This window comes from Dromiciops gliroides, chromosome 2 (genome assembly GCF_019393635.1).
Source record: "Dromiciops gliroides isolate mDroGli1 chromosome 2, mDroGli1.pri, whole genome shotgun sequence".
In the NCBI taxonomy this organism is placed as follows: Eukaryota; Metazoa; Chordata; class Mammalia; order Microbiotheria; family Microbiotheriidae; genus Dromiciops; species Dromiciops gliroides.
In genome coordinates, this window is record NC_057862.1 from 638450399 (window position 1) to 638554039 (window position 103641).

The following is a 103641-nucleotide window of genomic DNA, read 5'->3' on the forward strand; positions in this document are numbered from 1 at the left end:
AGTTCGAATCATGTGGTGGGGTTGGAATCTGGATATCACTTTGTTTTCCATATGTAAATGTACTTATTATATAATATTCTGTATCAGGGACACATCTGTGTCTTATTTCTCTCTATGACTATGAAATCCACAGGGATCCTCTCCTATCTAAACTATACATCTCTCTCCAATCCCCCCATACCTATCACAGGGCTCTGCACACAATACATGATTAATACATTTTTATTATTTTCTCCCCCTCCCACGTCCAGAAAGTCAGACCCTCCTTCCTCCCTAGTCACTCCAGAGCTGGTTTTTATTCATGTTGTCCCATGTCTCCTCAACCCCAGGTAGGGCTGTAACAGGAGGGGCCCAAAGTCAGGCACAGAGCAGGCTCTGGAGGGATGTGGCTCTGTCTGCCCTTTTGGCCACTTGGAGTAGACTACTGACCCCTCATATGTGGTCTGTGACCTTGTCTGTTTCTGTGCCTGTGTCCCTGGGGGTTGAGGCCAAGTGGGAGTCCTAGGAGGGGTCAGGGTCTGGGTGGGAATCCTCGGTGGCATTTGTTCGATAGGTACCCAACAGGATGGAGTTGATATAGTCCAATGTCTGGTTGTTGAAGACCATGTTGAGATGCTGCAGGCCAGGGATCGGGAACACGTGCACCGGCTGAGGCTGCTGGTCACGCCAGCGAGCACAGAGCTCCATGCTGCGGGTGGCCACGGTGTCATCACCATCTTCATAGAGCACAGACACAGGGTCGTTGTAAGGAAAATTCTCATCATAGATGTAGGTGTGGGGCGTTGGCAGCCCCACTCCGTAGAGGCAGTAGACCTCCACGCCCGGTGCGGGCAGCCCCGCCAACAGGTCACGTGTGTGCAGCCACATGTACCAGCCATCTTCGAAATGCAGGTCTTCAAAAAAGCGCTGGAAGTTCTGAAAGGTGTAATTGATGTTGGGGGTGGAGATGAAGACGTGGTCATCGGGCCAGGCGAGGCGGGAAGGGAACATCCACGGGGAGGCTGTGGTCCTCCGCTGCTCCTCCCGGAGTTTGATGTTTGACATCATTGGGATGCCCTGGTGGTCACCTGTGGACAGGGCGCGGCGTGAAGGGTGAGGGGCCCAGCCCTGCCAACGAACGACCCCAAACCTGGCCTGTCACTCACTACCCCCAAACCGGTCCCTTCCCAGATTCAACCCTCTGCCTTCCACCCACATGCAGATCCATGGATGCCGGCTGAGGCCTGACCCCACCTCCCACCTTCAAACCCTGACTTCAACCCTACCCCACCAAATGAAGCACGGCCTAGCCCAGACTGAGGCCAAGACCCCTGCTAGATTCAGACTCTTGTCTTTTACCATCACCTGGACTTAACAAATGTCCACCGACCACCTGGCCCTTAGCTTAGCCTGGACTCCACAGGCCTGCAATCTGACATTAGATCCTGAGCCAGATCCTAAATCAAACTTGACCTGATGCAGAACCAGAGGCCTGGCACTTTGACATTCCTATTTTCCCTTCCTTCCCCTACTGTATCTCCCCGCCCCCCAACCTCTTCCAAGAGCCCTGGAGGTGGGGGGCATTCAGGAGATAAAATCTCAAATGGTATCACAGTGGGGAGGCCACTCTTGGTGGATTCTATCTGGTGTGTGTAAGTATGCACATCAGCATGCATTTTTGTGCATCCATAGGAATCTATCTATCTGTCTGTCTGTCTGTCTGTCTGTGACCCGTAGTGGGGGCACCTGTGGTTAGGGGCTGGTTCTGTGTTTCTGAGGGTGTATCTGTAAGGGGGGCTGCTCTGCATCTGAGGGAATTTCTGTGTGTCTCCAGAGGACTTTTACACGTGTGCATTCATGTATCTCTGTCTTGCCCCTTACCGGAGGCTAGGACCCTCATGGATTTTGTGGAGCCAGCCCAGGGGGCCCCCAGTGCAATGAAGCCATCGATGAATCGGTCCTTCCAAGCCTGAGGCTGATGCAGAAGGAAGTAGAGCAGATGAAGGTTGCCTAGGCTGTGTCCAATGAGGAAAACGGGCTTCCCGTAGGCAGTGTACATCTCCTCCACCAGTCCCGCTAGCTTCTTAAAGTATTCTCCCTGCTGGGCTGGGACCAGAGAGGTGTGGGACGCCAGCCTAGATCCCTAGGCTGGGCTCCCGTCCCTCCTCAAATACATCCATGCCCGTGCCTTCCCCCCACATCCCCATCCCTACTCACTGGGGTCCAATCTCCAATCATAAGGCGCAGCCCGAACCGTCTCGTCTCGCACATACCCATTGTTGACGAGATTTTGGACTAGTGTGTGCATATAGCCTTCATTGAGGGGGAGTGGAGGGGAGATACAGGATAAGGGGGTTAATTACAGAGGTGGGGTCTCTGGGGCCCAAGGGCAACGCCGTGTATCCCTCCCTCCCCCTCCAACCCAAGCCTCCAGGGTCTGTGGTCTTCTGGGGCTCTCCCGGCAGTGGGACTGGGCCTTGGGTGACAAGCCTGATAGAGTTGGTTCCAGGTTTTCATGAAATCAGCCCAGGCACCCAGCTTTACACCTGCCTACCTGCCAGTTTGTTGGGGTCCAGGTACTCCACAGAGTAGGTCTTGCCAAAGCCGGGGACCCGAATCTCCACGCCAGGGGCATTGGACATTTGTCCTGTGGTCCTGTTGTAGACCACCCTGCAGAGTCAAGAAGGAGGCTCAGCCTCCAGAGGTGGGGTGTGTGTGTGTGTGTGTGTGTGTGCACGCACGTGCACTTGGATGACTGCGTGTGGGGGGAGATGCATGCAGGTGCACAAAGGTGGGATGCACACGTATGTGTGCAGAGGAGGGGAGCAGATGTGGGTGTGAACAATCCCTGGAGGGTGCAGTCAGCACACTTGGTCAGTCACAGGCTGGGCTGCCTCTGCAGTCTCCTTCATCTGTGAGCTTCTGTGACTCAGGCTGTTATTTTGGGTGCAGGGATGCTCTGGCCGAGTGGTGCTGGATATGGCCTCAGGAGAGTGTGACTCCTCCCTGGGGGAGGGGGAAATCGGGGAGCGGGGAGCGGTGGGGTGGGGCAGCTTGGGTCACTTCTCTCTGAGCCAGTTTCCTCATCTCTACAATGAGGATGATAAGCCTTGTACAACCCGCCTCAGTGGATCAAATGAAGCAATGAGAATGTCAAAGTTTACCAAGTGTATTTGAGTGTGTGGAGGGATCTGCACTAGGGGTTAGGGGTGGTTGGGGAGCGCCTTGGTTTGGGGAGAGGGGCTGAACGTGGGTCTCAGAGCCCACCTAGTGTTGTCAATCCAACAGTCAACCCCGAGGGGCAGGAACATGTTGAGGTCGAACCAGATGGTGAAGAAATCCTCTGTCTTTCGATAGCACAGCCAGTTGACCACATTTGGCTTATCCAACTTGGCTTCCAGTTGGTTCCCCAAGCAGCCAGGCACTGTGGGCATGAGGGCCCTCACCCTCACACATCACACATCTCCCACTTGCTCTCCCCCTTCCCCCGGCCCTTAAGGGGGGAAGAGGTTGTAACTCTGAACCCTGAGCCCCCCCCCCCCAGGAAAGGGCTGGGCAGTGTCCCTGACCCCCACCAGGACAGAGCTAGACAAACACAAACATCCCTTTTCTTCCCTCCAGGGCCTCAGCCAAAGTCCAGGATGGAGCAAACAGTCTAGGCAGGGCCCTGGACAAGAAGGCACTAGAGATTGCGAGGTAAGGTGTGGATCAGTGGGGTTTGGGGTGTGGGGGAAGAGGAGACCCAGGTCACCCCCTCAGCCAGGACTCCTTCCCTTTGTCCCAGCCCACGGCTGGGGATGGGATGGGTTTCTAAGCCCCAGCAGACATCCCTCCTGTCCCCCCATGCCCACAAGCTGGGCTGCCGGGATGTAGGTGGGGCTAGAGGAGTGGACACTGCTTCCCAAAGCCCTTCCCCTCTGTGTTGAGCCCCTCAGCCAGCTCCCTGCCCCATCCTCCCCGTACTTCCAGCCCTGCCATTTCCCAGAACCACCAAGCCCAGGCTGGACGCTTACCAAGCACCACAGGTCTCGTGTGGTTGTTGAGAGCGGCCTTGGGGGTAGCGCTTGGGGGGAAGAGGACGTTGAGGAGCCAGAAGGAGGTGGCCGAGGGGAACAGGAGGAGAAAGACCAGGAGGGAACAGCAGCACTCCAGCCGTCTCAACGGCCCCATGCTGCCCGTGCCCGAGCAAACCCAGGCCACCGCTTGGCCCCTTATCAGAGGATGTGTTTGTGGGTGGCAGTGGGAGGGAACTGCGGAAATGAGGAGGGAGGGAGCTGGTGGGAGGAAATCTCCTGGCTAGGGGAGGCTGGGAAAATGTGGGAAAAGTGGCCAGGGCACTGACCTTGGGACCTTTTCTAGGTACTCAGGGTCACTGAAGCCAGCAAACCAGCGTAGCCAGCCAGGACTCTGCCCTTGTATTTGTGCCTAATGGGACAAAGAGTGCCAATAGAATTCTGGACTTGGAGTCAGGAAGACCCGAGTTCAAATTCTGACCCAGACTCTTACTAGCTATGGTCCCTGGGCAAATCACTTGACCACTCAGCCAGCATCCTCATCTGTAACACAGGGATATTGATTGTGCAGGGCTGTTGTGAGGATCAAATGAGCTAACAAATGGGGGGAAAACCCCCAATACAAATGCTAGCTATTATTACTAATGGAATAGGATGAATTGGTGCCCTCGTCCCTGCTCTCTGGGCTGCCTTTCAAGGGAAATCCTGTCTCAGCTATCTCTCAGGACCTCAGTTTCTTCCTCTGAAAAATGAGATTGGACAAAAGTTCGCAGGTCCTTGAAGAGAATAATGTAATAGCTAACATGTATATAGTGCCAGGTACTGTGCTAACTGCTTCACAATTATTCTTACTTGATCCTCACAATCCGGGCAAGTTTTTGTGGCTGTTGAGTTGTTCTCAGTGGTGTCTGACCCTGTATGAACCTATTTGGGATTTCCTTGCCAAAGGTCCTGGAATGGTTTGCCATTTCCTTCTCTGGCTCATTTTACAGATGAGGAAACTGAGGCAAACAGGGTAAAGTGACTTGTCCAGGGTCACACAACTAGTGAGTATCTGAGGTTGGATTTGAACTCAAGTCTTCTGACTCTAAGCCAGGTGCTCTATCCACTACAGCCCCTGTGCCACATGGAATTGTAGCTACAGTACTGGACCAAGGGCCTGCCAGGACAGAGGTTGAATCTCACCTTAAATACTTACCCTGGGCAAGTCACTTAAGCTCAGTGAGCCTCAGTTTTCTCATCTGTCAAATGGGGATAATAGCACCTACATCACAGCACGGTTGAGTCAAATGAGATCGTGTCTACCACATGCTTTCCAAATTATCATAAGTCACTATATAAACTTGAGTCAATATTATTTCCAGCTCAAGATCCTACGATCCTTAGGAATCTTGTCCAAGTCCTGGCTGTCCCTGTTTTTAAAAAATCTCAAGGGCTCAGAAGAGTTCTGAGCACACAGTAGGACTCCTCTTTATTAACTGGAGTGTTTGTTTTGTTTTCTGTCCTTTAAAAAAGTACTCTGTATTTTTTGTTTGTTTTGGGGGGAGTATTTTTGGAAGGCAATCGGGGATGAGGTGATTTGCCCTGGGTAACAGCTATTAAATGTCTGAGGTCACATTTGCACTCAGGGGCTCCTTGCTGGGGATCCTGGCTCTATCCATTGTGCCGCCCCTGCATTTGTTTTGAATCTTATTTTTGTTGGCATCTTTTACAATGAAATCTCAGGTCCATTCCTTATTTCTTTTGTTTTTACATCGCTTTCATTTCTGAGTATGTTCTTCCTCCCTCTCCCCAGTGAGCCATCCTTTGTAACAAAGGTTAAAAAGGAGAAAAAAAGCACTTCCTTTTTGTTGTTGTTGTTGTTTGTCTTTCGTTCCCAAAGAGGATTGTGACATCTGGATGATGTCATGACTTTGCGGTAAACTGGATTTAAGATGGTTTTTTTTGGGGGGGAGGGCAGGGCAATGAGGGTTAAGTGACTTGCCCAAGGTCACACAGCTAGTAAGTGTCAAGTGTCTGAGATCGGATTTGAACTCAGGTCCTTCTGAATCCAGGGCCGGTGCTCCACCCACTGCGCCCGAACTGGATTTAAGTGAGGGAGGGCTGTGCAAGGTCACCAGCTTCTCTCTCCTCTGGAGCCATCTGTGTCCAGTGTCAAGATATACATCAGGATGACTGGAGATGGTCCAGGATGTTAAAGGCAATTGGGGTTAAGTGCCTTGTCCAGGGTTACACAGTAATGTTAAGTGTCTTGAGGCCAGATTCGAACTCAGGACCTCCTGACTCCAGAGCCAGTGTTCTATCCACTGCACCACAAAGATGGGAGATATGTTTTTTCAACTCTCCCCAAAACCGAGTTTGGTCATTATAATTACACAGCATCATGTTTCACTTTTTTTCTGGCAAAGCCAGGAAGACCCAGGTTCAAATGCCACCTCAGACACTTCCTAGGTGTGTGAGCCTGGGCAAGTCAGCCTTAGCTTCCTCTTCAATGACAACAGCAGGGCTGTTGTGAGGATCAAATGAGACAATAATGGTAAAGTACTTTGCAGCCCTTCAAAGCACCAGACGTACTAACAATTATTATTGTCACATTGTGGTTGTTGTAGCCACAGTATATATTGTTCTGGGTTCTGCTTCCTTCCCTCTGCATTGGTGACTATGGCTTCCCATGCTTCTCCGAAACCTTCGTGTTTATTGTTTCAAAGGGTCCAGTCACGAACCAGTGTGATTGTTGGATTGTGTCTGGTACCCCAGAGGGAGGGAGGGAGAGGGCATACCTACAAGGGAGGGGGTGGAGTTTGCTGAGGGGCAGTTAGGTGGCAGCACAGGCCTCAGGAGCACCTGAGTTCAAATCAGGCCTCAGACACCTCCTAGCTCTGTGACCCTGGGCAAGTCACTTTAACCCTGATTGCCTCCAGGGTCTAGTGGCCAGAACGCAGGATCTGGATTCAAACCCTAGCATTTTGACTTTGGACCTTTGGATCCTGAACACTGCCCTATAAAAGAAGGTGGCTGTTTCAAAGGTTCTTTAAAGCTCTCCATCTCTGGAGGGGGATCCCAGGGGAGACTCTCCCAAGGCAGGAAGGGGATGCTGAAACGTGTGTGTGTGTGTGTATGTGTGTGTGTGTGTGTGTGTGTGTGTGTGTCCTGACAGCTGGCCTGGATTCCAGGGAAGGAGCCAGAAACCAAACCAGGAATGGAGGAGAGAGGGAGGGGAGGCTGGGGCAGAGCCAGCTCCCAGTGACCTCACAGCTGTTTTTTTTAACCATCTATATCCGGCCCCCTCCCTTCCAAAGCAAAACAAGGAAACAAAACCAGCCTGGAAGGCAGGGGAGAAGTCAGTAAACAACGTTTTATTGGGAAAACAAACAAACAAATAACAACCCCAAACTCAGAGGGACCTTCTGCTTTGTCCACTTCTGTTTCCTGGGCAGAGTCGATGTCCCTGAGGCCGGCTGGTGAGGAAGAGCAGGTGCATCCGATGGGGGCTTCCCTGGCACAGTCTGGGCCCTCACGGCCGGGTGGGCTCCTCAGGGCAGGGACGTGCCCATGGTCAGGGGAGTAGCCTCGACCTCCCCCCAAGCATCTGTCTTTCTGTTCTCTTGTTCCCTTGCAACCTTCCTGACCAATAAATACACAAATAAATAGGGCGCGGTCCCCAGCAGGCCACGGCCACCTGCAAACATAATTCCCATCTCTCTTAGCTTCACTGATTCCTGTCTCTGTGGCCAGCGGGCCTAGGGGCCCATGCGAATTTCTTCCACCATGTCCTCCTGCTGCCTAGTGGGTCTAGGGGTCAGGAAGAAGTGGGGCGGGGAGGTGGGGAGGGGGCTGGGGGAACAGCCTTCCCTGCGGCCCCTCGCTAACACACTGCACTGAGCCCTCATCTACAAGTTTAGTTTCAAAGTCGGACACTGGGCAGAAGGTGAAGCCAGAGGTGAGTAGTGTGGAAGGGGCTGGGGGCTTCAGCCTGCGGGTGGAAATGGGATGGGACAGCGTTGGGGGTGGGAGAGGTGGGCAGGAAGGGAGGCAGGAGCTGCGGCTGTCCATTTCGCACTGGAGTGTCCTTCACTGACCAGAGAGGCCCCATCGGGGGGCCCCGGCTCAGGAGTAGATGGTGATGACCTCACGGCCCCCACCCCTCACCAGCAGCACCCGTTCCAGGCCTTCTGTCAGCACTTCCAGGAACTCCATGTCTGAGCAGGGGGTCAAGGGCCATACCTGTGCCAGTGGCAGACCCTCCTCGCATCCTCCCTCATTACCACAGCAGAACTTGGCCCCCATGGCCCTTCCCTCGGGGAAGCCCACTGTGGTTCCTCCTATCGGGACTGCTTACTGGTCGCTAACCACATCAACAGTCATGCTAGCTAACACTTCATGTGCACACGACCCCGTCCTTTGGAGGGTTATGATGGTGGCACAGCCGAAAAAAGTGTCTGGCTTACAATCAAGAGGCCTGGGTTTGTATGCCAGCTCTGATGCCATGACCCTGGGCAAGTCACTTCATATCAGTGAGCTTCGGTTTCTTCATCTGTAAAATGGGAATAGTGACCCTTGCACTACCTACTTTTGGACATGGACTGTAACAAATGGGATTTACAGGGACTGTGAGTCTTGGGCACTGAGCACAGGCTTGGTAAATGTTTGGCCTTAATGACAAAGAAAGCTGGGTGAAGATGCAAGATGACTCCCCTCAATATATGAGCTGCCAGGGGCAGCCAGGTGGCGCAGTGGATAGAGCACTGGCCCTGGATTCAGGAGGACCTGAGTTCAAATCTGGCCTCAGATGCTTAACACTTACTAGCTATGTGACCCTGGGCAAGTCACTTAACCCCCACTGCCTCAAAAACAAACAAACAAAAATATATGAGCTGCCAGCCCGGAGTGCTCCCTCTCTGCTGTTCCACTGCCAGCCAGAGGGAGGATGGGCAGCATGCTCACAAAGACAGCCACCCCCACCCCACCCCCCGGCGCCAAGGCGCCCAAACCTTTCAAAAGCCCAACAGACTCCTTATCCCCAAAGGATACAGTTCTCATCTCCATCGCTGTTCTTGGGAGGACCAGGCATGTTCAAAAGGACCAGCCGGGCATCGTGGGAGCGATTGACAATGACCTCATTCAGTTTGACAGCCGTGTGCATCCTCCGGACATTGGACTGATCTCTGTGAAGGAATCAGAGGACCAGGGTCAGGCTCAGCCCCTGGGGGACCGAGTACCAGGCAGCGGAGAGAGGAGAGAAGGGGTCCTCTGCCTGCCCCTTGTGGGGCAGGGCTCTCAGATCCACAATGACACGGTTCTCCCCATTCCTCCAGCCTCACTGAATCACAAGCTCACCCAGTCATGAGAGACCCTTTAACCATCTGCTGAGTCATGCTTGACAAGGGTCCCCTTGACAGCAAGCCAACAAGTGGTCACCCAGCTTTTGCTGATGGGAAGCATCAATCGATTTTGTTCCCTCCCTCCCTTTCTTCTTCTCTCCTCTTCCCAGAACCTCTTCTTAACCTCATGGCTTAATCCACCTAATTTTCTTTCTTTCTTTTTTTTTTTTGTGGGGCAGTGGGGGTTAAGTGACTTGCCCAGGGTCACACAGCTAGTAAGTGTCAAGTGTCTGAAGCCAGATGTGAACTCAGGTCCTCCTGAATCCAGGGCTGGTGCTCTATCCACTGTGCCACCTAGATGCCCCAATCCCTTTTCGCATTCCCACTCTCCAAATAGACTGTGTCCCCATCATACCTCTTTTCTCTGGACTAATTACCTCTAGCTCCTTCGGCCCACCTTTATGTCCCCAGGCTTCTTCACTACCCTGGCTGCCCTCAGCTAGGCTTTCTCCAGCTTATCTGCCGCAGACCTATGCTGCCCCTCTGCCTGTCCACACTTCCCACCAGACACAGGCCTCCATAAGCTCATCCACCATCACCACACCCTCCTCTTTGGTGCCCCCACCAAAGCTCCCAGTTTCTACATAGACCTTCCTTTCCCCCTGCATATATACACCATCCCTAGACATGCAAGGACTAACCTCCCCTCCAAGACGCTTCATGGAATTTTTTGCATCTCTAGTCCACTAACCATGTAAATATTACATTTCATGGATGTCTGTGTTTGTGCCCCATACTCCCTTCCAGACTATAAATCATTTAAATTTTGCCCCTTCCCTTGGCCCAGCCCAGAATTCTTTAAGGAAACACTTTAAGGAAAGAAATGAAGGAGTGTGTTCATCTCACTGACCCTCCCTGCCTTCCCGCGTTCATATACACACCCACAGTTCTTCGCCTCTTCCCACACTTTTCTGAACTTCTCTAATACTCTGCCCACCCCTCATCCAACAATCCTGGGATCCAAGATGGTGGTGGGGCCTCCAGGCCGTGGCCAGCTAGAGCCCCGGGGGGTCCGATGTGTGCGCTGGACACACAAGCCAGCCTGACTGAGCGTGTGCACGTGTCTGGGTCGGGGGCTGCATCCGGCACTCACGGTTTGATGCTGATCAGCTCGCGGAAGTTTTCTAGAGTATTGCTCCGGCTCCACTTCTCGGCTTCGTGTTTGTCTCTGGTCCAGGTCATGTGCACCTTCTCGGGCCTGGCTTCCCCCTCGTCCTCCTCATCTGAGTACAGGCTCTCGAGCCGGATGATAGAGTGCCGATCCTTGACCAGCTGGGCCTGGCAGAGGACGAGGAAGCAGAGAAAGGGGTCTGGCTCCCAAGCTCCTAGCAGTTATCTCCCATTTGTCCACAGGGTCCTGCTCAGACCTAACGCGGGGAGAGCCTGGGTGCGTTCTGCAGGCCAGACCCCAGACCGGGGAGCCCTTGCTCCCTGGGGACAGGAACTCCCTTCTCTACGATGCTTTCGGATTTACAGCTGGAGCGCTCTCCTCACTTCATCCCATTTTACAGAAAAGAACACTGAGGTTCAGAGACAAAGTCACACATTTGTCTAGGTCTCTCCTGACTCCAGCCCCAGCATTCCCTCTCCTATGCCACGCTGCCTCCAAAGCCTGGGGGAGGCTGAGCACCGGGCTAGGCAGGCGAGGGGTCCGTGGGGGACTTGCCCTGGCCTCAGACTGACCCAAGGGATTCCCGTGGAGGCTCCTAACGCCTCATCCCAGAGCAGCTGGCGAGCCAGCAAGGCGGAGGAGAGAGAAGAGCCCGCCGTCACCCTCCCAGGGGGCGCCCACCCTGGTGGCCCCACGGCATCCCGGGCACCCCTGGACGCTTCCCTACCTCCCGTTCCCTCTCCGTCTTGGTCAGCCTCATCTGCCTGAGCATCTGTGACCGCTGCTCCATCATCAGTGTCCGCTCGTAGGTGTAGGCGGAGATGTCGCTGTTGTGCTGGGGAGAGAGCAGAGTGCCAGCGGCAGTGGGCAGCCGCCCTGCGGGCCCGTGGTAGTGGCTGTGGCGGGGAGGGCCCGGCTCTGTGGCGGTGGCCACGGGGTAGGTGGGCGGCTCTTACCATCTCCACGACTTCCACCTCCGCTTCGATGCGCAAGTGGTACAGGAAAGTGGCCAGATCCTTCTTCATCTGGATGCTGTTGTCATCCATCTGGGCCACCGTGAAGATCCTCATGCGGCACTTTCGCCAGACCTAGGACAGGCGACTGCGGTTAGGAGGTGCCAGGGACAGGGCGGGGCCCCCCACCCCGCCCCCCTCCCGCCAGGCGGGGCACCTTGTGCTGCTTCAGAAGGAAGGGCAGCAGCATGAGCATGCCACCGTCGTGGACGATCCACCAGACATCGATGTTGCCCTCGTTGTAGCGCTCGTGGTTGCTGGGGTAGAAGGAAACATTCTTGGGCACCAGCAGCGCCAGGTGGGCAGCCGTGGTACAGCGCACGGTGTCTACAAGACAAGACATGCCAGGTGATGCGGGGCGGGGCTGGCGCCCCCAGGTCCCATCACTGGCCTTAGCCACAGCCGCTTCCTTGGTGATGGCCCCCTCCTGGCCAGGCCTGGTCAGCCGTGGATAGAAACATCCTTCTGCATAGACCTGGCTTCTTAGGCCACTAGGAAAGCCTGGCACCAGAGCGGAGGGTGGGCCAAATCTGCCTTTGTAGCCCTCCTACGTGTCCGTCGCCACCTTCTCCTTCCTCCTCACACCCATTCTCTACCATCCCAATGTCCTCATTACACTTCAAGCATGGCTTCTTCAGCATCCAAAGGCATAGTGAAGCGAGGGGAGGGGCATCCCGGTGGGCACAACACTTGCCAGGTGCCTCTCAGATTACGCCATGCAGGTCACTTACCTATGCTTCCAATTCCTAAGATGGAGCCTGCAAAGACCCCGAGCTTGGGGGGGTCTGCCCGTGTGTCCCCATCCTCCCGACAGCGCAAGGCTGCTGACTAGCAAGAGTCACATCACCCCCGCGTGATGAGAGCCGGCCTGCCTGGGGGACATACCGATGAAGGTTTTCCAGGCCCGGGGGTCTTCGCTCTGCCTCCAGCCATAGGGCCATCCCAGCACCACCGAGTTGTGCTTCATGCCCCCCAGGCCGCAGGACTGGATGAGGTGGGCCAGACCTTCCCGCACTTTGCTTGTTACCACCACCTGGCAGAAGCCCTTCACCTTCTCGATCTCTATCATGTTCTTGATGGTCTGGAAACAAGAGGCCACAGTCCAAAGGGGCAAAGCGAGTCGGGGGTTTTCTCACATGTCCCCAACATGGGAAGCAACATGTGATCTCTCCCCCCTCCCAGGGTCCTTGAGGTCATCTAGAACCCACCCACTGCTTTCTCCTTGGATCCTGGGGCTCTGAGAATACCTCCCACCTCCTCTGTGCAGTTTTTTTTGTTTGTTTGTTTGTTTTTGGTGAGGCAATTGGGGTTAAGTGACTTGCCCAGGGTCACACAGCTAGTAAGTGTTAAGTGTCTGAGGCCGAATTTGAACTCAGGTCCGCCTGACTCCAGGGCCGGTGCTCTATCCACTGCGCCACCTAGCTGCCCTCTCTGTGCATCTCTTGGACTTGCCTGGTCACTCACATGTTTGAATGTAGGGCCCTTGGGGCCAGGACCGGCTCCTTGCCTCCCTTTGTATCTCCAGCCCTGGGCACAGTCTAAGTGCCTAGTGCTTGTGCACGGGCAAGATGTGGCTCCCGGACCCCCCCTCATTCAGGTATGCTCCCAAGTGGGCTCAGAAAAGAGTAGGAGATGGAGAATACGAATTCACTCCCAAACCCGCTCAGATCTCCAGGCAGGAGCCTGGCCTGGGGCCACCCAGTCAGATCCTGACTCTCAGGCCTCATCAGAGTGGGGGGTAAAATGAGCCCCCAGACCCCAGTACCTGCTCAGCTGCCTGGGCTTCCCCGTAGCTCTCCAAAAAGTTGCCCTGGATCACAGAGCCAATGATGGTCAGGCCTTTGCCAGCCTTGAGCTGGGAGGCAAAAGTGAGCAGTCGGGGGTACTTCACGTGGAGGTCCTCGTCCAGCTTCAGGAGCACTAACAGCTGAGGCCTGGGGGGTGGGAGGGGGAGGAGGAAAGGGAGGAGGAGAATAGAGGAGGGGAGGGCGGGGCAGAGGCCACTGTTTAGCAGCAGCAGCACCCACACCCTCTCTGCTTGGACCCTGGGCTAGGCCCAAGCTTCTGGGTGTCAAGCCCACTTTCTGACAGCTTCTACACAACAGCAACTGGGCCTTGGGGGAGTAGGCATTTAGGGGTTCCCCCTTTCCTCCACTTTTTCGCCCAGCCACCCTGAGCCCCCTCAGTCTCCTGGGACAGCTTTTCCCTTCTCCCAACCCTAACTGGCCTCGTTCCTCAGGGCTTCCAGGGGCGCTGGGGATGGCTGATGGGGAAGGGCGGGAGGATGGCCTGGGACTCACCTCCAGTTCTTGGTATGTGGAGGCCCCTCCTCCAGGCGAAGGAGCGCATAGCGGGCAGCGCTCAGGGAGAGGCCCCGAATGCCATCACCCCATTCCTTCTCGGCTCTGTGTGGAGAAGAACCAACGGTCTGACCCAAAGATGCTGCCCTTTCCCCTCTACACGTCCCTGAAGGGCACATTCCCTCCACAAGAAGCCCCTGCCGTTAGTCCTGCCCCAGTATTCCTAGTGCCCTCCCAGCCTTGCTGCCTACAGTCTGACGGCTGAGCCAGCAGCCCAGTGTACCCCGAGTTGCCCAGGCCCCCAGGCCCTACTCACCCCTGATACTCAATGTACTTGTAAATCATGCCCGCAATCAGCATGGCCACCAGGGCATAGTACCAGGAAGAAATGAACATCAGGGCTAGGCAGATGCTCATCCCTAGAAAGGACAGGGCCCTGAAACAAAGGCAACCAAATCAACCAGCAAGCATTTATTAGGCACCTACTGTGTACCAGGCACAGGGTTAGAAGCAGACAGTCCCTGTCCTCAAAGAGCTTCCATCAAGGTGTGTGTGTGTGTGTGTGTGTGTGTGTGTGTGTGTGTGTGTGTGTGTAAGTAATCACATACACATATACGTGTGTGTGATATAATAACACTTCTCATTCTTGTTTCATTTTTTCCATTGGCCGGCATTTCCAAAGGTCGAGAATGCCCTGATCACTTCACATCCCAGGAGGGAGAGGGCCAGAGGCCCTCTCCCCTTCTTCCCCAGTGTTGAGGGTTCTGGGGTCAGCCAGCAGGCCTGCAGTCCCAAGTCTGCCCCTTTCTTGGGCAGGAGGCTCAGGCAGAGCCGGGGAAGGGGACAGGGATACAACAGCTTCCTGTCTTTATCCTGCCTTTTCCAGAGATGTCATTTCCCATAAAATTACTGTAAACTTGGGACAGCTAGGTGGCACAATGGATAAAGCACCGGCCTTGAATTCAGAAGGACCTGAATTCAAATCTGGCCTCAGACACTTAACACTTACTAGCTGTGTGACCCTGGGCAAGTCACTTAACCCCTGTTGCCCGCCCCCCCCCCAATTTACCATCAACTTACCAGTGGTAATATTTAAATCGGGGCCGCCAGTTGGGGGTCCTCAGAAGCGTCTGAACGGCGCAGGCCAGGTTGACAAACAAGTAGCACATGAGGAAAAACCTGTGGAGGAGGAAGAAACCCCAGAGTCCACGATCCTCCTTCTGTAGCCCTGGAACTTCTCACCACCCAAGACCCAGGCAGACCCTGCACCTGACCTGAGAACCAATGTCCTAGAACAGGCACTGTGATGAAAAGGGAGAAAGGGGGGAATGGAAAAGGAAAGGACAGGAAAAGGAGGGGAAGGGGAAGGGGGAAGAAGAGGGAGAGGGGAAAGGAGATGGGGAATAGGGGAAGGGAAAAGGGGGAGGGCAGGTGGAAGGGGAACAATGTGACCTGGGCCCAAAAGGTTTTTTTACCTTAGCTGGGTCTTATTAAAAACAACAACAACTGAGATTTGTCTCCAAGAGTTGCCTTAGCTTTTGGCTGCAGGTGGCTCTGCGGGAGACTTCCCAGCTTCTCCCAGATCCCAGCCTTTAGAGACAACACTGAGACAGAGCGCGTAGGACAGCGATCTGGAGATGGCTCAGCGTCTCCGGCGGCTCTTTTTGTAAGTGCTGTTTTAATGGTCGTCCAGCTCTGGAGACCGACAGTGGAGAAACGCTTCAACACTGTGCGGGCATCCCTGGCACGTGGTGCTCTGGCTCTTTCTTGGGCCGTGCTGGGAAGGATTTATGCAGAGGAGGGAAGGGAATCCCAAACAGCAGGAAAGACAGACCCACACAGACTGCCGCGTGCCAGCCCCCCCGCCCTCCCTCCCGCTCCTGCTGCTCACATGGACAGAATGGGCGCCACCATATCGAGAGATGCGATGAGAATGCCCAGCTCGGCGATGAAGGCCGTCAGAAGAAGAGCCCACGTTGGTTCTCCATTTGCCTTCCCGTGGCCGAACACCTGAGGCCAGAAAGAGGCTGGAGGGGAAGGCGTCACCGACCCCTGGGGTCCCGGGCTCCCCCCCTTCTTTCCCCAAATAGCCACCGCTGGCTGGGTGACTTCAACACTCGAATCTTGGATCCAAGTCCCCACTTTGGATGGGAGGAAATGGGAAGGTCAAGAGGATGGGTCTTCATGGTAACTTTAACCTTGGTGAGCCTCACCTCCTCACCCCACTACAGCCCCACCCCATTAAATACAGGCACAGTTCTACGACATGGGAGAAGAGCCAGGGCTCCGCTGTGACTGGCCCTAAGAGCTGGGTGTATTGGCCGCAAATGGCCAAGTCCTAGACCAGACATTCTCCATCTTTTTTGTACCATGAACTCCCTTCAGCAATCTGGTGACGCTCATGGATCCCTCTCAGAAAGACGTTTTTAAATAATTGAAGGAAATCTCAAATTTCAGTTGGAGATTAGTGAAAATAAAGATGCAATTTTTTCCTCATGCAAATTCATGGGGTTCCCAAAATCTCTCCCTGGTTAAGAACCCTTATCCTAGGCCATCGATTACTCTCTCCAATATATACACATTTACTCCTGGATTTGCCCCAAGGAAATAAGCTTCTGAAAACAGGGCCTCCTCATTCCACTAACATCAATGTCTCAATCTGCTGTTGTTTAGTCATTTAAGTTGTGTCTAACTCTTTGTGACCCCATTTGGCATTTTCTTGGCAAAGATACTGGAATGGTTTGTCATTTCTTTCTCCAGTTCATTTTACAGATGAAGAAACTTGAGGCTAACAGGGTTAAGTGACTTGCCTAGGGTCACCCAGCTAAGAAATGTCTGAAGCTGGACTTGAACTCCTGTGTCCACCTAGCTGCCCATCTCAACCTATGCTGCATTTCTTTTTTTTCTTTTGGCGGGGCAATGAAGGTTAAGTGACTTGCCCAAGGTCACACAGCTGGTAAGTTTCAAGTGTCTGATGCCAGATTTGAACTCAGGTCCTCCTGAACCCAGGGTCTGTGCTTTACTCACTACACCACCTAGCTGTCCCCCTATGCTGCATTTCTAATCCCATTTACTGCATGTTCTCTTCTCTGTCAGTTTTGTGTGTGTGTTTGTTTTTTGGGCAGGGCAATGAGGGTTAAGTGACTTGCCCAAGGTCACACAGCTAGTAAGTGTTAAGTGTCTGAGGTCAGATTTGAACTCAGGTCCACCTGAATCCAGTGTCAGTGCTTTATCCACTGTGCCACCTAGCTGCCCCTATACTGCATGTTCTCTTTTCTGGGTCAGAGCCTTGCAAGCAGGTGCTAGTCAGGACAAGTTAAACAGGTCTCTGGGCCAAGATGGATTCCTCCCAGTGCCCCCGCCCTCCATTCTGCTGATCTCTGGCATGTTCTGACACCTCCTTTGCCCTTGGAGGGGCTGCTTTTGATTCCCATGGCCTGGTCTGAGTACATGAACCAGGCAGTTGGTGCCATCAGCCAGGGGGTGAGGTTGTGCCAACAGAATGTAGGAGGCACTGTGGAACAGCGGGGAGAACAGTAAGGGGTCAGAAAACCTGGTCTGCCCAGTACTGCGAGAAAATGCTTGGGTGACCTTGAGCAAGTCACCAACTTTCCCCATCTGTAAAATGGGAACATTAATAGAAAGGAGATGGGTACCACAGAGACTGTCCCAGCAGCCGTATGTTAGGGATGCTGTCAGAGGGATTTCTGGACTAGGTGGGAGGTTGGGTGGGACAGCCTCAAAGACTGGTGTTTCTGGAGTCACAGGACTGGGGCTCCAGCCCTAGCTCAGCCACTTGTGTGACCATAGGCCGGGCGCTTAAGTTCTCTGTGAAACAGGGGAGTGGACTCAATGACCCCTAAGGGTGCCTCCCCAATCTGCATCTGTGACCCCTGCTTATCTCAGAGTTCTCTCAAAGGTTAAACAAGATCATGGCGACAAAAGTGCTTTGATGGGTCTTAAGGAACTCTGCCCTCGTGAAGGAGCGGGCATCGGTCAGGGAGGGGAACAAACCCGCAGGAAAGGGATGATGTTGTCCTTGGCGATGGCCTGCAGCAGGCGGGGCGCTCCCGTGAGGCTCTGCAGGCCGGCACCACACGTGGAGAAGAAGGAGCCAATCACGATGACCCACGGAGAGGGCCAGGACAGCGTGCCCACCACTAAGTTCTTATTCACCCCGTCACCGTATCTGTGGGAGAGGGATACAGAGTAGTGAGCTCCCCGTCACTGAAAGGTGCTTTCTAAGGCCTCCCCATCCCCTGAAAAAAATTCCAGTGGCAGACATGCTCATATCTCGTTATTTACCCAAAGGGGAAGCCAACAAGGAAACCCAATGCCTCTAGCAGGTAACTCAGATCAAGTCAGCAAGCACTGATTAAGCACTTGACTATATGCCAGGAACTGTACTAAGCATGGGGAGTACAAAGGAAGACAAAGCAGAGGCGAGGGGATGGAGAAGTCTGGGCATAGGACAGAGATGGGAGATGGGGTGGTTGTGTAAGTAATTGCAGACACGGGCCAGTGTAGCCGGATCCCAGTCAGTGTTCATGGAGGGGAGTAAAGTGTGAGAAGATGGGAAAGGGCGGAAGAGGGTTGGCTTATGCTGGAGGTGACGAGGAGCTGCTAGAGCTGATGGGGGAGGGAGGTGACTGATCCAACCCAGGCTTTAGGAAATGCTTTTTGCAAATGTGTAGGTGCAGGCATACTGGAGTGGAGGCCAATAGGAAAGCTAGGTCAATCGTCCAGATCTGAAGGCCTGAACTGGGGCAGTGAGTGGAGGGGATATATGCAGATGTTGCAAAAGTGGAAATTATAAGATCTGACAAGACTGGATTGTGAGGTGAGTGTGAGGAATCGGGGAAGACACCTGTGAGGTGCTGTCCTGTTCTGGGAACCTAATTTGAAAATAGATACTTGCCAATACAGCTAGGTGGTGGAACGGATAGAGCGCTGGGTCTGGAGTCTGAAAGACCCATCTTCCTGAGTTCAAATCCAGCCTCAGACACTCCCTAGCTGTGTGACCCTGGGCAAGTCACTTCACCCTGTTTGCCTTAGTTTCCCCATCAATAAAATGAGCTGGAGAAGAACATGGCAAACCACTCCAGTATGTTTGCCAAGAAAACCTTAAATACAGTCTTTTTTTTTTTTTAGTGAGGCAATTGGGATTAAGTGACTTGCCCAGGGTCACATGGCTAGTAAGTGTTAAGTGTCTGAGGCCGGATTTGAACTCAGGTACTCCTGACTCCAGGGCCGGTGCTTTAATCCACTGTGCCACCTAGCTGCCCCTCAAATGCAGTCTTGAAGAATCAAGACTGAAAAATGACTGAACAACTTGCCAATACCTTATTTGTATATATAGTTAATCACTGATAATTTTTTTTCTGTTTTTGTTTTTTGCAGGGCAATGGGGGTTAAGTGACTTGCCCAGGGTCACACAGCTAGTGTCAAGTGTCTGAGGCCAGATTTGAACTGAGGTCCTTCTGAATCCAGGTCCAGTGCTCTATCTACTGTACCATCTAGCTGCCCCTGATAAGGATGTTTATAATTTACCACAACTTCCTACTGTAAACTAAAGCAGTAGGATTAATTGCATCAAGTTCAAGGGCAGGGTGGGAGATAAGCATATGTAGAGATGAAACATTATATAGAAAGGCCTGGTAATCACTTGGTTAATGATTACAAAATGGATAACTTTCCTCATGTCAACAAAATTAGGATTTGGAAACGGTTTCCATATATTTATGGAGAAACCAATGTTTTCAATATTGCTACTTTCAATTGTGACTAAAGATATGCCAGCAGATAAGCTAAGGTCTGCCAGGTTTGGCTGAGCCCAGTGCATCTCCTAGGGCCTTTCTTCCTCCTGCTTCCCCCAGAAACTCTAACACCCCCTTTCTCTGCTTCCCCCTTCTTAACATTCCAAGCTGTCCTGGAGAACCCTGGGCATTCATTCGGCCTGCCTGGAGCAGCCTCTGCCCAGAGGGGAGGATACAGAGAGGAAGGGACAGCTAGCAGCCACAAAGGATGTCAAAATCAAAGTAAGTATCTCTTTGAGGCAAAAATTGGACCCCAAAGTGGAGTAGCTGAAAAAAATCAAGGATGTTCCTGGAGAATAAACACCCCCCTCCTTGTGGCAGAGATGGGTGGACTTGGAGGGCAGCTCATCGTAGACACGGTCATTGAGCCCTGGCCCCGTAGGATCAAGGAATTGCTTTGTTGTTTTTCTTTGTCACAAAGAAAACATCAGGGGCAGCTAGATGGCGCAGTGGATAGAGCACTGGCCCTGGATTCAGGAGTATCTGAGTTCAAATCCGGCCTCAGACACTTAACACTTACTAGCTGTGTGACCCTGGGCAAGTCACTTAACCCCAATTGCCTCACTAAAAAAAAAACAAAAAAAAATAAAAAAAACCCAAAGAAAACATCAGTCTGGGGTATGGGGGGGGGGGCGGCGGAGGGCTCCCTACCCCCAGCTGAAATGATTATGATATAAAAACAAAAGGCATCAATAAAAAAGTATATTATATATATATATATATATAGATATAGATATAGATATATAGATATATATAGATATATATAGTGGGGGGGGCAATAAGGGTTAAGTGACTTGCCCAGGTTAAGTCACACAGCTAGTAATTGTCAAGTGTCTGAGGCTGGATTTGAACTCAGGTCCTCCTGACTCCAGGGCCGGTGCTCTATTCACTGCGCCACCTGGCTGCCCATATATATATATATATATATATATATCAGAAAATAAAAGGTAAACTACTCACTTATCTCTGAGGACGACCCCCTCGACGCAGGCTCCAAACAGCACCACAGTGCTAAAGTCTGGGGAAGACGGTCAAAGAAATTGTCAACAGCTCTCCAATCAATCCATGGCCCAGCTGTGGATTCCCCAGCCCCTGCAGGAACAGCTGCTTGGGGAGGCCTGAGCCCCAACATGCCAAATGAACCCTCCATTGGGAGATTCTGTAACTCCGTGTGTCCAGGGTTTGGGGAGTCCAGCACAGGTGAGGGGAGATAAATGGGATGAAAGAGTGCAGAACAGAAGGTGTGATCAGCTGGCATGTCATGCACGTGAGGGACGTCTCTGTAGAGGGATGCTGGGCTAAGTGTGAATGCTTGGTAGAGACGTGGCAGTTGGCATCTGTGTGGGTGTGTGGCGTTGTGTATCTGGAGTGTGGAGCAGATGCCTGGGTATAAGTGCAGGGCGTATGTGTGTGACCCATGTATGTGAATGACCAGTGCCTGTCTACGTGTCAGAGTGGAATTTTACCCACATAATTGAAATGGCTTGTTTTGCCTCTTGTGGAATTGGGTGAAACCTTCTTTATTTACTTAACTGCAGATGCTTATTTTGTCTCTGGTGATCTCCACTGTCCCTGGTCTCCCCGAGTCCCTCTAATTCCTTCTGACGCTTACAATGTACCGTCTATCCATTTGGGAATTGTTATGGTGGGTGACATGAGATGAGCGCCCGATCTCGAGCGACTTCCCACCAAGCTTTTTTATCCGCCATTGTCACTAAACAGGGAATCCTATCTCCAGTGATGTGTGTTCTGGGGTGCACTGAATCCGGGGCCCAGTGGTGTCCTTTGTGGTCTGGTCTGCTTTTCTATGTGTAAAAAGGTACCCATTTGCTCCTTATTGCTTTATAATAGCATTGAGAGAGGCACAGTCCAGCCAAGGAGTAACCAGGAGGCAGTGACCAAAAGGCCACCCCAGGACTGGGTCCTCTCCACTTAGACGAGGAGGGGAAGCACCCCGCCCTCCCCTAATGAGATTATTTAGGATGGGCCTTTGAGGGGTTCCTCGGGCTGCCAGCAGGTGGCGCTAAAGGGCAATGTAGCTGGGCCAGGAGACCCAGGCCCCCCTGACCAGCATTTTAAAGGATACACACTAAAGAGGTGGTTATGATGGCCAGAATGGTCCCCACCGGGATGGATTTCTGGGCGTCCTTGAGGTCTCCGGAGCGGTTTGACCCAGCCATGATGCCTTAAAAAACAACAACAACAAAGAGAGTTTTTTCCCCAGGAGGTTAGGGGTCTGAGGCGCCCCTGGGAGGCTGCGGGAGGCGGGGGAGGGTCTCACCTGTCACGGAGGGGAAGAAGATTCCCACCAGCACCGTAAAGGACGTGGCAATGTCGGCAAAGACGTAGAGTGGGAGGCTGCTCTTCTGGCCAGGGACATCGACAGAGGGCATGCCCGGCTTCTCCAGGATGTCCCCCTTCTCCAGGTAGTTGCTCCACAGGTTATCTTGTGGGGGAAAGAGAGGCATCAGCCCGAGGCGGGGCCAGGTGGGCAACCCCATAGACGGAGGAGGGTGTGCACCCAGGTGACCCCGGCATGACAGCCAGGCAGCGCTGGAGCACCTGGCCTCAGTTCCCGGCCCTGCTCACCCTCCCCTCTCATCACTAAAGAGGCTGGACTGTCGGGACACTGGATCTGGATTCAAGTCCCAGGGCAGATAATTCCTACCAGAGGCACCACAGGCAGGTCCCTTCCCTTTTCTGAGCCTCAGTTTCCCCATCTGTAAGAGGAGGGGTTTGGAATGGATGGTTGCTCCAGACTGATGATCCTGTGACCTCCTCTAAGCTTCCCCATCCATGAACCCTGTATTATCCATGACCATCTTTGGATTTGGTCCCTGACACATATAGGACACCTTGGGAGAAAGGAAGGGGAGGGGAGGGAAGGAGCGCCACTTAAATGGGCCAGGCACTGGCTGAGCGCTGGAACTAATATGATCTCATGACATCCTCACAACAACCCTAGGAGCGAAGTGCTACCACTTCCTCCGTTTTACAGGTAAGGAAACTGAGGTTAAGTGACTTGCCCAGGGTCACACAGCTAGGAAGTGTATGGGGCCAAATTTGAACTCAGGTCTTCCTGACTCCTGGCCCAGCGCACCATCCACCACACCACCAGCTCTCTTGGTGCAAAGAGTACCAGGTACTCCTAGTGGAAACCAGAACATTCTGAGCTTTAACAACTTACATTTCTAGGGCACCCAAAGTGTGCCGGCAGTCTTTCTCACAACAGATGTCAGTATCACATCTCCATTTTATGGGTGAGTAAACTGTGTACAGCTCTGAGAGGGCATATGGGAACCCACTCTGATACCCTTTTTTTGCATGACAGCTAAATTTCCTTTGGACTTCTATACCCACAATGTGTTACACTCTGACTTAATGATCAGCAGTAGAAAAGTAGTATTTATATATAAAGTAGTGTTTATATGTAATTTATATATATAATATATAATTTATAGGTTATTGATCTATTATATAATTTATATTGTATTTACATATAAATTTATATGTGTATGTAAATTTATATGTACATGATAAATCTGGGCTGTAACAGTTTAAAAAGGGAAAGTTTTGTTCTGTATATTGTGTTACCTTTTACAGAAAAATAAAGGAATTATATATGGAAAAAGCACTTAAGCTGACATACGGGGAGAGCAGTCACTAGATGATTTCTTGATGTAGTCATGTTTGTAAAATGTGTTGGTGAATGTCAGAGCCAGCCTTCTGACTCTGTACACAACTCACATTTCTTCTCTTCTCTAGAGCCTCAACTGTACTCACTGTGAACTCCTGGAGGGAAAGGACGGTGCTTTATTTCTCTTCACAGCCCACAAAAAGAAGGTGCCCCAGGGCTCCCCAGGCCTAGTTGGTACTTTCTTCTCATCTCCCCTAGCTGAAATCTTTTTCTTCTCCCTGGCCCAATTCAGAGGCCTGGCCTGCACCAGCTGCTAGCGTCTGCCCCTGTCACATCTCTCTGGAGCCCTTCATATCTGGGGCTCTCCACTGACCCTCACCTCATTTGTGTCCATGCCTTATCTCCCCTCTGCAGAGGGTGGGGGGTGTTCAACAAGGACCAGAACTGTGGCCACTTTTCATTTTCATATCTCTGGCCCTGAGTGTTGAACCTGTACCCAGAAAGTCCTTACAACACACTGACTTGAATTGTTGGAATATTTGATGACACTGGGCTCTGTTGGCTCTTTGGAGATCACATGTCTCTTTCAGCCAGTGGAATTTGGAAACGTTACTCAAGAGTCTCAGAACTGGGGGAGGCAGTCAGCCGAAGTAGCCGAGCAGCCTCGTCCAAGACAGAAGCACAGGATCCAAACGGCCGATCGACAAGCATTCAGTCTACCCTCGCTATGTGCCAGGCACTAGGATGGGCCTGCTCTTGAGAGGCTTACACACTTTAAAGAGGTTCCAGGCTAGTCTCTATACCATGGGGTCCCCATGCCTCTGAATCAAGCCCACCAAACAAGGGCTAACTGGTCCCAAATGTCCAATGAGGCATCCCCAAAGCTGGCAGCAGCTACACGAGGCGTGTGCATGCCAGGGTTCAGTGGGAGAGCTCAGCCACTGCCAACTCCCCAAACAGAGGCCTATTATGGGCTCTGGTGGGAACTTCTCAGGCCAGCGTCAGCTGGACTTGACTCTCTGAAAGGAAAAACATCACCCAGTGACTCAAGCACTTCCTCTTCTCCTGGGGATGCTAGAGAGAGGGGTGTTGGCCTCAGAGGACACTTGAAAATGTGTTTTGTCCATCAGGGTGAATCCACTGAGGTCAGCTTACAAGGCTGGGCCAAAGGTACCCGTGTCACCGTACAAGCAAGCAACGATCTGCTCTAGTAGGTAGTCACTCTGGGGTGGGGAGGGGCTCTCTGAGGCTGGGTCTATGCCTCCTCCTTTCTCAGGAAGTGAGGGTGTCGGACCCCCCTCTGTGTTCCTCCTGGGAATGCATTCCCCCCTTCCCCCAGGGCCCGGCCTGGGGCGTCTTCACCCCAGCGCCCCACCCTCTGTACCTACCCTGGAGAATTCCACTGGCGGCTCCAGGGATCCCAGAAATCTCAGTAACATTATTGAGGAGGAAGTACTGGTCGCAGCCCTCAGAGGTGAGATTGGAGGTGTGACAGAAGAGAACCCAGAGCTTTGTGGCCACGGTCTCATTGTCCACCACTGTGGTCTTGGCACAAACATCAAACTGGTCCCGGGACAAAGTCCTGTTGCCTAACATGCAGACTCTGATGGGAGGAAAGGTCCAAGTTTGCTAAGTCAAGGACACGGGTTCGTCGAACACGCTCCCCTGACTGACCCGTCGCACGCTTTATGACTAGGCCGAGGGTCACGGACAGCTCAGGGCCCCAGGGGGCCTGCTCCTGCTGCCTACCCTGGCTGTGCAGTGGACCAGGCAGCCGGCTCATCAGCGAGTGGACAGAGAACGGGGATGAGCTGGGGTTATGATTCTGACACTCCCTGGCCAAATCGGTGCTCTGGGTCTCCTCCCATGTAAGCCATGGAGGTTGGGTCAGATAAAGTCTATTTTCTTCCAGCTCTAAAAGTGTGATGAGCCTTCTCCCAGTTGTGGCTTGCTTCACTTCCTCCTTTCTTCTGCCCACTGCTGGAGGTCTGTGCGCCCCGTTCTCGACTGGCCCAGGGAAAATGACAGAACCACCCCCCAAGCAGCCTTTTTCATTCAAACTCTCCCTCTGGTTCCCATCACTTACGGAAACACCGGAGGGTCAAAAATGGACTTGATGCCGCCGGCATAGATGGACAAGATGGAGATGATCACACAGGCCAAGAAGAGCGAGGCGAATTTGTTGACGTACTTCACACCAACAAACACCACCATGGTCATGAAGGTCAGAAAAATGGTCCCATACACTCGCATGTTGTTCAAGGTGGCGCTCGAGGTGTCGTGAGCCCCCGTCGGGTAGAAGATGGCAGCCGGCGGGGCAATGTACGTCTGAAATGACAAGAGCAGGGCTTGGGAGTATTCGCTCGGCAAAGAAATCCTAGCACCTCCATTTTCCTAAGGACCAGGTGGCGAGGAGCCAGACTTGGTCTCTACTACTGGAGGAGCAATTCAGAGGCAGGAAGCGGTGACTCCCTTTCCTCTTTGGGAACAAGGGTGGGGTGAGGATTCATCCATCTCCCCCTCCTTCCCCTACCCCCCAACCACACACACACACACACACATGCTCTGAGAAGAGGCCTCAGACTGGGTGAGGCACTCTATAAACCACACTTAGGGCAAGGCGGGTAAGACTCCCGCCCAGCAGCCCCAGCTTCCTGGTCAGACTGTTCTCAAGATGCTGCTGCTGCTGCTGCCAAGGCTAAAATTTAGCAAGGCTGCTCAGGCTCCAGGAGATGGAGGGGTGGGGTAGAGAAAGAAGCCAGATGTTGTCCAAACAAGCAGTTTCCCTAGCACTTTATTTAAAATTTTTTTTTTTTTAAGTGAGGCAATGGGGGCAAGTCACTTAACCCCCATTGCCCCGCAAAAAAAAAAAAAAAAAGAGAGAGAGAGAGAGAGAGAGAGAACTGGACTCTCTCCAATGGATCCTCCTCTACACCGGCCAGGCCAGAGGGAGAAAAGAAAGTTTGAAAAGAGCACCAGGGGCAGCTAGGTGGTGCAGTGGATGGAGCACCGGCCCTGGAGTCAGGAGTACCTGAGTTCAAATCCGGCCTCAGACACTTAACACTTACTGGCTGTGTGACCCTGGGCAAGTCACTTAACCCCAATTGCCTCACCAAAAAAAAAAAAAAAAAAAGATAAAATTAAAAAGTAATAGAGACTAATAAGACCTGGTGGGTCAAAAAATATACAAAAATAGAAAAGAGCACCAGGAAATTCACACCTTGAGCCTGATACAAACACACACACACACACACAGAAGAACTAGGCATTAAAGAACAGAAGGAACAAGATACATGGATGTGATGCCCTGTATGTGCTACCAAGTAAAAATCGTGTAACAAAATTAAACACTTCACAAAAACCAAAGCTTCCGCAGAGTACCGGCCACAGATAAGATTATTCTTGGCCATATTTAAAGAGGCTAAGATGTGGGATACTTTCCTGAGCTGCCACCCATCCCTTATTTCACCAAAAATGGCTCCTCTTCGCCAAGGCCTGAGGGGCAGATTCCCAAGAAGGATCTCAATCCCATCCTTTCCTCCCCCCCCATACCATCACTGAGCCCTGGAAAGGGGAATGAATGGCCCTAGGCCCTAAAGGGAGAGGACTGAAATGACCTTGGCTCAGGTGCTTGGGATGGGCGGGGCAGGGCGGGGCAGAACTGGACTCACCAGCAGGATCTCAATGGCTCCCAGGATATACATAGCTGCTGCAAAGGTAGTACCCAGGTAAAAGCACAGGCCCACAGCTCCTCCAAACTCAGGTCCAAGAGATCGGGAAATCATGAAATAGGAGCCCCCAGCTAGGAGGGGCAAGAGAAGAAGACTGAGTTCATGCTTCTGCTTCTGTGAGTTGCGATTCTCTCCAAACACCCCAACAGTTCCTTTTACACCCTATAGAAGCTTGTGTCACACGACTGCAGGTGAAATTATCTTTTAGTAGCCCTGGGGCCATCTTGGAAGCTCAAACAACCCTTCCAGGGAGGACAAACCCACCTCTGCTATTTACTAGCTGGATGCTTCTGGATAAGTTATTTAACCCTTTGGGGAAATGTCTCAGTTTCTTCGTCTGTAAAATGAGAGGTTTGGCCGTGGTGATCTCTAAGGTCCCCTCTAAGATTTATGCCTATGACTACCTAGAGGATGGAATGAAGGGAATGGCACCAGGAAAGAGGGTGTTAAGACAGAAAGCTCAGGGCAGCTAGGTGGCGCAGTGGATAAAGCAACAGCCCTGGAGTCAGGAGGACCTGAGTTCAAATCTGGCCTCAGACACATGACACTTACTAGCTGTGTGACCCTGGGCAAGTCACTTAACCCTCATTGCCCCACAAAACCAAAACCAAAACCCAAAGACAGAAAGCTCTGAGAAGCCAGCTTTTGAATCAGTAAGACTTGGTTTTAAGGTCCCCAGCTCCGACACATACTGGTTGTGTGACCCTGGGCAAATTATTTAACTTCTTAGCTATTTAACAAATAGTTTTAGAGCACATGCTGACCTAGTCTGGTAAAGGAGTTCCTTCAACCAGTCCATCACTGTCCCCTACCTCTCTACACTTTCTGTCTCACAGCTAGGTTGTGCAGTGGATAGAATCATGGCTGGGCCTGGGGTCGGAAAGAGCTGAGTTCAAATGTGACCCTGGACACTTACTAGCTATGTAACCCTCAGCAAGTCACTTAACTTCTGTCTGCCTCAGTTTCCTCAACTGTCAAATGGGGATAATAACTGTACCTACCTTCCAGGGTTGTGAGGATCAAAGGAGATATCTCTAAAACACTTTTACTAGCTGTGTGACCCTGGGCAAGTCACATAATCCTCATTGCCCCACAAAAAAAAAAAAGGCTTACTCCTGTCCTTCTATCCTTTCTGAGTTTACTGTGGGCTGGGATACTAGTGGAATTGTCTCAACTTGGGCTAGCTTCCACGCCACCATCACTGGGGTTGTTGTGAGCTAAGACTGTGTAGAGCATCAGTCTGAGGTACCCCTAGCTGGAGCAATCTTGGGCCCCCTGATAGAGAACCAGTGTTAACGACTCTGAAAGATTCCAGGGGAACGTCCTTGCCTGTGGCTTCCATTCATTTTTACCTACCTGCACTCTCCTTTTGCCTCCTCCTGGACTGCTTTGACCTGGGGGTTACTTAACATGTTTTTCTCAAAGCCAGAGCTTACCTGAACCCTCAGGTTCTGTGTGGTACATTGAACCAAATAGAACAGGGCAGGGCCACATCTGTTTACCCCTGCAGCCTATGATTCCATTATCTTCTTCTGCCAGATGACAAAACTGAGGCTTTGAGAAATCAAATGAAGTGGCCAAGACTACAAGGCCAGGAATTAGCAGTAGGGCCTTCTAACTCTGAGTCCAAGAGTCTTTCCTGGGCCGTCACATCTTATTTGTCCCAGAGGTGGAAAGCAAAACACAGGAGGGGCAATGAAATGGTAGGAAAACCATTCTCTGGATTTTGAATCAAAGCCGCTGATTCCCATCTCTATTACTTGGTCCTTGTGTGACCTTGGGCAAATGACTTCCCATCTCTGGGCCTGCACAGCCTCATATTTGTTTTTTGGTTGTTTTTTTTTTTTTTTGCAGGCAATGGGGGTTAAGTGACTTGCCCAGGGTCACACAGCTAGTAAGTGTCAAGTGTCTAAGGCCGGATTTGAACTCAGGTATTCCTGAATCCAGGGCCAGTGCTTAACCACTGCGCCATCTAGCTGCCCACAGCCTCATATAATGCACGGGGTTTGGCTCAGAGGGTCTTGAGGGTCCCTTCTGGGTTTATGAGCTCTCGCCATCAGCCAATAAATCATTATTCTGAGGCCCCGGCTGGCTGGAAGCCACAGTGGCAAAGAAACCAGCCAGGGGTGGGGGTGGGGATGGGAGGCTGGGCCAAGGTCTGAGGGCCAGTCTCCCAGCAGGCTCCTCTGGCTCCCCCTGGAAACAAAGGCTGCAGCCTCTAATGCTGGGCCTCTTTCTGTCTATCTGCAGTGTTTGGGGCCGCTCTGGTTACAGAAGCCCCACGGGCTATTGTTTGGCCTGAGAAACTCAGAGAGTTGTTAACCAGAGCTAAGAAACAGCACAGGGAGACGGGCCTCTTCCAGGAAGGAGATAAAACTGCTGCTTTCCCCCATGAGCGAGTGATAAATAACTCCTGCCATCTGGCTCCTACACTGAGCAAGGATGGCAACGACATCTGACCAGTGACACGGCCCACCCATAGGAGATAAGCTCTGGATGCCGGGGAAACGGACCTCCCAGCTGGAGGGCCAGGGGGCAAGCGCTGGGGCTCCCAGCTGCCAAGGAGCCCACCCAGGTTAACTTAGCTCTCTACCCTTACTGGGCCCCTTGCTGAGGTCAGTCAGCACAGGCTCCCCGAATGAGAAGAATCAAGGCTCAGAAGAAGAGACATTGGACCAGGGTCTGGGAGGGACCTAGACAAACAACCTTCTTATTCTGCAGGAAATTAATTGGATGCTCAGAGAAGGGGGCACAGTTTGCCCAAGGTCATGGAGCCGGGATTTGAACCCAGACCTTGTGATTTTAAATGCTGTGCTCTTTCAAGTACTTTTTTTGTCAAGCACTTTCAAGGAGTGATGGGATGGGAGTCTGGGCTCCAGATCTAGCCGTGCCACTAATGTTAGCCAGATCACTTGGGTTTTGTTTTTTTGTTTTGTTTTGTTTTTTTTTGGTGAGGCAATTGGGGTTAAGTGACTTGCCCAGGGTCACACAGCTAGTAAGTGTTAAGTGTCTGAGGCCAGATTTGAACTCAGGACCTCCTGAATCCAAGGCTGGTGCTCTATCCACTGCACCACCTAGCTGCCCCAGCCAGATCACTTGGACTCCCTGGCTGTTAGTTTTTCCCATCTGGAGTAAAGTGCCGCCTAGTTCTAATGATCTGTGGATGCCTGGATGACTTCTAAGATTGCTCCCCATCTGTAGGTTCATGGAATTTCAGAGCTGGAAAGGGACTCAGAGGTCAGCTGGTCCACTCCCCCTCCTTTTTGGGGTAAGGAAGCCGGGCCTTCTAAGAGGAGCCCAGCATAACGAGTATCATATCTACAGATACCTGGAACAACCCCATTGGTGGCGATGGCGCTCATGGATATTGCTGTCAGGAGGGTCTATAAAGACAAGAAATTGTAGTACGGGTTACATAAAATTCCCACCCAAAAAAGACTCCATTGTTAGTCAAAGAAAGGTCAGTCACAGACTCAGGCACTGGCTCTTCTGCAGATGTGTTAAAGAGGGGTAAGTCTGCCCACTAACTAAATCCTTTTTTTCTTTAATAAAGCAAGCAACCAATCAAACATTCCTACCCTGATACTCAGGGAAGGGGTAACAGTGGTGGATGACCTTAGAACCAATGCACGAAGTTCTGTGGATCAGAAATTTCTTTCCCTCCTGACATCTGTTACTCTTGAGAGGTGCCCCCTCCTGCCCACCCCGCCCAGGGCCTTGCTCGGCCAGACTGGCCAGCAGAACGGGGTCCAGGTATCTGCCTTTGGGGCGGGAAGAGAAATGAACAAATGGTGCCCGCGGTCAAACTGGACAGAGATACTCACACAGCAGCAGCAGATGAGGACAATGAGGAAGGACTGCAGGACGCCGGCCGTCCCCACCATCCAGGTCAGTCGAAGGAACAGGATCACCCCAAAGATGTTCTGCATGCAGGGCAGGTACACGCCCATCAAGGTGCCCATGCTGGGTGACTAGAGAATAAACAAATGCCTCATCTGAGTCTGGGAGGGGAGTGGGTAGATGTCATGACACCACCGAGCCAAGGGTGAAGGAAGGGGGATGACCTAGAACGGAGGAGCCCTAATGTCACTCACTGATCAGGTCTTTTATGACCGTGAGTCACGATGTCATTGGTTGTGACCATTCGGGCTCCATCGACTTTCTTGACCCACGAGAAGCCCAGCGTGGCGGTGGCAGGGCGCCAATCCTGATCCAGAAGCCAGATTCCCCGGTGGCCAAGCGCAGCAGCAACGAATTCCACATCCACTTAAGACACATACAGATGTAGTCGGGGCAGCCCCCTGAATCTGTACCAGAGCCCATGCCCAGCTCCACAGGGGGTGCTGATCATCCCTGTTACAGAGAAACAACTATCTGACTTTGGACATCTCCGTGGCACACTTTGCCAATCTGTACAATGGGGGAAACGCTACTTGGACAAACAACCCCCCATCCTTGGGTGATCGTGAAGAAGGTGTTTCCCAAGCCCACTGCAGCCACACGAGTTACCATCATGGTCCTCATCACAGACGGCAAATAAAAAGCTACAGAAAACAAGAAGAGTCTCTTGGATAAGACCTTGCTGGATGTGTCTCCCGAGGAATGCGAAGTGTTCCATAAAGAACTCCCACTTCTCATCAGTTAGAGCTGCACGACTGCCCTCTATCTTGCCTCTGACACTAGAGCCAAGGATGTGATGAATGCGGGAAGGCGTGGCTCACCTCCCAGGCACCAGCCTCTGGAGGTTGGAGTATGATCCAAAGGACAAAAAAGCAAAAGGCTGCCTCTAGGGGCAGCTAGGTGGCGCAGTGGATAGAGCACCGGCCTTGGAGTCAGGAGGACCTGAGTTCAAATCTGGCCTCAGACACTTAACACTTACTAGCTGTGTGACCCTAGGCAAGTCACTTAACCCCAATTGCCTCACCAAAAAAAAAAAAAGGCTGCCTCTATTCCAACACAATCATGCAGGATTCCTGGAGTGACACAGTGACAGGGACGACCTTGTTTGACCACCCTCTGGAGACCGGTGCTTGCGAAAGGTATCAGGACCACTGGCACAGAGGAGGAGGAGGATTCCAGGCCTCCCGGAGGCCCCTGTTCATAGATGACACGTGTTGGCTGCCTTAAAGCCCTGCTCGCTTCAGAACATCCTGAATATAAGTTTGGCCTGCGTGCTAAGATACGACGAGTGTGATGGATTCAGAAAATCATGGGAAGACATTGATGCCAAGTGAAGGAAACAACATGCAGCACAATTCTAACAGCAGATATGGAAAGAACAAGAAACAAAGAACAACTAAAACTGAATGTTGCAAAATGACAAAGAATAAGCTCAGCCCTAAAGAGAGACACAAGGAGACATCTCTCCCCACTCCTATGGAGAGGTCACAGGCTGTGGGCATGGAACACCACACCTAACACCACATGTCTTTGTATATCTTGGTTGGTTTTATGGAATTTTTTCCCCCTCTTTTTCTTTCTTTAAAATAAATTTTGTTTTAAGAGTCAGCTCTCTGGAAGTGAGGTGGAGGGGAGACATGGGGGAAATGTAGGTGATATAAAAATAAAAGATAGCAGTAAAATCTATTTTTAAAAAGTTTCTCCTAGGGGCAGCTAGGTGGTGCAGTGGATAAAGCACTGGCCTTGGATTCAGGAGGACCTGAGTTCAAATCCAGCCTCGGACACTTGACACTGGCTGTGTGACCCTGGGCGAGTCACTTAACCCTCACTACCCCACAAAACAAAACAAAAACAAACAAACAAACAAGTTTCTCCTAACCATCCACACAAAAACAGCAAAGTGGATGAAGAACGCCTCTTTGGTTAGACTACAAGATTCAATTAGATCGAGGGTTCTTACCTGGAGTCTGTAAACCTGTTTTCAAAAATTATTTTGTTAACTTTTTCAGTACAATTGGTTTTTGTTTTATGATCCTATGTAAAACATGCTAAATATTAAAATGTTACAAAACATTATTCTAGGGGCAGCTACATGGTGCAGTGGAAAGAGCACCAGCCCAGAAGTCAGGAGGACCTGAGTTCAAATCCAGCCTCAGACACTTGACATTTACTAGCTGTGTGACCCTGGGCAAGTCACTTAACTCCAATTGCCACACACACACACACACACACACACACACACACACACACACACAAAAAACCCTAAAACACAAAACATTATTCTGAGAAGAAATCCAGACTGCCAAAGGGGTCCATGACCCTCATAAGAACCTCTGAGCTATATGGATGACCTAGAAAGCTTGTCCATTTGTGTGTAGGTGTGTGTGTACACATAGGCTATACACACACACACATACACGCTATACAATAGTGTGTATATATGTACAATATATGTATAAATGCATATACACAGCCATTATCATGAATGTATATTATGTACATGCACATATATGAATGTGGCAGTGGATAGAATACTAGGCTTGGAGTCAGGAAGAATCATTTCCCGGAATTTAAATCTGGCCTCAGAAACTTACTAGCCATGTGACCCTGTGCAAGTCACTTTACCTTGTCTGTCTCAATTTCCTCACCTGTAAAATGCACTGAAGAAGGAAATGACAAACCAACCATTCCAGTATCTTTACCAAGAAAACACCAAATGGGGTCATAAAGAGTCAGGCATGACTGAAAACAAGCGAACAATATGTATGTGAATATGTGAATATACATAAATGTGTATATATACAGCTATGTATTTGTGTGTATCTATCATCCATCTATCTACCTACCTATCTATCTCTCTATCTCTCTATCTCTACAATAGATGCTCCAAATGAACAATGATTTGGGCCCAAAGTTCATCAAGAAAGAAATAGGCTAGAAAGTTGGTTACTTGTAAAGCTTTCAAATGAAGCCAAGCCTCTCCCTGAATAAAAAGACTCATCTCTTTTTAAGGCCATTATTCTGCTGGGGTTATATGTCTATACGTCACAGAACAGTCCAGCCTCTGAAGCATAAAAAGCGCCATTCCCCAGAGGGCAATGGAGAGGTATGTGGCAGCTGGAAGCAGGCGGTAACACATTACCAACAAGTAACTACAAAGGAGAAGTCAGCACTGGAAGAGGAGGGGGCTGGGCACAAGGGAGGAGGGGTAGCTAGCTAGCTGCTAGGCCGTCCTGGAGCACACTAGGTACCAGTCTCCACTATGGCTAACTTAGACCTGGACAAGAGTCCTGGAGGATGCTCAGGCAAGGACCAGAACTAACCTCTACATCGCCAAAGTCACTGACCCACTTGACAATCTCAGTTACCTATGGAGTCACCAAATCAACTGCCCACGGACACTAAGTGGGCACCTGGGAATCCAAGTATCGAGGATGCAGTGGAAAGATCAGTGGGTTTAGCATTAGGGGATATGGGCTTGAATTCCAGGTGCCCTGCTTCCTCCCCGAGTGATGCTGGCCACGTCTGCCAACCTCAAGACTTCTGCTTCCTTATCTATAAAACAAGGCGTTTGGCCCAGCTTATCTCTTCTCCCTACAAATCTCATGATACCTAGGATATGACTGGAGATACTGTAAATTAATCATGTTCAGGGAGCAGGGAACGCTGACTTAGGCTAAGCAAAAACGGATTATGCCCAGGAGAGAATACGGGGAGTAGTTAATTGGGTGCTTTTGGAAACTTGAAGGAGAAGTGATGTAACGAAGGGGGTGGAGAGGAGAGGATGGAGGAACAGAGCCCACGGACGGAGTGGGAGAAGGATCGAGGAAATGACTCAGGAGGGCAGACTCACAGTATGGGGGTGGGACAGGCTGGAGAGAGAAAAGCCAAGAAGGTGGCAGCCAAGTTACCCGGTGAGAGCACTAACCAGGAAGTTGCCAGGATTTCTAACAAAAGCTGGAGGGGATGTTGTGGAATCCAACAGGAAGGCAGAGGAGTGTGGCAAGAACACTGGATTTTGAGTTAACTCTGACATTCTGTGTCCTAGAGGCCCTTCAAGCCCTCATCTTCTAGCATCCACGAAGATGGCCTTGGGAGAAGGTTCAGAGATTACTGACAGCCACATGACACAGAGGATCTGGACCTGGAGTCAGGAAGACCCGAGTTCAAATTCCACTTGAGACAATTCCCAGCTTTGTGGTCCCGGGCAAGTCACGTAACCTCTGCTCAACTCACTTTCCTTATGTGTAAGATGATGATAATAATAGCATTTACCTCTCAGGGTTGTTGTGAGGATCAAATGAGATTACATATGCAAAGCGCTCTGCAATATATAAAAGCTAGTTCCCGTGGTCCCCCTTGGCCCTCCCTCCGACATGGATCACACTGGGAAAAGAGCAGGGAGGGTAAAAGAAAGGAAGGAGACATTTCCTAGATCCTCATATAACCTCAGCAAATCACCAGGAGGTCACTGGGATCGGCACCCCCTGCCAGAAACAGACCATTTGATCTTTTTTTTTTTTTTTTTTGGCAGGGCAATTGGGGTTAAGTGACTTGCTCAGGGTCACACAGCTAGCAAGTGTCAAGTGTCTGAGACTGGATTTGAATTGAGGTCCTCCTGAATCCAGGGCTGGTGCTTTATCCACTGCCCCACCTAGCTTCCCCCCCACCAGACCATTTAATCTTAAAGATTTTTTTTTTTTGGTGGGACAATGAGGGTTAAGTGACTTGCCCAGGGTCACACAGCTAGTAAGTGTCAAGTGTCTGAGGCCGGATTTGAACTCAGGTCTTCCTGAATGCAGGGCTGGTCCTTTATCCTCTGTGCCACCTAGCTGCTCCCTTAATTTTAAAGATTTTAAATCAGAGGTCCAGAGTTGAGACTGACTGACCATCTCCCTCTGCAAGAACTACCAAAGCTGACAATTAAAGTAAACTGGCTGTTTTTTAGCCCATCCGTAAGGCCTCCGAGTAGAACTCATAGTATCATTGACTTCAGAGTTGGAGGACACCTTGGAGATCATTTAGGGCAAACGCCCCCTTGTGAAAGATGGGGAAACCAAGGCCTGGTAACATGAGATGACCTGGCCAATCAAAGATGAAGAGGATATGGAGATAACTAGTCAAAGGACAGGAACAGCTTTCAAACAGGGAATTGCAGATGATTAAAAAATCATATAAGGGCAGGGCAGCTAGGTGGCGCAGTGGATAAAGCACTGGCCTTGGATTCAGGAGTACCTGAGTTCAAATCTGACCTCAGACACCTGACACTTACTAGGTGTGTGACCCTGGGCAAGTCATTTAACCCTCATAGCCCCGCCCCCCAAATCACATAAAAATGTTGCAACTCACTAATAAGAGAACTGCAAATTAAAACAACTCTGCAAAGATGAGAAAGGATGAAAATAATCAGTGCTAGTTGAGGTGAAGGAAGACAGACACAGTAATATACTGCGGGTGGAGCTATGAATTGGTGCAACCACTTTGGAAAACAATTTGGAGTCCTGAGAAAAACCACTGCCTGGTTCATACCCTTTGACCCAGCAGTCTCAAAATGTGGCACATGTCGCAAGGATGTCAATGACAGAAAGAAAGGTCTCTCTCACACACAAACACACACACACACACACACACACACACACACACGGCTATCTATATTTGTTGTTGTTGAGTCGCTTCAGTTATGTCCAGCTCTTTGTGACCCCATTTGTTTTTTGTTGTTGTTGTTGTTGTTTTTTGGCGTGAGGCAATGAGGGTTAAGTGACTTGCCCAGGGTCACACAGCTAGTAAGTGTCAAAGTGTCTGAGGACAGATTTGAACTCATGAAGATGAGTCAATCTCCTGATTCCAAATCCAGTGCTCTAAACACGGTGCCACTTAGCTGCCCTATGTTTATTTGCCTCTCTCTCTGTATGTGTGTGTATATATGTATGTGTATATACACATGTATACATATATACACACACAGATAGAAAGATAAAAAGGTGGATGGATGATAAACAGATGGAAGCACTTAAAAAACAACAACAACAAATGGAAACAAAGTGGATGCCCATCCACTGGAGAATACCTAAACTGACTGTGATATAGGAATATAATGGAACAATCATACCATAAGAGATGACAATATGAAGAATTCAGAATACGGGATGACTTGTATGAACGGATACAAAACCAAAGACAACGTAACCAGGAGAACAATACAACTATAATATATGAATATATGAAGAACTTGTGATTTTGTTGGTGCAGCATCTCCCAGTAGGAGCATTTTCTAGAGTCCCTCCAGGGACCCAGATTGCTCCTCATCTATAATTTCTGTTCTTAGCGTCCTGCCTGTAGATCAGAAGTTAAGTGACTTATGCGTGGTTACAGAGTAAGGAAATGTTGGAGAAGGCATTTGACAGAAGGCTTCCCAACTCCAAGGGTGGGCTCTATCCACTCTTCCACACTACCTCTCAATGACTACAATATCAAACACTCAAACAACATTAGAATACGACAGCATTGGGGCAGCTAGGTGGCGCAGTGGACAGAGCACCGGCCCTGGATTCGGGAGGACCTGAGTTCAAATCCAGCCTCAGACACTTGACACTTGCTAGCTGTGTGACCCTGAGCAAGTCACTTAACCCCAATTGCCCTGCAAAAAACAAAAACAGAATATGACAGCATTTAGATGTAACGCCGTGACCAGCCTTGGTTCCCGAGGACCACTGATGAAAAGGGAAACACACCTCCCTTCTCTAGGTAGAGAGATGGAGGGCCCTAGGTGGGGGAGATTGTCTTCACTGTCAGAGGGGGCCTATGGTGTTGGCTAGTTTTGCCTAATTTGTCTTTTTCATTGGGATGGAGGGCTCTCTGAGTGGAAGGGGCAGTTATCAGGAATCTGATCTTAGAGTAAAAATCCAAAGGCATCCATGAGACTGTCTTTTTTAAATAATAAAAATAAAGGGGGACAGCTAGATGGTACAGTGGATAGAGCACTGGCCCTGGATTCAGGAGTACCTGAGTTCAAATCCGGCCTCAGACACTTAACACTTACTAGCTGTGTGACCCTGGGCAAGTCACTTAACCCCAATTGCGACACTTAAAAAAAAAAAAAAGGGATTTGCCCAGGTTCACACAGATAGAAAAGAGCAACACTAGAATTCAAACTCACAACTTCTGACTCCAAATCCAGTTCTCTTTCCAGTACAGGACACAGCCCCCTAAAGACACTGCAACTTTATCATCAGTCAAGTACTAATTACCCACTATGTGCAGAGACCAGTGCAAGCAAGGCGAGCCAAGCCCAACTGGGCCATAAGGGGAGTGAACCTTTGCTAAAAGTCCTCTTATCCACATAAATTGAGCCACCACCCATTCGTGATGAAAAGACCTGAACTGAATAGAAAATTTGACTTTCAAATACAGGACCCTGGAGAAGCATAAAAAGGTAAACAGGAAAAAGAATTCATGAGGGACAAGAAAAGATTAAGCTGTTTATATTCTTACATGGGAAGATAATACTTCCAACTCATAAGAACTTTCTCAGTAAGGAATACACAGAGGACACAGGTCTGAACTGAATACGAAGGGATGATATCTGTAAAGCATTTATTTTTTGTTTATCCTTGTTCTTTGTGGGGCAAACAGGGTGGGGTGTCTTATGTCTGGGGACAGATTTGGGCTCGGGGGGCTCTGGGGCCCAGGACTGTTGCTTTGTCCACTGTGCCACCTAGCTAACCCATGATGAGATCTTTAAAATAGGGTTGAGGAATAGGAGGAATAGACTGGGGGAGGGGGAAGGGGAGAGGTAGCTCACAAGAAGGAAACAAGAAAAAAGCTTATGGAAGAGGGGGAAAGAGTGGGGGAATGAGTGAACCTTACTGTCATCAGAATTGGCTCAAAGAGGGAATAACGTACATACTCAAGTGAGTATAATAATATATTTTTGCCCTAAGGAAAAGTGGGAGGGGAAGGAGATAAGGGGGGGGTGGGAGAAGAGGGGAAGGAGGGAAGGGAAGTATGGGGGAGGGAGCTGTAAAAAGCAAAACACTTTCGAGGAAGATAAATATGTTCTGCATAATAGCACATGTATGACATATATTGAATTGCTTGATTTCATAGGGAGAGCTGAGGAGGGAAGGAGGAAGAAAAATTTAGAAAACAGAATTAGCTCAAAGACCTTAACCTCATCAGAGTGGGCTCAAGGAGGGAATAACATACGCCCTAATTGGGAGGAGTAATCTATTTAACCCTACAGGAAAGTAGGAGGGAAGAGGATAAAGAGGGAAGGGGGAATGAAGGGAGGGTAGAGCAGGGGAGGGGGCAGTCAGTAGCAAAACACTTTTGAGGAGGAATAGGGCAAAATAAGATAGACAACAGAGTAAATATCATTGGAAGGGAATAGGTTGGAGGGAAACAGTTATGATTGACTACAATGGCAAAACGTATGGTACCTACTCTGCTGGCCTATTGTGAATTCTTTGTCAATTTTAAGGTACCATATAAAAGTTTTGATGAACAGGATGCTATCAGAAAAACCTGGAAAGACCCACATTAACTGAAGCAGAGAGAAATGTACTATATACAAAATAACAGCAATAGTGTAAGATGATCTGCTGGGAAGCACGTGGTTATTTTCAGCAAGGCAATGATCCAATATAACTCTAAAGGATTTATGAAAATTGCAATACATCTACAGAGAAAGAACTGATGGGGGCAGTTAGGTGGTGCAGTGGATAGAGCACCAGCCCTGGATTCAGGAGGATCTGAGTTCAAATCCTGTCTCAGACACTTGACACTTACTAGCTGTGTGACCCTGGGCAAGTCACTTAACTCTGCCTCACCAAAAAAAAAAAGAAAGAAAGAAAGAACTGATGATATCTGAAAACAGACTGAAACACATTGTTTTTTTTGACAATTCCTTAATCTGAAGTTTTGTTTTTATCTGTTTTCTCTCACAACCTAGAGATGTTTTCCATGACTGTTCATGTATAACTTACATTGAATTGCTTGAGTCCTTGGGGTAGGGGATGGGAAGGGAGGGAGGAAGGAAGAGAAGTTGGAACACAGTTTTAAAAAATTGATGTCAAAATTTGCTTTTATATGTAATTTGGAAAATAAAATTCTAAACAGAAAAAAAAAATTTTTAAAAAAAGAGAATTAAGCCAACACCAAAGCTGCTTCAAGCTGAAGAACTCAGCAGTAGCTCCCTAATTTTCTGATGCCACAGCAGAATCCCCCCCTCCAAGTTGCCCAGGACCTTTGGGGCAGGATTGAGCCCCAAACACAAAGTCAAGCTTTCTAGAAGCCGCCCAACACCATGGCAAAGGCCCTTGCACACATCCTCCCCTATGGGGCACCCTCTCCCTGGAGCTGATAGCGCTCCTTCACCTGGTCTCATAAATAAGCCAGGCAGAAGAAAACACTGACTCCTCAGTTCTTCCCTTCCCTGCAAACAAGCCACACAGTGTTTTTCTTGGCACCAAGGATAGGGGGTCAACCTCAGCAGCAGCAGTAGCAGCAGAGGAAAAGGGAGCCAATACCAAATACTTCGGGCTTGGGGGTGGCTGGCGCCCTGGATCCTCCAGTCTTCCAATGGAATTGTGGGGGATACAAGATAGGGAGTTCAGCCCTAAAACAGTTAATCCGCCCCTCCAGAATTGAGCTGATTCACTGTGACTGGCATTGGTCAGCCCAAGAATGGTAACAGCTGCTTCTCTGTGCTCTCAACACACAGAGCCCCCACGGTGGGTGATGCAGGACGTCCAAGGCCTTTCAGATGAGAAAAGGTGGGCCCAATCAAAGGATACTCTGTATTTCTTACTTAATTTCTTCCTCCTAAAATGGCGGAGGGGTGGAGAAGAAATGATTTCATGAGACCCAGATGGGCCCCTCTCCACAGACACCCTCAGCCTGCCCTTACTTATCTGGGGGAATTCTAATTCCTATTTATTCACCCACAGTGAATTCACAGACACCAGTGGCAGTGGACTCAAAATTGAACATTTTGGGGGCAGCTAGGTGGCTAATTTCATCAGCCCCACAGAGACCAAAGCCTCAAGGGTTCTTTACTTTGCTGCCCTCATTCAATTAGTCATCAAGTCCTTTTGTTTCTTCCTTCATAGTAACAATAGCTAACTGTCTCTTGGATGCATCTTTTTCTCCAGCCCCATTCTTGTAGCAATAATTCCTCCTTATCTCAGGCTTGGATTTCTTCTTCCTCTTTAGTCCATGTCAGTCACCTGTATTAAGCTTCCTAAGACAAACTTTCTTCATACTGTTCCCCTGCCCAAGAACCTCTGATGGCTCCCCAGCATCTAATCAACAGGCCAAAGACGCATGCAGAGCCTTCTATCGTCCAGTATGGCCTGACTCAACTAACCGAAATTATCAGTGCCCCTGAATGCCAACTCCCTACTTAGCAACAGTCCTGCTGGCCTCAGCCCTGATCAGACCACAGACCAAATCTGTTATACTATATTTAGTTTAGAGCATCACTTTTTAGAAAGGGGAGTGATATGGGGCAGCTAGGTGGCGCAGTGGATAAAGCACCGGCCCTGGATTCAGGAGTACCTGAGTTCAAATCTGGCCTCAGACACTTAACACTAGCTGTGTGACCCTGGGCAAGTCACTTAACCCCCATTGCCCTGCAAAAAAAAAAAGAAAGGGGAGTGATAATACTGTTCCCAATAACACCCAGGACCACAGATCTCAGAACAGGAAGGGATCCTTCAGTGCTGAACCTACGGTCTGCGAACTTGTTGGGTTTTTTCCCCTTTTTAAAAAAAGTATTATTTACGTCATTAAATGTTTCCCAATGACATTTTAAATATAATTTTTAAAAATTTGAGCTCCAAATTCTCTCCCTCCTGCCCCTCCCCCACCTCTTGCGAAGACAAACAGTATGATCTCAATTATGCAAGTGAAATCATGCAAAACATATCATATCAGCTGGGTTGCAGAAGCATCAACTTGTTTTTTTTTTAATCTGATGGCTATATTTCAATCTCATTTTGTGTCTGTATATATACATGCATACATATATATACATACACATATATGTGTGTGTGTGTATATATATATATATATATATATATATATATATACACAAATAAATAAAATTTTGTATATTTTAAAATCATTACTCTGAGGAAGGATTCACAGGCCTCCCCAGACTGCCAAAAGAATCCCTGACATGGCCTTAGGCCATCTACTCAGACCCATGCCACGTGGTCATCCAGGTTTTTCTGAAAGACTGACAGGGAGAGAGAACCCACCACTTCCTGAGGTAGGTGTTGTACTTTCTTCTTGTTGTTCAATCGTATCCAATCCTTCACAACCCCATTTGGGGTTTTCTTGGCAGAGATATTGGCACCAAGGAGTGGTTTTGCCATTTCCTTCTCCAGCTCACTGTACAGATGAGGAAACTGAGACAAACAGGGTGAAGTGACTTGTCCAGGGTCACACGAATAGTAAGTGTCTGAGGCTAGATTTGAACTCATGAACATAGTCTCCGTGACTCCAGGCCAGGCACTCTATCAACTATGGTGCCACACAGCCGCACTCTAGGTGTTCTATCAGACGTCTCCAATGATCGAGAAGTATCTCCTTCTGTGTATCCTAAACTTGTCTCCTTGTAACTTCCCCCAGTAGCTCCCAGTTCTTCTCTCTGGGGCCAAGCATTCTGTCTTCTCCTTGCAGGCCATAGCCCTGTAAGCCCTTGCAGATGGTCACTGTGTCCTCTCTAAGCCTTCTCTTCTCCAGTTACTTTGGCTGATCTTCCCCTAGTGTGATTGTGAGGATGGCCACCATCTTGGTCACCCACTTTGGGCCACGCTCCAAAATATCAATGTCTTTCCTAAGAAGCGGCACCCCAAACTAAGCCCGATTTCTTTCTTTTTTTCCTAACAGTATTTTATTATTTTCCAGTTACATGTAGAGATAGTTTAACATTTTTTTTTTTTTTTAGTGAGGCAATTGGGGTTAAGTGACTTGCCCAGGGTCACACAGCTAGTAAGTGTTAAGTGTCTGAGGCAGGATTTGAACTCAGGTACTCCTGACTCCAGGGCTGGTGCTTTATCCACTGAGCCACCTAGCCGCCCCAACATTTGTTTTTATAAGATTTCTAGTTTCAAATTTTTCTCCCTTATTCCCTCTCTGCCCTGCCTCTTTTCAATGGAAGGCAGAATCTCCTCTTTGAGGCAGAGTCATCTCTCCACATCCTGTAGCTTCCTCCCCAAAGTTTTCCCAGAGGAGCATTCTCTGCAATGACCTTTGCCTTCTCTGAATTTCTCCAGTCCTGATGGTTTGTTGGGCCCAAGTGTCCACTGGATTGGGTGGTGGGTACTGCGGTCTATGGCTCTCTCCCCTTTCCCCAGAGAGCTTGGGAGCCCTGGCAGTAGGGGTACAGGTTCTCTTAACAGGGGACCCCCCCTAGGGGCAGCTAGGTGGCGCAGTGGATAGAGCACCGGCCCTGGAGGCAGGAGGACCTGAGTTCAAATCTGGCCTCAGACACTTAACACATAAATAGCTGTGTAACCCTGGGCAAGTCACTTAACCCCAATTGCCTCACAAAAAAAGAAAAGAAAAAAACAGGGGACCCCCACTGGGAACAAAAGAACACCATTCCACTAGCCTGGGTCATCTTTAGAGATCAAGCCAGATAAATTTAATCCCCAGCCTTTTCACTGGGTCTCACTTATCTTGAGCTATTGTTTTCACTGTTCACAACCTCAAATACCTCTTTGTTTAACCAACACATCAAAGGGCACAGCCCAGCTTGGAGGGGCCAGTCCTGAAGGCCACCACCCTGTAGCACTGGGACAGAGGCCCTTCCCAAGGTAAGAATGTGGGGTCCCTGAGGCCTATGGGTGCTGACTTCTTTGTCTCCTGTCCAGGTCATCAGGACATTTTCTCATCCAGATTCAGTCAGAAAAAGCAGAGTTGTTTTCTATAAAACTAGCCTAGAGCCCATGGGCTGATGCAAGTGGGCCTCCACTGCTGAGCCCCGCAGAAGATTCATTCTCCAAACATTTTCACAGCACTCTAAGAAAGGAGAGTTATCTGGTTTCTTATTTTCTTTCCCAGGGTGACTCTTTCTTGAGTTGGAGACCCCTGGGACTCAGATCTAAGCCAGCCCCTTCTAAATAAAGCAACGAACCAAGAGGAGGGCAAGTGACCAATACCACCAGAGGCACTGGATTGGTACTGCCCGAGAGAGAGGCCAGAGGACAAGGTCTAACACAGAGACATGGGAGTGTCCCTGCCCAGCACGTTTGTGGCTTGGGGTGGGGATGGCCCGAGGAGGCCGGCCTACTCACTTTTGATACTTTTCTCCGAGAGCCCTCCACGCTCTCAGCCTCTTCATGTTCTTTGGCCCCTTGGGTGAGGTTGGTATAGCTAACCAGCTTCCCGAGGAGAGATGACACCTTTGGGCGGACATCGAGTTCTTCCTGCAGACAGAGCCAAGGCAAACGTGAACACGAGAGATCCTTCCTGGGACGTCCATATGGGCATCCTCAAAAATCAGGTCCTAAGACTGGTCAGAGGAAGGAAGGAAAGGAAAGATGGAGGTAGGGAGGGGCTGGGGGGAGACCTGGGAAAAAGCCATGGCCCTGAGGATTTTTCTGATTAAACATTTTGATAAGGTGGGAAATGAAAGTCAACAAACTTGTAAGCACATGAACCAACCTCCAGCATTTGTGTATGGGAATATGTACTACTCATTGAGTGCTAAGGCCAGTGGTCATGGAGTCCAAAGCCCTGGGGGCTGGCCCTAGACCTCACATGCTTATGATCTTATTGATCTCTCCTCTTTCTCTCTTTTTTTTCCCCATTTATTTCTTAACTTAAGAATAAAACAAAGGGCAGCTAGGTGGCGCAGTGGACAGAGCACCTGCCCTGGAGTCAGGAGTACCTGAATTCAAATTCAGCCTCAGACACTTAACACTTACTAGCTGTGTGACCCTGGGCAAGTCACTTAACCCCAATTGCCTCACTTAAAAAAAAAAAAAGAATAAAACAAGCATAACTTGATCTCTTAAGCCTCAGTTTCCCAGCTTGTAGGCTTATTTGTCAGACAGACAAGATCGACCCTTTCACAATATGGATGAGGAAAGGAGACTTGTGCAGGAGAGCAAAAGAGCAGAAACTGGGTTTGACTTATCTTCTTATTGACTGATTTTCTTAGAAGCTGGGTTTTACCTCAGCTCTGTGACTCTAGATTGAGGACCCCTGGGAATATAATGCTAGTACTACTAGGCTAGTGGAGGTATTATAAGCAAAGTGTTTAGTAATCCCAAAGGGCTTCTTACCACTTTAATTTTTTTTGGGGGGGGGGCAGGGCAATGAGGGTTAAGTGACTTGCCCAGGGTCACACAGCTTGTAAGTGTCAAGTGTCTGAGACTATATTTGAACTCAGGTCCTCCTGAATCCAGGGATGGTGCTCTATCCACTGCACCACCTAGCTGCCCCTACCACTGTAATTATTAACAGGAATAACAATGACTATCTGATGATAAAATTGGTGATAACCAAAAGGCCCCACTTCCAATTTCTCCACTAACAGTTCTTCCTCTCTGCATTGCCGCTATGACACTCTGGGCTGGAGTATCTGAGCATCTGGAGGAGTCATATTTCTTCCACCTCACCCTGGCCCCTCAGGCTAAAGCTAGGCCAGAGACCTGGGCCCTGTAATTGTTGTGGATCCATTGTACAAATGAGTGGCTGGGAAAAACCACAGTCCCCAAGGCGGTGCTAGGGCAAGTCTGGACACCCACAGCAAGGCACAGGCTTGAGTGGTGTAGACTGCCCTGCTGGGGTGCTGCCAGGTCCCCATCTTCTGGGCCTCCCTCCCATACCCACCGCATTGCTTCTCCCCTCACTTTCTCTCCTCCCCTTCCCCCCAACTTCCATCTGAACCTTCTGAACAGCACAATAGGTGCTAATTTCAACAAGGGGAGCCTCAAGAAATCCCCCAGTTGTGACCTTGTGAGCCTCAGCAAGAGCCCCTGTCTCTAGTACAACAAGGAGAGGCCTCCCCTTATGGGAAGAGGTTGTGTCAGGCCTCTTAGGCCAGAGCTTCCTCAATGGGCCGAAGATCCCTGAGACCACCAGCCCTCCCCCGCAACTTCCTGGCCTCGAGGGACACTGTGGAACACACCTTTGAAACTCTTTCCCCTCGGCCGCCATGGCACTAGCCCAGCTTGGCTCTCCTCCTAACTTTTCTGACTGTTCCCTCAGTCTCCCTGATTTCTTCCTCCTTCTCTGTCCTCACACAACAAAGGCATCACTCCAGGCTCTGGCCTCAGCCTAATTGGGAGCTCCTTGACTCCCGGGAGTCCACAGAACAAAGCTCCAATTCCTCAGCTTAACATTCAAAGCCCTCTCCAGTCTGGGATCAGCCTTGCCCTTTTCTGCCTCCAAGTCTTGTTTCACCCATTCCCTCAGCCTAACCTCCCCAACTCTGCTCTCCATGTGTACTCCCCTCCGGCCGGGCCTCCCACCCCCATCTGCCTTTGGAAATCCTTCCCAAATTTCTAGGTTCAAAGGGTTACCTTTCCCTGGTCACCTCAGGGCCTACACACCCACAGCTCTTAGTCTACCTCCTCATACAACTGACCTCATCTGTGGGGGGGTCTTATCTTCCCTATTAAAGTCTACTTTCCTCATCTCTGTATCTCACCCATCACCTTACCCCGTGCCTTGCAGCAGGGGTGGGTAAGAATTTGTGGGATGAACAAATGAATGCAAGACTGAATGAGGAATTAATTCAGGCTCTGAAATCTGGAAGGGATGAGGACATTCCTGTTACCCTTGAAAGACCTTCCCTCCCTCCTGCTTAGCAAAAGGTCCAAGTCCTTAGGGGTTTAGATAACAAAGGAGGAGGAAAAGCAACATTTTACCTCAAACAGGGCCAAGTTCCTATCATAGTAATCGCTTCCTTTGGTAGCTTCAGAGCAGCTGAGGAAGGGGCTGCTCTCTTTGTGATTGCTGTGACCTGCAGAGACAGAGACAGAGACAGAGACAGAGAGAGCGTGAGTCGGCTGCTGGAGACCACCTCACCGGGCATAAGCGGGACCCCCACCCCCCCCAGGCCCACTCACACAGGACAAAGAACCTCTGTTCCTCCTGGGAGCCTGTGGTTGCAGAGAGTCTGGGGGGGGTTTCCAGGAGAACTTATTTCCCTGGGAAGGCTTCCTTGGCAATAGGTAAAGGAAGAGAATAAGCATCAATAAAGCTCCAACTGTGTGCCAGGCACTTTTACAAGTGATCCTTATAACAACTCTGGGATATAGTTGCTAGTTTTATCTCCATTTTACATTTGAGGAAACTGAGGCAAACAGAGGTTAATGACCTGCCATGGGGCACACAGCTAGCAGATGTCTGAGGGCATATTTGATTTTTTTTTGGGGGGGGGGCCAGGGCAATGAGGGTTAAGTACCTTGCCCAGGGTCACACAGCTAGTAAGTATGACGTGTTTAAGGCTGGATTTGAACTCAGGTCCTCCTGAATCCAGAGCCAGTGCTCTCTCCACTGCACTACCTAGCTGCCCTCCTAAGGGCATATTTGAACTCAATCTTCCCTGATTCCAAGTCCAGCACTCTATTCACTGTTTTATCAGCTGCCTTATTAATAATAATAATAAAATAGATTATATGTAATCAAATAGAAATAATCATAAAATAGATGCATTAAAGGGGCAGCTAGGTGGCGCAGTGGATAAAGCACTGGCCTTAGAGACACTTGACACTTACTAGCTGTGTGACCCTGGGCAAGTCACTTAACCCTTATTGCCCCCCTCACCCCCCCAAAAATAGATGCAGTGAAGAAAATAATTCCTGGAAGCTCACAAATTCATTCAGCCATCTCTGAAACCACTCTTGGGTATACACAATGGCAAGAAGACAAAATGGCTGACTGTAAACAGGTGTCTCACATGTGTGTGTCCACGCTGAATTAGCAGAGTGCTAATGTTAGACCCTCTGGCCATCCCGCTAAATGTCAATGTCACCCACAGGTCCTGAATGTCAACATTATCTGTGGCATAGTAGAAAGGGTACTGGCATTGGGAGTTAGAGGACCCAGGTCTGAATTCTGGTTCTGCTACTTATTGCCTGTGTGACCTTAGGCAAGTCATTTCCGGGCTTTGGTGCCCTCTGTAAAAGGAGAGAGGCTAGGTGAGACAATCTCCCAAGGCTCTTCCTGGCTCTACAATCTATGCTTCTACCCCCAGGTACCTGTGTTTGCACATGCAGAAGTCCCAAGGCCACTCCCCTGTGCCCCCCCCCCAATCTCAGGCCCCTTCGGTCTGCTTTGCTGGATCCTCCTCCAGATCACACTCTCAGACTTTCTGGGCCGCCTCTCCCCTCTATTCCTCACTCCATGATCTCATCAGCTCCCATGGAGCTGTGCTGATAATTCGCAAATCTTTCTGTCCTGCCCCAATCTCTCCATCTCCATCTTCAATCTCACATCTCCAACCAGATATGCAGGGCATCTTAAACTAAACTTATCTATCATCTTCCCAGCACACCCTGACACCTTCCCTCTGACCAGAAAGGGCAACATCAAGCCTAGCAATCCCTCAGGTTTGAAACGAAGGTGTCATCCTGGGCTCCTCACTATCTCTCTTTTTAAAAATCTTAAACGTATTTTATTATTTTCTAGTTACATGTAGAAATAGTTTTCAACATTTGTTTTTTAAGATTTTAAGATTTCTCGGTCCAAATTTTTCTCCATCCCTCCCTCCCTTCCCTTACCCCTCCCCAAGAAAGCAAGCGATCTGATACAGGTTGTATATGTACAATCACATACTTTTGCAATAGTTATGTTGTCCTCACTATCTCCTATTCCCCATGTCCAATACAATACTCCTCCTCTCCGACACCGCCACCCCCAGGGGCAGGCCCTCATTGACTCACACCCAGCTGGTGGGTTTGCCTGCCTCAAATCTCTCCCCACAATCCCTCCTCCATCCAGACACTAAAGTGATCTTCCCAAAGAGCAGGATACTCCATAAACTGCGCTGGCTCCCTACTGCCTACAGGATCAAATACAAAACTCTTGTTTGGCATTCAAAGCCCTTTATTGCTTAGTCCCCTCCCACTTTTCCAGTCTTTTTATACATTAATCCCTGACAAATACTCTCTGATCCAGTGGCACGGGGTACCCCTGGCTGGTCCAGGAACAAGACACTCCATCTTTTGGCTCTGGGCGTTTTCTCTGGATGTTGCCCATGGCTAGAACATTCTGCCTCCTCTGCTCCAATTACTGACCTCCCTGGCTTTCTTTAAGTCCCAACTAAAATCCTACCTCCTTCAGGAAGCCTTTCCCAACCCCTCTTAATTCCGGTGCCCTCCCTCTATTCATAATTTCCCCATTAGATTGTGAGCTCCTTGAGGGCAGGGACTGTCTTTTGCCTCTTTTTGTACCTACAGCTTAGATGGGTACTTAGCACATAGTAGGCACTTAATAAATGTGATTGATCTTCAAGTATATGAGAGACTGTCCTGGGGAAGAGAGATTAGATTTGTTTTGCTTGGCACCAGAGGGTACAATTTAGAGCAAGGCCTCCAAGTTGCAAAGAAGTCTATTTTTGCTCAATTTAAGAAAAAACACTTCCTGCTAACTACCCCTGTTCCCAAGTGGAATCAGTAGCCCCACAAGGCGGCAGCTGCCCCTCACTGGAAATTTTAAAGGAAAGGCTGGGTGAGCGCTTGCTGAAGGGATTCAAACAAATTGTAGACTCCTTGAGAGCAGAGACAGACATTTCACCCCACCCCCATTTCATTGAACTGCCGTGTTTGGCACAGAGTAGGCACTTAATAAATCTTTAAATAGAATTAAATTGGGGGCAGCTAAGTGGCACAGTAGATAAAGTACCAGGCCCTGGATTCAGGAGTACCTGAGTTCAAATCTGACCTCAGACACTTGACACTAGCTGTGTGACCCTGGACAAGTCACTTAATCCTCATTGCCCTACAAAAAACAAAACAAAAAACACACAAAAAAAGAATTAAATTAAACAGAATTCCTGTTCAGGGGAAGGTTAATCAATATAATTAACTCAAATGCCCCTTTCTCCATGAAGCAAATCCTGCCTCTGCCCCAGGCATCAATATTTCCACTCCCAAGGACACCTGTATATTAGGGGTAGCAGCTAAATGGTGTGAGGATAGAACACCAGGCCTAGAGTCAGGAAGACCTGAGTTCAAATCCAGCCTCAGATACTTTTTTTCTCCTCAGATATTTACTAGCTGGGTGACTGACCCTGGACAAGTCACTTAACCTCTGCCTCAGTTTCTTTATTGGGAAAATTGGAATAATAATAGCACCTACCTCCCAATATTGTTGTGAGGATCAAATGAGATATTATTTATAAAGCACTTGGTAGAATACTTGGCAAATAGTAAGCACTAGAAAAATTGTCATTATTATACTATATTTTGAATTTACTTTTCCTTGTTTACTTGCCACCAAACAGAATATAAGCTTTTTGTGGGCAAGGCCTATTCCATTTTAGTCTTTGTATCATCAGCACCAAGCACTCATTAAACACTTAGTGAGTGAATGAATGAATGACTCTCAGGCGGGCAGGGTGGCTTAATGGAAAGAGCCTCCAAGTCTGAGGCAGGGTACCTAAGTTGAAATCCCAGCTGCTATTTTGCTTGCCTGCATAGCATGTGTGTGAGGACTCTCTCTGGGCCTCAGTTTCCCTATCTATAAAATAGGGGTGGGAAGGTTAGACTGGATATCTAAACATCCTTCCAAGTTCTAAATAGCTCTATGGTCGCTGCCAACTCTCTCCAGGGTGGACACCCTTCTGAGGTAAGAACTTGGGAGTATTATTATCATCCCAGCTTTGAAGATAAGGAAACTCAAATTCAGAAGAGATAACTGACTTTCTTCGGTCTTCCACAGAGATGCCGTTTTAACTCTGGGCTGGGGGTGCAGGGCCTGCTACAGAAAAGCTAGTTTGCTGTGCCACAGAGCACCCAGCCCGCTCCTCACACTCAGACTCCAAAGCCACCAGCTCTGCTCCCAACCTGAGGACAGTCCCGTTATTGACTGCTCACTGCTGGTTTTGAACAGGGTGACCTTGACTTGAGAACAGCAGTTGCCTGGGTCTGTTGCAACCAGTGAGTGCTGGGAAGAGAGTCACTAATTATCCACAGCTCCACCCACACACCCCCTTCTGTCTGGTTGTCCATCTGTCCCTCCTTCCCTCCTTTGCTGGCCTGGGACACTAAGCCACAGAGGAAACAGATGAAGAAATTAACCTTATCTCCTCAGGAGGGTGGGTTCAGGAGCCGGAGGCTCCAAGAGATTGTTCATTCCCTCCCACCCTTTTCAACCCAGCCTCCAGTGGTGACCTGGAACAGACCAGTCTGTGGGTCTGGGTGCATTTTAGATGCATGATGGCATGTGAACCTGGGTATAAGACCGGACCGCGGGGGCCACAGGACAGAAGGGAAGACCAAAGATCAAATCCTGGCTCTGCTCCTCAGGGCCTATGTGATCCCGTCAGGCAAGTCCCCACCTCTCTGCCTCAGTTTCCCTCATCTACAAAAGGAAGATTTGAATCGCTCCCCATACCACCTGCCCCACTACAAAGGAGGAAGAAGATTGGTTCTGGTGCCAGGGCACCTTCCGATTGTGGGCCTGTTTCCTCACTTATGAAGTCCTTCTAGCCCTAAGACTGGATTAAAGAATGCCAGACAAAAGTTGAAGCAGAGCACACAGGTCTGGTAAACTGCACAGGTGACAGGATTTGGGGGTGAGGTAGGAGGGGAAGGGAGTGGGTGAGAAAACAACCACCCTAAGGCTAAATGCATAAATAATTAACAGGAGCTCCTAGTTCTTCAATAGGATTTACAAAGCAAAATCCTGAGAGGTAGGCAGCACCAATATTATCTCTATTTCACAGATGAGAAAACCGAGGCTCAGATCAATAAAGTGCCCGGGGGCCAAGGTCACACCACTAGAAAATGGAGGAGTCAGGATGAGAGTTCAGGCCTCTTCTTCCCACTGTGCTTCCAGGCCTTTCTGACAATCAGCAGTCAATCTTTATTAAGCACCTACTATGCAAGACACTGTGCTAAGTGCTGGAGGTATAAAAAATTGGCCAAAGACAGTCCCTGCCCTCAAGGAGTTTACACTCAAACCGTATGGGACAAAGGAAAGCACTGAGGCCAATAAGATGGGGTCACTGGGGTCATCTCCAAAGGTATCCTGAGGCTAATACCAATGTGGGGTGGGGATGGGCAAAGGCAGCCAGCTCAGGAGAAATGTGTCGACCTCCCCAGACTGACACCTCTCAATCCTGAGATTCCCACCCCTGCCTCAAATCCCCTGGAGTTCAGAAAAGCCTAGGTGGGGGGGCAGCTAGGTGCCACAGTGGATAAAGCACCAGCCCTGGATTCAGGAGAACCTGAGTTCAAATCTGGCCTCAGACACTTGACACTTACTAGCTGTGTGACCCTGGGGAAGTCAGTTAACCCCCACCAAAAAAACAAAAACAAAACAAAAACAGAAAAGCCTAGGTGGGTTCAGTTGTGACATCTCCCTGATCTGGGGACAATTGCTGGGTGGAGGCGGCAGGGAATGTGATAGTAGTAATAAGAATGAGTGGAATTTACACAGCACTTTAAAGTTTTTAAAGCTCTGGATAAATATCTCAATTGATCCTCACAGCAACCCTGGGAGGTAGATGGCATTAATTACTCCCATTTTACAGATGGGCATAACTCAGGAGTGGACCTTATTCTTCCTTATATTGACATAACTCCACAGTGGACCTTATTGAGACCAGGGCTCCTTGAACCCTGTGATTTTGTTAGCCAGAAGGGGAGGAGGGGATCTGAGACCTTTGTCCTACAAACAGGTCAGGAGGAGTATGAGTGACTGTTATATCCTCATTAAGAGGAGACAACTACCCATTTTCTCGCAGATTTGAATTCAAGACTCCCTGATTCCTATTCTACCACTTTATTTCCTGTGCTATCTAGCTGCCTCAGTGAATCCTACTCTTCCATTTTACAGGAAAGGAAACTGAGGTCTACGGGGGAAAAGGGGAGGTAACAGTGAGTTTGGAGTAGCTAGGCCCAAACCTGGTTTCCTCACTCCAAGCCTTTGCCTTGGCCATGACCCCTCCCCAGGGCTTCTGTGAGAATTCAGTCCTTTATAGGTTGTTCCAGTTGGCCCCTGCCTCCTCATGGCTTTTCTCCCTGAAATTCCTCCTCCCCTCCCTTCCACATTTCTGGTTCCCTGGTAGGAGTGGATCTACATTCCACAGGCAGACTGGCACAGTGCTAATACTGAGTGGGCGTTTCCCTTCCTCCTCCTTCCCTGATGTTATGGGGCAGAGGACACCTGTCCCAGTGGCCTGTCACACTCTGACCCTGAAGGCCCCACCACTGGGTGTGGAGGGGGAGGGGGGAGACCTTGATAACCCAAGAACTCTGCAGCCTCCCGACAAGGGCAGGGCCGGGCCAAGGCTGCCCAAGTACAGCCCCGGGTAATAACAAAAAGACACAGACACCAATGAGAGGTGACATGACCAGAGATTGTGGAGAGTGGGCCTCAGAGACGGGAAGACCTGGGTTCAAATCCTGCCTCTGACCCATACTGCCTGTGGGACCCCGGGAGAGTCCCTTAAACCATCGGTGTTGCGAGCCTACAAACTGCAGAAAAGGCACAGACCAGCACAGGTAGAGGACCCTCCTGTCTGGGAGTCCCTTAAAAAACAATAAAATCACTAATAATAATTACTATTAGAGCTATCCTTTATATAGAGACTCCTTTGAGCCAGGCATTACAGATATAATAACAATCATAATAATAACAATAATAGCTAACATTTAAATACCACTTACTATGCACCAGGCCCTTTACAAAATGTAATAATAATCATAGCTAACATTTATTATTGTTGTTTTTTTTTTTTTCAGGGCAGTGAGGATTAAGTGACTTGCCCAGGGTCACACAGCTATTAAGTGTTAAGTGTCTGAGGTTGGATTTGAACTCAAGTCCTTCTGAATGCAGGGCCAGTGCTTTATCCACTGTGCCACCTAGCTGCCCCTCATAGTTAATATTTAAATACCACTTACTATGGGCTAGGCAATGTACCAAGTGCTTCACAAGTTATTATCTCATTTGATCCAATCTAGGGAAAAAAAGAAAACAAAGAAGCTCCAACACTTCTTGGGTCTCTATTTCCTAAGCAGTCCAGATTTTTCCCCTGACAGACCTCTGTAGCAATCCCCAGTAGGGCAGCTGGCTTTCTGAGTTTTTGTGTCCAAACCTTTTATCAACCAATGAACCATCTCTCAAGGATGAAGCCTCTCTGAATTTGAGCTGCCTCATCGGAACACAGTCTATGGCCAGGCCAACACCTGACACCTTTGTCATTTGGTAGAAGTCACTTAGCATATATCTATGTCATAACAATCAGAAAGAACTTTACAAAGGCAAAAGTAAAAGCAGCTTACCGTCTAAGCCAAGGCAACGACATCTACATATATAAGTGTGTCTATACATATAGACATAACAGATACACCTCTATGTTATTGTACGTGTGTATGTATTTGTGCTTATTACTTATGTGTATTATATACCCATGTGTGTAATAAATATAAATATACAGAAATATAGTTTTATAATAAAAATATACAAATATATATACATAGACGTACAATAACAGGCATATCTAGATTGTTGATAAATACATGTATATGTAAGTATATATACACGCACACACATATATATACATCTACAAACATGTATGTATATGTATGCGTACACACACACATATGAGTCTACAAGAGACCAAGTGATTTGGGAGGGAAGACATTAGCATCTGGGGGAGGGAAACCAATAAAGACCTCCTGTGAACAGGGGTCTTGATCGGAGCCTCAGAAGTAACGGAGGGATTCTAGGAAATGGAGGTAAGGCGTGGGAACTGTTAGCTCTAGAGGGGACCTCGGAGATCAGTCAGTCGTCCATACCTTTCCTCTACAGATGAAGAAACTGAGGCACCAAGAGGCTGGTTTGCCCAAGGTCTCTGGGATAATTAACAAGTGGCTGAAAATAGTTATTTGAACCCATCTCCTAACTCCATCCAGAACCAATAGTCTTTGTCTGAATGGTACCGAGAGGGAAACTGAGGCATAGGGTAGGGCAAGCATTTCCTTATGTCAACCTACCCAGTATTCTGGGACCGATGAACACTGGCTCAAACTCCTGCTGGAGCAGTTCAATCATCCCACCTTCAAAGCAGATAAGGTCACAGAAGGAGCCGTCGGTTAGGGTGGCCATAGTGGTCACAGATGCTGCCCAGGGCCTCGCTCCTCCCCTACCTATCCCAACATGCCCCCTGGGGGTTGGCAGAGAGGACCCCTTCAAGCTCCCTCTGTGGTAGGAGCCTGCAACAGCCAGAAGTATTCTGGGATAGCCCCCCAAGGAAGCAGCCCCCAGAGGTGGGAGGTGGGGGCCTCCCAGATGGCTACCATGGCAACAACCCTGAAGCATTCCAGGCTCCAAAGGCCTCTCCATCCGCACTGAACTCAAAGTCCTAGGGGCGGGGGTGAGGGCAGCTTCAAGACCCTTCTTCTTGTACACCCCCAAGAGAAGCTGAATTACAAGGGAGAGCCTGGGGAGAAAACCTTGGTTGTGGGATCTTAGGATGTTAGAGGTCATTTGGGCCAACCCATCTATTTTACAGCTGGGGAGACTGAGGCAGAGAGAGAAGGGAACAGACTGGACCAATATCACATAACGGCATGAATGGAAGACCTGGAATTCAAATCCAATCAAGGCCAAACCTTCTGGCTCCAAATATGATACCCCAATCCCCCCAGTCCAAAGCTGGCATCAATATTCCCCAGCGCAGAACTAACTATGGAAGACGAATGTAATAGTAACTATTGTGCGGTAAGAAATAATGGAAGGGATGGTTTGAGAGAAAACTAGGAAGACACGAGTGAATTGATGCAGAGTGAAAGGAGCAGAACCAGGAAGACAATTTATACAACCACACCATAAACATATACAACTTCCAAACCCTTAAACCCTCTGGCCAACATGAAGACCATCTGACCCTAGAGAACCAACGATGAGCGGAGAAGTAATGGACTCAGGGCAGAATCAGACATATATTTTTGGAAACCTGCCAACGTGAGAATGTTTTGCTTGACTATATATTTGTTAAGAATACCCTTGCTATTTTTTTTTAATAAGGGGAGTGCACTAGCACAGTTCCCTACTACCACAAATTATGCAGTTGAGTTTCCCACATTTGGGGAAATCCCAGGGGTCAGTCCATCTGCAGTGCAATGGATAAGTCTCATGCTGGGGAAACCACCTTCATGATCATGGAATCACCCACATCAGGTAAGCATTTGCTATCCTTTTCTTTTTCCAATAGTGGGAATATGGTGGGAGAGAAAATGGATTTTTTTTGTTAATTAAAAAAATTAATTTAAAAATGAATTAAAAGCACTCCCTAATCAAAAAAAAAAAAGGAAAGAAAGAAAATTTCCCCCATGCCTAGGCACAACGGTTGGCACAGAACAGGTATTATACACACACACACACACACACACACATAATCAGTATTTATTGATTATTTATATACATATAAAATCAGTATTTATTGATTATATATAATCAGTATTTATTGATTTTATATATATAATATATATATATATATATAAATAAATAAATAAAATCAGTATTTATTGATTGGTTTGTTGATGGGTTCATAAGATTTAGGGCTGAAGAAGACTTCATAGATCATCTAGTTCAACTCGCCCATTTTACAGATAAAGAAATTGAGGCCAAAGAGGTACGTTACAAGATCACACAGTCTAATTCCAAATCCACTGAGCTTAATAAACGTTTGTTGACTTGACTTCCCATAGGCAAGTTCTTGGCTCCATAGACAGGCCTTTGGCTCTTGGGCAACTCAAGTCTGTAGCCAAGTACACCGAGAGGTCAAGTCAACTATTTATGCTGTGCCAGCCTGTACTTAAGAGCTGGGGATACAAGAAGGACAAAAGACAGTCCGGGCTCTAAGGGAGCTCACGGTCTAATGGGGCGACCACACACAAACGACCGTGTATAAACAAGCCGTAGCCAGGATAGATGATGCCCATCAACAGAGGAAAGGCATGAGTGACAAGAGGGCTGGGAAAGGCTTCTCACAGAAGATGGGACTTTAACCAGGATCTGAAGGTGCCCAGTTAAGTCAGCAGGTGAGGATGAAGAGGGAGTCTCCTCGGGATAGGGGAGAACCAGTGAAAATGCCCCAAGTCCTAGGGGAAGAGCAAGCAGCACTGGGTCCCAGAGTCTGAGGAGGTGTATAAGAAGGTGGGACAGGTAAGAGGGAGCCAGGTTATGAAGGGCTTTAAATGCTGGAGTATTTCATATTTAATCCTGGAGGTGGCTCCTATGGAAGGCCTTCCTTGTACTCATGCCCACTGGACCACATTACCCCCCACATCTGGAATCCTGCTCCAGGCCCAGCTCGGTTACGTTCAGGGCCAGGCTCACTCAGTTCTTCCTCCAGTACCCCAACAATCAGGCCCCTTATCTTTACCACTTTCCACCATATTCTGAGCCTCCCTCCTCTCCAAGTCTTCAATGATGGCTCGATTGTCCCACCAGGGGTTACACAGATATGGGTCCCATTGCTTGGTGGGAGAGGCAGAAAGAGAAAGCTCAGCACCTGGAGATAAACACTCGCAGATATACACAGGGCGGAGGGTGGGACAGAAGGAACAAGACTTGACTGGACCAGGCGGCAAATACAAGCTGGGATGAAGGCAGGAGCTAGCTAAGTATATTCTCAACCTACCAGATGGCAAGTGAAGGCAAGAACTTCTAGAAACCAGAGCCTGGGGCTACAGCAGGGGCAGGCAGCTTTACAGTCTCACCTGCTGCCCCACCCCTTCTCACACAGAGTCTGCCTGGGGGGTGGGGGGGAGGGGGAAGAGTCAGGGGGATGGCTGGGGTGGGAGAAACTTGGGAAGCTGCCCGCCATTAGAATTCTAGGTCTGGGGACACCCAGGTGTTCAGCCCTGCGTCCCAGAATAGAACTGCTCCCCACCCCCAAGAACTTGGGGATTCCCCACTTTGGGGAGGACCAAGTTCATTTCTACACAAGTGGTTCTGACACTTTTTTAGACCATGGATCTCTCTGGCAGCCCAGAGGAACCTGTGGAACCCTCACCCAAAGAACGTAACATAAAATATATAGGAATTCAAAGGAAACCAAGGGTTAATGAAAATAAAGAGTTGGGTTTTTTGTTTTTGTTTTGTTATTCACTCCCTGAAATCTACCTACAGTGCCCAGGTTAAGAACCCTTGTTCTTGGCTGAGAAACCTTGGAAAGCAATGAATCAGATGCGCTCAGGGGGAAAAGGCTGGAGGGCAGATAGGGAATCTGGCCTGGTGTCTGATAAGGAGGGAGCAAACAGTAAAAGGTTTCTGGCCCTGATGGCCTGTCTAAGCAATAATTAAACTGCAGTTGAGACATTTTATTTAGGAGGTTGAACACAATTCAAAACAAAAATGCATCTCCATTGATTTCTTTGACCTCTGAGATGAGACAGACCTATCCATGCCTCAGGATTTTACATCTCGGGTCTGATATGGGCTATCGGGATATTCTCATATTCTCTGTCTCTGTCTCTGTCTCTGTCTCTCACACCCCCTGAGCAAGGGCCTGGCCATCTCCAGTTGGTGCTGGGGCTTCCCTGGCCTGTTCCTCTAACTCACCCAGGAAATGCCCCAGCCAGAGCTCACACTCCCCTCACTCTCTGGGGGACAGGAAGACGAAGGGGGAGATTAACCTTATTCACATTATCGCCAATGCAGAATAAATTCTTGGTGTTTAGGGTTCAAAGAGCCCACACATGGTGTCACCACACACCATGTGGTGGGTGAAAAGTTTCCGCCCCTGTGGGAAAGCACCTAATCACTCCCACACCCCGGGCCAGTTCCCCTTCCTCCTTCCCTATAGTGTCAAACTCACTAGACCAGGGTTCTTCCCCAGGAGTCTGTAAACTTGTTTAAGGGTCCCCCCATCCCTTAGCCACCCTGGGGGTTACTGACCCAAGCCGCTGCCCCTACATCTCAGCACGTGAACAGACCCCTGGAACTACTTAACAACATGTCAACACTCTACAGGAGTCAGATCAATAAAGGATGGGTTTTAGGGGGCGGCTAGGTGGCGCAGTGGATAAAGCACCGGCCCTGGAGTCAGGAGGACCTGAGTTCAAATCCGGCCTCAGACACTTGACACTTACTAGCCGTGTGACCCTGGGCAAGTCACTTAACCCCATTGCCCTGCAAAAAACATAAAATAAAAAATAAAGGATGGGGTTTGAAGGGCCAGATTGGGAGTTGGAAGACCTAAATGCAAATGGTAGCCCTGAGGCTCTCTACCTAGGGCCAATGGCCTGACCTGAGAGCTGGCTTCCTTCCCAACTCTGCTCCAAGCCCACCTTCTGTGGTGCCCCTTCCCCAACACCTTCCTCTCGGAGATCCCCTTCACGTACTTTGTATATTTCTTGGATGTACCGAGTCTCTCCCCATTAGACCGTGAGCTCCCTTAGAGCCTGGACTGTCTTTTGTCCTTCTTGTATCCCCAGCTCTTAAGTACAGGCTGGCACAGCATAAATAGGCAAGGATTGTGTTTGCTTTTCCGTTTCATTCATTACATTTCATTCTTACCACAGTGCCTGGAACACAGTAAGTGATTAATAAATGTTTGTTGATGGTTTCCTCAACTACAAAAGGAGGTGGTGTTAGAAAACCACCCAGGTTCCTTCCCGTTCTAAATCCATGATCCCATAATCTTAAAGGCGACAGAACATCCCACAAAGCTTGGGGCAATTGCCCCAAGTACCCAACTACAGTCCCTAGGAACCAGTTCCATCCTCCAACTACAAGGAGGAGGCAGCTGACCAGGATCCGGCCCACTCTCAAGAATGACCGGATTGGTTTGCCCAATCAGCCGGGCTTAGAATTAGATTTTTCCATCCCTGAATCCTTAGCGAGGACTGACCTTTAACAGTGACCAGGTAGCAGACGTGAGCAGCCAACAGGTACCTGATCCCCACCCTCACTCCCAAACAAGTAGGCAAAGAACATTCTCCACCTCCCCTCAAGTAATACTAGAATACAAGATATAATTTTCTGCCTGTGGACCTCTTGGGGGGGGGGCAGGGTATGCATAAGACATTCCTATCCTCATACAGATATGCAAACAACAACTAATGTTTATATAACACTTTAAGGTTTGCAAAAGAACTTTACAAAGAGTAGCTTGTTTGATCCTAGCAAACCTGGGAGGTTAAGTGCTAATATTATCGACATTTTACAGAAACTAAGGCAGGGGTTAAGTGACTTGCCCAGGGTCACACACCTAGTAAGTGTTAAGTGTCTGATTTGAACTCAGGTCCTCCAGACTCCAGGGCTGGTACTCTATCCATTGTGCCTCCTAGCTGCCCCTGGGGCTAAATTTGAACCTACTACACCACCCAGCTTCCCACCCACCCCCTTCCATCCCACCCAGCATCAATAATGTGCAAATTCCTCCTTTTTGTTCCTCCTCTATAGGTGGGAAAAGAAAATACTTAGCTCCGGTACAGGTGTACAGAAAAAGAACTTCCCCACTGAAGGAATAGTAAAATATACTCCTGAATATAGGTATATAAAGAACACTTATCCTGCTCCCCCTCTAAGGCATCCCTCCTTGAAATATAGATCTGCAATGAAGATCAATTTCCTCTCTCCCACAACTCCCCTTATAGGTGAGTGAAATCTATGTCACATAACCATGCAAGAAATCCCAACTTTCCAGTTTGGCAGAAACAAGGTACAGACCAACATCTCACACCACATGGTCAAAATGGGTACATAATTTAAACATGAAAGGTGATATCATAAGCAAATTAGGGGAGTGTGGACTATTTTAGCTATCAGATCTATGGCTAAGGGAAGAACTTATGACAAAACAAGATAGCATTATGGGATATAAAATGGATAATTTTGATTTCATCAAATTTTAAAAGTTTTGCAAAACAAAACCAATGCAGCCAAGATTAGAAGGAAAGCAGGAAACTGCGAAAAAATTTTTACAGCAGCTTTATCTGATAAAGGCTTCATTTTTCAAACATGTAGAGAAATGAGTCAAATTTATAAAAATATGAGTCATTCCCCAATTGATAAATGGTTAAAGAATATGAACAGGCAGTTTTCAGAAAAAGCCAAGCTTTCAATAGATTTAAAAAACCCTCTAAATCACTTCTGATTAGAGAAATGCAGATTAAAACAACTCTGAGGTACCACCTCACACCTATCAGATAGGCTAATATGACAGAAAAGGAAAATGACAAATGTTGGAGAGGATGTGGAAAAACTGGAACACTAATGTACAGTTGGTGGAGTTGTGAACTGATCTAACCATTCTGGGGAGCAATTTGGAACTAAGCTCAAAGGGTTTATGCATAATCTCTGACCCAGCAATGGTACTGAATCCCAAAGACATGAAAGAAAAGGGAAACGGATATATGTACAAAAATATAGCTTTGTGTATATGTGTATGTGTATGTGTGATGGCAAAGAATTAGAAATTGAGGGGATACCCATCAATTGGGAAATGGCTGAACAAGTTGTGGTATATAGTTATGATGGAATACTATTATGCTGTAAGAAATGACAAGAAGGATGGTTTCAAAAAAACCTGGGAACACTTAACATGAACTGATGCAAAGTGAACAAAACCAGGAGAACATTGTACACAGTCACAGAAACATTGTATGATGATCAACTGTGAATGACTTGGCTACTCTGATCAAGACAATGATTCAAGAAAATTCCAAAGAACTTATAATGAAAAATGATATCTACCTTCAGAGAAAGAACTGATGGAATAAGAATGCACATCAAAGAAAAATTTTTAACTTTATTTTTCTTGGGGTTTTTTTTGGGGGGGTAGGGTCCTGTTTTCTTTTGCAATATGGCTAATATGGAAATAGGCTTTGCATGAGTGCACATGTATAATCTTTATCAAATTGCTTGCCTTTTCAAAGGGGGTGGGGAGGGAACTAGGAAGAGAATTTGGAACTCAAAATTTTAAAAAATGAATGTAAAATTATCAAGTAATTGGGGAAAAAAATAAATTTTAAATTAAAAAAAAAAAAGATACCAACTTTCCCACACATTGCAAGGGACATTCTTGATTAGCTAGAGTTTGCCCTGACAATGGGTCAGCCACCACTAGGCACTGGGCCTGCCCCCAGAAGCCCTCACTCTAACCTAAGACACATTTCTTTGGGCCAGCAGCAGATCATGGAGACATTGGTGCAGGGCAGGGTGATTGTTGGCAATTGTACTGAGGAGAAGGCTCAGAGTGGATACCCTCTGGGATTATTCCATAAGGAGCCCCCTGGCTGGGTCACAAGGGTCCTCCCCCTTTTTGCTTCCTGCAGAGACAGAGCAATAGGTTTAAGGGATAGATGTATGGCTAGGAGGGCCTTATGGGAACCAGGGTGTGTATGTACATATGTGTATAGTAAGTGTTCATTGATTATTGAATGTTCAGTCTGCGTATATAGGAGTAGACAATATTTTGGGGTCAGCTGCACATAGGTATGGGGTGTTTAGGGATCCAATCATTTTATGGGGTGGGGAACATTTTGGGACTCGGGGGATGCATGGGCTAAGTGCTTACGAGTATCAAGGTGTACAGGCCTGAGGAGTGTCATGGAGGGGGGCTAAGGTGTGTCTAAGGCAGAGGAACTGTTTAGAGGGTCAAGCGAATGAGCAAATATATACAGTAAGAGGTAGAGTTTACACCACATATTTGGGAGAGGGAGTACTAAGGGTAGGGGTTCCTAACCTGCAGTCCATGAACCTGTTTTTAAAAGAGATTTTAATGACTGCATTTCAATATAATTATTCCCCTCGGTAATCCTATGTATTTATTTCGTGTATTTAAAGACGTTACTCTAAAAGGTAGGTTTCACCAGGCTCCCAAAGGGGTCCATAACACAGAAACTTAAGAACCCCTGATTTAGAGGGACTGGGCTAGGTCTGGGATAAGAGGCACTGGGAGGATCTGGGTTGTTTCAGACTATCCCAGACTCTACTTTCCAGCTGTATATGGAGTCTTGGAGAACCTGGCCTGCTTCTCAGTTCTCAGCAATTTAAAAAATGTTACAGCAGGTCCCAACATGTCTGTACCACCGACTGCTGCCTAAGACACACAGCGCCAAGCAGCCGGCACACCAGCCACCGTGCCCAAGGTCAGGCGGGCAGGATGAGGGCACTTGATTCATCCCATCCTTTGGGACACTGCCAGTCTGGCCAAAAAAAAAAGGCCTCTCCTACTGCCTCGGTTTACAGGGATGCAATAATTTAGGCCCCGTGTCTTCCATGTCCATAGCTCTCTGAATTCTTCAGGAGGGCTGAATGAAGCCCAGAGAGGGTCAGTCAGTCAATGAGCATTCGCTATGTGCCAGATACACTAAGTGCCTGAGATAGAAAGGCAAAAATGCTCCCCATATTCATGACACTCCCTTCCATGCCACTGATATGCAGACAAGACATATCCAGAGTAGGTATTAAGGAGAACTTGGAAAGGCTTCCTAGCCAAGGAAGGCTTTAGTGGAGAGGCAAAGGAAGCCAGGAGACATCATTCCAAGCATGGCCTAGAAGACCATCGATTATCAGAGAGGGAAGCGACCATTTTGCCCCTCATTTGACAACTGAGGAACTGAAGGAAGTACCATAGCAAGCCAGGTGGCTAAGAGCCAAGGCCCAAGACATCCTGCTTCCCCTTACAATCTCTTTTGGGCACCTGGGCTGGCAACCTGGAATAGCGATGGGAGAATTGAATTTGGGGTCAGGAGACCCGGTTTCAGATCCTGGCTCTGCCGTTTTTGAGCTGGGTGACCTAGGACAAGTTATTGCCTATCTCTGGGCCTCAGTCCAGGTCCATCTGTAAACAGGGGAGGGTCCCCCTTGGCTTTAAAGCCTTGGCCTATGACACCATGTAAGCAGTGTCCACCCAGCCCAGGGATTTGGGCCCTGAGGGGAAGGAGAAAGTGACCCTCAGAGAGCAGCACCCATGGGGCTGGGGTAGGGCTGAAGGGGTATTCCCCAAGGCTGATACACCCCACCTCTCCGTACCAAGCCAGAGACCCTTGGTCTGTTTGGTCATAAACACAAGGGCCCAACAGCAGAGAGGTCAGAGGAATGAGACAAATAAATCCTGGGCGTTTTTAAGACTTGAGAAAGGGGGGCTAATGGGCAGAGGCTAGAGGCCCTAGGAGAAGGACAGAAGGTATGGGGAACTTTTGGGGGTTAGACAAGACATGGAGGGCTCAGCAGGGAAAGCCTGGGGGGAATGACAAGAGGAATTAGTAGGGGAAAAGACCTAATTGGTCAAAGATATAGGGTAGGGATAAGACACAGAAAGGGTGAACACTAACAAAGGAGGGGACACTAGTGTATGTGGGAGGATAAAGAGGATACAGAATGAGGCAGGGGGACCAGCAGAAAGGACATCTAAGATTAGCCATTAGTGGATCCCCCTCCAAGGCCCCCGGAGCCATCTCACCTTGGGGTTCCTCCCATCCCACTGCTGGAAGATAATTTGGGGCATGGGGGCTGGGTCACAGAGCCCTGCAAAACGCTTTCTAAAAGCTACTCACCGTGAAGAGAGCCCTGGTGGTCCCCCATCGAGCCAGCTGCACAGGTGCTCCCCAAGGAGTGAGGCCTGGCTCTGGACTCCAGGCTCCTGGGAAGGGTGGAGGGGGGGCCCCGCTGGGCAGAGGGGGGTGTCATGCCTGGCTGACTTCTCCCTGGCCAATCAGGCTCCGGAGGGTTTTAATCTCCACTCAGTGTGGGGTGGGTGTGAGGGATCAGTGTGGAGACCACACTTTCCTGGCTGGGCAGGAGGTAGTCACTAACGTGGGCTCAGGGACTAGGCAGAAGGGCAGGCCAGCTCAGGAAGAAGGGTGCTAGAGTGAGGGGCAGGGAAGTCTGGGCCCCAAAGCGTCTCCCAACAGAGTACTCCCTCTCACCTGCTTTCTCCGAGTCACCTCTACAATTTCTCCACAGGTCATCAATGTCAGGCTCCAGAGGCAGAAAGCCCAAAGTACCTGGCAGACCTCTTACCATAGAACCCAAAGCACTACCTCCTGAGCCACCAGGCCCCTTCCCCAGGCAGCAGGGGAGGGAAAGGTGGCCTCTCTCCCAGTCTCACACACAACAGACGTGATCAGAATAAATGTCCCTTCCTGGGCGACAAAGGAATGAGGGACAGATTGTTCCTGCTTCAGACTTGGGGCCCAGCAGCCCTAGACAAAACTGGTGTGTGTGTGTGTGTGTGTGCGCGCGCGCGTGCGTGCATGCGCGCGTGTGAACGCAGCACATGCACAGGCTTTGGGGGAAGAAGGAGGAGAGGAAGGCATCAGGTACTACCAACACTAGCCCTCTTTGCCCAGGTGGCCTTGAGGCAGTGACAGTCCAATGACCTCAGCTTCAGGGGCATATATCCTCAGAAGAGAACCTAGGCTGGTTATGGACAAGTCCCCAACTCACATTGCCAGACACCTCAGTGACACACATCCCCAGATATTTTTCGCTGATGCATCCTCAGGGCCCAGAGCTGACCAAAGCCTGGAGAAATCTCTTCATCCCAATAGAAAGGAGGGGTCCCCAAAAGAGGTGGGGGGGGAAATCAGACCATGGGAAGGAGTCAACTCTACTAACACACAAGGGTGCCAGGGAAAGCCCAACAGGACGTTTTTGTGCCCTGGGCCCAGGGAATTCATTCTCTCGTCCATCAGCCATGTTGGACAGGGAAGAAGAGGGTCAGGGTCAACGTGGCCAGGAAGGTATTTTGATGACCAAAGACAGAAGACCAGAACGGCAGCTGCCCAAGGCTTTTTACCCACTCACATGTGACTGCCACTGATCCCTGAGGGAGACCCAGAGGTTAGGGTGCTGCTACTCCCCCTTCCCCCATCCCGCTCTGATAGGGCTGGGGAAACAAGATAACATGACTGGCTCTGAGAACTGTGCACCAAGCTGGGACCTCAGGGACAGGAATCTTTCCTCAAGCCCCTCCCCTCTGAAACAGGATCAAGGAAGATGGTTGGTTTAAGGCTGAAGGGGGTGCTGGACAATGTGTGGATATAGTATACAGATGGACAATGTGGCAAAGGGCACAGAAAGAAACAAATAATAAGTTTCCCTCTATCCCCACCCTCCAAACCTCTCTCCCCACCATGGTGGCCTGTGTCTCACACCCAGACACTTACTTCAGACCTTCTCCACCTCGGTTACCCCTACCCAATCCAGCACACGACATACTCATATACTCATTCATACTAAAGCGTCAGTGACTACTAAGAATGCTCTACTTAGAGACAAGGGACAGAGGTTTAAATAGCAGCTCTGCCATTATCTAAGCAAAACATTTAACCTCTCTCTGAAACTCATTTTCCTTATTTGAAAAATAAGATGCTAATAGCGACTTCTAAAGTCCATCCTTCAGAGATAGTTGCATTTTGAGAGGTAGGAAATAAATGCCTTACTCGATCCCGTAGTTATAATGGGGCATTTAAGAACAGGATGTGACATATAGATGCCAAGTGAAAGTCCTATGTGCTAAAATATTCATGAGAACAAATGTATGTAGAAATCCATGATGTAGGAGTGTGTGTGTGTGTGTGTGTGTGTGTGTGTGTGTGTGTGTGTGTGTAGGGCCTGCCAGGGCATACCAGAAGATACTTGGGAAGAGGTGGAGATAGAAGTAGAGCCTGGAAGTTGTAGAAGAAAACAGGAATTAGGGAGGGATGACACTCGCCCTATTTATCATATTTATTACTCCTTCCCTAAGGCCTATAACCTTTCCCTCTCATGTGTATACCTCCATATGAACATGCATTCATACGCACATACATATGCATTTGCACACATATACTTCTCCAATCAAGAAATGTATTTGACTACCAAACATAAGACATTGTGCTAGACATTGTTTGGAAAAGGTGATTTAAAGATTCCTGCCCTTACAAGAACATCTAAGTTGGGGAGGTGCCTAAGTGGGAGGATAACAAACACTGTTTATGATCCAAGCTAAGTCTGGGAGATAGACAGCCAATGCTGAGGCAGCTAAGTGACATGGGGGACAGAACACTGGGCCTAAAAGTCAGGAAGAACTGAGTTCAAATCTGCCCTCAGACCTTTACTAGCTGTGTGTCCCTGGGCAAGTCACTTTACTTCTGTTTATCTCAGTTTCCTCATTGGGCATAATAGCAACACCTACCTCCCAGGGTTGTTATAAAGATCAAATGAGATAATATTTGTAAAGAACAAGAGTGCCTGACACAGAGGAGGCACTTAAATGCTTGTTCCCTTTCCCTTTTCCCAATGCCACAAGAGTGTACAGAAGGGAAGTTCTCACAGAGGAAGTGGGATTTGAGCCAGACCTTGAGGGAGGATAGAATTCAGATGGGCAGAGAGAAGAAGGAGGCCATTCCAGACAAGAGGAAGATGAGCATGAGTGAAACTGAAGAAATGGGGCTGGCATATATCCCTAGAGAGCAGCAAGGGGGGATAGGAAGGAAGAGAGGGACAGAGAGAGACAGAGAGAGAAGAGAGATATTCATATAGGGAGGTAAACTTTAAAAGTAGGTCTGGAGGGGCAGCTAGGTGGTGCAGTGGATAAAGCACCAGCCCTGGATTCAGGAGGACCTGAGTTCAAATATGGCCTCAGACACTTGATACATACTAGCTGTGTGACCCTGGGCAAGTCACTTAACCCTCATTGCCCCGCAAACAAAACAAAAATAAATACTTGTTATAATAATAGCTAGCATATATATAGCACCTACTATGTGCCAAATATTGTGCCAAGCACTTAAAAAAAATCTTATTTGATCTTCACAACAACCTATGAGGTAGATTATTATTATCCCCCTTTTACAGTTGAGGAAACTGAAGCAGACAGAAATTAAGTGACTTGCCCAAGGTCACACAGCCAATAAGTGTCCAACATAGGATTTGAGCTTCCTGTCTCCAGGCCCAGAGAGCTACTGACGGCTGACTGACTGACTGACTGACTGACTGAAATGGAGAGCCATCCAAGACCTGAGAGCAAAGGAGCAACTCAACAACTAGATGAAAGTATTTTGCAAAGATTACTCTTGCTTGTGGGCAGGGGACCAGAAAATGAAGTGGCCAGAAATTCTGAGAGCCTAGCAGAGTGACAACAGCACAGGCTCTGAAGTCAAAGGCTCTAAGTTTGAATCCAGTCATTGTTAGTTACTCCCTTGAGTGACACTAGATGAATCATTTAGTGCCTGGCACATGGTAAGTGTTTAATATATGTTCAATTGAGTCAACCTTTTTGTGAGGGCGAGGGGCTCTTAAATTTTTTTTTTTTTTTGGTCAGAGACACCTTTGTTGGTCTGGTGAAGCCTATGGACCCCCTCCTCAGAACGTTTTCAAATATATTAAGTAAAAAACAGAGGATTACAAAGGAAACCAATTATAATGAAGTAAAGTTATCAAAAGGTGGTTTTTCTTTTGTCTTGTTTTAACCAAGTTCATGGACCTCATGTAAAAAAATCCTTGGGACTCCACCTGGAAATGTAGGTTTCTTCGATCTCAGTTAAGAGGAATTTCAGAGAGAAGGAATGGTGAACACTGGGTACCCCATGCGGGTCACTCACTCACACTCACGAATACTCAAACTGAGTGATGGTAGGTAGGTTACCCAGGGGACCTGAATTCACACCCAAAGTTGGGGGAGGGGGAGAAAAGAGGGTGGCGAGCCCTTCAAGTGCTCCAGAGCTTCAGAACACTCTCAGCCCGGAGGAGAGGAGAACTTGAAGTTTTAAAAGTTTGAGAAGGGAAGTGGAAAGCTGGGGAAGGGGGGCCCGAAGGCTGGAAAATCGTAAAGGGGAGGTGGGCACCCCAGCCAAACAAACTAGCCGGAAACTCCCGAACCTCCACCAACCCCAAGTGAAACTTCAGCCCCGAGGCAAACATTTTGGAAGCCAGCTCATCTAGGCTCGGCTCGGCTCGGCCCGGCCCGACCCGGCCCGGCAGGGCGCCACGTCTGCAGCCCACGCCCGGGTCCCGCGGCAGCCCCTCCCTCTCTCAGCCACCCCCGGCTACCCAGAGCCCGGGTGGGCGCGTATCCGCGGGATGAGTGGATCGCTGGGTGGGTCTGAGAGCAGAGGCGCGCGGGCTTACGCGAAAGTGTCTCGATGACTTGTTATCTGTTTGTGCCCCTGCGTAGAAGCGGATCTGCGTGTCTGAGTGTGTGCGTGGGTCGGAGGTGGGGATTGTGTTAGGAGTGGGATCTCTCCGTGGTAGCGTGTAAAGGATGTAAAAGTGTGTGGGTGCTGATAGCGCCCGGCTGAGTCTGTGGAGGGCACGCTTACGAGTCCTGGGCGGGTGGGTGAGTGGGTGAGTGGCCGGGGCTCGAGTGGGGACGGGCGAAGTGTCTTTGTGTGAACGCACACCCGCCTACCGGGTCTCGGAGTGGGTCAGTTTCAGGGTGCGCAAATGCAGGCGCCGCGCAGGGAAGGAGAGTCTCAAGGCATGTGGGACCGAGGGTCGAGGGGCAAGGGAGAGTGGTCAGGGTCGCGATCTCACCGTCCGAGCCCACGGAGTCGTCCGGGTCCCCGAGCTCGCGGTAGTCCACCCAGCTCAGTCCCTCCAAGTTGTCGTAGTCGCCCCGGCGCGGCCCCTCCACGGGCACCACGGTGAAGTGCGGCATCCCCGCGGTGGTGGCAGCGGCGGCGGTGGCCCCGGCCCCGGCCCCGGCGCCGGCTCCCCACGGCCCCGCGCGCCCCGCCCCAGCCAGGCTTCCCTCCCGCATTCCTCCCCCGTGCGCTCACTTCCTCCGCCCTCCCCCCCCGGCCCGGCCCGGGACCGCCCAGGGGGGCGGGGGACTGGGGGACAGCGGGGCGGAGAGGAGGGGGAGCGGAGGAGCGGCCGAGGAGGGGGCGGAAGGGGCGGGGGTGAAGGAGGAGGAGGAGGAGCTCGGCGGGTCGGACCCTGGCCTCGGCCCGCCCTCCCGCTGCTCCCCAGGCGGGCCTGCAGCGGGCTGGGGGGCTGCGGGCCTGGGGTCCGAGGCCCCCCTCCAGCTCAGAGTTCCTTGCTGGGAATCACTCCTGGGCGGGAAACGGAGCGGGGTGGAGTAGGTTCGGTACTTAGTTTTGTGCTGCCTGGGGCCCCTTGGAGAAAGTGTTGAGTTTGGACTCGGGACCTGGATGCGAATCCTTGCTTGTCCACTTACTACCTACGCGACCCGGAGCCCTATGTGACTGAGGCCTTCTTCTGTGTGGGTGGGTGTCGGGGGGCGCGGATCGGGGGCCTGGACCAGGACCGGATCTCTGAGGTCACTTCCAGCGCTATATATATGATTCTATAAAAAGGATGCTCTTTCCAGGGGACCCTATGACTCGAACATCTCAGACCAGGAGACCATGTTTCCCCCACCTCCGGGGGTGGTCTTGGCTTCCTCTGGGGCTCCCATCGTCCCTTCCCCACCAAAAATACTCCAAGGAGTCTATATGTCTCCGGGAGACAGGGGGTTCCCGGGACTGCAGCCTCATCGCTGCTCGATCTCTGGCCAAGGCCGTTGTCCTTTGCTCTCATTCTCTTTGCTTACTTGGTCAGCCGGGTCTATCAGCTTTGCTCCCAAACTATGCCTGAGACCCGAACTTCCTTCAAGGCCCGGCTCAGATGCCGCCTCCACGAAATCTTCTTTGATCCTCCCAGTTGGAAGCCTTAATAATTCTGTACCAATCATTTGGCATTTAACATAGACTTCTATTATAGTTACCTATACACCAGACTAAACTCCCTAAATGAAGACTGAATATTATTTTACTATCATTGTATATAGCATAATCACTGTTGAATGCCTGTCTCCAGGGCCCACTTTCTTAGGCCACTGGATACTTTCCACACATGGACAGAATTAGGCTCCATCTTTTGTGGGGTTTTTTTTTTTTTTTGGCAGGCCAATGAGGGTTAAGTGACTTGACCATTGTCACACAGCTAGCTCAAGTGTCTGAAGCTGGATTTGAACTCAGGTCCTCCTGAATCCAAGGCCAGTGTTTTATCCACTGCGCCACCTAGCTGCCCCAGGCTCCATCTTTAGAGGTCACAAGATGAAAGGCACATCAGAGGCCACCTAGTTCCACTTCCTTATTTGACAGTTGAGGAAACCAGGGTCCCCCAAATCATGAGCAGCCTAGGTGGGATTTGAACCCAAGCCTGGGTCCAGCGCTTGTCCTCTTCATCAGGCTGAAGGAATCCTTATCCTTGTCTACAGCCTTTCATCCCACTTAGCAGCTGGTAGGAGGAAGGAGAAAGAAGGGGAAAAAAATGATGATGACCACAAAGCTCTGTCCACCTCTGGGAAAATCAGCAATTCCCTTTCTGCTGATAACCACATCTCCACTTCTCATAAGAATCATACAATTTTACAACTGGAAAGACAGTGGGATCATAGATTTGAAGCTGAAATAGACCTAAGAAAGTCACCCAAGCCAACCTCCTCATTTTTCAGATGAGCAAACAGGTCCAGAGAGGTTAAGCAACTTCTCCAGGGTCACACAGGTAGAGCCAAGATTTTCCACTGATTGCAACTGATTGTTCTTCCACTATAGCACAGGGAGCTTGGCCTAGTGCTCTGGCCCGAATCCCCAAATGCTCACAGGTTCCACATCTCCAACTGGACACTCTAACATCAAACCCATTTTCTCATAACACAGGATCTCCCTCCCAACATCCTCTGTCTCCAAAGAGTACTTGTGGATTGTACATATATAACCTATATCAGATTGGTTGCTGTCTTGTGTCTTGTGGAGGGGGGAAGAAAGGGAGGGAGGGAGAACAATTTGGAACTCCAAATCTTAGGAAAATGAATGTTGAAAACTACCTTTATATATAACTGGAAAAATAAAATAAATGTTTGTTACCAACATCCTCTGTCTCTGTCGATGGCACCACCCTCCTCTGGGTCACCTTTGCTTTCTCCTCCCTCCCCTACACATAAATGGGTCAAATCCCATGGATTCTTATTCAGTTGTTTATTGGATGTATCACTCCAGTTCAAAACCCATCCATAGTTTCCTATTGTCTACCACACAAAATATAAGATCCTTAGCCTGACATTCATAGACCGTCAAAGTCCAGTGGTATCCCTAGCCTCATTGCACACAACTCCCATGTATATTATTCAGATTCAGCCATACTGGACTGTCACTCCCATCCTCTGTGGGTGTCCTCTACTATTCTGTCCCTGCCTTTGCTAATGCCATCCCCTGCTCCTGAAGTAATCTTCACCCCCTCCACCTCCCCCCTTTAGAAATCCCAGCCATTCGGGGGCAACTAGGTGGCGAAGTGGATAAAACACCGGCCCTGGATTCAGGAGGACCTGAGTTCAAATCCAGCCTCAGACACTTAACACTTACTAGCTGTGTGACCCTGGGCAAGTCACTTAACCCTCATTGCCCCGCCAAAAAAAAAAAAAAAAAAAGAAAAGAAAGAAATCCCAGCCATTCAAAAACCATTGCTTTCTCTGACCTTCCTGCCTCTCGCTTTTCTCTTGTGCAATTGTTTTCCAGTCCAGGGAGGCACAGTGGACAGAGGGCTAAACCTGGAGCCTGCGAGACTGGATTCAAATCCCATCTCTGACCCTTATTAGCTATGTGACTCTGAGAAAGTCACTTACCATCTCTGAGTCTTCGTTTTTCCAACATGTAAAGTGGGGATAATAATACCTGTAGTACCTCATAGGGTTGTGAGGCTCAAGTGAGATAATTCATATAAAGCAATTTGCACGCATTAAAGCACTATGTAAATGTCAGATGCCACCCCCACCCCTCCAAAAACAAATGACACATCCTTGATGTGTAAAGGTCAACTGTTATTATTACCATCTGTCATGGAAAGGAACAGGACTAGCTAACACAGGTTGAAAGGAAGTGGATGGGTTTTGATCTGCATATGGGGCAGCTAAGTGGCACAGCAGATAAAGCACCAGCCCTGGATTCAGGAGGACCTGAGTTCGAATCCAGCCTCAAACACTTGATACTTGCTAGCTGTGTGACCCTGGGCAAGTCACTTAGCCCTTATTGCCCCACCAAAACCAAAAAAACCTCATATATAGATCCACAGAAGGACACAGGTTACCCACCCTCCTAGATTATGAGCTCCATGCTGTCAGGGGATGCATTTTATTTACTCTTTGTATCCTCTCCAGTGCCTAGCACAGGGAGGGGGTGGCACACAGTAGGTACTCAAGTAAGTGTTTATTGAAATACTAAAAACCAGGGGGCAGCTAGGTAGCACAGTGGATAGATCACCGGCCCTGGATTCAGGAGGACCTGAGTTCAAATCTGTCCTGATACTAAAAAAAAAGAAAAGAAAAGAAAAAGAAAAAAAAGGAACTACTAAAAGCCTCCTGTATCCAAAGACCCTTGCTAGGGGATTGTGGAAGATGCACCAAAAAAAAAAATCATAGATGGTACTTTGGAGGTCATCCCATCCATTTTACAGGGGCAGAAACTGAGTTTGAGTGGGATTAAGTGATTTGTCTGTGTTTGCCCAGCTATTAAGTGTTAGATCCAGGACTTAAGTCAGGTCTTCCAACCCCAAGTCCAATTCTCCTTGTCCACAAAGAGACTTCAGGTGCTTACATTTGAAAAGTTTACAATCTAGTTAAAGAGATAAGACAGAGACTATGCAAAGATAAATCACCATACAAGGCAGTATAGAATGACATGGCACATGAGGCAGGCAATAAATGCTGGAATTCAGAGGAGAGAGGAATCTTTTCGGGTCTGAATGGTCAGGAAGGTTCAGAGAAGAGGTAAAAAGCTAAGCCCTGAAGGCTGGGCCAGACTTAGAGATGCAAGGACCCTCAAAGGCCAGCTAGTCACTGTACTGGATCATAGATTTCCAGCTGGAAGAAACCGATGGTGATTAGAAGGTGGTTAAGTGACTTCTCCAAGGTCTCGAACATAGTTTCAAAAATTGGTAGGATTCAAAGAGGAAGGAGGGATGTGTCATTTGGGAAGACCACCATGAGGGAAGGCAAGAAACACAAATCATAGACAGGGAATGAGTAGGAGGTCTGGCTGGCTGGAGCAAAGGATTGGTCCCTAGAGCAGAGTTAAATGATACCTGAAGAGTCATCTTGAATACAATGCCTTACTCTAATATGAGACTCAAGTTATTTATATTGGTCTTTGGAGAGTAGTTTCATTCTCATATTTTAATGTGAAGATTCTGGAAATTTCAATTTGGAAAATAACAGCCACATCATGAAGGTACAACTTGGGACTTAGAAAGATTCTCTGATTCCCCATCTCACCCTTCTATTTAACAACTCCCAGGCTTCTCCTCTCTTCTGGGGATGAATATTCTCAACCTGAGAATAGTATAAAGCATTGGACTTCTTTTTTTTTTTTTTTGGTGAGGCAATTGGGGTTAAGTGACTTGTCCAGGGTCACACAGCTAGTGTCAAGTGTCTGAGGCCAGATTTGAACTCAGATCCTCCTGAATCCAGGGCCAGTGCTCTATCCACTGTACCACCTAGCTGCCCCAGCCCAGCTGGTCCCAGAGGATTACATCGGGCTAAAGGATGTGGGAAGAGGTAACTCAGCTTTGACTGAGCTGCCTGACCCATAGGAAGTGCTGATATAGGCACTAGTTGCCTGGCCTAGGTACTTGGGGTGTCAAGGGGTAAGACTGGAGCAGCCCCTTGGAGATGGAGACCTAATGGGAAGAGGAGGGGGAGGTGTGCTCCTAATCACCGGATGTGACCTCTGTGAGGCCAGAGGTCAGAAAGAACTTTAGCACCAGGGAGGGACCTGGAGCAGAGTCCCTTGTTTTCAACATGTTGGGGTGACATGCAGACAGGTAGAAGGTTTCCAGCTAAGATGGGAGACCTATGGAGGAAGCGCAACTCCCAGTCCCCCATCTGAGGGGAGGCGTCCTATGAGACAACTACACTACAGAGAAGACTGAAGGGGCGGGAGGTGATTCTGAGGAGTGATCGCTGACACCATTTGCTGGAGAACTGAAGGGGAGAGATGCCACCTAGCGCCATGGCCTCACTGGGATGTTGATGGGGAGTGGTGGCCATCTGCTGACATGTCTGGGGAACTGCAGCTCAAAAACCTAACCCAAAAACCAAAATCCTTTTTTTTCCCCCCAAATTTTTGTGGGGCAATGAGGGTTAAGTGACTTGCCCAAGGTCACACAGCTGGTAAGTCTCAAGTGTCTGAGGCTGGATTTGAACTCAGGTCCTCCTGAATGCAGAGCCAGTGCTTTATCCACTGAGCCACCTAGTGCCCCTGAAAAACAAAATCCTAATGCTATCCTGCACAGGTGGCCAGAGGAGCCAGGGAAAGGAATGCAAATGAGGAGGCCCACAGGTGCCTCTACTGGGACCATGGAAAACCTCATATGCAAACCCCTATTCAGGCCTCTAGTGGAGGTTTGTCCACAAGCCCAGATGTGAATTCTGCTGCTTCTTGTTGTTTTGAGTATGTAAATTGACTTGTTCATTCTCTGAGCTTTCTAAAAAAACAAACAAACCTGTGCTTGCAGGGAGAGTTAGGCCCAACACACTAGCTGGTGTCTGATAGTGACTTTCTCATATTGCAGAGTTTGTGGAGTTGATGAACTAGAAAATGACAAGTCCCTAAGTGTGGGGTACCCAGGTGGCACAGTAGAGAGAGGATTGGACTTGGAATCAGAAGATGACCCGAGTTCAAATCCCGACTTGGATACTTACAAGGGCAAGTCACTTAACCTCTGTCTGCCTCAGTTTCCTCATCTACCCTACTTCCCAGTGTTGTTGTAAGGTTCAATTGAGAGAATATACACCAGATGCTTTGCAAACAGTAAAGTGCTATATAAACAGTATCTATTCTCCTTCCTGTCATGTATGAGCCTTTAGTAAGAATAACCATGATAACAATAATACATATTAACATGAAACTTTGCAAAGAACTGTCACTAAAACTATTTCATTAACTTCACAACTCTTCTATCACTGGATAGTCAGTGATATCTCTCCCACTATGTTTCTTCTTCTCTTTCTTCCCTATACGGTATTCCCAGTGGTCAAACTTATTTATGCTGCTAAATGAAAGAGGAAAAAAGACAAATTATTTTGTGTATATATACACATATCTTATTTATCCATAGTTGTTTCCATGTTGCCTTCCCCATCAGATTACAAGCTTTTTTTTTTTTTTTAGATTGCAAGCTGCTTTTATCTTTCTCTGTATCCTCAATGTATAGTGCCTGGTACATGATTATTGTGGTTCAGTCATTTTTCAGTCATGTCTGACTCTTCATGACCCCAATAAGAAGCAGAATTCACATCAAGGCTTGTGGGCAAACCTCCACTAGAGGCCTGAATAGGGGTTTACCTATAAGTCCTTCCGCGGTGCCAGTGGAGACACCTGTGGGCCCCCTCATTTACATTCCTTTACAGGGCTCTTCTGGCCACCTGTGCAATATGACTTTGGGTTTTTGTTGTTTTGGGGGATTAGGTGGCTTTTTTTTAAGATACTGAAGTGGTTTGCCGTTTCCTTCCCCAGCTCATTTGACAGGTGAGGAAACTGAACCAAACAGGGTGAAGTGACTTACCCAGGGTCCCACAGATAGAGTACCCGAGGTCAGATGTGAACTCAGATCTTCCTGACTCCAGGCAGGGCACTCTATCTACTGCACCACCTAGCCACCCCTGGTACATAATAAGGTTAATCTGAGCAATTCAAGTTGATTCTCTCCCCATGATATCTCTCCCATCTACCCCCTCCACTGTACTCCCCATTGGTGCCACTCTAGTACTGGCTTTAATTAAACAACCAGCCTATTGCAATGACCACCTGGCAGGTCTTCTTGCTTTCATGTTCTCACACCCTTGCAGGGTCCATTAAACTCTGACTGCCCTTATTTATTTATTTGTTTGTTTGTTTGTTTGTTTATTCATTCATTCATTCATTTATTTATTTTTTGCCCTTATTTATTTCATAGCATCTGGTCTGTAGCTTCTAAGACCCTTCTCATAATGTGGCTAAGGAGATGTTGGCATCTTCGGATTTTATGACTCCAGTCTTTCCTTGGGGAATGCAAAGTGAATTGATACTGCTTGCTGTTAAATACATCCATGCATATACATGTATACCTGTGAATTAAATGAATAATTGAGGCCCTTCCACTCCCCTTCACTCCCCATACTAGGATCTCCTTGTAGTGAAAGTTTATCCCTTCCTCCAACTAGAATCAGACTTAGCACTCAGATGTAGAATCCCTAGGGAAAAAAAGCTATCAGCACCTTCATCTGAGAGAGTCCAGGATTCTCACTTGAGAAATGACTTGGGGCCTTCCTCTGGGCAATGGCCTTTTCATTTAAAGGCAACTCCCTTGGAAGACTCAAGTCCCCATTAATTGGTTATTGTCATATATATATAATCCTTAGAATTTTATTTTTCCCAATTACATGTAAAAAACAATTTTAACATCCATTTTTAAAACTTTGTGTTCTAAATTCCTCTGTCTCTGTCTCTCTCTGTCTCTCTGTCTCCCTCTGTCTCTCTATATAAATGACTTCTAGTTTTCTTTTGCTTTCACCCTGAAAGCAAGGAAGGAAATAAGCATTTATTAAGCACTTACTGTATTCCAGGCACTGTGTTAAGCACTTTGTAAATATTTTCTCATTTAATCCTCAGGACAATCCTGAGAGGAAGCTGCTATAATTATCCCTGTTTTACAGACGAGGAAACTGAGGCAGACAGAGTAGTGGCTACTTAGTGGCCATTTGCTGTAAAATGGGGATAATATTAGTACTTCTCTGGATTGCTGTGAGGATTCTACATATATCCTAAACATATATCTAAATACTAAATATATCTGAAGTACTTTGCAAACCTTAAAGCTCTCTATAAATGATGGCTATTATTATTGTTGTTAATAAATATTATATGGGAGAAGGAGGGAGAGGAGGAGGAAGAAAAAGAAGAAGAGGAAGAGGAGAAAGAGGAGGAGAAGGAGGAGAAAAAGGAGAAGAAGAATTCATTTCTTCACTAAGAGAAATTGAGGGGCAGCTAGGTGGCGTAGTGGATAAAGCACTGGCCTTGGAGTCAGGAGGACCTGAGTTCAAATCCAGCCTCAGACACTTGACACTTTGTAGCTGTGTGACCCTGGGCAAGTCACTTAACCCTCATTGCCCTGCCAAAGAGAGAGAGAGAGAGAGAGAGAGAGAGAGAGAGAGAGAGAGAGAGAGAGAGAGAGAGAGAGAGAGAAATTGAGAGAAATTCAACAGATCCTGCTCTTGATGGATTTCAGACTTTGAAGGAAAGTAAAAGTAAACACCAAGGGTAATGATACCAATAAAAGAACTGTGCAAACAATAACTTGTCAGCAAAGAGTAAAAATTTCCAGCCCAGTCTGCCTGTGGATGATTAAATAATCCATAGTTGGTTATGAGTGCCCGCTACCAAGAGAATGGTGTAGAAGAAATAGCAATGAATCTGAAGTTGGGCTTTGAATCCTGACCCTGGCACCTCTTTGCTGAGTAGCTTCCGGGAAGTCACTGACACTCTCTGAGCCTAAGTTTCTTCCTGTCTGAAATGAGGGGATTTTGAACCAGATGATCTCCTAGGTCCCTTTAGACTCTTTTTTTGTTGTGTTGTTATTGTTTTTTTTGTTGTTGTTGTTGTTTTTATTTTGTTTTTGCGGGGCATTGGGGGTTAAGTGATTTGCCCAGGGTCATACAGCTAGTAAGTGTCAAGTATCTGAGGGTGGATTTGAACTCAGGTCCTCCTGAATCCAGGGCTGGTGCTTTATCCACTGCACCACCTAGTTGCCCCCTTTAGACTCTTAAAAGCCTTCTTCCTTGGAGCAGTTGGGTGGCTCAGTGGATAGAGCACTGGCCCCGGAGTCAGGAAGACCTGACTTTAAATCTGGCCTCAGATACTTACTAAGTGTGTGATCCTTAGCAAGTCACTTAACCCAGATTGCCTCCATGAGAAAGAAAGAAAAAAGAAAGTCTCCTTCTTTTCTCTAACTTGTCTCTAGTTACAGTGAGATGATGCCTTACTTCAAGGATATATCAGGAAAAGTGAGCCCCGTTCTTTCCTTCCCATCTCCTTTTCCTCTGTTATAAGGTAAACATAACTTATAACCTTACAGCCTCTCCATTTTAACAAAGGACATTCTGGAAGCAGGTTAGAGAAGGGAAGAGGGAGTTTCTACACAGGTGATTTTGTTTTCTAAGTAAATGTGTGGCCAAGGGAATTTGTTTCCATTTGAGTTTGTTGGAATGTTTTTGACTTTTTTTTTTTTTGGTGCTGCAATGAGGGTTAAGTGACTTACCCAGGGGTCACACAGCTAGTAAGTGTCAAGTGTCTGAGACCAGATTTGAAGTCAGGTCCTCCCGAATCCAGGGCCAGTGCTCTATCTGCTGTGCTACCTAGCTGCCCTACCACAGGTGATTTTGTTAAGGCAATGAAGGCCTTCTCTTTTCTGTAGCCATAGACTTGTTTAATGGAAGAGAGAGAAGCTCTCATTAAAGTATGAGGAGGCTGGACCTTCCAGAGGATGATGACAAAGGTAGGGGCAGGCACCTCAAAACATATCATGCAAAAATTGGTGAAGGATATGAAAGCATCTAGCCTGGAGACAAGAAAACTTAGGCAGGCCTTAACAGAGTCATAGAATCTCCAATTTGGAAGGGACTTCAGCTATTGAGTGTGATCTGTGGTGGAACAGAAATCCTCTCTGCCATATCCTGTCTTGATTGCTACCTAGGGCTGTCACCTGGAGCTGGTAGACTAGCCTGGTTCTGCTTGGCCCCATAGGGCAAAATTAGGACCAGTGGGTAGAGATTGCCATGCAATTTGAGCTGAATCTTTTTTGGGTGGGGGCCAGGGCAATGAGGGTTAAGTGACTTGCCCAGGGTCACTTAGCTAGTATCAGCTGTCTGAGGATTAGATTTGAACTCAGGTCCTCCTGAATCCAGGGTCGATACTTTATCCACTGTGCCACCTAGCTGCCCCCTTGAGCTGAGTCTTGAAGCAGATCAATATGAGGAAAAATAACTAGAGTTCTTCAATAGCCTCCATTCTCAATCATCAAAGATATTCAAGAACACTTGTTAGGAATATTGTAGAGAGGGTTCAGATGAAGATGGTGTCCATGATTCCTGAAGTCCCTGCCACTTCAGATTTTGACTCTAAATGAGAAATCAAATCCCCGCCCCCAGTTTAATCCTATCTCCAACCCAGGTGGCCAGTTTTCTCAGATCTACCTCGTACAACCTGCCAGGGGAGGTGCATGCTAACAGTCGTACACATTCTGCTAGACAGATATGAACCGCAGAGAGCCTTCTGTGGAGTAAAGCCTCACCCTAGGGCTGTGTGTGCCTGGGAGAGACCAGAAAGTGTGAGCTGAAATTGGGGGGGGGGGAGTGTGAGCTGAAATTGGCAGGGGAGTGTGAGCTGAAATGGGGGGGGAGCTGAAATTGGCGGGGGGGAGGGGGGTGAGCTGAAATTGGCAGGGGAGTGTGAGCTGAAATGGGGGGGGAGCTGAAATTGGCGGGGGGAGGGGGGTGAGCTGAAATTGGCAGGGGAGTGTGAGCTGAAATGGGGGGGAGCTGAAATTGGCAGGGGGAGGGGGGTGTGAGCTGAAATTGTGGGGGGGAAGTGTGAGCTGAAATTGGGGGGGGGGGCGAATTTGAACAACCCAACTCCAATCAATTCCTTTTTGTGAACTTATATAACAACCTACCCAGGAGTCACCATGCCCTACTGCCAAACAATTCTATCTCCAGGAGATGTGATTAGTTTGGAGTTATAAACATGGGTAGAAAGCAGCATCAGTCCTCCCACCACTCCTTGGAGGTTTCTTCACTGTCCTCCTGAATAATAATAACACCATTAATATCTGATATTTATATGGTACTTGAATAAGATTTATGAAGCATTTTCCTCACAACAATCCTGTGAATATATTACCCCCATTCTCACAGATGAGGAAAATGAGGCCTAGAAAATCAAACAACTTGCCTAAAATTACACAGGAGAGTCATAACTAGGAATTTTTGCACCTGAGGTGGAAAGGTAAACATTCCCAGACATTGGAAACCTGAGACTATGGATAATATTCCCTACCCTTCCATAAGCATCTTGTGGACCTTTAAGCCAGTTCTAAATTTAGCAAACAGCAACTGGGACAAAGCCCAGGTTGCAAGTCATGGTTATGGCTGAATCTAAGAGCCAATTCTCAAACTCAGGTCATCTGATTCCAAGATTAGCCGTACCCTTTCCCCTACAAATGTCTTCTTCCCAGTGAACCACACTCCAAAGCCACACATACTTGGCTGGAAGTCCCTTTTGTCCCTCTGTATTGGCACCTGTAAGTAGCCTGATGACTAGCAGACACTGATTTGCCCAGCTTTTCTGTCTGGGAGTAGACATTGCTTCCTAATTTACTGAGAACAAAAAGTCTGGATTTTTTTTTTTTTGCGGGACAGTGAGGGTTAAGTGACTTGCCCAGGGTCACACAGCTAGTAAGTGTCAAGTGTCTGAGGCCGGATTTGAACTCAGGTCCTCCTGAATCCAGGGCCGGTGCTTTATCCACTGTACCACCTAGCCGCCCCCTGGATTTTTTTTTTTTAAGAACATTATAAGCAATCAAGGGAAAGCTGATAAAAGTTTGAAGGTTACAGAGCATAGAAATGTTATTTTGGAATATTCCAGAATATATGCCCATTACCCCTCCCCCCATTCCTTCTTCCAAGTTTGAATACTCTTCATTTCGCGTAATCTTACTATTGGGATGGAATAAATTTCCTCCTTTTTCTCTTCTTTTTCTCCCTAGTCCCTTATCTCTCCCTAGAAGCAGGTAGGTGGTACAGTGGGTAGAGCTCTGGGCCTGGAATCAGGGAGACCTGAATTCAAATCCCACTTCAGACACTTCCTAGCTGTGTAGGGAAGTCTTAACCTCTGACTGTCTCAGTTTCTTTAATTGTAAAATAAGAATCTCACAAAGTTGTTGTTGTGAGGATCAAATGATGTATTTGCACAGTGCCTGGAACTTAATAATGAATGCTTCCTCTCCCTCCCATTTCTGTGTTCTCCTAGACCATCAAAACAGAACAAAACCACCCCTAGGCCCTCTGTCTGTCTTATTTAACTTTATAACTCTTGAAGATGTTAGAGTTCCAAGAAAACACTTGCTCCTTCTCCCCCATTAGTGTGTAAACAATTTATTCCTACATAGTCTACTCCAAATGAACAAATTGTGTAGCCTTCTGTTTCTTTAGGTTTCTCCATTTCCCTTTCAAATTATCCACTCAGTTCTGGGTTGTTTTTTTCCTTCAACAGAACTGCTTAGAAATCCTCTATTTCATTAAAGATCCCTATTTTCCAAGACCTATTTGTACAAAAATATTTATAGCAGCTCTTTTTGTGGTGGCTAAGAATTGGAAATCAAAGGAATGTCCATCAATTGGGGAATGGCTAAACAAACTGTGGTATATGATGGTGATGGAATATTATTGTGCTATAAGAAATGACAAGCAGGATGACTTCAGAAAGGCCTGGAAAGACATGTATGAAATGATGTATTGTGAAGTGAGCAGAACCAAGAGAACATTGTGCACAGACAGCAATATTATTTGACGATGAACTACGACTTAACTATTCTCAACAATACAATGATCCAAGACAATCCCAAAGGACTATTGATGAAACATACTATCCACCTCCAAAGAGAGAACTGATATTGATGGAACAGACTGAAGCATGCTATTTTTCACTTTCTTTCTTTTTTTCTTTTAATCACGTTTTCTTGTACAAAATGACAAATATGGTAATGTTTTACATAATCATACATGTATAACCCATTTCTGATTGTTTGCCTACTCAGGGAGGGAGGACAGGAGGGAGGGAAAGAGGGATAAAAAATAGAACCCAAGACTATAAATAAAAAAGTTTATTATTTGAAAAATAAATAAATTATATTTTTATAATTTAAGAAATCCATATTTTCCTTTTAGGATTATACTGTTTTCCCAGATAGGCTATCCTTGGTTATAAGTCCTTATGTTTTGCCTTTTGAAATACTATATTCCAAACTTCCCTCTTCTTTAAACTGGCAACTGCCAAGTCTTGTGTGATCCTGACTGACTCCTTGGTATTTCAACACTTTATTTTTGGATCCTTTGACCTAGAAGCTCTGGCTTTTGGCTATGATGTTCTGGGAGTCATTTCAGGGGTTTCTTTCAGGAAGTGACTAGTGTATTATATTTTCACTTTGACCTCTGGCTGTAAGACATCTAGGAAGTTTTAATTTAGGATTTATTGAAATATGGTATCTAAGCTTCTTTATGGCTATGATTTTTAGGTAGTTCAGCACTTTTTATGTTATCTATTTTTAACCTGTTTTCCAGGTCAGTTGTTTTTTATAGTAAATTTCTTATATATTTTTCTGGTTTTTCCCCCCAATCTTTCAATTTGGATAGCTGTAATTGTTAGGTTTTTCCTGTACATGTTTATATATACATACACGTTAACTCCCCTGACAGAATATAAGCTTCTCAAGAAAAGGAATTGTTTAATTTTTTGTTGTTGTTTTTCCCCTCAGCACTTAACACATTGCCTGGCACATAGTAGGAGCTTGCTGATTAATTGACTCCCAAAATGTCTCCATGTTGCAGCCATCGAGTTCTATACCCTGGGAACACTTAAGTCTAATCCATCTATCTTGACCTTCCCAGGTCTTCTTTTTTTTGGGGGGGGGTGTGGTGGAAACTGGGCAATTTGGGTTAAGTGACTTGCCCAGGGTCACACAGCTAGTAAGTGTTAAGTGTCTGAGGCCGGATTTGAACCCAGGTCCTCCTGAATCCAGGGATGGTGCTCTATCTACTGCACCACCTAGGTGCCCCCCAGCTCTTCTTTAAACTCTTCCTGCCATTAGTAATCTTGTGGCAAAAGCCCATGGCTGTATGGGTTTCCCCTAAGAGAGAAATTTAAGGACATTGCTTACTAAACTCCAAAGAATGAATAACAATATGTAGAAAAAAAAAGCTCAAAGACAGACAGCTTGGCATCTAGAGCAGGGATCCTGCTGCTTGGGAAATGGCCAGCCTCAGAGCCAAGACCACTGAGGAAAAAGAACTGGGGATGCACCTCTTGGTCTTCAGATCAAGTTCTGGGTTTTATGATAAAGCCTACCAGTATCCTAGCCAGAGATTTCAGCTTAGCCAGAAATTAAAGCCTATAGAAATTATGGCTACTTGACGGAGCAATGTGCCATACAAGAGTAGGCCCACTTAGGCCAACCGAGCAATGCACTCAGTGGAGAGTCAACCCAGTTGGCCAAGCCAAGGCATCTTGTTCAGTGAGGAGCAGTGTAGGAACTTTGTGAGAGGGTCTACAGTGTTGAGGATAAGAATTGTAACCTATGAGCCCCTCATGAAACATTTCTAAATTTGCTCAAAGTCCCCATTGATGGTATGACTGTAAAGGAGAGAATGTTGCATTGTAAATCTTACTGTGCTATTGTTATGGGAATGCAGCGAGACCCCAAGAAACCTAAAGATTCCAACCCTCTAGGCCAAGGGAAAATGATTTAAGAAAATGATTCTCCCAGGTGCACCAGAAATTAAGTTATCGTTGTACTGCTGGATGAATCAAAATGATGACCTAAGCTTTGCATTCCCGTTTCATCTTGATTATGGATTTGAACCCTGTAAGTTATAAATAGACAATGGTTTGGGTCCGAGAGATTTTCAAGAGCAGGAGAGGTGTCTGTTCCTTTGGATTCCTCTTTCTCTTCCCAGAGATGCTTTTGTTGTTGTTGAGTCTTTTCAGTTGTATCTGACTCTTGGACTCCATCTGGGGTTTTCTCGACAGAGCTACTTCAGTGGTTTGCCATTTCCTTCGCCAGCTCCTTTTACAGATGAGGAAACTGGGGCCAATAGGGTTAAATGATTTGCCCAGGATCACACAGCTAGTAAGTGTCTGAGGCCAGATATGAATTCATGATGATCAGTCTTCCTGACTCCAAGCCTAGTGCTCTATCCACACTGCCACCTAGCTGCGCAGAGATGCCTAGAATTTAATTAATAAATCTGTCTTTGACAGCCTTCTAGTCTAAAAAATGCGGTGCTGAATTTTTCTTCCATAGGGGTAGCTCAAAAGTGCCTATGCTAACATTAACAACTAACCAGAGGGGCAGCTAGGTGGCACAATGAATAGAGCACCGGCCCTGGATGGAGGACCTGAGTTCAAATCCAACCTCAGACACTTAACACTTACTAGCTGTGTGACTCTGGGCAAGTCACTTAACCCCAATTGCCTCACAAAAATAAATTAATTAATTAATTAAAAAAAAAAAACAACTAACCAGAAGCAAAGACCCTTCTAGTACCATATATGCTAGGTGGCTCAGTGGATAGAGCGAATGGACTTAGAGTCAGAAAGACCTGAGTTCAAATAAAGCCCCAGATATTTATTAGCTATATGACCCTGGAAAAGCCACTTAAATCTGTCTGCCTCAGTCTCTTCAACTGTAAAATGGGAATAATAATAGCTCCTCCCTCCCCAAGGTTGTGGGGAACAAACGAGGTAATATTTATAAAATGCATGACACATAATAGGAACTTAACACGTGTGTCTTTCCTGATCCCTGTCTTCTACATCCTTAGGGGCAGCTAGGTAGTGCAGTGGATAGAGCACTGGCGATGAAGTTGGGAGGACCTGAGTTCAAATGTCATCTCAGATACTTCCTAGCTGTGTGCCCCATGGCAAGTCACTTCACCCTGTTGGCCTCAGTTTCCTTATCTGTGAAATGAGCTGGAGAAGGAAATGGCCACTCTGGTATCTCTGCCAAGAGAACCCCAAGTGGAGTCCGTGAAGAGTCAGATAGGATTGAAACAACCACCACCATCCTGGAAGAACAACTCTAGATGATCCTGGCACAGAAAATCCATCGGCTGTCCCTTCTTTATCTGGGGTCAAGAACAGAAATCACAAAAGAGAAAGGTTTGCTATCAACAGAGGGCAGCGCCTCGTTATTGATCCGTTGTCTTCCTTCTTTGTGATTTGAACTTCAAGGAAAGGAGAGAAAGCCGACGTCAGGTGCAAATGAGCAGCAGATGTAGACACACGGTGTAGACACTAAGCAGCGCTGGCCAGAAGACACCTAGTGAGACCATCAAGGCCTGGAGCAGGGAGAGAGTGGCCATCTGGAAGCCTAGAGGAGATTGCCAACTTTTGTGAATCCTGTTCAGGTGGTGAGCTGGGGAAGCTCATTTCCCCTTTTAGTTCATGAGTCTGAGCTGAGGAGCACTCGCCCCTTTCCACCAGTCGTGGGTAGCTGCAGTCAAGACTCTTCCTTTCCACACCTGAAGATCTGGGAGGAAGGTAAGAGGAGAGGGTAGGGTAGGATTGAAAGTGAAAGTGAAACCAAAGGCGAATGGTCCCATGTGTTTGACCTAACTCCCTTTTCAGTTTATTTGATATAAAGTACACTAAGTGATCATAGCATGCCAAGTCTTTGAATCTGAAATAATGAGATGAATTCTGTTTGTTTTTTTGTTTTGTTTTAGTTTTTTGTTTTTTTAGTGAGGCAATTGGGGTTAAGTGACTTGCCTAGGGTCACACAGCTAGTAAGTGTTAAGTGTCTGAGGCTGGATTTGAACTCAGGTACTTCTGACTTCAGAGCCGGTGCTCTATGCACTGCGCCACCTAGCTGCCCCTGAATTCTGTATCATTAAAAAAAAGATTGATTTTGTCCCATAACTGCGTAACTCATAATTCTTTGTCTCTGAATGTAGTTCAGAAATTCAGCTGTCCTGGAATGAGGTAAGTTCAGCCATCCAGTTCTCTTGTTAATCACTATTCTGTTCTTGGGTCAAGGAAATCTGATAACCTTGAAGAATGTGGGCATACATCCGGGAGTTGGGTCTGGAATCTCTGCTCCACAAAGCTTTCCTTCAAGGATGTCTGATTTGTTATCCAAAAAAGTCTGGCCCACCGCCTCTAACCTTGTAGGTGTATTCAAACAGGAGGGAAGGAGAGAGTTCTGCTAGCCCCTCCAACTAATTACATTGTCCCTCATGCCTCAGCTGTCACCAAGTTAATTGATTTCATCATGTTCTTTTTTTTTTGCAGGGCAATGGGGGTTAAGTGACTTGCCCAGGGTCACACAGCTAGTAAGTGTCAAGTCTCTGAGACCAGATTTGAACTCAGGTCCTCCTGAATCCAAGGCCAGTGCTTTATCCACTGCGCCACCTAGCCGCCCCCTCATCATGTTCTTTTAATTAATCATAACTTGTACCCTGCCTATGAAGTCCTATTTTTTGTTCTTTACTTTCCTAAAAACTAAAAAAAAAAAGGGGGGGGGGAGACATTCCCCACCTTGGGTTCTAAGCTTTGCTGGGGAAACTGAGATCCTATTCAGTGGCAAATCTGTATGTTACTAATAGATCGATTGTGCTTTGAATTCTGTGCCTCAGATTACCTTATTTTGACTATTAAAAAAAAGTTCTGAATACATGGAGAAGTAAATTAAGAAAGCATTTCCACTACTGGGTGGGGGCTCTGAGCTAGATATAGAAAGCAGATTTCACATTTTAACATTTTGAGTAATATCTCTTTTCATCCCCTAGGTCAGAGGTTCTTAACTTTTTTTGTGTCTTGGTTCCTTTTGGCAGACTGCTGACAGTCTGGACTCCTTCTCAGAATAATATTTTTAAGTGCATAAAATACATTATAATTGGTTTCCTTTGCAATTATATGTAATTTATTTTATGCACTTAAAAATATATGTATTTTTTTCCAATTCAATTCAGATTTACAGACCCCCTGAAATCTATCTCTTGGATTGAGAATCTATGCTCATTTTGTACCTGACTGGGGAAGGGTTTATTACAGCTGCTTTAAGCCTCAAATGGACAACCGAACAACTGAGAGCTGAGCTCCTTCTGGCTCTTGCTCATACTTACACTGATTGGCAATTGACAAGAACGGGACTGGTAGCTCAAGTAGAGTGACCCCTGGTGGGAAATTCATATATTGCACCCACTAATTAAATTCCCTTTTGGTATAATTAATGCAGTGATACTCTTTCTTCCTCCAGGTTTAAGGAGGCAGCACCTGAGGTACAAAGTCAAAGGGGCCCCTGGGAAAGCAAGTGTTTACATATACAAAATGCTTTGAAATTTTTAAAGCTCTATATAAATGTCATCTATTATTATTATCATTACTCCTCTTCCTCCTTTTCCTACTCTACCAGTACTACCACCACCACCACCACCACTATTACTATTACTGTTACTTTACTATCACTACTATGACTAGGATTACCACCACCATAACTACCACTACTACTATCACCACTACTACTGTTTGAAGACAACACCCAACACACACACACACATACACACACACACACACACAGGTTAAACCTCTTATGCTCCTTCAACCTTGTATGGAATGCTATCCAGTTTTCTCTTCCTCTTGGTCACTTGAATGGTCCTTTGAGGAAGCACCCAATCCAGCCACATTCTCTTCAAAGCTGAACGAGCCCATGATTCCCAGGATTACTTCTCCACCCTGCCCCTTCCCCTCTACTCCCCCCTCCAACTTTTCGGCTGCCTGAATAGGCAATAAAAAACAATCTTCTTGAAGGATGACTGTCTTTTTCTTTTTCTTTGTATTACTGGCACTTATCACAGTGCTTGGCACGTAGTAAATGCTAAATAAATGTTCAATCTATTATCTATTAAGTTGCAAAGTCCATGTGGATATTGCCTTTGCCTTCTGGATTCTTTATATTATTTTGTCTTGTCTTTTAGGAGCACAGCAATATTTAATGATGAGAAATAGTTGTGTGGTTAGCCACAGAAGAGCTGTCCCTATACCCTCCACTCTACCACTGAAAAGTTATTTTAGACATGGATTGGGAAAATGGCTATTTCCATGTCTTATACCTAGGAAGTAAAAGGAAATACTTCCCCTTAAGTACCACTGTTTAAAGTGTGGAAACCTTCCAAATGCAGGAAAACTCCCTCTGGAAGTGAGTTGGGCACCTAGGATTTTTTTTTTTTCAGCAACAAACATTTATTTTATTTTCTAGTTACATGTAAGGGTAGTTTTCAGCTTTCATTTTCATAATATTTAGAGTTTCAAATTTTTCTCCCTCCCTTCCTCCCTTTCCTCCCCCCTCCACAAGATCACAATCAGGTTATATATGTACAATCCACAAGTGTTCTTTTTATCAGTTCTTTCTATAGGGGTACATAGTAAGCTTCCGCATTAGTTCCTTGGGATTGTTTTGGATCATTGCACTGCTAAGAGTAGTTAAGTCATTCACAATTGCTCATTGAATAATACTGCTGTCACTACACACAATGTCCTCCCAGCTCTGCTCACTTCACTATACATCAATGTTCATTAGTCTTTCCAGGTTTTTCGGGGATCATCCTGTTTGTCATTTCCTGTAGCACAAGACCATTCCACTACAATCATATAACACAGTTTTTTCCATCATGCCTCAATTGATGGACATTCCCTTGATTCTCAATTCTTAGCTTCCACCAAGAGTTGCTATAAATATTTTTTGTACAATTTTCCCCCCTTTTCTCTTTTTCATGATTACTATTGTTTTGTTTTTTTTAAAGTGAGGCAATTGGGGTTAAGTGACTTGCCCAAGGTCACACAGCTAGTAAGTGTTAAGTGTCTGAGGCCAGATTTGAACTCAGGTACTCCTGAACTCAGGTACTCCTGACTCCAGGGATGATTACTATTGTTAACTGTTTCCTTTCCATCCTATTCCCTTCCCCATGATATTTATTCTATTATCCATCTTCTTTCATCCTAACCACTCTTCAAAAGGGATTTGCTTCTGTCTGTCCCCTCCCCCACTCTGCCCTTCCTTCTTTTGCCCCTCTCTCTTTATCCCCTTCCCCTCCTGTTTTCCTGCAGGGTTAGAGAGATTACTCCACCCAATTGAGTGTGTACATTATTCCCTCCTTGAGCCAATTCTAATGAGATTGAGGTCTTTGAGCCTATTCTGATGAATGTTAGGCTCATTTACTGCCCAGATTAAACAGATTACTACACCCAGTTGGGTGTGTCTGTTAGTCCCTCCTTGAGGCAGCTCTGATGAGTTTAAGGTTTTTGAGCCTTTTCTGATGAGTGTTAAATTCATTTACTTCCCTGCTCCTCTCCCATCTCTTCCCCCACTCCATAAGCCTTTTCCTGTTACTTTTATGTAGGATTTCACTTCTGCCCTTCCCCCTCCCCCAGTGAATTCCCTTCACTCCTCAATTTAACCCTAAAGATGTCATCACCTAGCTAAGTGACACAGTGGACAAAGCATCACCCCTGGACCCAGGGACATTCCAGCCAAAACCCAGCCTCAGACACAAGACAGTCGCCCACTGTATGACCCCAGCTATGTCCCCCAGATCCAATTTTTTATGGTTCTCTAGGGTCTTGTATTTGAAAGTCAAATTTACCATTCAATTCAGGTCTTTTCATCACAAATATCTGAAAGTCTTCTTTTTCATTAAAGTCCCATTTTTTCCACTGAAAGATTATTCTGAGTTTTGCTGGGTAGGTGATTCTTGGTTGTAATCCCATTTCCTTTGCCCTTTGGAATATCATATTCCATGCCCTCCAGTCCTTTAATGTAGAAGCTTCTAGATCCTGTGCTATCTTGACTGGGGCTCCACAGTACTTGAATTCTTTCTTTTGGGCAGCTTGCAATATTTTCTCCTTGACCTGAGAGCTCTGGAATTTGGTTATAATGGTCCTAGGAGTTTTCCTTTTGGGATCTGTTTCAGGAGGTGATAGGTGGATTCTTTCAATTTCTATTTGAGCTTCTTCTTCTAGAATTTCAGGGCAATTTTCCCTGAGAATATCTTGGAAGATGGTGTATAAGCTCTTTCCTTGATCACTGTTTTTAGGTAGACCAATAATTTTCAAATTATCTCTCCTGGACCTATTTTCTAGGTCAGCAGTTTTTCCCAGAAGATATTTCACATTGCCTTCTATTTTTTTAGGCAATTATTTTCATCAGAGAGCTTTTGTACCTCCTTTTCCATTTGGCCAATTTGACTTTTCAAGCTGTTGACTTTTTTCTCATGTCTTTCCTGCATCACCCAAATGAGGGTGATGCAGGAAACTCAAGAGAAATGACTCTTTCCATTTTTTCCTCTACCTCTCTAACTTTATCTTCAAAGTCCTTTTTTTTTTTCCTGAGGGGCAATGAGGGTTAAGTGACTTGCCCAGGGTCACACAGCTAGTAAGTGTCAAGTGTCTGAGGTCGGATTTGAACTCAGGCACTCCTGAATCCAGGGCCAGGGCTTTATCCACTGTATCACCTAGCTGCCCCTTTCAAAGTCCTTTTTGAGCACCTCTATGGCCTGAGACCAATTAGTATTTTTCTTGGAAGGTTTAGATATAGGGGCCCTGATGTTGACATCTTCCTCTGAGGGTGCCCCTTGGTCTTCCTTGTTACTGAAGAAACTTTCTATGGTCTTCACCTTTCTCTGTTGGCTCATCTTGCCTTTCTTTTACTAGACTTTTAGCTCCTTAAAGTGGGGCACTGTTTCCAGGCTGCAGTATCCCAAGCTTCAGAAGTCCCAGGTGGTATGATTTAAGGAGAATCAGGTTCTTCACTCGCCCGGCTTGTTCCCTGGTCCTACATGACCCCAGACCAACTTGCTAATCAACCAGCTTTGTGTGTTGTGGTTGTTAGCTCCAACGAGCCTGTGCCCCTCCCCCACCTAGGCCACTGCTACTTGAGCCTACCACCTGGTTCTCAGCAGGGGTGTAAAATCCAAGTTCTGCCTTAGCACCAGCATAGACCCCTGTAGTCTCCCCATTGCCCAGGGCTCAGCCCTCTCACCAGACTGTGAGCTTAGTTCCAGACAACACTGGGGCTTCAGCTGATTCAGAGGCTCTGGGGGTCTCCTTCTCTGGTGAAGACTTCCTGGGACTGGATCTGTGTCAGGGTGACTGTGGGGTTGGGCTCAACTCCTGTATTAGCACAGCATCTCCCTCCTTCTGACCTTCCAAGCCGTTCTTGGTTAGAAGATGATTTTAGCACATTCTTCTGTGAGTTTTGCTGTTCCAGGCATTTTCCTATGGTGTTATTTGGATGTTTTTTGGAGCGATTGTATCATGAGTTTGAGAGCTCACTGCTTTTCCTCCACCATCTTGGCTCTGCCCTGGAAGTCCTTCAGCTAAGACACCTAGGATTTTTATAATTAAAGGGGGAGGGAGTGGAAGGAGACAGAGCCAGACTCAAGCTGAGAAGCCGATAAGGTGGTGCTGGATATAGAGGAATGCACCTAGAGCATGAAAGACTCCAGTTCAAATATGGACTCAGACACTGGCTGTGTGACCTTGGACAAGTCACTTAGCATTTGTCTGCCTCAGTTTCCTCAACTGTTAAATGGTAAAAATAACAGAACCTATCTCCCAGGGTTGTTGTGAGGATAAAACGAGATAATATTTATAAAGTGCTTTGCAGACTTTTAGAATGTTCTATAAAGGCCAGTTATGATGATGGTTATTATTACTATTGTTATTATTATTATTTACATGATATGCAAAGGGTCAGGGACCACCCCTTCCCTTTTACTCACTTTTCTGGTTTCTTCATTTGTGTACTGATCCTAGCAAAGTTTCCCTCCACCATAACCAGGTTCTCATGGGTGATTGTCTACACTTCAGCCAGTAAGGCAGGGTTTTCCTTTTGAGAACCAGCCGTCATCTACTAGGCTGGTATCTAGATGTGTCTGGAGCTAACCAAACTCCATAACTGCTCTTTAGGGACAAGTCTACCAGGGAAGCAATGGAATTCCAGCACTGAAACCATCTTGTGCAATTGTTGTGCCTTCCTTGGCACATCTGCATCCTCCCCAGCAGCTTTGTGTTCAGCCATCTTTTCCCAGGACACTCAGTCATCCCCCTCCCACTGAGTCCAAAGCAGTAGGATCCTAGGTGCTGCTCATCTTTGTCTATAATGGGCTCTGTTTAAGCAGCATCCATCCCTGCAGACGAACACAGCATGGATTCTGGGAGCCCTTTTTCAGGCTTAACAGTCTGTGTAGTCAGGGAGAACTTGACCTTCCCCGGTCAAGAACATAGCTCCTAAGTGACTGGGCTAGTCAGAAGGTCAGCGTGGTTAGAGCCTCTTTGTTCCTTCCAGATGTTCTAGAGGACAATCAGCTAGGGCTCCATCCAGGTCAACAAAGATGATGGTACCACCTCAAATCCCAGCAGCTTCTTCTCTAAGTGGGAGACAGATTCTCATTGGCTGGTGATTGACCTTCACTGTGGTTACCTTTATCTTCATCTCAATTGTTAGCTCTTAAAATTCATGCAATAGGGGGCAGCTAAGTGGTGCAGTGGATAGAGCACCGACCCTGGAGTCAGGAGTACCTGAGTTCAAATCCAGCCTCAGATACTTAACACTTACTAGCTGTGTGACCCTGGGCAAGTCACTTAACCCCAATTGCCTCACTAAAAAAAAAAAAATTCGTGCAATGGTTGCTGGTACTAAAGAAGGTTGCAGGGTCTCCCTCAGTGCTGAGTCGTTTCCAGTTTCCTATCTTGTCCTTTAGGTTTTCCCAATAATGACCTTGGTCAAGTGCCTTGCTTCCCAACCTCTTGTCTTTGAGCTGGTCAAAGGCAGCACTGAGGTTAATAATGACACATTGTGTTCCTTTGCCAACTCAAAATCAAACTCTGCTCCATCTTTCTTTTTTTATTTAAATTTTTTTCCAATTACACATAAAGATATTTTTTTGAGTTCCAAATGTTTCTCCTACTCTCTCTTCCCTTCCCTCTCCAGAAGCCAACAAGCAATCTGAAGGGGGCAGCTAGGTGGCGCAGTGGCTAGAGCACCAGCCCTGGATTCAGGAGGACCTGAATTCAAATCCGGCCTCAGGCACTTGACACTTACTAGCTGTGTGACCCTGGGCAAGTCACTTAACCCCCATTGCCCTGCAAAAAAAACCCCAAACCCCCCCCCCAAGCAATCTGATATGTTATACATTGCAATTATGTTAGACATATTTCCACATTAGTCATATTGCAAGAGAAGAATCAGAACAAAAGAAAAAAATTCAAGAAAGAATCAACGACAACAACAACAAAAAAGCAACAACAAAAGTGAAAATAGTGTATTTCACTCTGCATTCAGACTCCATAGTTCTTTTTCTGAATGTGGAGAGCATTTTCCACCATGAGTCTTTTGGCATTGTCTTGGATCATTGTATTACTGAGAAGAGTTAAGTCTATCACAGTTGATCATCATACAACGTTATTGATACTGTGTACAATGTTCTCTTGGTTCTGCTCATTTCACTCAGCATCAATTTGTGTAAGTCTTTCCAGGTTTTTCTGAAATCTATCTACTTATCATTTCTTACAACACAATAGTATTTCATTACATTCATATGCCACAACTCATTTAACCATTCCCCAGTTGATGGGCATCCCCTCAATTTCCAATTCTTTGCCACCATAAAAAGAGCTGCTATAAATATTTTTGTACATGTGGGTCTTTTCCTCTTTTTTATGATCTCTTTGGGATACAGACCTAGTAGTGGTATTGCTGGATCAAAGGGTATGCACAGTTTTATAGCCTTTTGGGCATGGTTCCAATTTGCTCTCCTCCCGCTTTCAATATCAAGAGGTTGCTACATTTGGAGTCCTCCATGAAAACAACAGAAGAGAGCAGGGAAGACAGAGCAGGGCATCAGATGGCTACACAGGGAAACTCTGTTATGATTTCTAAGGGGCTTATCCATGCCCTTATATTTTATAAATATTTATTTATACTTTATATTTATCATACATTATATTTAAATATTTTATAGTACAAATATTTAAATTATTTTTATGTATTTATATTTTTATATTATTTTTCATGTCTTTATAATTTCTTTCTTTTTCTAAATTAATAATAAATAGTTTTATTTAAAGTTCTAAGTTCCAAATTCTATCCCTTCTTCCTTCCCTTCCCTCCCCCCTCCCTGAGACAATAAAGCAAGATTGCTTGTGTATGATATCTAATTTCTCTCGACATTGTTCTTTTTTGTTGTTGTTGTTTTTGCAGTTAACAAATTAACAATTAACAAATGATAATAGCTAGTATTTATATAGCTCTTTAGGTTTGCAAAGTACTCTATCTATCTATCTATCTATCTATCTATCTATCTATCTATCTATCTATCTATCTATCTATCTATCTATCTATCTATCTATCTTTGCAGGCCAATGAGGGTTAAGTGACTTGCCCAGGGTCACACAGCTAGTAAGTGTCAAATGTCTGAGGCTGGATTTGAACTCAGGTCCTCCAGAATCCAGGGCCAGTGCTTTATCCACTTCGCCACCTAACTGCTCCCTTGATATAATATTCTTTTGTTTTGTTTTTTTGTTTTGGTGGGGCAATGGGGGTTAAGTGACTTGCCCAGGGTCACACAGCTAGTAAGTGTCAAGTATCTGAGGCTGGATTTGAACTCAGGTCCTCCTGACTCCAGGGCCGGTGCTCTATCCACTGCGCCACCTAGCTGCCCCCTGCCTTGTAATATTCTATGAGAGAGGCAGCATGGATTTTTTCATCATGACCCAGGATGTCGAGGTCGGGGGTTCAGGCCAGCAGAGGTTGAGAATCGGAGACAATACATAATCAACACATCAGCCCCACCTTGTGAGTGAATAACTATGTGCACCCTTTATTATTAGGATAGCTCAGTATTTAAAGCAAAAAACCACAAAGAAATCAAATAAAATCTCTGCAAGAATAATTCTAGAGAATAGGGATATTTTTCAACCTTTCAACCTTGGCATGACAAAACTTGTTCCAGGCCTTGACAAAGCAAGGCTTGCACAACTAACTCCTCGGACCCCAGGAGACCGGCCAGGCACTGTCACTGGAACTCAAACTTGAACCACAAAACTCTTGCTGCTTCCGTGACTATGTCCTGAGTCTGGGGAGGGGGAACTCAGTCAGAGGGGTGACAGAGAACCCTCCGGGTTCTCCACACCAGGAACCTCTTTATGCTGCCCTTCATCCTTCATCAGCCTTGGAACTCACCTCACACCAGTGCCCCCTGCCTCTGGAGCCCCTCCCTCTGAAGGGAGGGTGGAGAGCTCCTCCCAGAATCTCTAATCCTCTTTCTGGAGGGCACCTGGGCCAGCCACTAACCACAGGACTTCTCCATCATACCTCCTGTGCCAAGTACCTCTCCTCTTTCCCTCCCACTCTCCTCTCCTTTTCAATTTCCTCTTGTGTATTGCCTTCTGCCAATAGATTGCAAGCTCCTAGAGGTCAGGGCCTGCCTTTTACCTTTCTTTGTACTTCCTAGCAATTAACAAATAAACAAATGATAATAGCTAGCATTTATATAGCACTTTAGTTTTGCAAAGTACTTTATCTATCTATCTATCTATCTATCTATCTATCTATCTATCTATCTATCTATCTATCTATCTATCATCTATCTATCTATCTATCTATCTATCTATCTATCTATCTATCTATCTATCTATCTATCATCTATCTATCTATCTATCTATCTATCTATCATCTATCTATCTATCTATCTATCTATCTATCTATCTATCTATCTACCTACCTACCTATCTATCATCTATGTCTGTCTGTCTGTCTGTCTGTCTGTCTGTCTGTCTGTCTGTCTGTCTGTCTGTCTGTCTGTCTGTCTATCTATCTATCTATCTATCTATCTATCTATCTATCTATCATCTATCTATCATCTATCTATGTCTGTCTGTCTATCTATCTATCTATCTTTACAGGTCAATGAGGGTTAAGTGATTTGCCCAGGGTCACATAGCTAGTAAGCATCAAGTGTCTGAGGCCAGATTTGAACTCAGGTCCTCCAGGTAACTCTTTACAAATTTTTTTTCTAAAAATTTATTTGGAAGGGGAAGCTAGATGGTGTAGTAGATAGAGCACTGGCCCTGGAGTCAGGAGGAACTGAGTTCAAATCCAGCCTCAGACACTTAACACTTACTAGCTGTGTGACCCTAGGCAAGTCACTTAACCCCAATTGCCTCACCAAAAAAAAAAAATTATTTGAATCTTAAAAACACACACACAAATGATCATTTCTATATTGCAGCAAAACACAAAAAGGGAATTCAATGGAACTGTGAATCTCCATTTCTCACAACTTGCTTTAAAAAAAAAATGTAGGAGTTGCTAGCCTCCTGACAACTGCCCATCAGTTGATGCTAACTAAACTGTTTTATCGTCTAACAAATAAATATATAAATTCTACCTGTTACTTGTAAAATTGTCTTCCTTGTCTAGACTTCCTTAATTTGTCTGTCCATTAAAAAATGTTACAATAGCTCTCTCTTCCTTGCTCTCTTCTTCTTCTTCTTCTTCTTCTTCTTCTTCTTCTTCTTCTTCTTCTTCTCCTCTCCTCCTCCCTCTCCTTTCTTCTTCTCTCTTCTCCCCCCTCTCTCTTTCCTCCCCCTCTTCTTCCCTCCCTCCTCCACCTCCTCCTCCTTCTAGTCCTCGTCCTTCTTCTCCCCCCACCCCCCGCCTCTCTCTGTCTCTCTCCATCTCTCTGTGTCTTTCTGTCTCTGTGTCTCTCTCTGTGTCTCTGTCTCTCTCCATGCTATTGCTACTCCACATTAACCAACAGAAAAAAAAGAAGAAATAAAAACCCTTTACTTAGCAAAACAAATCAACATAGTGCCTACTCCCCAAAATGCATGTGTCTTCCCCTCCCTGTCAGGAGCCAGGTAGTCTGCTTCATCATTGGTCCTCAGGAGAGGGTGGTTATTGCACTGATCAGAGCTCTTGCCTATCAGTTGTCAACCTTTACCACCCTTCTACCCTTATATAAATTATCCTTTCAAGTGCCTTTCACACTGCATGAGTTCAAACCACCTAGGATTCTCTGAAATCATCTCTTTCACCATATCTTCCTGTGCAATCAGATTTCATTACATTCATCTACCACAGTCTAGCCATTCCTCAGTTGGGTAAGAAGTCACTTTTTTTGCTTCTTTTTGATAAAGTTCTTAGGGCATGAGCTAGAAGATGACTGCACAGTCACATTCCTCTCGTATTTTCCCTTTGCAAAGCCGCCTACCTTGTGAAATAGGGAGCGGCAAATCTCATTATCATCATTTTACAGAGTGAGCCGGGTTAGGACTTAGAGATGTCCAGGGTTAACTAGCTAGTAATAGAGCGCAAGTCTCTTAACTGCACATCCAATACAAGTTCTCTTTCATCTCTGCAAGGCTTCATCTCTGGGTGAGAGGTAATCGTTATTTTAAAATAATAATAAACATTTGTATTTAAAGTTTTGAGTTCCAAATTTTATCCCTCCTTTCCACTTACCTCTCCCCCCTCCCTGAAGTGGTAAGCAATCAGATATAGGTTATACGTGTGCAAGTATGTAAAATATTACCATGTTAGTAATTTTGTATATGAAAATTTGAATAAAAGGAAAAAATGAAAGTGAAAAATAGCATGCTTCAGTCTGTGTTCAATCAACATCAGTTCTTTCTTTGGAGGTGGAGAGCATGCATTATTATTAGTCCTTTGGGATCGTCTTGGAGCATTATATTTATTGCTTAGAATAGTTAAGTCATTCACAGTTCTTCATCAAACAGTATTGTTGTCACTGTGCACAGCATTCTCCCGGTTCTGCTCACTTCACTATACATCAGTTCATACAAGTCTTTCTGAGCCTTTCTGAAATCATCCTGCTTGTCCTTTCTTATAGCACAATAATCACAGCACTATCATATACCACAACTTGTTTAGCCATTCCCCAAATGACAGGCATTCCTTTGATTTCCAATTCTCATCCACCACAAAAAGAGCTGCTAGAATTATTTTTATACAAATAGGTCTTTTTCTCTTTGGGGGAATGTCTTTGGGATATAAACGTAGCAGTGGTATTGCTGGATCAAAGGGTATGTACAGTTCTATAGCCCTTTGGGCATAGTTCCAAATTGTTCTCCAGAATGGTTGGATTAGTTCACAACTCTGACAACAGTGGATTAGCGTCCCAGTTTTCCCATTTGTTATATTTGCCACTCTGATAGGTGTGAGGTGATACCTCAGAATTGTTTTAATTTGCATTTCTCTGATCAATAGTGATCTAGAGCATTTTTTCATATGACTATAGATAGCTTAAGTTTCTTTGTCTGAAAACTGCCTGTTCATACCTTTTGATCATTTATCAATTGAGAAATGACATATTTTTTATAAATTTGACTCAGTTCTCTATATGTTTAAGAAATGAGGTCTTAATCAGAGATACTTGTTACAAAAATTCTTTCATAGTTTTCTGCTTTCCTTATGATCTTGGTTAGAATCATTATTTTTATAGCTTTTCACATTATTATCTATTTATTTGTCTTTGAGGCGGCATCTTCCTATCTCACCCAGGCTGGAAGTGTAGCAACATTAGCCACTCATAGACCCTGCCTTACTGCTGATCAGCACAATATTTTTAACCTGCTCCATTTAAAAAACAAAACAAAACAAAACAAAAACCTTCTCGATTTATTTATTAATTTGTAACATTCATTTTATTTTATTTTATTTTATTTTTTAAATCATGACTCTAATTTGTTTGTTTGTTTATTTCTTTATTTGTTTGGTCAGCCAATTGGGGTTAAGTGACTTGCCCAGGGTCACACAGCTAGTAAATGTCAATTGTCTGAGGCCAGATTTAAACTCAGGTCCTCCTGACTCCAGGGCTGGTGCTCTATCCATTGTGCCACCTAGCTGCCCCAGTAACATTCATTTTAAAAAGTTTTGAGTTGGGGGGGGGTAGCTAAGTGGTGCAGTGAATAGAGCACCAGCCCTGGAATCAGGAGGACCTGAGTTAAAATCTGGCCTCAGACACTTAACACTTTCTAGCTGTGTGACCCTGGCCAAGTCACTTAACCCCCAATTGCTTCACCAAAAAAAAAAAAGAAAAAAAAGAAAAAGTTTTGATTTACAAATTTTCTCAGACCCTCCATCCCTCCCCCACCCATTGCGAAGGCAATCAATATGATGTCAGCTATACATGTGAAATCATGCAAAACACATTTCCATATTAGCTATGATGATAAAAAAAACCCACAAGAACAATAAAGTTCAAAAAAATCCTTGGGGGCAACTAGGTGGTGCAGTGGATAAAGCACCTGTCCTGGATTCAGGAGGACCTGAGTTCAAATCCAGCCTCAGACACTTGACACTTACTGTGTGACCCTGGGCAAGTCACTTAACCCTCATTGCCCCTCAAAAAAAAAATCTTCAATCTGCACTCTGTTCATCAGTTCTCCCTTTGGATATGGATAGCATTTTTCATCATGGGTCCTTTGGAATTGTCTTAGATCAGAGTAGCTAAGATTTTCACAGTTGATTAGCCTTATAATATTGCTGTTACCATGTGTAATGTTTCCTGCTTCTGCTCATTTCATTCTGCATCAGTTCATATAAGTCTTCCCAGGTTTTTCTGAAACCATCCTTCTCATTATTTCTTATAGCACAATAGTATTCCATGACAATCATAAACCACAAATTGTTCAGCCATTCTCCAGTGGACAGGCATCCCCATAGTTTCCAATTCTTTGCCACCACAAAAGGAACTGATATAAATATTTTTGTACATATAGGCCCCTTTTCCTTTTTCTTTGATCTCTTTGAGATTCAGACCCAGTAATGGTATTGCTGAGTCAAAAGTTAATGAATGCACAGTTTTATGGCCCTTTGGACATAGTTCAAATTGTTCTCCAAAAAGGATGAACTAATTCACAACTCCACCAACAATGCCTTAATATCCCCACTTTTCCATATCCCCTCCAGCATTTTCCATTTTTCTTTTCTGTCATATTAGCCATTCTGATGGGTGTGAGGTGGGACCTCTGAGTTGTTTTCATTTGCGTTTTTCTAATCAATAGTGATTTAGAAGGGGCAGGTAGGTGGTGCAGTAGATAGAGCACCAGCCCTGGAGTCAGGAGGACCTGAATTCAAATCTGACCCCAGACACTTAACACATACCAGCTGTGTGACCTTGGGCAAGTCACTTAACCCCAATTGCCTCACCAAAAAAAAAAAAATAGTGATTTAGAGCATTTTATGTGATAGCTTTGATTTCTTCTAAAATCTGCCTGTTTATATTCTTTGATCATTTATCAATTGGAGAATGACTTTTATTTTCTATAAATTTGGCTCTATCAAAGAAACTTGCTATAATTTTTTCCCCATTTCCTGCTTTCCTTCTAATTTTGGCTGCACTGGTTTTGTTTGTGCAAAACCTTTTTCATTTCATGTAATCAAAATTGTCCATTTTACTTCCTGCAATCCTCTCTGTCTCTCATTTTGTTCTGCTCCATCTCTGATCTGGCCCTGTATGCCTCTCCTTAATGCATTTTTTTTTTTGCGGGGCAATGGGGGTTAAGTGACTTGCCCAGGGTCACACAGCTAGTAACTGTCAAGTGTCTGAGGCCGGATTTGAACTCAGGTGCTCCTGAATCCAGGGCTGGTGCTTTATCCACTGCGCCACCTAGCCGCCCCTGTTTGCCTCTCCTTAGATCCCCTGGTGGTTTAGATCCCCTGGTGGCTTCCCATTTCTGACCTCTCATTATATTGGTGTCGGACTTTGTTTGGACACAAATTGACTTCAGGCGTACTGCAGCTCAGAACTCCCAAGCACAATGGGTCTACCAGCCTCTGCCTCCCTCAGTAGCAGGAATTACACCCGATCAACTCTTATGGTTTATAAAACCACATGGAGGGACAGCTAGATGGCGCAGTGGATAGAGCACTGGCCCTGGATTCAGGAGGACCTGAGTTCAAATCCAGCCTCAGACACTTAACCCTTACTAGCTGTGTGACCCTGGGCAAGTCACTTAACCCCAATTGCCTCACCAAAACAAACAAATAAACAAAACAAACCCACACAGAGAACATAGGTTTTGGCTATGACCTGGGAAAGTAGATGACTCTAAAGAAGAGAGGGTGGCTGGTTGCTAAGCAGTGGTAGGATCTTGTAATATGCTCAGACCATAGTCGATGTGTTTTGCACATATAATCTCCTGAGAAAGTATTCACTTCTGCTCTCTGCCCCTTTTTACTGGATAAAAAGGCTCAAAAACATAACCAACCTGTGGGTAACCAATAGGAAGTATAGAGGAGAAGTACCCAGCACCCTGGAAAACCACAATCGGCTCATTTTTTCCATCATGAGTTTCTATCCTGATAACATTGGTCCAGTGGCTGTAGAAGATGAGAAATAGCTGGGGTTGTGTCCACAGGCCTGATCCAGAATGAGGAATGGACTTTGGTACTGTTCAGAATGATCAACCACCCACCCAGCAGCACAGAAATGTCTATACTGCACAAAAATCTGTAGCCTTGGGAATGAAAGCACACTTAGAATCTGTTCAGAGTGAGAAGCCAAGTAGAACAGAAGGTTTTGTGCTAGACTTGACATTTCCTTAGGGGTGAACCTTTCCTTTCACCCCAGGAGTCAAAACCTCCCTAAGCTGACTCTGAGGTTGTATATCCTTTCCCTCCCAAGTGTATGGGCCACTCTGATGTCCACTGTGCTGAATGCTCCCCCTGCAGCAGCACCCTCTCTGCAAGTATTCTCCCTGCACTGAGTCCCAGCTCCCTTCTGTCTCCAGTTACGACTCCTGGGCTATTCTAAAGTTGCCCTCATAGGACCCTGGCTGGGAATCTCTGGGCCCCTCAGTGACACAATCCTTCCCTTGTAGGTCCCCCCTCCCCCGTTTGTTAACCTGTTGATCATAATTTATTGTTGAGCCTTTCCTACAGTACATGGGCATGGGGAGAGTAGAGTAGAAATACTTTCCCAAAAGATCCTACCAATTTTCAGTTCCACCAACAATGTATGAGTTTACCAGTTTCTCTACAATCCAGAGTTTTTTTTTTTTTTAAAAGAAATAACTTTTCATTAAAATTTTTTTTTTGTGGGGTTAAGTGATTTGCCCAGGGTCACACAGCTAGTAAGTATTAAGTGTCTGAAACCGGATTTGAATTCAGGTCCTCCTGAATCCAGGGCTGGTGCTTTATCCACTGTACCACCTAACTGCCCCCAAGAAATAACTTTTTTAAAAAATATCTTTTGGTTTTTCACATTGTCTTAGTTTCTCTCACTGTCCTTCCCTCTCCTCTTTCCTGAGAGTCACCTTGGGACTGTTTCTTTGTTTATACCTTATTCATGAGTCTACAAGACTCCCTCTTTCTCTTGCACACATGGTTATCTTAAAACCTATGTGAAGTGACTGCATTTGCTGTGGGGGAGGCAAGGAGAGGTGCTGAGAAGAGGAAAAGAAGGGAGAGACCAGTCAGCTTACAAGAAAGAATCAAACACTTGATGTAGTCAAATTCCAGTATTAGTAGTTTATGGGTCTGACTAGGATTGAAGAGCAAGCTAAAAGGTGGCAGTACCACAGTAGAGTCAAAAGAACAATAGTCTTGGATACAGAAAACCTGAATTTGAATCTCAGTCCTGCCACATATAAACCACATGTCCTTGGGCTTTGCATCTCTGAGCCCATTTTCTTGTCTATAAAACAGTGATTAGGACATTTCTAATTAAATGGAAAGAACGTGAGGCAATAGCTGAGTGAAATAGAGAGTGAAAAGTATACCTGCTCATGGATGG

General features: G+C 47.1%; 2 protein-coding genes and 1 non-coding gene across 4 annotated transcripts; all 3 read right to left on the reverse strand.

Annotated features, from left to right (window-relative positions):
* Window positions 1–206: 206 nt before the first annotated feature.
* LCAT (lecithin-cholesterol acyltransferase) lies at window positions 207–4234 on the reverse strand. Its single transcript, XM_043987887.1, is given in 6 exon segments — window positions 207–1067; window positions 1861–2085; window positions 2197–2292; window positions 2534–2649; window positions 3247–3403; window positions 3993–4234. Coding segments are annotated over 6 exon segments (1386 nt in total). The 5' UTR covers window positions 4150–4234; the 3' UTR covers window positions 207–432.
* A 3095-nt stretch (window positions 4235–7329) lies between these two features.
* On the reverse strand, window positions 7330–69746 carry SLC12A4 (solute carrier family 12 member 4). 2 transcript variants are annotated; one of them, XM_043982650.1, is made up of 24 exons: window positions 69552–69746; window positions 46769–46863; window positions 44186–44317; window positions 30806–30952; window positions 30310–30364; window positions 26922–27052; window positions 25337–25578; window positions 24639–24853; window positions 21895–22059; window positions 21700–21798; window positions 20574–20631; window positions 17812–17986; window positions 15689–15807; window positions 14878–14976; window positions 14114–14233; window positions 13798–13902; window positions 13263–13431; window positions 12383–12578; window positions 11655–11824; window positions 11441–11572; window positions 11212–11319; window positions 10467–10651; window positions 9024–9157; window positions 7330–8191 (listed from the first exon to the last, which is right to left on the reverse strand). In XM_043982650.1, exons 1-24 carry the CDS (start codon window positions 69673–69675, stop codon window positions 8100–8102), a joined length of 3267 nt encoding a protein of 1088 aa, XP_043838585.1. In that variant the 5' UTR covers window positions 69676–69746; the 3' UTR covers window positions 7330–8099. The 2 variants fall into 2 exon arrangements, with proteins under 2 accessions (XP_043838585.1, XP_043838586.1); XM_043982651.1 differs by lacking the exons at window positions 44186–44317; window positions 46769–46863; window positions 69552–69746 and adding an exon at window positions 31076–31218.
* LOC122745105 lies at window positions 56100–56263 on the reverse strand. Its single transcript, XR_006355394.1, has one exon. It is a non-coding gene; the product is annotated as a U1 spliceosomal RNA (small nuclear RNA).
* Window positions 69747–103641: the final 33895 nt, after the last annotated feature.

What these genes read in the sequence shown, in the direction of transcription:
- SLC12A4 (XM_043982650.1), bottom strand. Translation starts at nt 69,675, where the DNA reads ATGCCGCACTTCACCGTGGTGCCCGTGGAGGGGCCGCGCCGGGGCGAC. An exon ending in CCACATACCAAGAACTGGAG is followed by an intron (nt 13,432 to 13,797) that starts GTGAGTCCCAGG and finishes CCCACCCCCCAG; the next exon opens with GCCTCAGCTGTTAGTGCTCC. An exon ending in GAGCTGATCAGCATCAAACC is followed by an intron (nt 9,158 to 10,466) that starts GTGAGTGCCGGA and finishes ATTCCTTCACAG; the next exon opens with AGATCAGTCCAATGTCCGGA.